The sequence below is a fragment of the Delphinapterus leucas genome, chromosome 6 (assembly GCF_059928025.1).
Source record: "Delphinapterus leucas isolate spDelLeu-1000000601 "Yukka" chromosome 6, BTC_Dleu_Yukka2, whole genome shotgun sequence".
Classification (NCBI taxonomy): domain Eukaryota; kingdom Metazoa; phylum Chordata; class Mammalia; order Artiodactyla; family Monodontidae; genus Delphinapterus; species Delphinapterus leucas.
Window position 1 is genome coordinate 94,433,251 of NC_143134.1, and position 144,179 is coordinate 94,577,429.

The 144,179-nt window shown below is 39.8% G+C and overlaps 5 protein-coding genes and 1 pseudogene across 7 annotated transcripts; 1 reads left to right on the forward strand and 5 right to left on the reverse strand.

Moving 5' to 3' along the window:
• Window positions 1-1,045: 1,045 nt before the first annotated feature.
• LOC149749006 (bile acid-CoA:amino acid N-acyltransferase-like) lies at window positions 1,046-35,421 on the reverse strand. Its single transcript, XM_089912641.1, is given in 7 exon segments — window positions 1,046-14,224; window positions 14,227-14,531; window positions 21,793-22,023; window positions 31,824-31,980; window positions 34,344-34,686; window positions 34,688-34,857; window positions 35,418-35,421. Coding segments are annotated over 7 exon segments (1,737 nt in total). The 3' UTR covers window positions 1,046-13,697.
• On the reverse strand, window positions 16,159-21,591 carry LOC111188016 (HUWE1-associated protein modifying stress responses 1 pseudogene; annotated as a pseudogene).
• A 20,277-nt stretch (window positions 35,422-55,698) lies between the features above and the next one.
• MRPL50 (mitochondrial ribosomal protein L50) lies at window positions 55,699-61,810 on the reverse strand. The gene is made up of 2 exons (XM_022600195.2): window positions 61,686-61,810; window positions 55,699-56,503 (listed from the first exon to the last, which is right to left on the reverse strand). Exons 1-2 carry the CDS (start codon window positions 61,775-61,777, stop codon window positions 56,116-56,118), a joined length of 480 nt encoding a protein of 159 aa, XP_022455903.1. The 5' UTR covers window positions 61,778-61,810; the 3' UTR covers window positions 55,699-56,115.
• A 170-nt stretch (window positions 61,811-61,980) lies between these two features.
• Window positions 61,981-74,100, forward strand: ZNF189 (zinc finger protein 189). 3 transcript variants are annotated; one of them, XM_022600236.2, is made up of 3 exons: window positions 61,981-62,382; window positions 63,072-63,198; window positions 70,827-74,100. In XM_022600236.2, the coding sequence occupies exons 1-3, from the start codon at window positions 62,350-62,352 to the stop codon at window positions 72,545-72,547; spliced, it is 1,881 nt and encodes a 626-aa protein (XP_022455944.1). In that variant the 5' UTR covers window positions 61,981-62,349; the 3' UTR covers window positions 72,548-74,100. The 3 variants fall into 3 exon arrangements, with proteins under 3 accessions (XP_022455944.1, XP_022455945.1, XP_022455946.1); XM_022600237.2 differs by having other exon boundaries at window positions 61,982-62,382; window positions 63,114-63,198; XM_022600238.2 differs by having other exon boundaries at window positions 61,982-62,382; window positions 63,117-63,198.
• Window positions 74,101-83,824: 9,724 nt separating this feature from the next.
• ALDOB (aldolase, fructose-bisphosphate B) lies at window positions 83,825-92,811 on the reverse strand. Its single transcript, XM_022600245.2, has 8 exons — window positions 92,580-92,811; window positions 91,580-91,791; window positions 90,495-90,549; window positions 89,391-89,551; window positions 88,413-88,496; window positions 87,366-87,540; window positions 86,749-86,948; window positions 83,825-84,440 (listed from the first exon to the last, which is right to left on the reverse strand). The coding sequence occupies exons 1-8, from the start codon at window positions 92,809-92,811 to the stop codon at window positions 84,345-84,347; spliced, it is 1,215 nt and encodes a 404-aa protein (XP_022455953.2). The 3' UTR covers window positions 83,825-84,344.
• Window positions 92,812-134,621: 41,810 nt separating this feature from the next.
• PGAP4 (post-GPI attachment to proteins GalNAc transferase 4) lies at window positions 134,622-139,913 on the reverse strand. Its single transcript, XM_022600256.3, has one exon. It carries the CDS (start codon window positions 138,542-138,544, stop codon window positions 137,333-137,335), a length of 1,212 nt encoding a protein of 403 aa, XP_022455964.1. The 5' UTR covers window positions 138,545-139,913; the 3' UTR covers window positions 134,622-137,332.
• Between the last annotated feature and the right edge of the window lie 4,266 nt (window positions 139,914-144,179).

Genomic DNA, 144,179 nt, shown 5'->3' on the forward strand with positions numbered 1-144,179 from the left:
TACCTTTAATGAGCTGGTTTATGTTTTCTTTCCCTTCCATCATCATTGGAAACAGGTGTTTGAAAGGAAGCCTGATTCTATTACAGAAAATTAAAGAGAAGGCAGGATCAGTGGTGGCATTGGAAAACCCTAGCTCACCTACAAAACTACAACTACATGTAGAACAACTCTCTCCAAAAATGACCTGAAGACTAGTAGAATAGCTCTTCTACAACTGAGGATATAAAGACAACAAGCACACTGAGACTGGTAGGAGAAGAGAAGCAATCTACTCAGGACCCATACCACCAGTGGGCAACTCAGAAGAGGAGGGGGAAACCACAAACTTGGGAATCCTCCCTAAGGAGCAAGGGGTTCAAGCCCCACATTGGGGTCTAGCACTGAGACAGCAATCCTCCTTGTCTGGTTTTGAAAACCAGTGAGGCTTTTGGAAGGGCTGTAGAAAACCAAGACCGCTTTTAAAGGGCACGTACACAGACTTGCTTGCTCCCAATCCCAGCACAGAAGCAGCAGATTGAAAAGTGCCTGGTGCTCTGGCTGGCCTGCCAAGACAGCCCCAGCACACACCCCAGCCCACACCAGTCTCCAGCTCCAGCCCCTCCAATTCCTGTCCTGCCCCCCGTCGAGTTGATGGCCACCAGCACACCCCAGGAGATGCTGCAGCTTGCACTGGGCTCTAGCTCTAGCTGCCCCCTGGCTCCAGTCCACCCTGGCCAAGGTGGCAGCCACCAGTGCAACTCAGGAGAAGCCCTGGCCCATGCCAGGCTCCAGCTCTACCCCCCATACCCCAGGCTCCAGCCCACCCCCACCAAGGTGATGGATTCAGTGTGCCCCAGAAAAAGCTCTGGCCCATGCTTGCTTCAGATCAAGCTCTCCCACCAAAGTCACTGGGCACATACAGACTGCATAGAGATGCTCCCACACAAGAACACACCTTCAAGACCAAGAGAGGCATCTGTTTCACCTAATTTCATAGAGACAAATAGAGAAATTCAAACAAAATGAGAAAACAGAAGAATATGTTCCAAACCAAAGAACACAATAAAATCCAGGGGGAAAAAGAAAATCCTAATGAAACGGAGAAAAGTAATTTACCTGATAAATCAAAACAATAGTCATGGGGGCTTCCCTGGTGGCGCAGTGGTTGAGAGTCCGCCTGCCGATGCAAGGGACATGGGTTCATGCCCCAGTCCGGGAAGATCCCACATGCCGCGGAGCGGCTGGGCCCGTGAGCCATGGCCACTGAGCCTGCGCAAATGGAGTGTGTGCTCCGCAACGGGAGAGGCCACAACAGTGAAAGGGGCCCGCATACCATAAAAAAAAAACAAAAAAACAATAGTCATAAAAATGCTCACCAAACTCGAGAAAAGAAGAACACAATGAGAATTTCAACAAAGAACTAGAAAATATTATAAAGAGCCACCCAGAACTGAAGAATACAATAAATGAAATGAAAAATACGTTAGAGGAAATTAACAGCAGATTAGGTGTTACAGAAGAATGCAAAAGTGACCTGGAAGACAGAATAATGGAAATCACCCAATCAGAAAAGAAAAAAGAAAAAATGTTTTTAATGAGGATACATTAAGGGACCTCTGGGACAACATCAAACATGCTAATGTTTGCATTATAGAGATCCCAGAAAATGTATTTTATGAAATATTGGCTAAAAACTTTCCTAACTTGAAGAAGGAAACAGGTATCAAGTTCCAAGATCACAGAAAGTCCCAAACAAGATGAGCCCAAAGAGACCCACATCAAGGCATATCACAATCAAAACGGCAAAAATTAATGATAAAGGTAGAACTCCCAAGGCAGCAAGAGAAAAACAAAGGGCCACATACTAAGGGAATCCCCATAAGGCTGTCAGCTGACTTTTCAGCAGAAACTGTGCTGGCCAGAAAGGAGTGGCTGATATATTTAAAGTGCTGAAAGGAAAAAACTTAAAACCAAGGATATTCTACCTGGCAAGGTTATCATTCAGAATTGAAGGAGAGATAGAGTTTTCCAGACAAGCAAAAACTAAAAGAGTTCATCACCACTAAACCAGCCTTCAAAGCAAGGTTAAAGGGTCTTCCTTAAGTGTGTGTGTGTGTGTGTGTGTGTGTGTGTGTGCGCGCGTGCGCGCGTGCGCAGGGAAAGCCGTAACAAGAAATAAGAAAATATATGAAGGAAAAAATCTCTCTGGTAAAGGTATATATATAATAAAGACATCAGATCAACCACTTTAAAAATCTAGGACAAAGGTTAGAAGACAAAATTGTAAAATCAACTATAACTAAAAGAAGCAATTAAGGGATTCATATAAATATGTAAAATATGACATCAAAAACATAAAACATGGTGTTGAGGAGTAAAAGTATAGAGATTTTAGAATGTGTTTGAACTTAATGACTATCAGTTTAATACACACACACACACACACACACAGACACACACACACATGTCTCATGGTAACCACACAACAAAAACCAGTAATAGTTACAAAAACAAAAAGACACCACAAACAAAACACTAAAGAAAATCAAACCACAAGGGAAGAGACTAGAAGTAATGAACTACAAATACAACCATAAAACAAGTAACAAAATGACAATAAGTACATACCTATCAAAAATCACTTTAAATGTAAATGGACTAAATGCTCCAATCAAAAGACTTAGTGTAGCTAAATGGATTAAAAAAATAAAACCCATTTATATGCTGTCTACAAGAGACTCGCTTCAGAGATGAAGGCACACACAGACTGAAAGTTAAAGGATGGGAAAAAAATACTCCATGCAAATGAAAACGAAAATAAATCTCCAGTAGCAATACTCCTATCAGACAAAACAGACTTTAAAATAAAATATATAACAAAAGACAAAAAAGGCCGTTATATAATGATAAAAGGGTCAATCCAAGAAGAGGATATAACATTCATAAACATAGATGCATCTAAGATAGGAGCACCTAAATATATAAAGCAAATATTAACAGACATAAAGGGAGAAACTGACAATAATACAATAATAGTAGGGGACTTTAATACCCCACTTACATCAATGGATAGATCATCCAGACAGACGGGAAATAATGGTCTTAAATGACACATTAGACCAGATGGACTCAACAGATATCTACAAAACATTCTGTCCAAAAACAGCAGAGTACACATTCTTTTCAAGTGCACATTCTCTCGGCTAGATCACATGCTAGGCAGCAAAATAAGTCTCAATACATTTTAAAAGATTAGGATTTCCCTGGTGGTCCAGTGGTAAAGAATCCACCTTACAATGCAGGGGATGTGGGTTTGATCCCTGGTCAAGGAACTAAGATCCCACATGCCATACAGCAATGAAAACAGCACAACACAACTACTGAGCTTGCATGCCTCAACTAGAGAGCCTGCATACCACAAATTACAGAGCCCACGTGCTCTGGAGCCCATGTGCCACAACTACAGAGCCCATGTGCCCTGGAGCCTGTGTGCCACAAATAGAGAAGAGAAAACCCACATGCCACAACTAGAGAGAAGCCCACACGCTGCAATGAAAGATCCTGCATGACTGAACAAAGATCCCGTGTGCCGCAACTAAGACCCGATGTAGTCAAAAATAATAAATAAATAAATTTAAGAAGATTGAAATCATATCAAGCATTTTTTTCTGACCACAATGGTATGAAACTACATATCAATTACAGGAAGAAAACTGGAAAAAACACAAACACATGGAGACTAAACAACATGTTGCTAAAAAATCACTGGGTCCATGAAGAAATCAAAGAGGAAATAAAGAAATACCTTGAGACAAATGCAAATAGAAACACGATGCTTCAAAATCTATGGAACATAGCAAAAAGCAGTTCTAAAAGGGAAATTAAGAATGATACGGGCCTACCTCAGGAAATAAGAAAAATCTCAAATAAATCTAACTTTCTACCTAGAGGAATAAAAAAAAGAAGACCAAAGAAAGCCCAAAGTTAGCACAAGGAAGGAAATAATAACTATCAGAGCAGAACTAAATAAAATAGAGATAAAAACAAACAATAGAGAAGATCAATGAAAATAAGAAGTAGTTTTTTGAAAGGATAAACAAAATGGATAAACTTAGCCAGACTCATTAAAAAAAAAAGAGAGAAAGAGCACCCAATAAGTAAAATTACAAATGAAAGAGGAGAAGTTACAACTGATATCACAAAAATACAATCATAAGAGAATATTATAAACAGTTATACAGCAATGAATTGGACAACATAGAGGAAACAAATGAATTCCTAGAAACATGAAATCTTCCAAGTCTGAATGAGGGAGAAATAGAAAATCTGAACATACTGACTACAGTAGTGAAATTGAATCAGTAATGCAAAAACTCCCAATAAGCCTATATGGGAAAAGAATCGACAAAAGAGTGGATACGTGTATATGTATAATTGATTCACTTTGCTGTACACCTGAAACTAACACAACATTGTACCTCAACTATACTCCAATAAAAATTAAAAATAAAAAACCTCCCAACAAACAAAATTTTTTTTAAATTTAAGAATAGACAGCTTCACAAGGGAATTCTATGAAACATTTAAAGAAGACTTAATACCTTCTCTTCTCAAACTATTCCCAAAAAATTGAAGAGGAGGGAACACTTCCAAACTCATTCTACAAGGCCAGCATTGCCCTGATACCAAAACCAGACAAAGACACTACAAAAAATAAAATAAAATTACAGGCCAATATCCCTGAACATAGATGCAAAAATCCTCAACAAAATATTAGCAAACCGAATTCAACAATACTTTAAAAGAATCAAATATTATGATCAAGTGGGATTTGCTACAGGGATGCAAGGATGGTTCAAATTCTGCAAGTCAATCAATGTGATACACCACGTTAAAAAAAATGAAGGATAAAAATCACATTATCGGGCTTCCCTGGTGGCGCAGTGTTTGAGAGTCCGCCTGCTGATGCAGGGGACACAGGTTCATGCTCCGGTCCAGGAAGATCCCACATGCCACGGAGCGAGCCATGGCCACTGAGCCTGCGCGTCCGGAGCCTGTGCTCTGCAACGGGAGAGGCCACAACAGTGAGAGGCCCGCGTACCAAAAAAAAAAAAAATCACATTATCTTCTCAATAGATGCAGAAAAAGCATTTGACAAAATTCAACATCCATACATGATAAAAACTCTCAACAAAGTTGGTGTACAGGAAACATACCTCAACATAATAAAAGTCATTCATGACAAACCCAGTTAAAAGAAGTTAAATAAAAGTTAAAGATTTTCCTCTAAGATCAAGAATAAGATAAGTATGCCCACTCTTGCCACTTTATTTAACATAGTATTGGAAGTCCTAGTCACAGCAATCAAACAAGAAAAAGAAACAAAAGTCATCCAAATTGTAAGGGAAGAAGTAAAACTATCACTATTTGTTTGCAGACAACATGATGCTATATATAGAAAACCCTAAAGATTCCACCAAAAAACTATTAGAACTAATAGATGAATTCAGTAAAGTTGCAGTATACAAAATTAATATACAGAAATCTTTTGCATTTCTATACATTAATAGTGAACTATAAAGAAGGTAATATCAAGAAAACAATCCCATTTATGATTACATCAAAAATAATAAGATACCTAGGAATAAATTTAGCCAAAGAGGTGAAAGACCTCTACTCTGAAAACTATAAGACATTGATGAAAGAAATTGAACATTTATACAAATAAATGGAAACATATTCCATGTTCATGGATTGAAAGAATTATTATTGTTCAAATGTCCATACTATCCAAAGCAATCTACAGGTTCAAGGCAATCCCTATCAAAATACTAGTGACATTTTTCACATCTAGAAAAAATAATTCTAAAATTTGTATGGAACCACAAAAGACTCTAAATAGCCAAAACAGTTTGGAGAAAGAAGAACAAAGCTGGAGTTATCATGCTTCCTGACTTCAGACTATATTGCAAGGCTATAATAATCAAAACAGTATGGTACTGGCACAAAAAACAGACACATGGATCTTCTGCCCATTTTTTGATTGGGTTGTTTTTTTGATATTGAGCTGTATGAGCTGTTTATATATTTTGGAGACTAATCCCTTGTTGGTCACATTGTTTGCAAATATTTTCTCCCATTCTGTAGGTTGTCTTTTTGTTTTGTTTATGATTTCCTTTGCTTGGCAAAAGCTTTTAATTAGGTCCTATTTGTTTATTTTTGTTTTTATTTCCATTATCCTAGGAGACAGATCGGAAAAGATATTGCTGCAATTTATGTCAAAGAATATTCTGCCTATGTTTTCCTCTAGGAGTGTTATAGTATCTGGTCTTACATTTAGGTCTTTAATTCATTTTGAGTTGTTTTGTATGGTGTAGGTTTTACATGTAGCTGTCCAGTTTTCCCAGCACCACTTATTGAAGCTGTCATTTCTCCATTGTATATTCTTCTCTCCTTTGTCATAGATTAATTGACCATATGTGCATGGGTTTATTTCAGGGCTTTCTAAAGACAGTACTCCAAAGAAGACATATAGATGGCCAAAAGGCACATGAAAAGATGCTCAACATCGCTAGTTATTATAGAAATGCAAATCAAAACTACAATGAGGCACCGCCTCACACCAGCCAGAATGGCCAACATCAAAAAGTCTACAAATAATTAATGCTGGAGAGGATGTGGAGAAAAACGAACCTTCCTACACTGTTGGTGGGAATGTAAATTGGTACAGCCACAATGGATAACAGTAATGAGGTTCCTTAAAAAACTAAAAATAGAGCTACCATATGATCCTGCAGTCCCACTCTTGGGCATATATCCAGAGAAAAAACATAATTCAAAAAGATACATGTACCCCCTATATTCATTGCAGCACTATTTACAATAGCCAAGACATGGAAGCAACCTAAATATCCATCAACAGATGAATGGATAAAGATATAATATATATATATATGTGTGTATATATATAAACTTAGTGTAAGATACACACACACACAAACACACACACACACATACTGGAATATTACTCAGCCATAAAAAAGAATGAAATAATGCCATTTGCAGCAACATGCATGGACTTAGAGATTATCATACTAAGTGAAGGAAGACAAAGACAAATATTATATGATATCACTTATATGTAGAATCTAAAAAAATGATATAAATGAACTTATTTGCAAAACAGAAACAGACTCACAGACATAGAAAACAAACTTATGGTTACCAAAGAGGAGGGAGGAGGGGGGCAGGGATAAATTAGGAGTTTGGGATTAAAATATACACACTACTATATATAAAATAGAAAATGAACAATGACCTACTGTATTACACAGGGAACTATACTCAATATCTTGTAATAACCTATAATGGAAGAGAGTATAAAAAAAGAATATATATATGTATGTATCACTGAATCACTCTGCACACCTGAAACTAACACAATATTGTAAATGAACTATATTTAAAGAAAGTTTTTTTTAATTTAAAAGACTAAAATAAGATATACCAAAAAAAAGGAAATAGTAGAACTAAAAAAAAGTTAAATATTTGGGGGAAAAACATAAGATGGGTTTAATAGAAGACTGGAGTTAGAAAAAAAGGGTCAAAAACTTGAGAACTCACCAATAGAAATTATCCAACCTGAAGGACAGAAAAAAAATTGAAAAGAAAACGGGTAAAAAAAAGTCTTAGGGATTTCTGGGAAATATCCAGAGAAAAGTTTAAAGTGCAAGTGTTCATTCACATTCCTAGAAGAAGAAAAGAGAATAAAGCAGAGAAATTATTTGAAAAAATAATATCTGAAATTCCCCAATATTTGGGGAAAGATCTAATTCATAGATCTCAAGAAGTGAACCCCAAGCAAGACAGGTTCAGAGAAAATCACACCTAGGAAGATCATATTCTAAATACCAAAACATAGATAAACAGAAAATTTTGAAAGCAGTCAGAGAAAAATGACACATTACATGTGGATGAACAACATTCTGATGGCTAACTTCTAATCAGAAATGGAAGTAAGGTGACAAAGACAGTAGAATTACATCTTTAAAAGTAGTGTCAACCCAGAATTCTTTATCTAGTGAAAATATCACTCAAGAATGAAGACACTTTCAGATGAAAGTAACTGAGAATTTATTGCCAGCAGAATTGTTAAATGAAGTTCTTCATGCAGAAGAAAAATCTTAGCAAACAGAAAGTCAAATATTCAGGCAGTAATAAAGTACACTAGAAAAATAAAAATATGGGTAAATATAAAAGACCATTTTTCTCTTTAGTTTTCTTTAAAATGCATCAGATTCCTTAAAGCAAAAATTAAAATATTGCATTGTGGGGTTTAAGGAAAAATGTTTAGTGAGCATCTGCTCAATATGATTTTATGTACACACAACCCCACCATTGCTTAAAGCTAAGAGGAGGTATGTTTCTTTTTCTTGGCATTATAACTTTGACTCTTGATTCTAGAAGTAAAACGTAAGCCTCCAGTAAATATAGAGTGGACAATATGGCAAGGATCACTTGAAATAACATACAAGTATGTTATTTCCCAAAGTATTAGAAAAAATTTGGATGAATGTTTTTCATATAATGTCATTTATATACATGTGAAATTGAAATCTAAATGACAAATACAATTTAGTTAATTTTTTAATGACAGAGCTTGATGTTTAGACTTGGGTCAAATATCAGAAACTAGGGGATAGGACTTTGAGGTAATAAATGTGTACTTTGGGGAATCTGGGTTTCTTCTGAACAGTACCTCAAGGCTAGTGCCAATCTCTGCAATAGTGAGAAAGGCTTTTTAAATTTCAGGTGCTTCTAGCTCAAGCTTATACACATTAACACACCATCTCTTCTTTATTAATTTGTGATTCAGTTACCATTCCAAGATACCTCCAGGGCCAACAATATTAACTTAAAATTAATAACAAAAACAAAACATGTACCATAAACAAAACACAAATCATGAGCCAGTTTGTTTTGCCTGGGAGTTTTGCAACACATAATCTCTACCTCCTGTTTTCTAATTCACTCAGCCAGCTGCACTCTACTTTCTGTCCTATCCCAATAAAATAGCTCACCAAGAATTTTTTAATTTTCAAATCTCATGAAAGCTTTTTAGTCTTCCTCTTGAAGACTTCCTCTTGAATTTGGTTTCCTACACTGTACAGTAGTCATATCGAGCTTCTTATGACTTTCTTTCTTTAGTTTCTGTGAAATGATTCATATCTGGCATGTCTTCACCCTCTCCAACTAGCCCTCCTTAGCCCTCTCTGTAGGTTCCTATTTCTTATCCTGTCCATAAAATTTTATTGTTTTCTCAGCAATCTCTCCTTGACACTCATCCCTCCTCATACTGCATGTTCTCCCTGGGTGATTTCCTATTTAACTGCTGAGCACTTCAGATTGATATCTCCAACTCAGGCATATCTCCTGCGACCAGATTCTATCTCCCTCTGAACATAAGACAATTATCTCCAATTTAACATATCCAAAACCAAATTCTTCACCTTCTGAGACATTCTCTTTTATATACACTTTTTATCTCAATGAATGTTGTCCATCCGGCAAGTTTCCTGAGTCAAAACCTGGGAATCACGCTACATTTCTCTTTCTTCTTCCAGCTACATCCAAATAATCCCAAAGACTTGAAAAAAACCCCGAAGATAATTATACGAATTTTCCTAACTTTCAGTTTCAATAAGAATATGGTGGCTGCTTAGTTCTACATCTTCCCTTCTCCTGAAAATCAGTAAATTACAAATGGGAAACAACAACAAAAACAAACACACTTTCAGTGACCTAAAAGACATATAAGTCTAACAAATTATGAATATTTACTCTCAGAAAGAGACAGCCCCACTAGAAAAGGGATGGCTTTGAGAAGGTTAAACTCCAGGTGAGGCAGAGAGGGAAATTTCAGAAATAGAGAGGGGGAACCCATATGTAACAACTCAGAAAGCCAATGCGGTGGACACAGTGATGCTGTGATCCTCCTACGGGAATAAAGGATTTACAATCCAGCTGCTGGAAGTACTGCTGGGAGATAAATCTTACCTGTCAGTCTTCTTCAGGGATTACCTCAGCTGAATAAAGCCACCTCACTCAAGGTATACCCGGCCACAACGGGTACTTTCAAAACAACAGAAAATAACAAGTGTGGGTGAGGATGTGGAGATGTTGAAACAATTGTGCGTTGATAGTGGAAGCATACAATGATGTAGTCACAGTGGAAAACAGTATGATGGTTCCTCAAAAAATTAAACATAGAATTACAATATGATCTAGCAGTTCCATTTATATACCCAAAAGAATTGAAAAAAGGGACTCACGTATTTATACACCAACATTCATAGCAGCATTATTCACAATAGCCAAAATGTCACATGAACCCAAATGTCCACTGATGGATGAATGGATAAACAAAATTTTGGTATACATACATACAGTGGAATATTATTCAGTCTTAAAAAGGAAGCAAATTCTGACACATGGCTACAGTATAAATGAATCTTGAAGGTAAAACAAGCTGGGCACAAAAGGACACATATTGTGTGTTTCCACTTATATAAAGAGTAGTTAAATTCATAGAAACAAAAACCAGAAAGATGGTTACCAGAGATTGGGGCAGTGGGAAATGGGGACTTATTGTTTAACGGGCTTTGAGTTTCAATTAGGAAAAACTTCTGGAGATGGATAATGGTGATGGTAGCATAACAATATGAATGTACTTAAAACCACTGAATAATTCAGCATATATTCACCTAAAAATGGTTAAAGTGACAATTTTATGTTTTGTCTATTTGCCACAATAAAAAAAAAAGCCAGAATGTTCTATAAAGTTTTGTTTGTATAATTTCAAAAATTAAATAAAATTAATGTGGAATTCATTTGTTTTAACTCTAGCAACATTAATATGCCAGAACTGGGATTTTTTCTTTTACTTTGTTATATTTTTTAGACTTTATCATATAGTTTAATTTAAATCTTAAATGTTTGATTTTTCTAATATATAAAATGCAAAAAAGTATATATACATATATAAAGAATTTATTTGGATTGAAAATATCCACTATAATATAGAAAGATATACTAAATATCAATAAAAATCCAGGTTGTCTTTTAAAAAAAATTGCCAGGAACAATGTAATACCCAGGATAGAGCAACTAGCTTTTAAAGAAGAGATAATTTCTGTCCTAATTAAACTACTATAGGAAAAAAGGAAAACTTTTTAATTCTTTTTATGAAACACGTACAACATTGATATCATACCTGACCAAAAACATCCCACAAAAAAAGTTTGATTTTATTTATTGTTAATTAACAATACATCATGACCAACTGAGTTTTAGTCTACAAATGTAAAGATGATTCAATACTAGAAAAATAATTCATCATATTAATAGATCTACAGAGAAAACCATATAATTTTTTCTAGCAATGCTGAAAAAACACTTAAAAAATCCCAAATCTTCCTGGTTTAAAAGAAAAATACATAAAATATAAATCAAGGGTATATAGCAGGTCAAACACCAACATTCTTCCTAAAGTCCAAAACAGGAAACAAGAAAAATTAAACTGATTATACTCATTACAATAACTATTATATAGCATATTGCATATATAACTAATATATATAGCATGTAACATATATAACTAATACATAGTAAAACTCATAGGGGGTATTAGCCATTGCAATTACATGATTATTATAATTAAAGGAGTGAGGTATTCTGATTGGCCAGGTCTCGGAAATGTGAAAACTTCTGTGACTGAGAGAGGAGGGAGGCTAACAGCCCCACACATATTGAATGGAATAATTTTACTCTAAACAGAGAGGGTATCAGAAAGCAGATAAAATAATAAGAGTTTAGGCAGATAAAACTGAAGTGTCCTCATGTTGCTTCTATTACTCTATTTATTGGCTCCCCATCACACCTACAAAATGATTCAAAATACTTTTGTACTGCTTCATTTTCACCTTGATTATCCATCAATCTCCTCTACTTCGATCCACTGCAATTCAGTAGCTCAGGAATATCTGGCCTGTGACTTGCTCTTTAGAGAACATACCTCCAATTTGACCTTGGACAAAGTAATTGGCATTGCTCCATACCCATGGTCATCAGACTATGCCCTGCAAACCAAATCCAGCCTACAACCCTTTTTTCTGCTGCCCAGAACTAAGAATGTTTTTTGTTTTTTTTTGTTTTGCGGTACGTGGGCCTCTCACTGTTGTGGCCTCTCCCGTTGCGGAGCACAGGCTCCGGACGCGCAGGCTCAGCGGCCATGACTCACGGGCCCAGCCGCTCCGCAGCATGTGGGATCTTCCCGGACCGGGTCACGAGCCCCTGTCCCCTGCATCGGCAGGCGGACTCTCAACCACTCCGCCACCGGGGAAGCCCCTAAGAATGGTTTTTACATTTGTAAACACTTGGAAAAAAATAGAAAATTATTTATGAACATTGGTGTTCAAAAATAAAATTTAACTGGAACACAGACACAGTCACTCATTACATCCTATCTAAGGATGTAATGAAACAAAATTCAGCTATTTGTAGTGAGGTAGTTGGACCTAGAGTCTGTCATACAGAGTGAGATAAGTCAGAAAGAGAAAAACAAATACTGTATGCTAACACATATATATGGAATCTGGGGTGGACAGAAATAAAAACGCAGACATAGAGAATGGACTTGAGGATATGGGGAGGGGGAAGGGTAAGCTGGGATGAAGTGAGAGAGTGGCATGGACATATATACACTACCAAATGTAAAATAGATAGCTAGTGGGAAGCAGCTGCATAGCACAGGGAGATCAGCTGGGTGCTTTGTGACCACCTAGAGGGGTGGGATAGGGAGGGTGGGAGGGAGACGCAAGAGGGAGGAGATATGGGGATATATGTATATGTATAGCTGATTCACTGTTATACAGCAGAAACTCACCATTGTAAAGCAATTATACTCCAATAAAGATGATTAAAAAAAGTGAATATACACACACACACACAAAAAGAGTAGAAAACCATAAAAAAAAATAAAGAAGAATCCGCCTGCCAATGCAGGGGACACATGTTCAAGCACTAATCCTGGAAGATCCCACATGCCACAGAGCAACTAAGCCTGTGTGCCAGAACTACTGAGCCTGTGCTATAGAGGTCGCGAGCCACAACTACTGAAGCCCACGTGCTTAGTGTCTGTGCCTGGCAGTGAGAGAAGCCACTGTAATGAGAGGCCAGCGCACCACCACAAAGAGTAGCCCCTGCTCGCCACAACTACAGAAAACCCGCGCACAGCAACGAAGACCCAATGCAGCCAAAAATAAATAAAATAAAATAAATAAATTTAAAAATAAAGAAGAAATCACTCATCAGCACCTGATTCTATTCAAGATTGTTTTACAAGCCAGGGGATTCTGTGGTTCATTTTTGGTAATTTTTTTCCCTAAGAATTGCTGTAATTGTAAACTGAAATATTTTAGAACAGGCAGAGCTCTAAGTTTATATTTCTAAAAACATAAACGCCTCAGTTTATGATATTAGATAAAAGGAAGCCATTTTTCCCTTTCCAAAGTCAAAGCATACCATTCGCAGTCCTCCTGCCTTCTCTTGCCATAACTTCCTTCTTACAAGAAGAGGTCAAAAGCATTGTTCCATGAAAATCAAATGGAGGCTGGTAAAGCATCCTATTGCTTCTGTATTTCCAGAAATATTTGCTCTTCTCAGAGACAACTGGTCACAACTGGAATAAGGTGTTTCCTGAGAAACTTCTGCATCTCCTTCCAAGAACGTTCTTGTGCAGCTACATGTGGGATTACCTCTCCTCCCCAGTGCATGAAGAGGTGGAGATTGGAGATCCTCCAGGCACAGCACGGTGGGGAGTAGGGGGGCTCTATCAGGTGGCCTACCCCTGGGTAAGACAGCAGGGTCCAGTCGTTCTTCCCATGTCTCCTCAGCTGTTCTGTGGCTTGCTCTGCATATACTTTGCTGTTGACATTCATATCTTCTTCTCCCACAATGAAGAGGAAATGTCCCTGGGCCTTTTCAATGGGGAGAAAAAATGTCTCACTGGCTTCAGCTCTAGTATCCTCAAAAATGTGCTGTAACTCTACTAATCCTAAGGTACTGATGGATAGTGAATGAGGAGAGAATGGCCAGAGCTGATTTATGTGACCATGATATACCTGTGGAATGTCAAGAATAAAGTTGGGCCCGTTAATAAGCGCGGCAGCTGTGACTTGCTTTAGTGAATAGCCATGGAGAGTCCAGTCTCTGCTGTTTTGGACATGGAGACTACCCCAATACCTAGGCTAAGGACCTGTAAAAAACAAAAACCCCAATTAAATACAATCCGGAGACCAGAAGGGGGAGCTCTCACACCCTGCAACAACAGCAGAACCCAAAAGGTAGAAAGACTGCTCTTCTTTCCAGGCAAGAACTCAGCCAGTGAAAAGCCTTGGGCTCTTTGTTTACCGTAAGCCCTCCCATCTTCCTTTTCCCCTCCAGAAAATCCTTCTCCTTCCCTTGCTGTGCAGGGACTTGCACATGCTTCACCATGGTTTCAGACCCCAAATTGCAATCTCAGCCGATCCTGAATAACTCCATCTTTGCTGGAGAAATATCTGGCATTCTATTTGTTTTAGGGCAACATTTGGTGGCTCATACAAGGACCAGAGGAGACGCCCAAAGGTTCTAGGGCTGGCGAGCAAAGAGTTGCAGTATCCATGGTTGAGCCCTTTATTGCTCACTGCTTCTCTTGCTGACCCTGGAGTTTGAGGGTACATCTTTCTCCTGGATTCGAGCCCTTGTGGTCTGTAGAATAAGAATGTGGTCTGCCATATCAGTAAACAAAAGATGTTGTGGCCATCAAGCCATCAGTCATTTACAGCCGCACCTGCCCACCCCCAACCCCCCACGGAGAGCCCTGAGGAAACTTGGGATGGAAACAAAGAGGATGCTAGCTTTAGATAGCTGAGGTGCATATCAAAGGAATGATTTCAGTGAGCCCAGACTCTTGCATCTTCCTGTACGTAGAAAAGCACTAAATTCATTAACTTGAGATGTCTGGTTTTATTTAATTAATAGTAATCTTTTGATGTACCAGGTTTTTGTTGCAAAACTCCTACATATCCTGGCTTCTCCCTTACCTCTTCAGAGCAGTCCCTCAGAGCTGAGAGACTGTTCCTGGGCTTAAGCCCTCAGTTTGTCTGTCACAAAAACATAATTCTCAAATTTGAGGTTGTGCTTTTCTTTTTTCTTATTTTCATTTTTTTTTTTTTTCAGTTGACACCTCTTTGCATTTGAAGCTCTTCAGGCTGTGTGCAGGATCTATTTTAAAGTTTCATTGTTTCTGGTTAAAGCCTTGCTCTGTATGCGAGTACTCTTTTGACACTTCAATCTGATTCTGAGATCAGACAGTTTCAACTGAAATTGGCTGAGAAGCTGTCAGCTGAGTTCCTTCAGGTACAGGGGCTGTTTCACTGAAACTCAGTCAGTTCAGCCATCAGCCCTTCCTTTGGAATAGGAGCTGTTCCATGGGAACTAGCTGAGAAGCCTTTGGCCTGGCTCCTCCAGGACCAAGCTGTTCCCTTAGAACTGGCTGGTATTAGGCCTGCAGACACTGTGAATGCAAGCTGTTTAAATTGAGCTGTAAATTGTTTAAGCTGTTGGAAAATTATTCTTTTACTCTAGAGAAAAATCTCTGAGAAAAGGGATCCCAGTTATATAAATATTTTGAGGGCACACCCCCTCCCCCGCACTGAGACTCTAGCCAATTTTATATTTAAAAACCTTGGTTCTTCCTCATGCACATTTCTAATTAAATGGACTGACCTGACCACAGGCAATTTAGAATATCAATGGCCATTATGGGTAATTTTGAAATCCCTGAACTTAATTTTCTTAAAACCAAATTGGATTACAAAGAGCTCAAAAATCTTCAGAACTGAATGGGATGTCTATTCTGACTGGTATTTTGAGGTGATGGAATAAAATTTACGTTTTGAGTGCAGACAAGAAAATTTAAGCATAACATAGTCCCTGTCTGTATTGGGCCCTCCCTATGTGCAATGTGCACCTGATTATACATTAACCAAATTGCCTCAAAGCAGGAATGCCTGCTTGACCATAAAGATCAACATTTTCCCTTCTTCATACACCAGCAATGTAACTCCTTGAAAGACATTTTTTTAAAAATTTTTTAACATCTTTATTGGAGTATAATTGCTTTACAATGGTGTGTTAGTTTCTGCTTTATAACAAAATGAATCAGCTATACATATACATATGTCCCCATATCTCCTCCCTCTTGCGTCTCCCTCCCAACCTCCCTGTCCCACCCCTTTAGGTGGTCACAAAGCACAGAGCTGGTCTTCCCATGTGATGCAGCTGCTTCCCACTAGCTATCTATTTTACATTTAGTAGTATATATAAGTCCATGCCACTCTCTCACTTCGTCCCAGCTTACCTTCCCCCTCCCCATATCCTCAAGTCCATTCTCTATGTCTGAGTCTTTATTTCTGTCCACCCCTAGGTTCTTCAAAACCACTTTTTTTTTTTTAGATCCCATATATATGTGTTAGCATACAGTATTTTTCTCTTTATGACTTACTTCACTCTGCATGACAGACTCTAGGTCCATCCACCTCATTACAAATAGCTGAATTTTGTTTCTTTTTATGGCTGAGTAATATTCCATTGTATATATGTGACACATCTTCTTTATCCATTCATCTCTTGATGGACACTTAGGTTGCTTCCATGTCCTGGCTATTGTAAATAGCACTGCAATGAACATTGTGGTACATGACTCTTTGAATTACAGTTTTCTCAGGGTATATGCCCAGTAGTGGGATTGCTGGGTCATATGGTAGTTCTATTTGTAGTTTTTGAAGGAACCTGCATACTGTTCTCCACAGTGGCTGTATCAATTTACATTCCCACCAACAGTGCAAGAGGGTTCCCTTTTCTCCACACCCTCTCCAGCATTTATTGTTTCTAGATTTTTTGATGATGGACATTCTACTGGTGTGAGGTGATACCCCACTGTAGTTTTGATTTGCATTTCTCTAATGATTAGTGATGTTGAGCATCCTTTCATGTGTTTGTTGGCAATCAGTATATCTTCTTTGGAGAAATGTCTATTTAGGTCTTCTACCCATTTTTGGATTGGGTTGTTTGGTTTCTTGATATTGAGCTTCATGAGCTGCTTGTAAATTTTGGTGATTAATCCTTTGTCAGTTGCTTCATTTGCAAATATTTCCTCCCATTCTGAGGGTTCTTTTCATCTTGTTTATGGTTTCCTTTGCTGTGCAAAAGCTTTTAAGATTCATTAGGTCCCATTTATTTTTGTTTCTATTTCCATTTCTCTAAGAGGTGGGTCAAAAAGGATCTTGCTGTGATTTATGTCATAGAGTGTTCTACCTATGTTTTCCTCTAAGAGTTTTATAGTGTATGGCCTTACATTTAGGCCTTTAATCTATTTTGAGTTTATTTTTGAGTATGGTGTTAGGGAGTGTTCTAATTTCATAGTTTTACATGTAGCTGTCCAGTTTTCCCAGCACCACTTATTGAAGAGGCTGTCTTTTCTCCACTGTATATTCTTGCCTCCTTTATCAAAGATAAGGTGACCATATGTGCATGGGTTTATCTCTGGGCTTTCTATCCTGTTCCATTGATCTACATTTCTGTTTTTGTGCCAGTACCATACTGTCTTGATTACTGTAGCTTTGTAGTATAGTCTGAAGTCAGGGAGTCTGATTCCTCCAGCTCCATTTTTCTTTCTCAAGATTGCTTTGGCTATTCGGGGTCTTTTGTGTTTCCATACAAATTGTGAAATTTTTTGTTCTAGTTCTGTGAAAAATGCCAGTGGTAGTTTGATAGGGATTGCATTGAATCTGTAGATTGTTTTGGCAGTACAGTCATTTTCACAATGTTCATTCTTCCAATCCAAGAACATGGTATATCTCTCCATCTGTTTGTATCATCTTTAATTTCTTTCATCAGTGTCTTATAATTTTCTGCATACAGGTCTTTTGTCTCCTTAGGTAGGTTTATTCCTAGGTATTTTATTGTTTTTGTTGCAGTGGTAAATGGGAGTGTTTCCTTAATTTCTCTTTCAGATTTTTCATCATTAGTGTATAGGAATGCAAGAGATTTCTGTGCATTAATTTTGTATCCTGCAACTTTACCAAATTCATTGATTAGCTCTAGTAGTTTTCTGGTAGCATCTTTAGGATTCTCTATGAATAGTGTCGTGTCATCTGCAAACAGTGACAGCTTTACTTCTTTTTTTCCGATTTGGATTCCCTTATTTCCTTTTCTTCTCTGATTGCTGTGGCTAAAACTTCCAAAACTATGTTGAATAATAGTGGTGAGAGTGGGCAACCTTGTCTTGTTTCTGATCTTAGTGGAAATGGTGTCAGTTTTTGGACTATATATCTTTGGTGAACTTTACATAAAACATCAGTGTGCCATTTTGATGTATGATCCTTTGTTTTGAGAATGTATATAACTGTGCCTTTGACTCCTAAACAAGTGGAACAGTCCTCAAAAGGAACAGTCCTTTCCCTTTCTGAAAGACTGTCCCCTGGGTTAAAATCCTCAGGTTGGCTTGAATAAAGTTCTCTATTTCTCCTTAAGATCAACTGTTGATTAATTTTTCATCCATAGTGACTTCCTAACATTATCAGGAGTCTACAATTGCCTCTCTGCAAAATAAGATTGTAAGATTAACTGAGGCAAATGAATGATTTAAAAAGATAAAATGGCTCCTGAAGCCTCAAACTCTTCTTTGGCTTCTTCATCTCAGCCTTTGCCTCTGATGCCGTCTTGTCTCCCTCCCTCACTCATGCCCAGACTCTGCCCCAGGCACCGTTTTCCTCCTTCCCTTCAAAGCCACCTACACCTCCTCTATACCCTCAATTTATTCATATGAATTCTCTTACCAAATACCCTTTTCCTCTGAAACTCTCCCCATACCCTTTTTCTCTGAACTTATCAGAGCCAGTCCCTTTAAAACTAAGCCTTCTGAGGATGCAAAGCCTTTATTTTTTATATTTCCTGAACTAAAGCTGAACTGTGAGCCATAGTCAAAGATTTTCCCAAAGTAACCAAAGATCCTCACAGGTTTGGTAAGTAATTTAATATAGTCATTCAAACTTATAAACCTGGTTTTTCTAACGTATACCTACTAGTTCATATGCTTGTCGGTGAACGCCAGGCCCAGCATTAGATGAAAACTCCTAATTGGGAAAATCCTAAGTTCCCTCTGATGGAGAAAATTTTCACACATTGAGGTATGGAGAAGTCATCTCGGCTTATACATTGTTCAGCTTGAACTTTGTGTGAACTAAAACAGCCTGTCAAACACACACAACACATCTGCTTTTTTTTTTTTTTTTCAATTTAAGAAAATGTAATGGGATGTGGAGAATATAGTAGTAGTTGGAGGGGGGAGGGCTGCTAGCTTGCCCTTTTTACAATGTGTACAACTGCATTAAGATTTTATAACAAGAGTGGCATTTATGCTTCTTAAAACTACCTTCTATAGTGGAGTATAATACAGAAAAAAAGACACTTCAACAAGAGAAATATGGAATGAATCATAAATCCACTTGATGACAAAGGAAATCAAAATGCTTAAGGAAAACACAACTACATCAAATACTACCATGCACTAAAATTAATCTGACAAACTATGTACACTTCTAGTAATTTTTTTCAAACAATGGTAAAAGATGTGAAACTCTAATTCAATAGGAACAGATCAATCTCTATTTTGCCTGAGTTTCAAACTTTCTGACAGCATCAACTATTCCACTATATTAGAAACAGCAAGCAGTCTTATGTACTGCATCCATACATCATGGACTTTCTTGCAATAAAATGTTTTTGTGTTTTTAACTTATCGTAAACAAACTCACAATCAGGAGGGGGAAAAAAAAACAACACTTTTTCCAACTCCCACGTTCTGAATGGGGTTTTAGATAAAGAATCAATGTTTGCCAAAGAGAACAAGAATCTCTGTAAGCATTAAAGCTTCGATGATATAGAAGCCCTTTGTATACATCCCAGTCTTTATCACCAGGTTATTTTATTTTAGATGACCTACACTATGGCTCAGAAATATGTTAACTTTTAACAGGACTCATGACCTAACTCACTAATTACTTCTATCTGTTTAGTCACTTGTACAGTCCATGTTTTCATCTTGGCTTCAACCAAGTCTTATAATTTTGTTGTTTTATTTTTACAGCAGTATTGAATGTCCTATAAGTACCTCTCCCAGTTCTATCTGGAAGCCTGTATTAGAGAACAAGCAACAACAAACTTACTGACTACATACCCCAGGCTTCTCCAATAATACTTAAACCCCTCAGCCAAAAATGTCTTTTTATGGCAGGTCTGGCCTGGGGAGATGGTGATGGACCTGTTCTCTAACAGTCCTATCAAAGCAAGGCCCTAAGGGACAAAAGACATAAGGAAAGTCAAGTTAATTATTCTTACATCTGTCCACTCCCTCTTGGGTCATCAACGCTCAGGTTCTACAGGCACACTCAATAACCTAAGGTGTCAAAGGGAGTTCCCATGAGAACTAGCCCAACAGTTATCTGCCTTACTTGCCCGTAACTGACTAGGCTCTCCAGGTAATTATAAATGCAATAGTATTCTTAAGACACAAGAACTTCCTCTTTGACTCAGAAGAGTAAGGAAACATGTACAATATAAGTGTGTAAAGCAATAAATTCTAATCAATGTTGCAAAAAATGCTGTTATTGTAACACCAACCAGCTCAAACTAACTTTCTTAAAACATTTTTTTAGGATAGGCTGGCTAACATTCAAAAATTGCCCATATAAGTTCTTAGCTTACATTCTATTTAAACATTTCTAGAGCAAGTAGTAACTAGAATAGACAAAAAACAGACAATATATCTGGACCTAAACCTAAATGTGAAATTGGGCCCACAGGCACACTCTTAACCATTTTTCAAAAAAAATATGTTTAAACGGCTTTACCATGCAGAGCTATGGCTTCCCGGAAGGGTTGCAAATCAGTCTCTACAGATGAGCTAGTTTCCGTTGAAGTAGCTCGGTTAGGGGACACTACAGTCAGTCTTGGGGGAGCTCTAGAGTTTCGCGGTGGAGGAACTTTTCCACACAGGAAGCTGATCAAATCTTCTCTACGAATAGTTCTTCTGCGCTTTTTAATCCAAGCCAACACATCTTTATTGCGTCGCTGATAGCCAATCTGAATTCCAATATCAAAACTTCGCTGATGGGTATCCACGCTTTCTTTGTAAAGGTTGGTGACGGCAGTGGCTGCATTTTGGAAGGGAACCCAAAGAGAAAGTCCTGGCTGCTGACACACTCGGTCTTTGTAGAGCTGGGCCACGGCGGTGGCCGAGTTCTGGAAGAGGTGCCACAGCTTCTGCTGCTTGTGCTCGGTTTGTGCGGCGGCCGCCGCCTCCTCCTGCAGCTCAGGGGGCAACTGCTCGTCCTGCTCGGCCTCGGCCAGGCACTGCCGCTCCCACTTGGAGAACCAGTGCTCGGGCCCGTGCTCCTGGATCTCGGCCTCGTCCTCCTCCTTCCGCTCCTCCATCCTCCGCGGCCTCCCGCGGCCTCGCAGCCGCCGCGGCCGCGTCCTGCTCAGGCGTGGCCCCCGCGGGAGCGTCGTCGTCGAGCGGCCCGGCGGCGGGGCCCAGCGGCCTGCGGCGGCTGCTCGCGGCTGCCCAGGCCTCCTGCACCCCAACGGCCTGTGAGCCCCGCCCCGCGGCCCCGCGCTGCCCGGGACGACCCCCGACCCGGTCCTCCCCACCCCCGGCCCCTGCCGAAGTGCGCTGCGGACCGGATGAACACCGCCGCCTCTCGCCTCGCCGGCCTGAGCACGTCTACCGCCCCGCCATGGCGCCGCGGCCTCCCTAGGGCCACCGCCGACAGCTCCGCGTAGCCCTGCTGGCGCCGCCGAGCCCACCCCGAACACTGAGAAACGTAGTCGTCGCTGACGCCGTCGTCGACACCTCTGCGGTTGCTGGTCCCCGCCCACACGCTGACGGGGAAGCACCGCCCACTCGGCCCCGGCTCCCCTGCCCGGTTGGGGCGCGCCGGATCCGAGGGCTTCTATTGGTCCAATCCGACCGGTTCCGCTTGCCGGCCTCTAAACGCAGCGCCGTGATTGGCTCATCGGCGTGTCCGCCTGACGTAACCAAAGAGCAAGGGGAAGGGAGTGAAAGGAAGGGTGAAGACGGGGAAGGAGGGGGAGGAGCTGACAGTGGTTGCATCCGAGGCAACCTAAGGCGGCGGGGGGAGGGGGGGGTGAGCACAACACATCTGCTTTAACCATTAAAGAATGTCTGTTTTGAAGATAAGGATAAAAAAACTCCCTTCTTATCACATCCATATTAACACGCCCTCAAAGAAAAGGTTCACTTCCCAGACACCAGGGTCCTGTTGTCTCACTCTCTATATACTAAACCTGTCTCTTTTGGACACTTGAAGAATATACCCCTGTCGTGTTTGATGTATGTTCTTTGCTCTGATAAGGTACATGACTATGCTAAAAACCGTGCTTCAACTGAGCAGTTTCTTAGAGTTATCTGAGAGGCTGTCTCCTGGGCTACAGTCCTCAGTTTGGCAAATAAAACTCTTTTCTATTCCTATTACAGATTGTTATTGATTATTTCCATCAACACCTAAGAGTAGAACATGGAGACCAACCTGCTAACTTACATATGATCAAGCTTGGGCAATTGCTAGGTGACTTTTTCAAAACCTGTTGATTGGAACAAAATTCAGGCTTTTACATGAAAACCTGATGAATCTGCTCATGACTATTACAATCGACTTCAGATTATTTTTAAAGAAAATTCTGATCTTCTTTGAGAGGTTGATTCCACTCAGATAGCGTTAAACTTTATATTTATTAATGGGCTGAACCAGGACCATTCCCTTCTAGTAAAAAGAACCAGGATGGGATGGGAAACTAGAGTTTTCCACTCCAGAGTCTAGTGAATCTGGCAAACCAGCTGTCTCTCACTCTAAATGAGTCACCTCAATGAAAAACCACTGAAATTCTTAATCTTCAACTCCAGCAAATGAAGGTCCCTAAATGAAACCAAAACCCTCCCAGTTTGCCACAAAGAGCTATTGTCACAAAGAGCCAGGATGTCAGAAAAAAGACTGTTACAAATTTAAGCATTTTAGGCACCTTCTGCCCTCTAACCAGTCTTTCCAATGTCCTCTGAATTCTCAACAATGGGGCTAGGGGGGACTACAGGGGCTCTTCCTAATCTTCCCACTTAATAGAATTGGAGAAACATTTCTCCAGATTGGGGATGAATCTCTTCCAGTCCTAACTGACAATGGAACCACAATCTTGGTACTCAGTGCCACTACTACAAAGCAGTCCCTGCCTTGGAGTACTAAAACAGTTCAAACAGTGGGATCTCTAATGAACCCCAAGAGCTTCCTATCTCTGAACCTATTCCCTTTTGTTTAGGCCCTTTGAGAGATACACACCCTTTTCTCCTTAGTTCCTCTGCCCTTATCCATTTATTAGGTCAAGACTTCTTAAAGAAGTATGCATGGCAGAGTTTCTTTATCCCAAAGGGGGGAAATAATTCTAGATTTGACAATAGTCATCAAAGTAACCAATCATGTAAATTAAATCACCCTTTGACATCTTTAATTGCTTCAGCTCTGACAGTCCTAGAGCTGATTCTGAAAACTCTGATTATTTGTCCCTATTGAATCAGCTACCACCCTCCTATGGACAAAATCTCCACCTGATATTGGCAAAATTTACAGCATGCCTCCCATCACAATTCAGATAAGTCCCTCAAAACCTCTTCCCAGAATTAATCAATACCCTATAAGTAAAGAAGCCCTTCAAGGCATGAAGCCCATAATAGAAGATTACAGGTCTCAAGACACCATTATCCCTGTACTAATCTTTCTAATACTTCTATTTAACCTGTGAGAAAACCTAAGGACCCAGGATGGAGGTTCATCCAGTACCTCCAAGTAATAAACAACACTGTTATCCCTCGACCCCCTGTTGTTCCTAACCCTCATATGTTACAAACATCCATTCTCACTGGAAGTGAATTCTTTACTGTAATTGATTTATGCAGTGCATTCTCTAGTATTCCAGTTGACCAAGCCAGCCAATAACTTTTGCCTTCACTTGGGAAGAAAAACAATTCACTTGGACACTAATGCCTCAGGTTTAACTGATTCCTTATTTCTCAAATCCTGAAGGCTGATCTGGATGATATAAATTACCCTAGAGGTTCTATTTTGTTGCAATATGTGGATGATTTGCTTCTTTGTTCTACTTCTCAAGCCTCCTCATAGGAAGACAGCATCCACTTGCTAAAGCTTTTAGCCTCAAAGGGACATAAAATTACCAAAGAAAAACTGCAGTTTGTCCAAACCCAGGTTTAGGGCATCTGATATCAGAACAAGAACTACACCTATATCCAGGTAAACTTTATAGTGTCCTAAGTTTCCCAAAACCCCAAACTAAACACCATCTGTGACTATTTCTTGGGTTAGTTGGTTATGCTGAAGTGAGATCCCAAATTTCTCTCTTATGGCCAAACCTCTGTATGTTTTATTCAAGGATAACAACCCCAGCGAAATTTAATGGGAAAAATCAGATGACGTAGCTTTTAAGGCCTTAAAGGAGAGTTTGAAGAACCCACCTGCCCTGGGGCATCCCAATTATCAGATTCCCTTTTTCCTTTTTGTATATGAAAAAGGAAATATCCTTGGGGTACTCATCCCATAACACAGGGACCACCACTGACCCATAGGGTATTATAGCCAGCAACTGGACCCTGTAATATGGGGATACCTGCCTTGCCTTAGAGTCATTAGGCCCCAGCTCTTTCAGTTAAAACCACTGAGAGAGACAGGAGAAGATGGCAGAAGAGTAGGACACGGAGATCACCTTCCTCCCCACAGATACATCAGAAATACATCTACACGTGGAACAGCTCCTACAGAACACCTACTGAACGCTGGCAGAAGACCTCAGACCTCCCAAAAGACAAGAAACTCTCCACGTACCTCGGTAGGGCAAAAGAAAAAACAGAAAAAAGAATAGGGACGGGACCTGCATCAGTGGGAGGGAGCTGTGAAGGAGGAAAGGTTTCCACACACTAGAAGCCCCTTCGCAGGCGGAGACTGCGGGGGACGGAGGGGGTAACCTTCAGAGCCACGGAGGAGAGCGCAGCAACAGGGGTGCGGAGGGCCAAGCGGAGAGATTCCTGCACAGAGGATCGGTGCCGACCAGCACTCACCAGCCCGAGAAGCTAGTCTGCTCACCTGCCAGGACGGGCGACGGCTGGAAGCTGAGGCTCGGGCTTTGGAGCTTGGATCCCAGGGAGAAGACTAAGGTTGGCGGCGTGAACACAGACTGAAGGGGGCTAGTGCGCCACGGCTAGCTGGGAGAGAGTCCGGGAAAAAGTCTGGACCTGCCGAAGAGACAATACACTTTTTCTTGCCTCTTTGTTTCCCGGTGTGCGAGGAGAGGGGATTAAGAGCGCTGCTTAAAGGAGCTCCAGAGACAGGCGCGAGCCGCGGCTATCAGCGTGGACCCCAGAGACGGGCATGAGACGATAAGGCTGCTGCAGCAGCCACCAAGAAGCCTGTGTGCGAGCACAGGTCACTATCCCCACCTCCCCTCCCGGGAGCCTGTGCAGCCCGCCACTGCCAGGGTCCCGGGATCCAGGGACAACTTCTCTGGGAGAACGCACGGCACGCCTCAGGCTGGTGCAACAGCACACTGGCTTCTGCCGCCGCAGGCTCGCCCCGCATCCGTACCCCTCCCTCCCCCCGGGCTGAGTGAGCCAGAGCCCCCGAATCAGCAGCTCCTTTAACCCTGTCCTGTCTGAGCGAAGAACAGACGCCCTCAGGCGACCTACACACAGAGGCGGGGCCAAATCCAAAGCTGAACCCCGGCAGGTGTTCGAACAGAGAAGAGAAAGGGAAATTTCTCCCAGCAGCCTCAGAAGCAGTGGATTAAAACTCCACAGTCAACTTGATGTACCCTGCATCTGTGGAATACCTGAATAGCCAACAAATCATCCCAAATTGAGAAGGTGGACTTTGGGAGCAAGATATATTATTTTTCCCCTTTTCCTCTTTTTGTGAGTGTATATGTGCGTGGTTCTCTGCGATATTTTGTCTGTACAGCTTTGCTTTCACTATTTGTCCTAGGGTATTGTCCGTCCATATTTTTTTTCTTTACTTTGAAAAATTTTTTCCTTAATAATTGCTTTTTATTTTAATAACTTTATTTTATTTTATCTTACTTTATTTTAGTTTATCCTCTTTCTTTCTTCCTTTCTTTCTATTTTTTCTCCCTTTTATTCTGAGCCATGTGGAGGACAGTCTCTTGGTGCTCCAGCCAGGCGTCAGGGCTGTGCCACTGAGGTGGGAGAGCCAAACGCAGGACACTGGTCCAGAAGAGACCTCCCATCTCCATGTAATATCAAACAGTGAAAATCTCCCAGAGATCTCCATCTCAACACCAACACCCAGCTTCACTCAACGACCAGCAAGCTCCAGTGCTGGACACCCTATGCCAAACAACTAGCAAGACAGGAACACAGCCCCATCCATTAGCAGAGAGGCTGCCTAAAATCATAGTAAGGCCAGACACCCCACAACACACCACCACACGTGGACCTACCCACTAGAAAAACAAGATCCAGCCTCATCCACCAGAACACAGGCACTAGTCCCCTCCACCAGGAAACCTACACAACTCACTGAACCAACCTTAGCCACTGAGGACAGACACCAAAAACAACAGGAACTATGAACCTGCAGCCTGCGAAAAGGAGACCCCAAACACAGTAAGATAAGCAAAATGAAAAGACAGAAAAACACACAGCAGATGAAGGAGCACCGTAAAAACCCACCACACCTAAAAAATGAAGAGGAAACAGGCAGTCTACCTGAAAAAGAATAATGATAGTAAAGATGATCCAAAATCTTGGAAATAGAATAGAAAAATGCAAGAAACATTTAACAAGGACCTAGAAGAACTAAAGAGGAAACAAGCAATGATGAACAACACAATAAATGAAATTAAAAACACTCTAAAAGGGATCAATAGCAGAATAACTGAGGCAGAAGAACAGATAAGTGACCTGGAAGATAAAATAGTGGAAATAACGACTGCAGAGCAGAATAAAGAAAAAAGAATGAAAAGAACTGAGGACAGTCTCAGAGACCTCTGGGACAATTAAACGCACCAACATTCAAATTATAGGGGTCCCATAAGAAGAAGAGAAAAAGAAAGGGACTGAGAAAATATTTGAAGAGATTATAGTTGAAAACTTCCCTAAAATGGGAAAGGAAATAGTCACTCAACTCCAGGAAGCACAGAGAGTCCCATACAGGATAAATCCAAGGAGAAACATGCCAAGACACATGTTAATCAAACTATCAAAAATTATATACAAAGAAAACATATTAAAAGCAGCAAGGGAAAAACAACGAATAACACACAAGGGAATCCCCATAAGGTTAACAGCTGATCCTTCAGCAGAAACTCTGCAAGCCAGAAGGGAGGGCAGGACATATTTAAAGTGATGAAGGAGAAAAACCTACAACCAAGATTACTCTAACCAGCAAGGATCTCATTCAGATTTGATGGAGAAATTCAAACCATTACAGACAAGCAAAAGCTGAGAGAGTTCAGCACCACCAAACCTGCTTTACAACAAATGGTAAAGGAACTTCTCTAGGCAAGAAACACAAGAGAAGGAAAAGACCTACAATAACAAGCCCAAAACAATTAAGAAAATGGGAATAGGAACATACATATCGATAATTACCTTAAATGTAAATGGATTAAATGCTCCCACCAAAAGACATAGACTGGCTGAATGGATACAAAAACAAGACCCGTATATATGCTGTCTATAAGAGACCCACTTCAGACCTAGGGACACATACAGACTGAAAGTGAGGGGATGGAAAAAGATATTCCACGCAAATGGAAAACAAAAGAAAGCTGGAGTAGCAATTCTCATATCAGACAAAATAGACTTTAAAATAAAGACTATTACAAGAGACAAAGAAGGATACTACATAATGATCAAGGGATCAATCCAAGAAGAAGAGAGAACAACTGTAAATATTTATGCACCCAACATAGGAGCACCTCAATACATAAGGCAAATACTAACAGCCATAAAAGGGGAAATCGACAGTAACACATTCATAGTAGGGGACTTCAACACCCCACTTTCACCAATGGACAGATCATCCAAAATGAAAATAAATAAGGCAACACAAGCTTTAAATGATACATTAAACAAGATGGACTTAATTGATATTTATACGACATTCCATCCAAAAACTACAGAATACACATTTTTCTCAAGTGCTCATGGAACATTCTCCAGGACAGATCATATCTTGGGTCACAAATCAAGCCTTGGTAAATTTAAGAAATTTGAAATCTTATCAAGTATCTTTTTCGACCACAAAGCTATGAGACTAGAAATCAATTACAGGAAAAGATCTGTAAAAAAATACAAACACATGGAGGCTAAACAATACACTGCTTAATAACGAAGTGATCACTGAAGAAATCAAAGAGGAAATCAAAAAATTCCTAGAAACAAATGACAATGGAGACATGACGACCCAAAACCTATGGGATGCAGCAAAAGCAGTTCTAAGAGGGATGTTTATAGCAATACAATCCTACCTTAAAAAACAGGAAATATCTCAAATAAACAAACTAACCTTGCACCTAAGCAATTAGAGAAAGAAGAACAAAAAAACCCCAAAGTTAGCAGAAGGAAAGAAATCATAAAGATCAGATCAGAAATAAATGAAAAAGAAATGAAGGAAACAATAGCAAAGATCAATAAAACTAAAAGCTGGTTCTTTGAGAAGATAAACAAAATTGATAAACCATTAGCCAGACTCATGAAGAAAAAAAGGAAGAAGACTCAAATCAATAGAATTAGAAATAAAAAGGGAGAAGTAACAACTGACACTGCAGAAATACAAAGGATCATGAGAGATTACTACAAGCAACTATATGCCAATAAAATGGACTACCTGGAAGAAACAGACAAATTCTTAGAAATGCACAACCTGCCGAGACTGAACCAGGAAGAAATAGAAAATATGAACAGACCAATCACAAGCACTCAAACTGAAACTGTGATTAAAAATCTTCCAACAAACAAAATCCCAGGACCAGATGGCTTCACAGACGAATTCTACCAAACACTTAGAGAAGAGCTAACACCTATCCTTCTCAAACTCTTCCAAAATATAGCAGAGGGAGGAACACTCCCAAACTCATTGTACGAGGCCACCATCACCCTGATACCAAAACCAGACAAAGATATCACAAAGAAAGAAAAGTACAGGCCAATATCACTGATGAACATAGATGCAAAAATCCTCAACAAAATACTAGCAAACACAATCCAACAGCACATTAAAAGGATCATACATCATGATCAAGTGGGGTTTATGCCAGGAATGCAAGGATTCTTCAATATACGCAAATCAATCAATGTGATACACCATATTAACAATTTGGAGAAAAACCATATGATCATCTCAATAGATGCAGGGAAAGCTTTCGACAAAATTCAACACCCATTTATGATTAAAAACCTCCAGAGAGCAGGCATAGAGGGAACTTTCCTCAACATAATAAAGGCCATATATAACAAACCCAGGGCCAACATCGTCCTCAATGGTGAAAAACTGAAACCATTTCCACTAAGGTCAGGAAGAACACAAGGTTGCCCACTCTCACCACTATTATTCAACATAGTTTTGGAAGTTTTAGCCACAGCAATCAGAGAAGAAAAAGAAATAAAAGGAATCCAAATTGGAAAAGAAGTAAAGCTGTCACTGTTTGCACATGACATGATACTATACATAGAGAATCCTAAAGATGCTACCAGAAAACTACTAGAGCTAATCAATGAATTTGGTAAAGTAGCAGGATACAAAATTAATGCACAGAAATCTCTGGCATTCCTTTACACTAGTGATGAAAAATCTGAAAGTGAAATTAAGAAAACACTCCCATTTACCACTGCAACAAAAACAATAAAATATGTAGGAATAAACCTACCTAAAGAGACAAAAGACCTGTATGCAGAAAATTATAAGACACTGATGAAAGAAATTAAAGATGATACAAACAGATGGAGAGATATACCATGTTCTTGGATTGGAAGAATCTACATTGTGAAAATGACTCTACTACCTAAAGCAATCTACAGATTCAATGCGATCCCTATCAAACTACCACTGGCATTTTTCACAGAACTAGAACAAAAAATTTCACAATTTGTATGGAAACACAAAAGACCCCGAATAGCCAAAGCAATCCTGAGAACAAAAAATGGAGCTGGAGGAATAAGGCTCCCTGACTTCAGACTATACTACAAAGCTACAGTAATCAAGACAGTATGGTACTGGCACAAAAAACAGAAATATAGATCAATGGAACAGGATAGAAAGCCCAGAGATAAACCCACGCATATATGGTCCTGTTATCTTTGATAAAGGAGGCAAGAATATACAGTGCAGAAAAGACAGCCTCTTCAATAAGTGGTGCTGCTAAAACCAGACAGGTACATGTAAAAGTATGAAATTAGAACACTCCCTAACACCATACACAAAAATAAATTCAAAATGGATTAAAGACCTAAATGTAAGGCCAAACACTATAAAACTCTTAGAGGAAAACATAGGTAGAACACTCTATGACATAAATCACAGCAAGATCCTTTTTGACCCACCTCCTAGAGAAATGGAAATAAAAACAAAAATAAACAAATGGGACCTAATGAATCTTAAACGCTTTCGCACAGCAAAGGAAACCATGAAGAAGATGAAAAGACAACCCTCAGAATGGGAGAAAATATTTGCAAATGAAGCAACTGACAAAGGATTAATCTCCAAAATTTACAAGCAGCTCATGCAGCTCAATAACAAAAAAACAAACAACTCAATCTAAAAATGGGCAGAAGACCTAAACAGACATTTCTCCAAAGAAGATATACAGATTGCCAACAAACACATGAAAGAATGCTCAACATCATTAATCATTAGAGAAATGCAAATCGAAACTACAATGAGATATCATCTCACACCGGTCAGAATGGCCATCATGAAAAAATCTAGAAACAATAAATGCTGGAGAGGGTGTGGAGAAAAGGGAACCCTCTTGCACTGTTGGTGGGAATGTAAATCGATACAGCCACTATGGAGAACAGTATGGAGGTTCCTTAAAAAACTACAAATAGAACTACGATACGACCCAGCAATCCCACTACTGGGCATATACCCTGAGAAAACCATAATTCAAAAAGAGTCATGTACCACAATGTGCATTGAAGCTCTATTTACAATAGCCAGGACATAGAAGCAATCTAAGTGTCCATCAAGAGATGAATGGATAAAGAAGATGTGTCACATATATACAATGGAATATTACTCAGCCATAAAAAGAAACGAAATTGAGTTATTTGTAGTGAGGTGGATGGACCTAGAGTCTGTCATACGGAGTGAAGTAAGTCAGAAAGAGAAAAACAAATACCGTATGCTAACACATATATGTGGAATCTAAGGGAAAAAAAAGGTCATGAAGAACCTAGGGGTAAGACGGGAATAAAGACACAGACCTGCTAGAGCACGGAGTTGAGGATATGCGGAGGGAGAAGGGCAAGCTGTGACAAAGTGAGAGAGTGGCATGGACATATATACACTACCAAACGTAAAACAGATAGCTAGTGGGAAGCAACCGCATAGCACAGGGAGATCAGCTAGGTGGTTTGTGACCACCTAGAGGGGTTCTCTAGTTGGAAAGGGAGGTCTTCATAGTCACAGTAAGCCAAGGCCAAGACAGCAAAGCCATGACTGGACAGGAGACTGGCTCGGATTTCAATCAGTCCACCAATACCACCAAACAAATCAATAACCACTGGGAAACGGCCCTCTCCTGAAAACAAAACCAAACAAAAAAAACCACAGAATTGAGTATGAAGGGAAGGTGAGAAGACAAATATGACAACATGAAGAAACGCATCACAAATTTTAGAATTAATGTATAAAATTTCAATAGAATTTTCAGCCTTTTTTTCTGGGGCAGAATTAAAGCTGATTGAGTATATAATGGAGCATAATATTCAGAAGTTTCACTGGACACCATGTTCATTGACATGTTTAATCTCTACAGCCAAAGAGAATTCAGGACTCTTAATGAGTCATATCTATAGTGCTGGAGTAAAGAAAGCCAAAGAAATTAGGCAAGGGCTTCTTAACCTACACAAATAGGCTTCAGGAAATCAGCGAAGGTCCTGAAATTACATGCAAGACTATACATTTATATGTGCACTTTACTGATGAGAGCACCCACAGATTTAACTGGGTTCTCAAAGAAGTATATGGCTTTAAAAAAAAAAAGGATTGAAATGATTATGTTAGCTAAAATCCTGATTTAACACTGCTCTGTTACACTCATCTGACTATACAGTGACGAAATTTTACACCAGAATAGGGATGGTCAGGGTATCATTCTACACTCACTGTGTAGGCAGCTTGCTTCCAAAATAAAGCAGAGCTCACATACTGAAAGTAATTTATCATACCCTTATTGGGGATATACTATTATTGTATAAGTGATTTTAGCTAAGAAAGCCTGATCCTATCCATATTTGAAAGGAGTGACTTGATTTAAAGGAGTACTGGGAATTGTCAAAACAAAATATTGCTATATTTTCTCACCTTGAGAAAAGGAGAAATAAAGTGATACTGAATACATCTTGGTTTAAAAGTACCACTTGAATACATGAATAGGGATGTTTTTGCATATTCTGATTGACAGTACTTAAGAGTACTGAGCCTCTTATTCTGGAAAAATGTTGTTGAGAACTTCTTTGAGACCTGACTCAACCGTTTTTGGCTCCACAGAACACAACCCTTTTCTGTACACCAAGAGAATAAGCACCCAAATCAGGAGACCCAGCACACACAATGTCTAAGAGAGTTCACAAATAGCACACCCTAAACCAGCACATCATCCCAAGGTGAAAGGCCTGAACTAATATTCAGATTCTTTTTTTTTAATAGGTCTTTATTGGAGTATAATTACTTCACAATACTATGTTAGTTTCTGTTGTACAACAAAGCAAATCAGCCATATGCATACATATGTCCCCGTATCCCCTCCCTCTTGAGCCTCCCTCCCATCCTCCCTATCCCACCCCTCTAGGCCATCGCAAAGCACTGAGCCGAATATTCAGACTCTTAACTGAATATTAGCGTCAAGGTGGTTTGTGCCACTTACTTCCTGATCCCTACACACAATAAAGTAGTCTATATGCTAAATACTGGGGGTAAAAATTTTTCAAATTTACCCAAAAAGGTGCATGGGTCATGGTGAATTTGCAAAGGGAAGCTTTTTTTCCTTTTACGCCATCTAACACTCTATGTTGTCAGAAATCACCTCTAACACTTCAGGTTTCCTTAACCCATCTCAGTTCTAGAAGGTGACTATTTAAAAAAAAAAAAAAAAAAGGCAGGGAGAGAGAGGGAATACATCCTGATGATGTGACGGCTGTGTCCCAAATCAAAGCACATGTCTGAATAAGGCAACCTCAGACACACCTGAAACCTGGACCTACTGAGGGCTACTTCTGGGAAATTAACTTTGCTTCATTCAGTCCCCACAATAAACTCTGAGAAATGTACCAATAGATGTTTTGAACCACTTTTTGGTATGTTGAGATCACTATGAGAAACTGAATGTTCTGAAAAGTTTTATAGCCATTAGGGAGCATGTTATATTAGCTGCTGATTTATGGAATATCCTATAAATATGCAATATTTATGGAACTAGAGGGTATAAAGTTTCTTTGCATCTATATTTCTTGCAATATTTCAATCCATTATGTCATCAGCTTATTGTGACAATCATGCAATGACCTATGCCTAAATTAAAACTCAGACATGACAGAACCCCCAAAAGAAGCTGGGATACAGTTCCATATCAGGATGTGGGTCTTCAGACAGCTAGGCTTCAATGTGAATGAATTTCACATAAATCCAAAGCTATGGAAATCTCATAATGCAGGGACTCCATAAACTACTGTTATATCCTTAGGCTCCAGAATTGCTGAGATAAAACTTGAGTTGGAATAAAGTTATCACCACGTTCTTGTTCTGACCCAAAGTTAACTCTGATTCTGAGTCAGGAAAGGAATGCTCTCTATTTTATCCACATCCAAGTAAACTTCTAGGAGGATAAGGGATTTAAAAGAGGAAAGAAAAAAAGATGACAATAACCAGGGTAATTCCACTCACCTGGAGGGAGAAGGAGGGCTCCCCGAAGGCAGCTTTCTTTGACTTGAATTCGGGTGACACCAGGTGCTACATACCACCTCTCCAAAGTCAGGCTGACCTTTGGAGTAGTGATGGCGCTGTGGGTAACCATTACATCTGAATCATAAAGTTTTAATTGGACCTGCAAGGGGTTATTCATAACATCTCTTTTCAGCAGTTTAGTTAATATCTTCTCAGGTTTCAGGGACCAGAGGAGACCCATAGGGTGGACTCCTACATAGTCACCTCCAAGAGAAGATGCATGCTCTAGGTCCACCTCACCAACTTCACTGGCCCTAGAGTAGGTTTGAGAATGAAAACAGGATTCCCTTTTCATCTTCCAGTGATGTCAAAAGAAGCACTATCTGAAATGGAGTTAGGTCTTTAGCTATGCGCTGGCTCATCAACATGAGTGCACTTGCAGGGGTAGCTGTCAGCTGGATCCTTGTTACAGTGTGGCTCCTTGGATGATTCTTCACTAATGCCTTCAGTAAACCTCAACACAGAAAGAAGTATGGGAGAATGAAATAAGGCAGCGATAAGGTTAACGAAAAGTAAACTGGACCAGGAATCAGGCTGCTTGGGATTCAGCTCTAACTCTCCAGTTACTTAGCAAATATCCTGATATAATCTTCAAGTTCAAGATTCCTAGGAGTGTTCAACAAATTTCTAGAAGATATATAGCAAGGTGATAAGTTTCACAACAATAATGATCCAAGGCTGAGGAAGCAGCAGTCAAAATATGCATGAATGATATTAACACATCCAAGGAAAACATCACAATCTGCCATCTAGAGCCTTTGAAAAATCAAGTACAATGGAGAATAGGAGTGAGAGGTGGGGTTGAAAACAGGGGGACTTGATGAACGTCTCTATGTAAGAAACAGGTGACTCTACTACTAATCCCCTCCCTGAGTCCTGCAAACAGAATGCCTTGGCATCTAAAATTTTACCTACAAGAGCATAAAAAATAGAATGATCTTTCAAAAGAATGAGAATAAAGTCTCTCAGGAGAACAAGGAGGCTGACATATTGCTCCCTAGGAAAAAAAAATACTCATAGCTTCGTAGTTAGGATTTACCCAGTCCTAAGCAAAACGAGAAACTGACAAGCCCTTCAGGTACACAGAAGTGTTTTTGTTTTGTTAAACTCATTAGATTGCCAAGAATGCAAAGAATCTAAATGAATTAAACTCTAGCAAGTGACAAGCTCCTCATAGAAGAGAAGAAATTTTCACTCCTACGTGGTGACTTTCAATTATGACGAAGCAACAAGAACAATAACAAAAACCCATAGAGAAAAATAAAGAGAAATCCATAGAAAATTTAATGCACTTAAGATGCAGATCGTCAGACTAATAATTGAAAAAGCAAATTGTTGTTTTTTTAGAAAGGTATTGTCAAGATAAAAGACACAGACAGATTGAAAATAAAAGGGAAGAAAAATATAGGCAACACAGATACTGAACATAAGAAAGCTAGTGGGGCTATACGTATATCAACTTTATATCAACTTATATCAAGACTATATACAGGACTTCCCTGGTGGTCCAGTGGCTAAGACTCCGCACTCCCAGTGCAGGCGGCCTGGGTTTGATCCCTGGTCAGGGAACTAGATCCCACATGCTGCAACTAAGAAGTTCACATGCTGCAACTAAAGACCCCGCATGCCACAATGAAGATCCCACATGAAACAACGAAGATCCTGTGTGCTTCAACTGAGACACAACACAGCCAAATAAATAAATATATTTTTTAAAAGACTATATATAAGTGTATATATATATATATATATATATATATTTATAGCCATTTATGTCAAGACAAAGAGTATTACTAGAGGTAAAGGGGGATATTTCATAATAATAAAGAAATCAAGTCATCAAGAAAATATATTTTTAAACGTATATACACTCTGTAATAACAGAGTTTCAAAATACATAAAGCAAAATTGAAAGAATTTTTAAAAATCCACGATCATAGCTGAGAATCTTAGCAACTGTCTCTCAGTAAATGACAGTTCAAGTCGATTTTAAAAATTCAGTAAGATACCAAAGATTTGGACAACACTCCCAACCAACTTGATCTCAATGACATTTATAAAACACTATACCTCAAAACTGAAATATATATATTCTTTCTAAAGAAACCAAGTACTGATTTCTGCTTAGAATGTAAGCACCTAGAAAGAGTGTTGTTCCATCAATAATAACAAGAAAATGTGAATAATCTTGAAAATCATAACTTATATTGAATCTGTCAGAGAGCTGAGGTTGCAGGGACACTAACTAGCCTGAAATGTAAGAAAAGAAGGGTGCCTTCATGATGAAACAACCTGGTAAACCTGCAGCAGAGCACAAGATGGGGCCTCCATACAAGCAGATAACCGGAATTCAGCTAAATTTTCAGTGAATTGCTAAAGGCTGTGTGAGCTAGCATAAACATAGAAAACACCCAGAAGCTGCAGACACAAGAGAAGTTTGCACCCAATAACAGGCTCTTCTTTATGTACCTCACCAGATGGTTATGAGAAAGATTGGGGTAGGACAAGAAACTGGAAAAATGTTTCCTGACTTGGGCAGTCCTGGAGGAGGGCAGCAGCCACCACTGCAAGAAAGGCACAAAGCCCCACCTGAACCTTTTTTCCCTGAGGAATAAAATCCTTAAGCCACTGGGAGAGAGGATGACCAACTGAGCCAGTTTCTTGGGACTGAAGCATTTCCCAAGATGCAGGACTTTCAGAGCTAAAACCGGGACAGTCCCAGAAAAATCAGGAGGAGTTGGTCACCCTACTGGAGAAAGAACACCATGTCCTGTCACTCTCAAGGCACAGGAGATCTACTGTTGCTGGAGGCAGGAAAAAATGAATGGGGAAAAAACAAAAAGCAAACAAAAAAACCCTTACCCCTGGAGAAGGACAGGAAACCATCCTGGACTCAAATAATTAGAGGTCTCTCATCACTTGGAGAGGGCAGGATCACTGAGAAATCTCCACCCCCAGACAGCGGGGCACAGGGCTTGTCAAATACTGAGGCTCATCTAGGATAACAGAAAACTATCATGACCTCCCCACCACCAGGCTAGTGAACACCAAGTAACAACCAACAACAGTCTACCATTTAGGGTGTGTAAAAACACGGAAAGAGACACTTTCTAATGTGCAGGCACACAGGAAAGGCCTAAAGTTGAGGGTGGAAAGTGAACATTGAGAAAAATCCTCTAGCAAACCTACCTCCTTCTAAGCACAATGTAACACCAAAAGATTTTGAAGTTGGTGATTATAGCGAATATAACCATGGCAAAAATGACAACAAAAAAAATGAGCTCAACTCTTGACTAGATTGACCCCACTAACAGACCAGCAGAAGAGGTATTTCTAGTTCAAGATGTAAATATTTATATTGATTTTTACTGTTCTATACACCATGTCTGACAATCAATTAAAAATTATGAGATGCAACTCAATTGCAAAAATAAACAATCTGATTAAAATATGGGCAGAGGATCTAAATAGATATTTTCTCAAAGAAGGCAAACAGATGAACAACACATACATGAAAATATGCTCAACATCACTAATTACCAGGGAAATGCAAATCAAAATCACAACTGTTAGGACAGCTATTATCAAAAAGACAAGAAATAACAAGTGTTGATGAGGATGTGGAGAAAAGATAACACTTGTGCATCACTGACAGGAATGGAAACTGGAACAGCCACCATGGAAAACAATATGGAGGCTCCTCAAAAAATTAAAAACAGAACTTCCTTATGATTCAGCAATTCCACTTCTGGGTATTTATCCAAAAGAAATGAAAACACTAATTCAAAAAGATATCTACAGCCCCAGGTTCATTGTAGCATTATTTATAATACCCAAGACATGGAAACAACTTAAGTGTCCACTGATGAATGAATGAATAAATAGTATATATATATATATATATATATATATATATATATATATATATATATATATATAAAATGAAGTATTATTCAGGCATAAAAATGAAGGAAATCCTGCCATTTGTGACAACATGGATGGACCTTGAGGGCATTATGCTAAGTTAAATAAATCAGACAGAGAAGGACAAATACTGTATGATCTCACTTATATGTGGAATCTAATACAAAACAAAATACAAAAACAAAAAACCCCCACTGAACTCATAGATACAGAGAATAGGTTGGTGGTTTCCAGAAGCAGGGGGTAGAGGGTGGGCAAAAATGGGTGAAGGTTGTCAAAAGGTACAAACTTTCAGTAATAAAATAAAATAAGTCCTGGGGATGTAATTTACAGTGTAGTGACTATAGTTAATAATACTGTATTGTATATTTGAAAGTTACTAAGAGAGTAGATCTTAAAAGTTTTCATTGCAAGAAAAAAATTTTTTACCTACCGGTGGCAATGAATATTGGCTAACTTATTGTGGTAATCATTTTGCAATATATACATGTATCAAATCATTATGTTGTCCACCTATAACTAATATAATGATATATGTCATTTATATTTCAATAAAAAAGAAAAAAGCTGAAATTCAAGCACAGGATTTGATGGTAAAAGTAGCTAACAGCCAACAAATGTTCAACCAAGCCAGGTATGTTATGTCAAGTTTAGGACCAAACCTGGAAGATGAGATGGGGACATCTGATGGATGCCCCCAACAATTTTCACTCCCTAGAAGTTTCTGAACATTCTGTATTTGCTGAAGAGGCCCACCCTTTGCCCACTAAGAGCTAGAACTACCCTCTCTCCCTTTCTCCCACCCTAACATGAATAAAGACCATATACAGGTCTTCCCCCATAAGGCAACAGGTGCCTTTGGAAGCTGTCCCCATTCTGGCTACCAGGCCTATAATCAAAATTGAGTCACAGCATAACCTGGCTGGGGCTACGTAGGGCCTGATGGAGGGAAAAAAATGGACTATATACAAAAGTTGCTGCACAACCTAGCCAAAAATAAAAACTAAAAAATTGTCAGACACAAGAAAGCAAAGAAAAAAAAAAATGGCAAAAGACAAAGCAATCAACAGAACTAGACCTGGAGAAAACCCAGATAGAACAAGCAGAGAATTTAAAATAACTGTGAATAATATTAAATCTTGCTATAGACTGAATGTGTGTATCTCTCCAAAAATCCATATGTTGAAGCCTTAATCCATATTGTGATGATATTTAGAGGTGGGGCTTTGGGGAGGTAATGAGGTTTACATGAGGTCATGAGGGTGGAGCCCCTGTGATGGGATTGATGTTCTCATAAGAGGATGAGGAAGCCAGAGCTTGCTCACTTGCTATCTCTCTGCCATGTGAGGATACAGCAAGAGGACTGTCTATAAACAAGAAAGAGAGTCCTCACCAGAACTCAGCTATACTAGCACCCTGATCTCGGACTTCCAGTCTTCATAACTGTGAAAAATAAGTTTCTATTGTTTAAGTCACACAGTGCATGATAGTTTTTATAGCAATCTGAACTAAGACAAAGCTCTAGTGAAATGGGTGGACAACATGCATGAATAAATAGATAATTTTAGCAACAACAACAAAAAGGAAACCAAAAGAAATCATCAAATGGGAATGCTAGAAATAAAAACAAAAAAACTAAAAAAAAGCCACAGCAACAGAGATAAACAATGATTTCAATGGTCTCATCCACAGCACATAGCTTGGATAAAATCACCAAACTTAAAGATAGGTCTAACAAAGAGGGAAAGAAAAAAAAAGCAAAAAGAAAAAGGAACAGAGCACACAAGAATTGTGGGATGATAACAAATCATCTAATATACATGTACTTGGAAATTCAGAAGAGAGAGACGATGGAACAGAAGAAATATTTGAAGAGATAAAGGACAAGAATTTTCTAAAAATTGTAAAAGACATCAATCACAGACAAAAGAATCTCAGAGCAGCCCAAGCTGCTCTCATTTTTTTTTTTTTACATTTTAAGGCAATTGGAGGAAGAAAAAAAACAAAAAACAAAAAACCCCACAACCCACATTACATACAGAGGGACAAAGAAAAGCTTAAGTATACTCCTTAACAGAAACTATGCAAGTCAGAAGAAAGTGCAGTGACAAATCTTGCAGAAAGAAAGGTTTAAAGAACATAAAATGAGAATTTTATATGCAGCAAAAATATCTCTCAAAAATGAAGGAGAGTGGGAGGGAGACACAAGAGGGAGGAGATATGGGGATATATATATACATATAGCTGATTCACTTTGTTATAAAGCAGAAACTAACACACCATTGTAAAGCTATTATACTCCAATAAAGATGTTTAAAAAAAAAAATGAGGGGCTTCCCTCGTGGCGCAGTGGTTGAGAGTCCGCCTGCCGATGCAGGGGACACGGGTTCGTGCCCTGGTCCAGGAAGATCCCACATGCCGCAGAGCGGCTGGGCCCGTGAGCCATGGCCACTGAGCCTGCGCGTCCGGAGCCTGTGCTCCGCAATGGGATAGGCCACAGCAGTGAGAGGCCAGCGTACGGACAAAAAAAAAAAAAAAGAAGAAGAAGACGAATGCATACAGTTTTGCAACTTCCTGTGAACCTATAATTATTTCAAAATAAAAAGATTTTCAAGACTTCCTTGGCAGTCCGTGATTAAGACTCCACTCTCTCAATGCAGGGGACATGGTTTCAATCCCTGGTCAGGGAACTAAGATCCCACATGACACATGGCATGGCCTAAAAAATAAAAAAAAAAATTTAAATAAACAAAAATAATAAATATAAATAATAAAATAAATAAAAATAATAAAAATAAATAAATAAAACAAAATAAAAAGATTTTCAAAATAAGGGAGAAACAAACATTTATCATACTAAAACTAGTAGAATTCATTACTAGGAGACCTGAACTACAAAAAAAGTGTTAAGGGAAATTCTTCAGGCAGAAATAATATGACACTAGATAGAAAATTGGATGTACCTTGAAAGAAATGAACATCCCTGAAAATGGTTAAAATAAAAGCTAATATAAAATTTTTCCCTTATATTTAATCCTCTAAGTGATAATTGACTCTCTAAGACTCACCTGTCCAATAAAGTTCACACTAGTCACAGGGAGCTATTTCAAGGGAACACTTGAAATAAGTGCCCTACATAATTCACGGCATGGGATTTCCCTGGCAGTCCAGTGGTTAAATCTGCCTTCCAATGCAAGGGGACGTGGGTTTGATCCCTGGTCAGGGAACTAAGATCCCACATGCTGTGTGGCAACTGAGCCCACACACCACAACTAGAGAGAAGCTCGCGTGCCACAACAAAGAGCCTGCATGCTGCAACGAAAGATCCCGCATACTGCAACAAAGATCCCCTGTGCCACAACTAAGACCTGATGCAGTTAAATAAATAAATAAATAACTCATGGGTCAAAGAAGTAATCATAAAGGAAACAGGAAGACATTTTTTATTGGAGGATATTGAAAACAAATTACCAAAATTTATGTGAATTTAGTTTTTTGAGGGCAGTTAACAGCCTCATCTGCAGACACTCATACTATCAAAGTCAGGAGCAGAATGAACTATAAACTCATGCTTTGTGGGTTCCAGCTTATCCTTTCTCTGTTCTACACCCATCTTCTCTTCCTAACTGCCTGCCCTACAAACTTCAAGTTCTAAAGCTCCATCATTAGATGCAAGGACAACAACGCTTCAGAGGCAGTTAAACCAGTTCCCACAATGGTGTAAGGTCAAAGTCTTAAGAATTATACATCAGTGGAGCTGGAGAGGCTGAAGGAAAGATTATTTATTGTTAATTGATACTTCAAGCAAGTTAAGTTCTGAAACTGCTACTGGATATGCCCCATGTTAATCCTTGGGCATTTTTATAGAGAGAACTTGGTGGTACGGCAGAACCTGGCACTACTGCAGTTGAGGAATGAATAGGACAGCTTCATTATTCAAGAATGAGGAGAGCAATACGCTGGTAGCTGAAAGAAGCGTCAAGGAGGAGTTTGCTTTGTGTCCTACTTTGGGTTCCTCCAGAAGCCTACTTTGAGGTAAGAACTCATGAGCAAGTAGTTTATTTTGAGGCGATTCTAGGAAGTAGAGTGGAGAAGAGCAATTAGAAATATCCAGTCAATGGTTGGTTGAGGGTTTCTCCTGGTAGTGGTAGGGGAGGGGTTGCGTTAATTTCCCACCACTTCTAACCTGCCACGTGGAGAGGTAAAGCTGAATCTGAATCCAAGTTTCGGATGTTGTGAGTCAGGCCTGTGCACTAACCACAAATGCAGGTAGGGGAAAAGTTAATAATTTCAGATAGCCTTTCATTTTCCCTCAGAAATATAATTTCTGGCTTGATGTCTTCATAATCACAAGTCTCTACTGATATCCTTTCTAAACAAAATTCAACTGAAAAGATACACCCTTACCTAAACACTCTTGGAACTCCACAGCTCTCTGAGATTATAAAATGAGTAAAAAGACTATCTGTCCTCATGAACTGCTAAATTTCAAACACTGGAGTTAAAAATCAGATTTACTTCTCATTCAAGAGCTGATTTTAACCCACCTCCAATCAGACCAGAAGAGACAGCCCTGATTACAAGACAAAGTACATGACTTTTTCTTCTTGAGCCCTTTTTTCTAGCAGTAAAAGGAAGAATGGCACTACCTAGAGCTGTCCTGGTCAAAATCTCAAACATGTCTTTTGAGTTTAACCAAGCTAATATAAGTGAAATACCAGATTACTACCCACTTCTTGCTCTAGTATCCTATTACCTTTTAAAACTTATAGAATCCAGTCCCCTCCATTTTTCTCTCTTTTCCTTCTCTATGCTCTCTAAATTTTCCCCTCTTAGGAATAGCCCTTACATTTGCCCACATATTTTATTAATTTTTTTAATTAACAAATTTGACCTCTATTGGGCATATCTTTCATCTACAAATAAAGAAGAAGTCAAGGGCTTTGACCTGCTACCAAAGGGTTCTGAACTAGCCAAGAACTACAAATGTAGTCACAGTAACCGACAAAACACCTTTTCTTGGGCACAATTTCTACTTTCAGAATTTGGCCAACACCAAATCTCCCACCAATTCCCTTCCCCTCTCAACAAATTAACAGGGGTCCTTGAACTAGCTATAGAATGGAGCATTAGTGGGATTTTTCATGACAAGAAAATAAAAGTACTATCTCCATAAAACTGTGAGCCCTTATTTATTTGAGGTGATGGACAAAGCATTTCAAAATTACAAACTTAAGGAAACTATTAGTAAATTTAACTTCCTTAGTTTTAAGGACTGCTGATCAGCCAAATACTCTATAAAAAACTTTCAAGCTCAAGCCACTAACTTGCAATAGACTTATGCTACACATAAAACTGATGAAGAATTATTAGAGAGAATACATAAAGAATTCCTTAAAAAATCAATTTATAAAAATCTCAGTTGAATGTAAGAAAAAGACTTACACAGGAACTTTACAGAAGAGGAAACACAGTATAAGCATGTGGAAAAAAAGGCTTAATCTCATTAGTCATCAGAAAAATGCAAATTAAAATCATGGGATATGTTTATACCTACAAGATTGGCAAAAATTAAAAACTCTGAAAACAAGAAGGGTGGGTTAGGAAGTGGATCACCAAGACTCGAACTCTACTAGAGGAATGTAAATGGGTGCAACCACGTTAGAAAGCAATTTGGCACTATCTACTAAATGTGACAATACAAATAACTTCTGAATCTGCAATTTCATTACTAGGGATATACCCAAAAGAAATGTGTGCACAAGTGCATCAAGAAATATGTACAAAAATATCTATAGCAGCATTTTTCAAGATATTAAAAAAGGAAAAAACTAAATATCTATTAACAATAAAATGAATGAATAAATTTTGGCATATTTATACAGTGGCATACTATAAAGCAATAAAAATAAATGAGTCACAGCTACATGTAAGAACCTGGATGAATCTCAACAAACTTAATACTGAGTGTTAGATGCCAGTCATAAATGAATACACATAAATAAATACACATAAATGAATCTTATAAATTTATATGTGCTAAAGTAAAACTATAGAGCATACTTTTAGAGTAATTCTTCAAACAAAAGCAAGGAAGGGATTATCAAGCTTCAGGATTGTGGTTAAAAATTATTAGTGTAGTTCACATTGACAGACTGCAAGTAAATGGAGGAAAAATAACATACCATGAAACAGTAAGCAAAAGAAACCCAAAGTGGCTATAGTAATGTCAATAAAGTAGATTTCAAGACCAAGAGTACTATCCAAGATAAAAGGTAGTGATGACAAGATCATAAAAATCATAAATCCTAATAAAGGATTTCAAAATATATGGAGCAAAATTTGACATATTTAAAGATAGGAATAGACAATTCCATAATCATGGTTGGAGATTTTAACATACCTCTCTCAGCAATGGATAGAACAACTTAACTAAAATCAGTAAAGGCATAGATTTCAACAACACTGTCTGTAACCTTGACCTAATTGCTATTTGTATAACACTAAACCCCACAACTTCAAGTGCACATAAAATTAATCTTAGTAAATGTAAAAATATTGAAATCATAGATTTTCTTTTACCACAATGGAATTAAATTAGAAATTAATAACAGTAGGATATCTAGAAAATCCCTAAATGTTTGAAAATTAAACACACTTCTAATAATTCATGGGTCAAGGAAGAAACAACATCAGAAATAGAAAATACTTCAAACTGAATAATAATGGAAGTACAATATAAAAAATTTGAGGATAAAGTTAAAGCTAAAAAGGGAAGTTTATTGTTTTAATAGTTATATTAGGAAAGCAGGTCTTAAATGGCCTAAGGCTTTACCTTAAGAAGCTAGGAAAAGAAGAAAGTAAACTCAAAGTAAGTAGAAGGAACTAATAACAGCACATACCAATGAAATAAACAATAGAAAAAAATTAACAAAGACAAAAATTGGTTCAACTTCAAGCTAGACTGGTCAAATTAAAAACAAGAGAGAATACAAATAACAAATACCAAAAATGAAAGATGGCTTATCATTGCAGATCACAGCAGACATTAAAAGGAAAATGAGATTATAACAACTTTATGCCAACTAATCTGACAACTTAGATGACATGAATACATTCCTTACAAAATAAAATTTACTAAAAAATTGTTTCAAGTAAAGATTAAGGAGACATGATAACAAAATGTAAAGCATGAACCAGGAATAGATCCTGGATCAGGGGGTGAAATTGCTATGGAGCTCATTACTGGGACATTGTTGAAATAGGGATATGAATAGTGTATTATTAGTGTTGCATCAGTGTTAAATATTTAGAACTTGATATTCCATGATAGAAGGAAGCAGAAATTTGATGGCAGCTGCAGTCTGCTCCTGTACAACTAAGATTAACACTGGAATTCTATGGAATCAGAAGTTAACTTTACTGACTACTTCTGAATTCATAAACCATTCAAGTAAAACCTTTAGGACCTTTGCACTGCGAAACAACCTAATTAAAATGAAAGTAATTGTAGATAAGATTTATTTCATGCATGCAGATATGACTGAGTTAAAGGTACCTGTCACTTTATACTGTAGGATGCACAAAACACATAGTAATGGGATTACAAATCAAAGAAGCAGGACTAAGTTGGCCATTCCTAGGTTTAGGGTCAAGATATTTACAGTGGGAGGAGCTTCAAGACGGTGGAAGAGTAAGATGCGGAGATCACCTTCCTCTCCACAAATACATCAGAAATACATCTACATGTGGAACAGCTCCTACAGAACACCTACTGAACGCTGGCAGAAGACCTCAGACTTCCCAAAAGGCAAGAAACTCCCCACGTACCTGGGTAGGGCAAAAGAAAAAGGAATAAACAGAGACAAAAGAATAGGGACGGGACCTGCACCAGTCGGAGGGAGCTGTGAAGGAGGAAAGGTTTCCACACACTAGGAAGCCCCTTCGCGGGTGGAGACTGTGGGTGGCGGAGTGGGGAAGCTTCGGAGCCACGGAGGAGAGCACAGCAACAGGGGTGCGGAGCACAAAGCGGAGAGATTCCCGCACAGAGGATCGGTGCCGACCAGCACTCACCAGCCCGAGAGGCCTGTCTGCTCACCCGCCGGGACGGGCGGGGCTGGGAGCTGAGGCTCGGGCTTCGGTCAGATCACAGGTAGAGGACTGGGGTTGGCGGCGTGAACACAGCCTGAAGGGGGCTAGTGCACCACAGCTGGCCGGGAGGGAGTCCGGGAAAAAGTCTGGAACTGCCGAAGAGACAGGAGACTTCTTCTTCCCTCTTTGCTTCCTGGTGCGCGAGGAGAGGGGATTAAGAGCGCTGCTTAAAGGAGCTCCAGAGACGGGCGCGAGCCTCGGCTAACCCCAGAGACGGGCATGAGACGCTAAGGCTGCTGCTGCCGCCACCAAGAAGCCTGTGTGCGAGCACAGATCACTATCCACACCTCCCTTCCGGGGAGCCTGTGCAGCCCACCACTGCCAGGGTCCCGTGATCCAGGGACAACTTCTCCAGGAGAACACACGGCGCGCCTCAGGCTGGTGCAACGTCATGCCAGCCTCTGCCGCCGCAGGCTCGCCCCGTATCCGGACCCCTCCCTTCCCCAGGCCTGAGTGAGCCAGAGCCTCCAAATCAGCTGCTCCTTTAACCCTGACCTGTCTGAGCGAAGATCAGACGCCCGCAGGCGACCTACACGCAGAGGCGGGGCCAAGTCCAAAGCTGAACCCCGGGAGCTGTGCTAACAAAGAAGAGAAAGGGAAATTTCTCCCAGCACCCTCAGGAGCAGCGGATTAAATCTCCACCATCAACTTGATGTACCTGGCATCTGTGGAATACCTGAAGAGACAACGAATCACCCCAAATTGAGGAGGTGGACTTTGGGAGCAAAGGTATATATATATATTTTCCATTTTTCTCCTTTTCTGAGTCTGTATCTGTATGCTTTTCTGTGTGATTTTGTCTGTATAGCTTTGCTTTTACCATTTGTCCTAGGGTTCTGTCTGTCCGTTTTTTTGTTTGTTTTGTTTACTTTAAGAAAATTTTTTCTTAATATTTATTTTAATTATTTTATTTTACTTTATTTTATCTTCTTTCTTTTCTCCCTTTTATTGAGCTGTGTGGATGAAAGGATCTTGGTGCTCCAGCCAGGCATCAGGGCTGTGCCTCTGAGGTGGCAGAGCCAAGCTCACGACACTGATCCACAAGAGACCTCCCAGATCCACGTACTATCAAACAGCGAAAATCTCCCAGAGATCTCCATCGCAACGCCAAGACCCAACTTCACTCAACGACCAGCAAGCTACAGTGCTGGACACCCTATGCCAAACAACTAGCAAGACAGGAACACAATCCCATCCATTAGCACAGAGGCTGCCTAAAATCATAAGGCCACAGACACCCCAAAACACACCACCAGACGTGGACCTGCCCAAAAGAAAAACAAGATCCAGCCTCATCCACCAGAACACAGGCACTAGTCCCCTGCACCAGGAAGCCTACACAACACACTGAACCAACCTTACCCACTAGGGACAGACACCAAAAATAACAGGAACTACAAACCTGCAGCCTGCGAAAAGGAGACCCCAAACACAGTAAGTTAAGCAAAATGAGAAGACAGAAAAACACACAGCAGATGAAGGAGCAAGGTAAAAACCCACCAAACCTAACAAATGAAGAGGAAATAGGCAGTCTACATGAAAAAGAATTCAGAATAATGATAATATAGATGATCCAAAATCCTGGAAATAGAATAAAACAAATACAAGAAACGTTCAACAAGGACCTAGAAGAACTAAAGAGGAAACAAGCAATGATGAACAACACAATAAATGAAATTAAAAATCCTCTAGAAGGGATCAATAGCAGAATAACTGAGGCAGAACGGATAAGTGACCTGGAAGATAAAATAGTGGAAATAACTACTGCAGAGCAGAATAAAGAAAAACGAATGAAAAGAATTGAGGAGAGTCTCAGAGACCTCTGGGACTACATTAAACACACCAACATTCGAATTATAGGGGTCCCATAAGAAGAAGAGAAAAAGAAAGGGACTGATAAAATATTTGAAGAGATTATAGTTGAAAACTTCCCTAATATGGGAAAGGAAATAGTTAATCAAGTCCAGGAAGCACAGAGAGTCCCATACAGGATAAACGCAAGGAGAAACAAACCAAGGCACATATTAATGAAACTATCAAAAATTAAATACAAAGAAAACATATTAAAAGCAGCAAGGAAAAAACAACAAATGACACACAAGGGAATCCCCATAAGCTTAACAACTGATCTTTCAGCAGAAACTCTGCAAGCCAGAAGGGAATGGCAGGACATATTTAAAGTGATGAAGGGGAAAAACCTACAACCAAGATTACTCTACCCAGCAAGGATCTCATTCAGATTTGATGGAGAAATTAAAACCTTTACAGAGAAGCAAACGCTGAGAGAATTCAGCACCACCAAACCAGCTTTACAACAAATGCTAAAGGAACTTCTCTAGGCAGGAAACACAAGAGAAGGAAAAGACCTACAATAACAAACCCAAAACAATTAAGAAAATGGGAATAGGAACATACATATCGATAATTACCTTAAATGTAAATGAATTAAATGCTCCAACGAAAAGACAGACTGGCTGAAAGGATACAAAAACAAGACCCGTATATACGCTGTCTACAAGAGACCAACTTCAGACCTAGGGACACACACAGACTGAAAGTGAGGGGATGGAAAAAGATATTCCATGCAAATGGAAATCAAAAGAAAGCTGGAGTAGCAATTCTCATATCAGACAAAATAGAATTTAAAGTAAAGACTATTACAAGAGACAAACAAGGACACTACATAATGATCAACAGATCAATCCAAGAAGAAGAGATAACAATTGTAAATATTTATGCACCCAACATAGGAGCACTTCAATACATAAGGCAAATACTAAAAGCCATAACAGGGGAAATCGACAGTATCACAATCATAGTAGGGGACTTTAACACCCCACTTCCACCAATGGACAGATCAACCAAAATGAAAATAAATAAGGAAACACAAGCTTTAAATGATACATTAAACAAGATGGACTTAATTGATATTTATACGACATTCCATCCAAAAACAACAGAATACACATTCTTCTCAAGTGCTCATGGAACATTCTCCAGGATAGATCATATCTTGGGTCACAAATCAAGCCTTGGTAATTTTAAGAAAACTGAAATCGTATCACGTATCTTTTCCGACCACAACACTACGAGACTAGATATCAATTACAGCAAAAAAACTGTAAAAAATACAAACACATGGAGGCTGAACAATACACTACTTAATAACTAACAGATCACTGAAGAAATCAAAGAGGAAATCAAAAAGTACCTAGAAACAAATGACAATGAAAACACGACAACCCCAAACCTATGGGATGCAGCAGAAGCAGTTCTAAGAAGGAAGTTTATAGCAATACAATCCTACCTTAAGAAACAAGAAACATCTCAAATAAACAATCTAACCTTACACCTAAAGCAATCAGAGAAAGAAGAACAAAAAAACCCCAAAGTTAGCAGAAGCAAGGAAATGATAAAGATCAGATCAGAAATAAATGAAAAAGAAATGAAGGAAACAATAGCAAAGATCAATAAAACTAAAAGCTGGTTCTTTGAGAAGATAAACAAAATTGATAAACCACTAGCCAGACTCATCAAGAAAAAAGGGGGAAGATTCAAATCAAAAGAAGTAGAAGTGAAAAAGGAGAAGTAACAACTGACACTGCAGAAATACAAAGGATCATGAGAGATTACTACAAGCAACTCTATGCCAATAAAATGGACTACCTGGAAGAAATGTACCAATTCTTAGAAATGCACAATCTTCTGAGACTAAACGAGGAAGAAATAGAAAATATGAACAGACCAATCACAAGCACTCAAATTGAAACTGTGATTAAAAATCTTCCAACAAACAAAAGCCCAGGACCAGATGGCTTCACAAGCGAATTCTATCAAACATTTAGAGAAGAGCTAACACCTATTCTTCTCAAACTCTTCCAAAATATAGCAGAGGGAGGAACACTCACAAACTCATTCTATGAGGCCACCATCACCCTGATACCAAAACCAGACAAAGATGTCACAAAGAAAGAAAACTACAGGCCAATATCACTGATGAACATAGATGCAAAAATCCTCAACAAAATACTAGCAAACAGAATCTAACAGCACATTAAAAGGATCATACACCATGATCAAGTGGGGTTTATGCCAGGAATGCAAGGATTCTTCAATATACGCAAATCAAGCAATGTGATACACCATATTAACAAACTGAAGGAGAAAAACCATATGATCATCTCAATAGATGCAGAGAAAGCTTTTGACAAAATTCAACACCCATTTGTGATTAAAACCCTCCAGAAAGTAGGCATAGAGGGAACTTTCCTCAACATAATAAAGGCCATATATGACAAACCCAGGGCCAACATCGTCCTCAATGGTGAAAAACTGAAACCATTTCCACTAAGATCAGAAACAAGACAAGGTTGCCCACTCTCACCACTATTATTCAACATAGTTTTGGAAGTTTTAGCCACAGCAATCAGAGAAGAAAAAGAAATAAAAGGAATCCAAATTGGAAAAGAAGTAAAGCTGCCACTATTTCCAGATGACATGACACTATTCATAGAGAATCCTAAAGGTGCTACCAGAAAACTACTAGAGCTAATCAATGAATTTGGTAAAGTAGCAGGATACAAAATTAATGCACAGAAATCTCTAGCATTCCTATACACTAATGATGAAAAATCTGAAAGTGAAATTAACACTCCCAATTACCATTGCATCAAAGAGAATAAAATATCTAGGAATAAACCTACCTAAGGAGACAAAAGACTTGTATGCAGAAAATTATAAGACACTGATGAAAGAAATTAAGGATGATACAAATAGATGGAGAGATATACCATGTTCTTGAATTGGAAGAATCAACATTGTAAAAATGACTCTACTATCCAAAGCAATCTACAGATTCAATGCAATCCCTATCACACTACCACTGGCATTTTTCACAGAACTAGAACAAAAAATTTCACAATTTGTATGGAAACACGAAAGGCCCCCAAATAGCCAAAGGAATCTTGAGAAAGAAAAACGGAGCTGGAGGAATCAGGCACCCTAACTTCAGACTATACTACAAAGCTACAGTAATCAAGACAGTATGGTACTGGCACAAAAACAGAAATATAGATCAAAGGAACAGGATAGAAAGCCCAGAGAGAAACCCACGCATATATGGTCCCCTTACTTTGATAAAGGAGGCAAGAATATACAGTGCAGAAAAGACAGCCTCTTCAATAAGTGGTGCTGCTAAAACTGGACAGATACATGTAAAAGTATGAAATTAGAACACTCCCTAACACCATACATAAAAATAAACTCAAAATGGATTAAAGACCTATATGTAAGGCCAGACACTATCAAACTCTTAGAGGAAAACATAGGCAGAACACTCTGTGACATAAACCACAGCAAGATCCTTTTTTACCCACCTCCTAGAGAAATGGAAAGAAAAACAAAAATAAACAAATGGGACCTAATGAAACTTAAAAGCTTTTGCACAGCAAAGGAAACCATAAACCAGACAAAAAGACAACCCTCAGAATGAGAGAAAATATTTGCAAATGAAGCAAGTGACAAAGGATTAATCTCCAAAATTTACAAGCAGCTCATGAAGCTCAATATCAAGTAAACAAAGAACCCAACTCAAAAATGGGCAGAAGAACTAAATAGACATTTCTCCAAAGAACATATACAGTCTGCCAACAAACACATGAAAAAATGCTCAACATCATTAATCATTAGAGAAATGCAAATCAAAACTACAATGAGATATCATCTCACACCGGTCAGAATAGCCATCATCAAAAACTCTACAAATAATAAATGCTGGAGAGGGTGTGGAGGAAAGGGAACCCTCTTGCACTGTTAGTGGGAATGTAAATTGATACAGCCACTAAGGAGAACAGTATAGAGGTTCCTTAAAAAACTAAAAATAGAACTGCCATATGACCCAGCAATCTCACTACTGGGCATATACTCTGAGAAAACTGTAATTCAAAAAAGTCATGTACCAAAATGTTCACTGCAGCTCTATTTACAATAGCCAGGACATGGAAGCAAACTAAGTGTCCATCAACAGATGAATGGATAAAGATGTGGCACATATATACAATGGAATATTACTCAGCCATGAAAAGAAATGAAATTGAGTCATCTGTAGTGAGATGGATGGACCTAGAGTCTATCATACCAAGTGAAGTAAGTCAGAAAGAGAAAAACAAATACCGTATGCTAACACATATATATGGAATCTAAAAAAAAAGTCATGAAGAACCTACAGGCAAGACGGGAATAAAAACACAGATCTAGTGGAGAATGTACTTGAGGATATGGGGAGTGGAAACGGTAAGCTGTGACAAAGTGAGAGAGCGTCATGGACATATATACACTACCAAAAGTAAAATAGATAGCTAGTGGGAAGCAGCTGCATAGCACAAGGAGATCAGCTCAGTGCTTTGTGACCACCTAGAGGGGTGGGATAAGGAGGGTGGGAGGGAGAGAGACGGAAGAGGGAAGAGATATGGGAACATATGTATAACTGATTCCCTTTGTTATAAAGCAGAAACTAACACATCATCGTAAAGCAATTATACTCCAATAAAGACATTAAAAAAAAAGTATACGTACAAGGTGGGGTTCACTGGAGTATTGTTTGTATGTGCAAAACATAGAACCAATCTGTATGTTCAGGATGAATTAAATAGCATGTATCTTTCAATGAAGAATCAAGCAGTAATTCAAAATGACTCTGGAGAAATATACTTATTAACAGAACAAATACATATTTTAAGAGAGAAGTGATAAATCAATATGTATTGTATTATACAAAACCACTTTTGTAAAAATACATATTTTAGGTGTCAATAATTATTATCACCATGTGAAAGTCTTTTTAAATTTTGGTTATCTGTGTTTTCCAATGTTTCTACAATTAACTTGTACATTGTATGTGTGTAATTAAAAACAAGTGTAACAAGAAAAAAAATTAAGTTTTAAAAAAAGACAAAGTGGAATGACTTCTGAGTAGGAAGGCGTTTTATGGCACACCAACACTCAAAAAACTAGAAAAGCCAAATTAAAAAATAACATAAAAGCAAAAAAGTGGCAACAATTTAAAATCCAGTAATAGAATATCGGTTGAATAATTATGTAACATGCATTTATGGAATAATATGCTATTAATCAAATCTATTATTCTTAAGACTATTTAAAGATGAATAGAAATACTCATGGTGTGAAGGGGTCACAGGACAGGATGTCATAGCAAATTTTAAAATACTTGTTTTCATTTGTTAATATACAAGAATGTTAGGTGATTATCTGGTGGATGGAAAAGGTATTTTTTCTCTTTCCCAATTTTCTAAAAAAAAGTGCTACTTTTATAAATGACACGTTAAAATTAAAAAGAAGAGAGGGAGAAGTTTCTTTTATGCTGCTTGAAATATATACTGTTAAAAAGGAGACAAACCCAAAATGAAGTCATTTGTGCTAAGCCACAGGGCAGCAAACCCAGGCAATATCTAACCTCATCATAGACTTGACCTTCCCCAGGAGTGTGACCTTTAATCAGCCAATCTGGAATTTCCTGGTCAGCGCTAATCCACTGATAGACCCTATCCATTCCCCTTAAAGAGGGTGATCTTGCCTAAAACAATGCATTTTTGCTAGTAATTTCCTTTTTTCTGCTTCCTCTCTGCCTTTAAAAACCTTTCCTTTTCTGAAGCTCAACAGAGCAGCTCTCCATTGCTGGAGGGGATGCTGCCTGATTCATGAATCATTTAATAAAGCCAATTAGAATCTTCTAATTAATCAGTTGAATCTTTGTTATTTAGCACTGTTTGTGTAAGACCATCCATTCTACTAACCCTGAATCTCTATTTTATTAGTTTTTATGTAAGCATACACACTGAGTTCAACGGCCCAACAGAGTAAAACTGCTAACACTTTTATATAGTAATCATTTAATTTTTTAAAAAGTAAACCTTTTATATGTTTTTAGTTATCTCAGGAAACAAGTTAGCAAACCTAATTTAATCTTTCCAGGAAAACTATAGGTCATTATTCTGATATATTATATTGGGCTGTAAACCAGTGATGCCCTCTAGAGTTATTGATGAATGTGCAGTTTACCTTCCCTACCAGCTAAACGTTCCAGGACTGCGGTTGCAGGGGGCAGTACTTGTCTCCCACCTCAATACTAGCTTCTAGGGTCATGGTACTCAAAACATCATCAGAATAACCTAGGGGCTTTATAGACAATTTCAGGACCCACTTTTGACCTACAGAATCAGAATCTGCATTTTAAAAAGATCCCAAGTGATTCATAAGCACATTAAATTTTGAGAAACTGCTCCAGGTTATGAAGGAGTAATTTCTTTGGCCCTAACATTTACATGAATGCTGGCTTTGCAGCTCTCCACATGAAACCAAGTGCTTTTCCACACTGCCCTCATCATCTCTTACTTCCACCTTGCCCTTTGCACATTTTTCTGTGTCTCCAGATTAGAAGTAAAAGTTGTGTGGGAAACCAGATAATCAAATCCTGTATATAAAATTCAAATGTTTCCAGGCTGAACCCATTTCACATAGAAGCAGAAGGGATAAACAGCTCTAATGTTTAAGTTCCAGGGCTCCAAACACTTTGACATTCCAGGTACTTCTGAAGTTCTTCAATGTAGAGGTTATTGAAAATCTAATTGTCCACTGATGACATTTATAGGGCATGACCATACTGTAACTTATTTTTCTAATAAACATACCAGAATTTATATATCCAACTAATTTCTTCCCTCTTCAAAGGAGTCACCCTAGAAAAGAAAATAAATACAATTTCCTTTGTTTAAAACCTACCACTTTTCTTTCAGAATTATCTGTAGTCAAGATAAAATATAAGCAATTCCTTCTTCTGGTGTCATTACTCTCTAGTCATATCTAAAGTCTGAAAAAGAATAATTCCTAATTTTATCACTTTCTCATTTTTTATCATTCAGAATCATCTGGTTAGCTCACTATTTGAGTAATTTCCACAAATTAAGTACATGAAAGTCTGCAGACTTATCACCCTAGTGGATACTCATAAGTACTCAAGGCCACTTTTTAAAAGTTACAGAAAAGAAAAAGGGTTTGAAATAAACACCATCTCCTTTGAAGAGAATATTCATTTAGGTATAGAATCTGTTCTTTTACCAAAATAACACATATTCTAACTTTTTCATTTATAATACTTAAATTAAGAAAATGACAAGGCAGAAAAGCAAATTTCACATTAAAAAAATTACAAACACACTAAGAAATCTACTTTAATTCCAAGAGATTAATCTAGATTGAACAGTATTATTTTCTACTATTTTTACTTATACAGTAAAGCGAATACTGAAACAACTTTCATAATACAGGACACAGATTTTTGTTTCTTTTATAAATGTTACCTTGTTATGTAATATATATTTTCATAAATTATTAATGACCTGGTTCCATTAAAAAAAAAGTTTCAGCAAATGTGAAAAGAAAATATTTGTCGATTCATGATGATTAAAAAAAAAGGGAGACGATACATCCTTCCACAGAAAAAAGTGGATTTACAGACCAGTTCTGACAGCATTCCACATGGTAAAGTATCAAAATGTCTGATAAGCAGCCCCCTTCTCAGGTGGAAAAAAAATTATTTCAACGTGTTCCTCCTTTAAACTGCTCAGTAACCCCAAGTGATTTTTAAATTGGGAGGCAGATTACTGGCAATAAGTTCATCAAATTTAGATCTATCCTGAACAGGCACATTATAGAAATCAAGAACATCTCTGACCCTGCACATCTGGTGAAGCCTGGAGTTAGGCACTGCATGGCCCAAGTCATCAGCTAAACGTGCCAAGAAGCTGAACTTCAGATGAACATCTTCCAGGGAGATGTCCTGCCAATTGTTAGGAACAGATGAACCAAAAACTTCTTTGACATGAGATTCCAAACGACTGTGGAGATCTTCGGGTGGTATGTATGTTCGGCTTCGTAAGGGTGGACACACCACAATAGGTTCTTTCTTCACCTCTTCTACTGTCTCAGCCACCACTGGCTGTTTCTCTTTTCTGGAATGATCAAAAACAAATATGTGAATCTTTAGTTCACTGCATTAAAGAAGCTGACCAACAGAAGACCTAATTTTGCCCATTAATCTAAATCAATATACTGCACACTTACTACTCTTCTGGGCAGTGTTGAGAGAAGAGTCAGATAGGCCCCTGCCCTTGGAAGTTTATAGTTGAACTAAACTGCCACAAAGAGAAAACAAAAACTAATTTCAGATTTTACATGCTATAAGAATTCCCAAGAATGGGTGAAGAAGGTAAATCCTCTGGGATTTCCGGTCCTCCCAGATCCAAACCCAATCTACCTCTCTAACCTCATCTCCCACTAATCTCCTATATACATTCTATGCCTTACCCAAACTAAACTACATTCTGTTTCCCACTTTCCTGATATCACATGTTAGCTCAAGTTATATCCTATCTGAAATAACTATCTTTCATCTCCACTTGCAGAAATCTTATTTATCCTTTAAGTCCTGGGACAAAACTCTTCTCTCTCAAGCTTTACTCGATTTCGCCAATCAAGTATAACTGTAAGCTTCTCTGATCTCTCATAGTACTTTTTTAAAATTGAAGTATGATTGATTTACAACATCATGTTAGTTTCAAGTGTACAGTACAGTGATTGTTTTATATATATATTCTCTTTCAGATTTTCCTTATAGGTTATTACAAAATAGAATTCCCTGTGCTATACATTACATCCTTGTTACCTATTTTATATATAGTAGGGTGTATATGTTAATCCCAACCTCCTAATTTATCCCTCTCCCTCACTTTCTCCTTTGGTAAGCATAAGTTTGTTTTCTATGTCTGTAGGTCTATTTCTGCTTTGTAAGTAAGTTCATCTGTATCCTTCTTTTTTTAAGATTCCACATATATCAGAGCACTATATATTGCTCTCAGAGCATACTGCATCATACCTGAGTTTTAATTTTATTTACATTCTACTTCTCTTACTAGATCAGGGTTTCTCACCCCAAACATTATTGACATTTTGGACAATTCTTTGCTGTGGGAAGCTATCCTGTTCACTGCAGGTTGCTCAGCAGCATCCCTGGCCTCTACCCACTAAATGCCAGTAGCATTCCTGTCCTCCAGTCATAATAACCAAAAGACATGGTCAAATGTCCCCTGGTGGGCAAAACTGTCCCCAGTTAAGAACCACTGTGCCAGATTATAAACTCCTGAAAACAGAGATCTGTTTATTGATTTTGGGGTCCTTTAAAACTGCTTGTGTAACTAGTACTGAGTACATGGGCCAATGTGAAGGTATCTGTCTTGACACATTATTTCAGTGCTTCTATGTTCATAAACTAACTCCTGTCTTCTATGGAGTTGGCATCTGATTGGGATTGATCATCCCTACAGAAATTGGAGGGTACCAGAAATGAACAATGTCTAGTCAAGAAAATCGTTTGTAACACTATTCCTCTGTGCCTACTCAAAGACTCTTCCAGCTATTTATCCCTCTTTCTGCATCAATTCTTTACCAATTTCTCCCTATCTACTAGAGTATCCCCATGACACACAAATATGCTGTAGGATCTCCCATCTTTAAAGGAAATTCTCCCCAGAGTCCATGTTCCACTCCAGCTTCCTTTATAACAAAACTTCCCAAAAGAGTTGACTATGCTTATAGTCTCTACTTCCTCACCTCCCATTTTCTCCTCAAACTACTCCAGTCACATCTCATCATAATGAAATGTAATCTATTCCTTTCATCTCAGTAATCTCTTATACCGGCATACCTCATCTTATTGCACTTCGCAGATACTGTGTTTTTTTAAAAGCTTAAGGTCTGTGGCAACCCTGCATCAATCCAGTCTACAGGCGCCATTTTTCCAACAGCATTTGCTCACTTCGTGTCTGTCACATTTTGGGAATTCATGCAATACTTCAAACTTTTTTGTTATTATTATATTTGTTATGGTGATGACCAATGATCTTTGACTTACTATTGTAACTGTTTTGGGGTGTCACAAACCATGCTGATACAGACAACAAACTTGATTGATAAATGTTGTGTGTGTTCTGACTGCTCCCAACTGGTTGTTACCTGGTCTCTCTCCCTCTCCTTGACCTCCCTATTCTGAGTCACAACAATACTGAAATTATGCCAATTAGTAACGCTTTATCAGCCTATAAGTGTCCAAGTGAAAGGAATAGTTGCACATCTTTTACTTTAAATCAAAAGCTAGAATGATTAAGCTGAGTGAGGAAGGCATGTTGAAAGCCAAGATAGGCTGAAAGCTAGGCCTCTTGGCCAAACAGTTAGCCAAATTGTGAATGCAATGAAAAAGTTCTTGAAGGAAATTAAAAGTGTTACTCTAGTGAACACACAAATGTTAACAAAGCAAAACAGCCTTATTGCTGATGTGGAGAAAGTTTTAGAGGTCTGGATAGAAGATCAAACCAGCCACAATAGTCCCTTAAGTCAAAGCCTAATCCAGAGCAAGGCCCCAACTCTATTCAATTCTATGAAGGCTGAGAAAGGTGAGGAAGCTGCAGAAGAAAAGTCTGACGCTAGCAGAGTCTGGTTCATGAGGCTTAAGGAAAGAAGCTGTCCCCATAACATAAAAGTGCAGGGTGAAGCAGCCAGTAGAAGTTGCAGCAAGTTATCCAGAAAATCTAGCTAAGATAATGAAGGTGGCTACACTAAACGACTGATTTTCCATGTAGACAAAACAGGCTTCTTTTGGAAAATGTCATCTAGGACTTTCATAGCTAGAGAGGAGAAGTCAATGCCTGGCTTCAAAGCTTCAAAGGACAGGCTAACTCTTGCTAGAAACTCATGTAGCTGGTGACCTGAAGTTAAAACCAATGCTCATTTACCATTCTAAAAATGCTAAGGCCATTAAGAATTATGCTAAATCTACTCTGCTTGTGCTCTATAAATGGAACAACAAAGCCTGGAAGACAGTACATCTGTTTACAACATGGTTTACTGTATATTTGAAGCCCACCGTTGAGACCTACTGCTCAGAAAAAAAGATTCCTTTCAAAATATTACTGCTCATTGACAATGCAACTGGTCACCCAAGAGCTCCCTGATGGAGACGTACGAGATTAATGCTGTTTTCATGTGTGCTAACACAACATCCATTCTGCAGTCCACGGAGCAAGGAGTAATTTTTACTTTCAAGACTTATTATTTCAGAAATACATTTTGTAAGGCTACAGCTGCCATAGATAACGATTCCTCTGATGGATCTGGTCAAAGTCATTTGAAGACCTTCTGGAAATAATTCATCATTCTAGAAGCCGTTAAGAATATTCGTTAAAAAAATATCCGTGATTCATGGGAAGAGGTAAAATATCAACATAAACAGGAGTTTGGAAGTTTCTAACCCTTGCGGATGACTTTCAGGGGTTTAAGACATCAGTGAAGAAGTAATTGCAAATGTAGTAGAAATAGCAAGAGAACTAGAATTAGAAGTGGACCCTAAAGATGTAACTGAATTGCTGAAATCTCATGATAAAACCCCATCATCGAAGAGTTGCTTCTTATGGATACGCAAAGAAAATAGTTTCTCGGGATGGAATCTACTCGGGCTAAAGATACCGTGACGACTGTTGAAAAGACAACAAAGGATTTAGAACGTTACAAAAACTTAGTTGATAAAGAAGGCGTAGAGTTTGAGAGAATTGATTCCAATATTGAAAGACGTTCTACTGTGGGTAAGATGCTATCAAACAGAATTGCATGCTACAGAAAAATCATCATTCAAGGAAGAGTCAATCAATGCCGCCAACTTTGTTGTCTTATACTAAGAAATTGCAAGACGCCCCAACCTTCAGCAACCACCACCCTGAACTATCATCAGCCATCAACATCAAGGCAAGACCCTCCACCAGCAAGAAGATTATGACTCTCTGAAGGCTCAGATGATGGTTAGCATTTTTAGCAATAAAGTATTTTTTTTAACTAAGGCATGTATATTGTTTTCTTAGACATAATGCTATTGCACATTAAACACACTACAGTACAGTATAAGCATAACTTTATGTGCACTGGGAAACCAAAAAATTTGTATAACATGCTTTGAGAGCCTCACTTTATTACCGTGGTCTGAAAACAAACCGCAGTACCTCCAAGATACACGCCTGTGCTCTAGTTTTCTTCATAATTTACCACTTTCTGAAATTATATTTGTGCATTTTTTCCTCCACCATTACATATGCTCTATGAAGACAAAGATTTAGTCTGTCTTATTAACAACTGTACCCCTCACACCTAGATGCCCAGCATATAGTAGACACTCTAGAAATACTTGTTGAATGAGCGAACGAAACAAACTTGAAGGAGATTTGAGAGATAATAATAAATATTAACCAAAATAGAGGGGAAGCTAATAAATGCATAAGCTGATGATAAAAACCCTTTTGCATTGAAGGAGTTTTTGTTTGAAATCTAAGAGGGCATATATTGGAACCCTAAGGTTCCTACAAATTTTGATGTCCTAACACTGAGTCAAATAGACTTACCTTTACAAAACTTCACATGGTATTGTGGGAAAAGCAGTAGATGGGGAGTTAAGAGGCCTGGGTTCCAGATCCAGCTCTGTCATAAACTTACTTTCTGACTTTTAGCAAAATACTCCCTTTCTGTGCGGCCTCAGTTTTCTCTTGCCCAGAGTACTTACGCTTTGAGAAGGGATTTTGTTTCCGCTGCTGTATCCTACTTAGAGAAATACTGGGCCAGGACACCTGTCTAAAAACCATTTGCTGAGTGAATCAATGAACGAACAAAATGAGGAGACTGCACTTCATCTCTGAATCTTGCTTGTGAAGAAATATACCCCGCAAATGAATTTAGTTCATCGAGTACTTTCACATTCATGTTCCTGGGCTGCTCGTCCCAAATGAGTCACTTGTTTCCCGACACCACACTACACTCTGGGACACACGGCAGTACGGTTTACTCAATAAATTAACGAGTGAAGTGGAAGGGTAAGGGGGTGGTATTTCGGTTCTAAGATGAGTAAACTGACGCCAAAAGAAGTGACGGGACCCCACCGTTCGCGGAAACCGGCGCTGAAGCTTCTGAGCTCAGAACACTAACTCACTTTCCTGCCCCTTCCCTGGTGGCGCAGGACCAGGGTCCCGTCTTAGTTCATCCTTCTCAGTTTCTCTCCTTACTTTCCGTTAGCATGACCCACGGTCTAACCTTCCACTTTACCTGAATCGAGACCAAAAATCTCTGCGTGGCGCCCCTGAGACTATCCACGTGAAGCTTCTTCTGGCAACGCCGCACACCCAGAGACCCGCCATGTTCCATGAGAGCTTCAGGACAGAGCTCCGCCCCCAGCCGGCAGTGACGCAGCAAGATCAGCCAATCAAATGTAAGCTTAGTGGCAAGTGTTCCCTTTTTTCCTAGGTTAAGACTCACCAGCGGCTCCCTCACCCTTTGCACTCCGGGAAGTGTAGTTCGGTAGCCATTGCCGGGGGAGGCTGGACCCAGGAGCTCTCTCGTAGCATGACGGGAGTTGTAGTTGAGGGGCGCCCCGGGAACGTTCCGGGTGACGCCTTCTGGTCCGGGGGCGGGCGAGCATAGCGTTCTTTGGCTGAAAGCAGCAGGAACTGGCAACCGGGAGGAGGCTCTAGCGAGGCCTGAAAGCGGCGCAGCCAGGCAGGGGAGGGGTTTCGGGGTGGGGGCGGCCAAGTAGCGCATCTGACATGCTGCTGGGGTCGTGACCGCTTGGGGTCCGAGGCAGGACCTGGCCAGATCCAGCCTGGAGGCCTCGCCTTCTTCGGGCCTAATCTTCAGCGGCCGGGTAGGCCTTGCCGGAGGCTCCTTTTCGTGCGGCCACCCCGGATTCCTGCCCTGATTTTCTGTCCGAGAGATGGCCTCGCCTAGCCCCCCGCCAGAGCCAAAGGTAAGTCGCCCCTCCGGGTATCCCCGTTCTCTCGCCGTTCCCGAGCTAGGCCGCGCCACCGCCCCCCCACCTCTCGGGTCGCGGTCTTGAGGGCCAGCGCGGTGCAATGAAGTACCCCCTGATACACTGGGGCGCCGTTCGCGATCAAACTGACCACTGGCTCCGTTTTTCAAAAGTGACTTGATAAATCAGCTAAAGAAAATTGGTAATGCTCCAAACTATCGTTTTCATTTACGAGTGTTTCCAGGTGAGGTATCTTTTCTGATCCTCCCCTGTGTCTTCTACACCTGTCGAGATGCCTGGACCCAAAGTAGACGCTTGGAGAAATCTGAATTGAAACGGGTCTCAAGGCAGTGCTTGTAGAGAATCGAGTGGGGCAATAAGGTGCAGGAAAGTTGGGAAGGCCTTGGGGCAGCTTACTAAAATTCAAATATTAGGGCATAATGAGTAAATCAGAAAGCCTTATCCTTAGGTTCCTCACTACAGAGGACAAAGATCCAGCTCAGTTATCCTCTAATTTGATGTGCTTGTCTGAATTCTGTCGGTTCCCAGAATTGGGCCCCATTTGGAACTCTTAGTATCATGTTCCTCCTAGCCTACCGGGCCCTGACAAGTGATTGTTTCTGCTACTTTCAGTGGTAGAATTGTCCTTGAGACAAGAACTGACTACAGAAATCATACTGTTTCAGGGGTTGCTGACATTTGAGGATGTGGCTGTGTTTTTTACCCAGGAGGAGTGGGATTATCTGGATCCAGCTCAGAGAAGCCTGTATAAAGATGTCATGATGGAGAATTATGGAAACCTGGTCTCACTGGGTAAGAATCTGCCGTTTCTCTGATGAAAATATCTAAGAAACTATAAGAAATCAGAACACTTGAACTAGCACCGTACCAAACTGATTTGTTCCAAAGTTCTGATTCAAACCTTTCAGCCATGAATTGTTTCCATGACTCTCATCCCTACCGTTCTTGCAATGACCAAAATACAAGCTTTTCTGGCTTCCTATCTTCGTAATCTCATTCCCATATTGCTCTGTACTTTCCCTCCTGGCTCATCCTCCCACTGCTTTCCTCCCACCCCTTTTCACTCTGCCTTCTGGAGCCCCTGTTCCTCTTCACATAATGTTCCCTACCCCTCCTGGCCTTAACTGAAACCTGGCACTTTCCCAAGGACACCACTTCTCTGGCAGGGGCTGCTTATTCTCCTACATCCTCTTCCTTCCTCTCATCCTTTGTCTCAAGGCTGAAAGGGAAAAATAATTGTTCTCCTAACTTTTCAGTGCTGTTCCCAAAGCATTCGTTTTCCACCTTCAAACACAGTTTCTCTCTTTTGAGGTCTCAGCTGTCTTGCCCTACCCTCTCAATTCCTTTTCACTATCATCTGTCAGCTTTTTTTGGTTCCTCACATAGATTTTGTCACATTTCAGAATCTTCTCTTTGCTAACCCATACCATCGATCATGCTGTCATTACTTCAGCCTCACTGTATCTTGACCATATTGTCTTCAGGGACCCTGCTTTCCATTTTTATTCAGCACCTCACATCAATGATCCTACCCTCAATTTTGTCATTACAGGCAAATCTTAAACCCCAATATCTTATACTTTGACCAATATCTTATTTTTATTCAGGCAGTAGATGTTTATCGACTATAAGTAAACAGGGGTTACCAAAACAGACATGATCTCTGCCCACGTGGAGCTTACTGTAAATTCTTACCTGTCTACTTTTACTACCAAACCTATTCTTTTTTTTTTCTTTAATAAATTTATTTATTTATTTATTTTTGTTTGCATTGGGTCTTCGTTGCTGTGGGTGGGCTTTCTCTAGTTGCGGTGAGCAGGGACTCCTCTGTTGCAGTGCGTGGGCTTCTCATTGCGGTGGCTTCTCTTGTTGCGGAGCACGGGCTCTAGGCGTGTGGGCTTCAGTCGTTGTTGCACACGGGTTCAGTAGTTGTGGCTCGTGGGCTCTAGATCACAGGCTCAGCAGTTGTGGCACATGGGCTTAGTTGCTCCGTGGCATGTGGGATCTTCCTGGATCAGGGATCGAACCCGTGTCCCCTGCATTGGCAGGCGGAGTCTTAACCACTGTGCCACCAGGGAAGTCCAAACCTATTTATTCTTAATCTTTCCTGTTCCTTGACTTCTTTTTTCCCCCAGGCTCTCGACTGCCTCCTGACTTCACCTCCTTATCTAATCCATGGACCTATATATAAAATGATCACCAGCATGCTCTCTTGCCACCTTGTCATTATGTTCTACCCATTCTGCAAACTTCAAATCCTGTACTGATTATAAAATCTGCCTTTTCTTTTCTCCTACCTGAGTTGCTAAACACAGCAAGAGAAATTTTTTATCCAAACGGATTGGTGCCCTGTATACATACATGGCTTTTCTTTCTTCTAGTCTCCACTGGGTTTTTACATTTCAGCAAATTTTTTATCATTGATTTGCTCATGCCCCTGTTCCTTTTAGTGACTATTCCAGAAACTTAGAGAGTTTTCCTTGGGTCCATCACTCAGTGGTGGACCTCACCTTCTGTTTCACAGAGAAGACAGTGGCCACTACACATGAACTCTCAAGTTTTCTGCCCCTCATTGCACACTTAAGGTTGCCTGTCTTCTCACATTCTCCAAGAATTGATCAGTCTTTTTTTTTCTTATAGTTTCAGTCTCTATTCTTTCTCCCCTGGTACCTTTATTCTGATGATAGATATGTTCGTGGCTCTAGAACTCTCCTTTGAGCCACAGTCTCTCTTGCAGCTCCCTGTAACCTACTACTTGTTTGCTTCACAGCCAGATTTTTGTAAGAGTAGTTAAGGTGTGTTTTCTACTTCTTTACCTCCCATTATCTCTAATCCCCTTTTTGTGCCTCTACACCTTGCTCAGTTGTTTAACATTGGTGTGTAATAATCCAATTATCAAATGCAGTAGACTCTTTTTGGACTGTATTTAATTCTCTATAGATATTTGAAACTTTTTATTGCTTCCTTCTATGGCCTTGCATTCTCAGACTTCCTCTCAGACTGTATACCTTCTTTGGCAGACCTTATTTACACTCAGGTCATCAGCTACTGCTATGTGATGGTATGTCCCAAATCTTAATCTCTACTTAAGAGAGGCAGTATGGAGCCTAACTGTCCAAGTAAAAAATCCTGATTCCACCACTTACTAGCCTTGTGACTTAACCTTTCTGTGCCTGTTTTTTTTTTAATATAAAATGTAAATAATAATAGCACTTACCTCTTAGGATTATTATGAGCATTAACTCAGTTAATATATGTAAAGCATTTAGGACACTGACCAGCATGTAGTAAGTACAATATAAATGTCAACTGTTATCTTCATCATCATTGTCATTATCTTCTCTGTTGAACTCCAACTTCTTAGTCATCTCCTTTTGAAGACCACATAAATAACTCAGATAATCCACTAAGATCTCAAGGGCCTCCTCTTCAGAATTAAGTACTCCTTTCTCTGTGGTATCTTGTATACGCTTCCATTGTTGAATTTATTTCAGTGTACTATAATCATTATGTTATTTCTCTAAACAGACTGATCTTCAAGAGGACAGTAACTGTATTTTTTTTCATTTGATTTCTCCAGCACTTAGCACAGAGCCAGGCATGTATTATATGCTTCTTAAATATTTGGGTGACTGAGTGAATATAATTTAAGACTCAATATCTTTTGATAGAATTATTGCATTAGCCTGTAAACTAGCCCTGTGCTTCCAGTCTCCCTTTATTCTAATATGTTCTCTTTACTGCCACCAAAGTGACTTTGTGTTATTAACTGCTTATAACTTTTGGTGATTTCTGACAGCTTAAAGGATAAAAATCTTAATTTTTTGTCCTGCATACTAGCACCTCGTTATACAGCCCCTGCCTAGCTTTCTAGCCTCATCTGTTTTCCAGGATACCACTTCAGTCTCCAGCCATGTCAGGCTAGGTATTTTTTTCCATTTAGCTATGGTATCTCTGAGTCACTGACAGCTTTTTCCACCCGTATGGTGCCCTGGTTGATAATACCAGGCAAATGCCCAGCCTTGCCTGTGCCTAGTACTGTAAAATGGCAGTGAGCCCATCTGTGATCTCCTACTTTTAGGCTGTCTTCTTTATTGTAGCTGAAATACAGCTTTTCATCAGTTATTATTTCTCCCCTCACAACCTGTTCGTCCTCCTCTGTAAACTCTATATCCATCCCCTTGATGAGCGCTGCCTTGATGAGAAATTACAGTTATTAAAAACTATTCCACTATAGTGTTTTCCTCCACTTCATCCTGTTGCTCTACTTAACACAACTCATCTAGCTTTGTAATTTTGCCTCTTCAGTCATACCTATCCTTTCTATTTTTCTTTAAAAACTTTAGGAACTATATTGATGATACAGCTGACAGTTTGATCTCTTAGTTCTTGATCTTTCAATTCTTTCAGCTGAAATAGACTTCTTTGGTTTTAATGACTTATCTCCAGACAACTTGAGCCAGATTGGACCTTGACAGAATTGGGAATTGCTGTACCTGTAAGACCTTAAATTCACTGTTTTCCTCCTTTAATTATAGGCTCTTTCCAATTATTTGTTCACCTACTCATTCATTCGATAAATAATTATAAAGCACTGTGCTAGGCCTAGGAATGCAAGTCCTTCCCCATTCTCTCATTCTTTTACCTAGAAAACTGAGAGGCAACTGTGTACTCTAGAAAAATTAGCTATGACCAGAGGATGGGAACATACAAGCACGGCAGATACCTCAGAAGGTGGTTATAGCTACCAAGCCCAGGTCTAATGGCTAGTCATTTCTAAGCTGCCATGTGTGGAAGCCTAGACTCACTTATTTTACCTGTCTTTCTGTTTGACCTATTTGTTTTCATGCTTGTGCCTCTCTGTTGTATTTACTTCAGCAATACATTATATTTCATGTCTGGTAAGATTAAGTCACTCATATTCTCTTTCAGGGTATACAGTTGACCTTTGAACAACGCGGATTTGAAATGCTTGAGTTCTCTTATACATTATTTTTTTTCACTAAATACGTAGTACAGTACTACACTGTCTGTGGTTGGTTGAATCTGCGGGTACAGAACCATGGATATGGAGGGCCAACTGTAAAGTTATATATGGATTTTCAACAGTGTGGAGGGTCAGTGCCCCTAACCCTCATGTTGTTCAAGGGTCAACTGTACTTAACTAGTTTTCTGCATTCTTCTGGTTGAAATTTAGATTACTTGGGGTTTTTTAACTGGCTCGTGGGATTTTTGTTGGAATACAGTTAGGTTTGTTGGTTGGTTTGGGAAGAAATAAGATCCTTATAATGTTGACTCTCTTTAGCAATTTGGTTGACTCTATTTAATTGTCTATGTCCTTTAGAAAAATTGTATGGATTATTTTTATGAATCTTGCATTTCTTGTAGATACATTCCTAGGTTTTATGGGTTTTATTATCATGAAAAGCATATTTTATTTTTCTATAATATTTACTAACTGGTTATTCTTGGTGGTAAGAACCAGTATTTGTTTTATATGTCAGTCCTGTTATCACTATTATATTTCATTTAATTCTTTTAGGAATTTTGGGTAGGCATTCATATCATCTGTGAATAATGTAATTTTGTGTTATTCCTTTGAGTAAAACCCTGGAACAATATCCACTGGGTAAGCATTATGAAGAAACTTTACCTTCTCAAAAGGAACTTACAATCCAATGAAAAGAGAAAGTTAAAAGTACAGTGTAATAATACTATAATGCAGTCATGGACAAGGGCTGGTGATCAAAAACAGAGCGCTTAAATCATCTATTGGACTAAGTGAAGGCCTTATGGTTGCTTTGCATTGAATTTTAAAGAGAAACCAAGAGTTTCCCAAGTAAACAATGTTGGTGGACATTTCATAAATGAGATATGCCAAGAAATGGCATAAAAGACTAAAGCACGAGCAATTTGCCCACTTGAAGTGTGAGAGCTTGGGTAGGAGGGTGAATTAAAGCTTAAGAGACCTCATGAAGTGCTGAGCATCATTGTGTAAAGGGATTTGATTTGATTTTAGAGATAATGGAGCGCTAGTGAATCTATAGGTGGTGACATGATTAGAATTCCATTTTATGAAGATCTCTCTGGATTCAGTGAAATAGATACAGCCTAAAGACAAGAGCCAAGGATTATTAGATGGCTTTTGCAATAATCCAAGGAAAACAGAGAGAGAAGGCAAATGCTAAAGAGTAGAATCATTGATTTGGTGATTGATTAATGGTAAGAAAAAGGGAGAAATCTAGGATGATTTCCTGCTTTGGGACTTTAGTGTGATGGATGGTGATGCCTCTCAAGGGAAGATGATTAGAGGTGGGGACAGACATGACAGCAAATGATGATGGTCATGTTAATTGTGAGCTCTTTTTGAGACATTTAAGTGGCAGTATTCAGAGGGTGTGTATATAGAGCAAGATAAGGATGTAAACATGGGTAACAATAACCTTAAACAGTTGACAAAGGAAGAAAAATACATGAGGGAAATGTATTAGAAAAGGGCAAAGAAAAGAAGTAGGGAGGGACCTAGAATATAATAGCACAGGAACAAAAACAGTGTCAAGAAACAGGAATAGTCCACAGTATCAGATGCTGCTGAGTAAAATAAGGACTAAAAATGCCTATTGTATTTGAAAGTCATTGGTGATTTAATGAGAAGTTTCTCTAGATTCTGGAAACAAATCAGATTTTATAGTAGGTTGTAGAATAGATTGAATGGGAAGAGGTTGGTCATTGAAAACATAGGAAACGGACAGGTACAGTGTTAAGATTTTTTTCAAATCTTGCATTTCACCTAGAAAAGGATTTCAGGTTTCAGGATAAAGTTGGATATATTTGTATGTTGGTAGGAAGGTGTCAATGGAGAATACAGATTGAAGAAAGAGGAAGAAATGGTAATAACTGAACAAGTGCCCAGAGGCAAGTGGGATCAAGAGAGAGTAGATGAATTAGCTTTGGATAAGAATGGGATATATCTTCATGTACCACTGAAGGTAATTTTATAGGTAGGAGGTAGAATGGTGAGGGAGTTCTCTCATACTTTTTCATTGAGTGAAAGAAAACACAGTGTACTGAAAGTGAATTTGAGAGAGAGCACTGTAAGTAGACTTAGGCAGAAATAAAGTTTCTTAGGGAAATAAGAAGAAGTTTTTTTGGAATAAAATAATGACTGAAGTAAGTGAAAAGAAACTTCAAAGATGACTCCACAGTTAGAAGACTAGAAAATTGAAAGAAAAGAGGAAGTCTAAAAAGGGAAATTGTTTAGGGCCAAATATAAATTTGGTGGTGATACAATCTTCTCATGGAGTTATCCAACAGGCAGCAAGAGACAGAAAATCAGGAAAGAAGTCAGAGGCAGACTTAAGTGTCCTCTATGCTGCTCTGTCATATCATAGACCATTATGTTATCCTTCTTCCAACGCATGCAAGATTATCATTTCTCAGATGTCATGCAGACTCTCAGTTGGAAATAGATGGTTCCAACTTGTGTCTTATATCTTTAAAGCCATGAGAATTATGTATACTTGAAGAATGTAGTATTTGTGGTAGGTGAAGTCATAAGCTACCACAGACTGTTCTTTTTCTTAGTTTCTTCCATTAGCTCTAACCATGTTCCTTTTGTTTTTTTTTCCTGTTTTTCTATATCATAGAGTCCATGTCACTTCAACCCAGTTTTTTAAAAGCCATTTGTCTCTTGATGTAGGAGCTATTTTACTTAATATTTTCTTTACCATATTATATTCTTTCCCCATTTGTACTTGTCACCCATTCCATTTGGTAGGGGGCTTCTTGCCTTATCTCTAAATCCTAACTCATTATACAATGCCTGGAATGCTTTTGATCACAATAAATAAATTCTTATTAATGAGTGAATTGTTGTTTCCCCTGGTTTTTGTCTTTTATCCTTCTCAGCATCATTTTATGTGTTCTTTTCTGTCAGTTATTTGGTTTATTCACATTCCCATAATGCTACCTCATCCTAAATTTTCCTGAACCGACTGTTTTCTTCCCATGTTATCCTTTCTTCCTTAATAGGCTAGTTTATCCTGACACTACTTGTTTTACTTCTTTGTTTGCCCATCTTACCTTGCATAATTCGCTGTTGATTTATCAGCCCTTCCTCCTTTCTCCTGCTGATGCATTTTGTGCCTCGTAAACACTCTTTTCATACCCTTTCTCCAAGAAAAACATTTCATTTTATCAGATAACTAATACTAAATATTTATATAGCTTGTACTGTTTGCCAGGTAGTTCTAAATGCTTTATGTATATGAACTAATGTAACCATCACAAGGATGCTGTGATGTAGTAAACTACATTTTATGCACATAGTAGATCATATCTTAATTATCTTATTTTTCTGACAGTTTCTCCTTGCTGGCAAGAGCTAGGCTGATGTTTCTATTTTCCATTTATCATTCCAGATGTTTTGAACAGAGATAAGGATGAGGAGCCAACTGTGAAACAAGAAATTGAGGAAATTGAGGAAGAAGTGGAACCACAGGGTGTAATAGTTACAAGAATCAAAAGTGAAATTGACCAGGATCCTATGGGTAGAGAAACCTTTGAACTTGTTGGTAGGTTAGATAAACAGAGAGGAATCTTCTTATGGGAAATACCAAGGGAATCTTTGACCCAGGAACAAAGAATGTTCAGAGGAAACACTAGCATTATCCGTAAGAGACCAAATTCAGAAGAGAAATGTCATAAATGTGAAGAATGTGGAAAGGGTTTTGTCCGCAAGGCTCATTTCATTCAACATCAAAGGGTCCATACGGGAGAAAAACCTTTTCAATGTAATGAATGTGGGAAAAGTTTCAGTCGCAGTTCATTTGTTATTGAACATCAGAGAATCCACACTGGGGAAAGGCCCTATGAGTGTAATTACTGTGGAAAAACCTTTAGTGTGAGCTCAACCCTTATTAGACATCAGAGAATCCACACTGGAGAGAGACCCTATCAGTGTAACCAATGTAAACAGAGCTTCAGCCAGAGAAGAAGCCTTGTTAAACATCAAAGGATTCACACAGGTGAGAAACCCCATAAATGTAGTGACTGTGGGAAAGCCTTCAGTTGGAAATCACACCTAATTGAACATCAGAGAACTCACACTGGTGAGAAACCCTATCACTGTACCAAATGTAAGAAAAGCTTTAGTCGAAATTCATTACTTGTTGAACATCAGAGAATTCACACTGGGGAAAGACCCCATAAATGTGGTGAATGTGGGAAAGCCTTTAGATTAAGTACATACCTTATACAACACCAAAAAATCCACACTGGTGAGAAGCCTTTTCTTTGTATTGAATGTGGAAAAAGCTTCAGTCGGAGCTCATTCCTTATTGAACATCAGAGGATCCATACAGGTGAAAGACCTTATCAGTGCAAAGAGTGTGGGAAAAGCTTCAGTCAACTTTGCAACCTTACTCGTCATCAGAGAATTCACACAGGGGACAAACCCCATAAATGTGAGGAATGTGGAAAAGCCTTTAGTAGAAGCTCAGGTCTTATTCAGCATCAGAGAATCCACACCAGAGAGAAGACTTATTCATACAATGAAACCAAGGAAAGTTTTGATCCAAATTGCAATCTTATTATACAGCAGGAAGTCTACCCTAAGGAAAAATCTTATAAATGTGATGAATGTGGGAAAACTTTTAGTGTCAGTGCTCATCTTGTACAACATCAAAGAATCCACACTGGTGAAAAGCCCTACCTATGTACTGTATGTGGGAAAAGCTTCAGTCGGAGCTCATTTCTTATTGAACACCAGAGAATCCACACTGGTGAGAGACCCTATCTGTGCAGACAGTGTGGCAAAAGTTTTAGTCAACTCTGTAATCTTATTCGACATCAGGGTGTTCACACAGGTAATAAACCCCATAAATGTGATGAATGTGGGAAGGCCTTTAGCCGGAACTCAGGCCTTATTCAGCATCAGAGAATACATACAGGAGAAAAACCTTATAAGTGTGAGAAGTGCGACAAAAGTTTCAGTCAACAGCGCAGCCTTGTCAACCATCAGAAGATCCATGCAGAGGTGAAAATTCAAGAAACCCACGAATGTGATGCTTGTGGGGAAGCCTTCAATTGCCATATATCTCTTATTCAGCATCAAAAATTGCACACTACATGGATGCAGTAAACATAGAGAAATACTTAAGCTTGGTTTGACTTGAGACCAGCTACCCAAGTGCAGTTTCAGTATGGCTCAATGTGAGTCAAGATTTAGATAAAGCAGGTTCTCTTTGGCCTCAGGCAAATGGTTTCTAAAGGTTCTGTGAATAATAGGCAGCTGCCCACAGGCAGTTGAAGATTTCCATTACTCTTTGTTTTGACGATCATAGAGAAGGACTCAGTAATTTAAGCATCTTTCTTTTACAAATCTTTCAGCAGAGAGGTTAAACCCAGGTTCAGAGCACTTAGTTATAATTAATAAAGGGAGAAGAACAAAGTTACATTGGCATAAGGGAGTTGGAAGCAGCTGATGTTAGAAAACTAGTATAATTGCTCAGAGTCCTCTGGCACCATAATATATGGTGGTTCTTTCAGTTCCATGACGTGTTTGGCTATGCATGCCAAGTCCAATGATTAAGCATATGCTTAAGTTTTCAAGGAAACAAACCCCCCATTTTTTAAAAAACTGGCATCCAAAGCTTTTGTCATTGTCTAATCCAGTTGTTTGGCATGTGGGTTAAAGGCAGTTCCAATGCCATGTGGTTCCCAGATCTGTGAAATGAGTGGACCATTAATTTTACATATAAAGTGAATGTACAGATTATGTAATTAACAAACCTAGCAAAGGTGTTACCAAGGAGCCTTTGGGAGTGCCTTTTCTTTTTTCCCAAGATGGGCCCAAAAAGGTGGAGGAAGACACTGTTCTTTTTGTGCCCTCCAATCTGTGAAAGATATTTGTAGTCCTAGACAAATTAAATCTTATTCCTCCATTACCAGTAGCATGTGAAAGTGTAAATATTTTGATTACCAAGAGTTGGAAATAAAAAGACCTGGAATCTATGCTAGGAAGCTGAGATATTTTGGTATTGCTTTGATTTTTATGGTAACTAGACTTTGCATGCAATTTTAAAATCCTTATTTCTGGTTCTAGGGCTTCCTTAGTTAATGGTTATTATAAACCTATTCAGCTCTTCTAATCATTAAACCTGTTTTGTTTTTTGCTTTGTGTAAGAGTTATTTGTTACTCTAGTGTAAAATCTATCCTGTCAAATATATTACAGCATTTAAAAGTTAGAATCAAGGATTTAAAGGAAACTGCTCTCACTTGTTCTACCTCTGACTTGTTACCTTTTCTGGGATAGTTCAATTAAGGTTAAATCCAGGTTCTTTAGTTCCTGAGTATATAATTCCAAATCACCAGGACTCGGTAATTCTAATTTCCTAATAGTTTAAGCAAAAGACCTCACTTTCAACTATAACCTAGACATTCTAAACATCACCTCCAAACTTTCATCTTCCCATCTCTGAGTATGTGCGTATGTGTGTGTGCATGCACACGTAAATGTGGGTGTTATGGTATGTGTAGAAATACACCTCTCTGTACACTTCCTTATTCAAATTAAGTACTCATAGTTACCATACAGTTAACTTTTTAAAACAGAGTTTGTAACTCAGTGAATAGTACAAAAGGTAGCTGATAATGCACTTAATTTTTCAATAAAATTATCCTCCTGCCCTAAATCTCCCTGTTTTACTTGTTCTGCACCAGTGGTTCCCCAGCCCAGAGTCACAACTAATAATGAGGTTCTTAGAAATCCAGAGATGGAATCCTGTGTTTTGAAAAACCTAACACAAAGTGTATGTTTTCACTGCATGCACACGAAAACATTTCTCTGCTTTTTGCTGAAATTGCACTGTATCGTATGACTGTCTTGCTGAGCAGAAGTTCTGGCTGTTGACCTCACTGTAATTTGGGGCCATGGTCATTTGAGATATTCCTAAAAGTATGTAATTTTTAACATCCTTGAATGTGAATCTGGAGTGACAGCTCCAAACTCCAGTAACGGCGAAACAGTTCTTGCTTATGTATACAATTCATTGGCTGTAAAAATCATAGCCAAAAAAGGTGATTTTTTTTTTTTAAAGCAAGTACACTGCAGTATACACTGCTGTTAGAAATGTGATAGAAATGCTGATAGAAATGCGCAGAGGACTTTAGAGAGGGATATGAAGTGCCAGAAGATGAGGGAAGGAGAAAGTTATATCTTTCAAGAGGAAATAATGCCTAAGATGAGGCTAAAAGACAAGTACCAGGAAAGATGAATACTGTCTGAAGATGAAGTTGTGAGAGGATCTGGTAGCTACAGAGTGAACTGATTGCTTGGTGATGGGAATGTGGTAGGAGGTAAGGTGCCCATAAACAAGAGTTATAGTGCTAAAGAGATAGGACTTGATTTCTCCTGAAATCCTGTGGTAATGTTTTCCTTGTAGGTAAGTATGGTGTGTATAAGAAAAGGACGCATTTTAAGAATATAGCTCAGTGGATTTTCACAACTAAACCTCTATATAACTGCTACCCAGCTTAAATATTACTGGTACCCCAGATTCTTCCCTTGTGTACCTTTCCAAATACTACACAACACACATCTTGTGGTGCCTCCACTTTAACTCAGGAGACAATGTGGAAGTGAATAGGAGGGAAAAAATTGGCTCTTGACCTTTTTAAGATCTGGGGGTCTTATCCTCAGGAAGTTGCACAAAGTAAGCATTCAAGGGCCTGTGGTTTCCGTGTTAACTTCAAGAGTCTCTTAGAGTAGTACTACTGAGAGATTGTGGTGTCTTTAAGGCAGTGGGAATGAAAGGAGATGAACTTGAGAAATACAGAGTAAAACCTGATTGCTAATTGGATGAGGAAGGTGAAAAAGAGTAAAGATTCAAGGTGGGTTTGGGTGGCACCTGGTATGGAGTAAGGAATTAATTACTAAAGTTTTTGAGCGTGTAATGTTTGGCTTATCTGTGAGACAGACACGTCTGAAGATAATTGGAGATGTGGACATGGTGCACAGGGAAGATCTAGGTTAGAAATTGATTTAGGAATTCACATGTTTAGACACAGAACTGAATTAAGTAAGATTTAAGGAAAGAATAAAGCAAGAAAAGAAATCCAGGGATGGAATCCTGAGGCCCACTCTTGTTTAGTGGATGGGCAAGATTCAAAGGAGACAGGAACAGCCAGAAGTATCAAAAACCCAGTACATAGTGATAACTAGGAAAGTGACCTAGAAGAGTGCTGCAGAGGCATCAAAGAAAGGTTGAAGAGTGTCCTTTAGATGGATTATTAGAAAGTCATTAATGAGTACTATAAGAACAGCTTCTGAAATTGGGAAGGGCCAGTTTTCAGGGGCTTAAATGGTGTCTGAAGAGTGTAGATCATCAATTCTCAAATACTATCAATTCATGGTGAAAAGTTTACTATTCTACATTCAAATGGTAAAAACAAGGACAATAGAGTAGCTTTGTAAAAAAGCTAAATTGAGGGCTTCCCTGGTGTCGCAGTGGTTGGGAATCCACCTGCCAATGCAGGGGACGTGGGTTCATGCCCCGGTCTGGGAAGATCCCACATGCCGCGGAGCGGCTAGGCCCCTGAGCCATGGCGGCTGAGCCTGCGCGTCTGGAGCCTAGGCCCGCGTACCGCAAAAAAAAAAAAAAAAAAAAAAAAAAAAAGCTAAGTTGATTGAAGAACTTAATCTTTTTCTGAAATAATGCCCCCCTTTTAAAATAAAAAAGTCCTTTCGTGAAATAATAGTAATTTTGGCCTGTTGAATGTATGTCTTTAGTTAAAAAAAAATGGCAATCCTTTTTTGATTATTCGTCTTACTTAATTTTACTGGTCTGTAAAAGGGAATAAAAAGTAGATTGTGAATATGAGGAGGGATATAGATCAAGATTAAAGAAAAAAAGTATTTTTCCATTCTGAATAGATAGCCAGTTGAGGGAGAAGTTGAAGATAAAGGAGAGCAAATGGAAATTGAGTTATTAGATAAGCAAAAATGAATTTTAGCATTAATGGAAGGATTTACTATGGAGGCTTTCTTCCTCCCATTTGGGAGAAAAGGAAAGAGGACAGATTTAGTGTCTGGGGGAAGGGGAAGAAATAGAATACACTTGAGATGACCCATTTCCAAAAAATAGTCAAATTCATGTTTTGAGAGTCAGAGAAGGAGAGGGGTGGCCACCATGAGGGGTAGAGTTGGGAGCCTTGTCAATAGTAAAATTTGGAGTAGCAATTAGGGACAATGGAAGAGAGAACCAAACAAAAACTTGAGGCGGGCTTGTGGGGTTTTGTTTAGGGCCCCACTAAAGTAAAAGACTGAACTTTTAATGGCATTACTCAAATTCCTTATGTGAATTAACACATGGAACAATTTTGAAAGAAAATTAGGGTTAAAGTAGATGAAGCAAAAAAATATTAATTAGTATATCTTTTGGGGTTCTCCAGAGAAGCAGAACCAATAAACCAATAGGATGGATGGATGGATAGACAGATAGATAGATAATAAGAATTGGCTCATGTGATTATGGAGTACAAGAAGTCCCATGGTATGCTGTTCATAAGCTGGAAAACTGAAAGCCAATGATGTAATTCAATCTGAGTCCAAAGGAGCTTAAGAACCAGGAGCGTTGATGTCCAAGGACAGAAGATGCATACCCCACTTGGGCAGAGAACAAATTTGACCTCATTCATTTTTGATTCAGGCCCTCAACAAATTGGATAATCAAATCAGCATGGTTGAGGGCAATCTTCTTTACTCAGTCTAAGGACTTAAATACAAATCTCTTTCAGAAACACCCTCAACAGACACACCCAAAGACAATGTTTCACCAACATCCCTTAGTCTAGTAGAGTTGAAACATAAAATTAGCCATCACAGTAGGTAACAGTTAAAAATGAGCAGGTGGAGAGGGTGTGGAGAAAAGGGAACCCTCTTGCACTGCTGGTGGGAATGTAAATTGAAACAGCCACTGTGGAGAACAGTATGGAGGTTCCTTAAAAAGCTAAAAATAGAACTACCATATGACCCAGCAATCCCACTACTGGGCATATACCCTGAGAAAACCATAATTCAAAAGGACACATGTACCCCAATGTTCACTGCAGCACTATTTATAATAGCCAGGACATGGAAACAACCTAAATGTCCAACAACAGATGAATGGCTAAAGAAGATGTACATATATACAATGTAACATTACTCAACCATAAAAAGGAATGAAACTGGGTCATTTGTAGAGATATGGATGGGCCTAGAGTCTGTCATACAGAGTGAAGTAAGCCAGAAGGAGAAAAACAAACATCATATATTAACACATTAATGTGGAATCTAGAAAAATTGTACAGATGGACCTATTTGCAGGGCAGGAATAGAGATGTAGACATAGAGAACGGACATGTGGACACGGGGGGAAAGGGAGGGGTGGGATGAAATGGGAGATTAGGACTGACCTATCTGCACTACCATGCGTAAAATAAATAGCTAGTGGAAACACGCTATAAAGCACAGGAAGCTCAGCGTGGTGCTCTGTGACGACCTAGATGGGTGGGATGTGGAGTGGGGGGTGGGAGGAAGGTCCAAGAGGGAGGGGATATAGGTATACATATAGCTGATTCACTTCATTGTATGGCAGAAACTAACACAGCACTGTAAAGCAGTTATACTCCAAAAAAAGAAAAATAAATAAAATGAGGTGAGGGAATTCCCTGGTGGTCCAGTGGTTAGGACTCGGTGCTTTTACTGCTGTGGGACTGGGTTCAATCCCTGGTTGGGGAACTAAGATCCTGCAAGCCACACAGCACGGCCAAAGTAAATATATAAATAAAATGAACAAGTGAAAGGAGTCTTTGGTGGCAAAAAAAAGAAATTACTGTAATACTCCATTTCTCTGTAATTTTGATGAGTGAGGCCTTTCACTTTCATCTGTCTTCCTAAAGGAGGATGTCATCAGCAAATCTAGGGGCATACACAGCATACCCAGTTGAGAATATTTTCTTGCAGAGTACATTTCAACTTAAAAAAAACTCTAGTTCAGATATTCCAATCATTTTTTGAAGTTACTGTTCCTAATTTGTATTGGTTATCCTTCCTTCTCCACCTCCTTCAAAAATGTTTTGTGGCCTTGGGTATGGTAGGGATGAGCTGACTGGTTTTTTCCGTTTTTTTGTTTTTTGTTTTTGGCTGTGTTGTGTCTGTTGCTGCGCGTGGGCTTTCTCTAGTTGCGGCGAGTGGGGGCTACTCTTCGTTGTGGTGCGCGGGCTTCTCACTGCAGTGGCTTCTCTTGTTGCGGAGCACGGGCTCTAGGCACATGGGCTTCAGTAGTTGTGGCTCACAGGCTTAGTTGCTCTGCGGCATGTGGAATCTTCCGGGACCAGGGATTGAAACTGTGTCCCCTGCACTGGCAGGCGGATTGTTAACCACTGTGCCACCAGGGAAGTCTGCGGGTTTCTTTTTAATTAAGGCCATCTCTATAACCTTGACGCATGGACAAACAGAAAAAGGCCAGATACATTTACTTTACTGCACAAATGGTACGAGTCCAATTAACATGTATTTTTTAAAATATCTGCCAGGTACTATGTTAATAGTATAGGTATTATTAGTTGCATAGTGGCATTCAGCAGTCCTTTATTCTCTTCACTGGGGAGTAAATAGCAAGTCATATGTATTCCATAGCATAAAGACTGGGTGTAAAAAAATCACCCAGCTTTCCAAGACACATAGTTTAGATACATTTTGTACAAATAAAACATAGTTCATATCTTTGCCTGTGCTATTTCCAGTCCAGGAGCCATGTTCTCAAGAACATACTTCTGATGTCAGTCCAATGACTAAGATAAACCTCTATATCACACTGACAGTCATTGTGTCCCTGGATCCAAGAACTGCACTCTGACTTCTTTGGCCTGTAAATTCCCCCAGGGTAAAACCAGGGCAGGACAAGGAAAAGTTGGAAGTGGCTGCATAAAGATGCCTTGACCTTGGATATCGTAAGAGAGAAGGGTAGAATTCTCTGACACGTGAGACCTCGGGCTACAGCTTAACCCTGGTTGTTGTGAACTGCTGGAAGAATTAGTGCTATGGTTAGAATATGCTCTATATTTCACTGTGCCAGCATACTCAAAGGGCTGAGTCTATGCATGTATGTAAGCCTCTTTTTGAGAATTAGATGTAAAAGAATTTTGAATTTTCATTTGTCTCAGTGCTTGCCTCTCAAGTTCCAGTATAACAGAGACTTATTAGAATGCTAAATAGCTATGCTACGCAAGGAAAGTTTGGGGGTGTTGTTCTCCCCAATCTAAAGATGTCACAACCACTCACTGGCTTCCACCACCAAGAGGCTAGGCCCTATGTTGAATTGTTATGACGCACACTTAGCTGGCTTCCAGTTTCCTCCCAATCTTCTACATTCTAAAAACTAATTTTCAGCAATACCCTCTATTATGTTATTCCCTGCTCAAAATTATTCACAGGTCCCTATTTCTCATTACTTCAAGGCAAAACTTTTCATAAAATCCCTGTCCTATCTACCCTCGCACTCTACTGTGCCACTCCACTTGGCCTCACCATTTTAACCTAATTTCCCATAATTTCCCCAAAATACACAATCTGAGCTCTAGTCAGGACACAGTTTTCATCTTCACTTCCACTCAAATGCCTGTGCCATTCTTCAAGAGCCAACTGACAGAGAAAAATATATTTATTCATGACTTATATATCTGGCACTTTGCATAAAATATTGCTAACCTAACAGCAACGCTATTTTATAGATGGGAAAACTGAGACTCAAGATCCCAAGATCATATAACTAGCAATAAACTGTCTGCAATTCATCCCACCTCCTTTGATTTCGGCACCTTGCCTATGCCACTGTAATTTAGCACATTACTGTATACGATTTTGTTTCTTAACTGTATCCTTGCCTTCCTCATCACAGTGGTAAGCATACAAGGACCATGTAGTATCTTTACAGCACCAAGCATACAGTAGTGCTAAATCAATACTTGCCGACTGATTTTATATATGTCTACATATACTGACACCCAGTACTGAGTGTTAGACTATTTCAGGAGCCTTAGGACAGAGTATGTTACAGCTAGAAAACCATATATGAGTAATGAAAAAAGAGCTGTAGCTGACTGTGTCGAGCTTTGCCATTACTCCTGTCTCAATTCATCCTCTCTAGAAAATAGGCTTAGAGAATTGGTAGCATTCCATGAGCCCTCAGGGCTCTACTGAGCATGGATAGTTCATCTGTTACTCTAGAAGCATGGCAGATATTGTTCTAAGGACAGGTTCAAAATTTTTTTTTTAATTTTTAAATTTATTTTTTTATACAGCAGGTGGTTCAAATTCTTTATCCAAGATCTTTGAGGGTATATGTGTTTTGGAAATCTGTTAACTTTCATATTTTAGAGAGCAAATATATGTTTATGCTATACATTGTATAACTCCCTCTATAGGATCTGAGTCAGCATCTAAGATCAGACACATCTCTGCTTCCCATCAAGTGGAATCAAGATGACAGCCTTGAGTCAGGGTTTGCCACCAAATAATTTGCTGCAAACTTTTGAGAAAATTTTTGGTTTTTACAGCTTTTTGGATTTCAGAATTGTGGACAAGGGATTTTGAACATGTAATTGAGATGTACTGATTCATTTAATCTCTCAATAACTTGCAATACTATTATTTTGGAGCTGAAGAAACTGAACCACAGAAAGGTTATATAAGGTGTCCAAGGTCACATGGCTAGGAAGCAGCAGAGCCAGCATTTGAACCTAGACTGTCTGACTCCAAAACCTGTGCTTTTCACCACCAAGAGTACTACCTCCCCAGAGGACTTTGCAAATCACACTAGCCTAAGTCTCGCCTACTGTTTATGTGACCTTGAACAACTGCCCTAGCACAATGAATGCCAGTTTCCTCCATTGTTGCTGTGAGTGAAATGTAGATGTCAGCTGGAGTCTTTTACCCCAGGACAGCTAGACCAGATAGTCTCGAAGTCCCATTCCTGATTTGCCTAAAGCCTGCTCCAAGATTTCTGCAAGTTTTAGAGGCTTATATTCTCATTGTCACAGTTGGCTTCTGCTTCTGCTAAATCAATTCACATTATGAATCATTATGAGTCATCTCAGCATCTTGTTTTTGTAAAGGACGATGTGGACTCATATGTGAAACTTAACTCTCCCTCTCAAGAAGACAAATATGTTTATACGGTTGATATTTCTCCTGTTCTCAAAAGTCTTTTAGTCACTTCTCCACAATTCCACATTGCCCTAGCTTCTCCCTGCCTTTTCTCTTTCCCCTCCTTTCTCATTTCTTCCTTTCTCCTCACTCATTTTCCTGCCCCTTCCCTCCCTTCTCTCCCTCTTCCTTTGCAGAGCAAAACCAAATTCCTCTTTTATTTCTCCCAGCATTTAGTAATTTTTTCTTGGCCTCGGCTTTTGCTCCTTATGCCTTCAAGGTATCATCTTCTCTCAGTGAATTATCAAAGTGTTTTCTCACACAAAGGCAGTTCCTTTTCTAAGAGTTCCTTCCCTTTTGTCACCCTGTGATGTCCAACCTAAATGTCACCTTCTCCCTTTCTGCCGCCAGCCATACTGACAGACTCTCCTCTACACTTCCCAACCCCCAGTCAATGGCATTTGTGTTTCTGACTTAGCCACTCAAACTTAATTGTCTGGTATGCAAATACCATGGCTACCCTAAAGCTGAAACTTCTTTTAATTACTTTCAGTGCCTACTACCAGGTTTTATTTTTAGTAGGTGTTCAAAAACTACTAGAATAAATCTGACAGTGTACCAAAAGCTAGGACGTAACTAATATATTCACTCAGTGATCACACAGTTAATAGGAACTGCAGTCTGTAACACTTGTCTTCGTATTACCATGAGTGAAGGAAATTACTGGGGTTGAGGTTTCAAAGACAACTGTAGTGCTTTAGTCAGGAAAATATATCAGATGATAGCCAGGGAAAATGCATTATATAAATCCTCACGCTGAGTGAAATGTAATTCAGCCTTGACCAAAAGACATAAATAGCTCAGCCTTGATTATAAATTCATACCCAACCCATAAATGAGAATCTGAAAGGTTTCTTTACAACTTAGGGTCAGTGATGCTGAATAAGCTCTAGATAAAAATTTTCTGGCAGAAAAGCTTTGTCACACCAGGTGTTACCAGCATTTAGGACAGCTTAGCACATCAACTACTTGCTGACTGAGTGGATGAATACAAAAAGAAATGTAAAAGACCTATAGCACTGGTGGCAGAGGTATTGAACACTGCCTGTTGCCCTGCCCTTACCTTCCTCCATGGCCATGTGTCCATTACAGGAGAAAGAGACCGGAATTCTAATCTCTCAACTCTATCCTAAACCCCTAAATATATGACCTTCAGCAATTAATTTTTCTAGGCTTGGTTTTATCATCTGTAAAATGAAAGCCTTGGGTTAAATGACCTCTAAGGTAGGTCTGAATTGCTTATATGAATATATAGTAGTTGTTTTTAGACAATACAGATACGTGGAAATAAACACTCAAACATTGTAAGAGCATGTATGTAAAAATCTTCCCTGTGCCCCATTTCCAGGTCTTTTTCCTCAGAAGTCCTTTTGAACGAATTCTGCTTTATTATTCTAAATCATATGCTTATGCCTCTATTTCCTAATTTATTTACTCTAAATAATACCATTTATCTTTGTACTCTTCAAGACAAAGAACTTACTACCTTCTCCTATATTTTAATTATAGGTATGAATATTTTAATGATTTATATCCATTTCCCTTGTTACTTTAATAGACTTAAAGCACTGTTTTTTTTTTCAAAGCACTATTTCTTAATCCATCAATTTCAAGTAGTATCCTGACTCCCCACTAAGTAAATTAGTGTTCCCTTTGCTTTCCTTCACTTCTCCTCCCCCTGAATTTCCCACCTCCTGTCATTTAATTACTTTTTTTCCCACCAAAATCATTACTTTTATATTGTCCAAAGTTATAATGTTTAAATTCTCTCTTGTAACTATGGTGGTCTTTAATGCTTTTTCTATAGGTTAATTCTGAAAACTAGAAGTCAATAAGGTATAATTATGTGAATATTTCTTACTGCAAAACGAGGTAGTGTGCTTGGATGTGCAGAGGAAGATGCAGTCCTATGTCACCAACCTGGGCCACTTGAAGAGGAATGCTCCAAGCATCAGAGTCACAGTGATTCTTTTATTACACTCCATATGTTGCTTGAAATCATTTGACATTGTAGCTTGCTTCACATTATGAATAGCTTTCATTTCTAAATACCCTCAAACTTGAAATCTAGCTTGGTAGTTCTCAAACTTGGCTGGAGCGTGGCCTGAGTATCTGGGTTTTTAAATTGTGGTTATTCCAATGAGTAGCCAAAGTCGAGGATCCTGACCACTAACATCAGTCGCGTCTGTGGAGTCAAAGGTAATGAAATATATTGAGCCCTTTGAAAGCAAGAGCAAAAAGTAAAACTTGATACAAACTGAAGGTTTGTAGAACATTTTATTTCTTTTTTGGTTGCAGCTGTCTCCTTCATAACCTACCACTGCTAGGACTGTAAGACACAATTCTCTGCACTCAGCTTATGAGGTGTTTCATTTGGTTATGTGGATGGACAGTTGATACTGTTTTAAAGTTTATTCTTTTCTTAGATGGATACTGTGGGCCATGGGGAGCTGGAAGTGTTGTAAGGAAATCACTGTGTGAAATTTCATCAGATCCTTGATATTCAGACTTAGGTTTCAATAACTGATTTTTTTCCTTGTGTCTAAGAACTTAACATGCATTGTGTTTCCAGTAGTTCCAACCTAATTTTGTCTAATTTCCAGGGTCAGTCGAAAGGTTGTTGTTTCCTTTCTGCCCTCCTACCAAGACACCTAGAAGCGCCAGAGCCTGGCTGGTCGGCCTCAGATTCTAGTAGGTATAGCAGGCTGTGAAGAGCGACTGGGTAGAAGCAGCACCAGAAGAGCCCGTGTGAACATACTGTCCTTTGGCTGCCTGGCAGTTAGCCTAAAAAACAAGTGTGATAGAGGAGACCGAGTTAGAGCAACCCTCTGCTTGACCCTCTTTGCTTCTCATTTGAAATCAGCTTCACCTTCATGTGAGTTTTCTCTGTACAGTGATTTTGCTAAATATTGCTGCTGATACCATTCCTTTCATTCTATAATGTTACTTCCTTTTTTAATCCCAGTTTTCTGAGCATTTCTCAGGCAAGCCTGAGGTTGTGTTACTGAGAAGGTTTCTTTTTAGTACTAACAATATTGCAACAACAGTAATAGAAATTCAAGTTAAGAAACTTCTCACTCATATAGTGATAAGGAAATGGAAATTTCAGTCCCAATTTGGGAACCTTGGAATAGTTGAAATAGTCTGCTAGAAAACTGACCAGACATAAGGTCAAGCATCAAGCAGATGCAGCTAAAGCTTTACTATAGCAAAAAAAAATTTTTTAATACATTTTCTACTTATATTTGTCCATAAGAATATATAATTTTTATGTAGTTGTTATCATAATATCATTTGATACCCTGTGTAAATTCCAACTGAAGGTGAGTTAAGAATTATGAAACCTGTAATAATACTCAAATGCCACTTAGCAGTACCCCGTCTTCAAGTCTCTGTTGCTATTGTCCAATCTCTCCAGGACTTATTTCTACATCTACAGTGATTTTCAAAGTTAGGTTTCATGGACTTAAGCACTTGTTAGAAATGGAAATTCTCTAGCTTGACCCCAGAGCTTCTGAATCAGAAACTCTGTCGCTGGGTCCAGCCACCTGCGTTTTAACACGCCCTTCAGGTGATTCGGATGCATGCTCAAGCTTGAGAACCTCAGCTCTAGATGATAAGCTCAGCATCCCTTCTTCTGTGTGGATGACCCTTTTGAGCCTTACTTTCATAATCCCTCCATCCTATTAGCTATATTGGCTTCCCCCTCATCAGCCACACACCAGCACAGCCATATCCATCATCATCACAAGATAAAGCACTACTGTAAAATCTCACACCTCTCTTATGCCCCGAGATGATTTTTTTAGCTTCTCTGTACCCTTCCTTTCCTTTAGTGCCTCATCATCAAACTTCTGGCTACACCTGATTCCTTGCCCAGTCTCCACTGTCATCAGCAAGCCGAATAAAGCTGTCAATCAAATTTTGGTACTGTTTCATCTCCCTGTTAAACTTGGATTCTTCAACCCTGCTCTTTCCCATTTAGGTTGATATGAATCTTGCTACATGCATACGAGAGCTATTAGGAACGTTCAGGATCTAAGTTAATGTACCACAAACTCTCGTTTCAGCTGCATCTTGCTTGATGCTTGGCCATAACCTCTGGTCAATTTCCTAGCAACTACTTCAACAGCTATTCCAAGTTCCCCACTGTAAAGACTGAAATCTCCATACCCTTATCATTCTCAACAGATGGCCTCACCTGTAATCAGTGATCAACCATTGCATCTCTCCACCTCTACAGACCTGATTCCAAACCCATTCTGTCTCTTCTTTCCTATCTCTCCCTCCTTTCTAAGACCTACTCTGCCACCCATATTTAATATTTAGTCTCATGCAGTACTGTTTCCTCTAAGTCCTTGTCCTCTTCTAATCTTTAATCTCTCCTCTGGCTCCTTCTGCTTTACAGTTAAACGTGACAATCTCTCCTATCTGGCTAAACTCTAAGCTCCCTGAAGGCAGTGGCTGTGTCTGCTTTGTTCACCCCAGTGCTTGGCTCCTAGTAGGTATTCAAAAAGCAATTTTAGTAGCTAAATAAGACCATTTTTTGTCCTCATTGTTCCTGGTAACCTTTCTGTGTCTTTTCCTGACAAGCGTCTTGAATGGGCACCTTTCCTTTACTGACCCTGTTTTGTTGAGGGTCACTGATATGCCCCTCAATGACAGTATCAGCCTTTTCTCTGCCTTAATTTTTAACCTCTTTGTAGCGTATTGTTATTGACCTCTTGAAACTTCATTCATTTGTTCCCAGAATCCTTGGTTCATCTTAATATATTATTGCTGCTTGTCTTGGTGGCTTCTCCTCTTCATCTTCCCAAAATAAAACGTGCCCCAGGTTCATTCCTTGGCCCTCTCATCTTCCCTCTAAAGTGTCTCTGTGGAAACTGTCCTTCAATCTACCATCATCAACTGTACTACCAGTGCAGATAATTCAAAACTCTGCAGCCTTAACCGTCCTACTCAGCTCTAATGCCACATTTGAAAATGCATGGTAGACAACTCTCTGGAGATACCTTCATGGCCTGAAGAAAGCAATGCAAGCAGGCCCCAAGTATCCACTTGATCAAGTAGATAAGAGGTAGTAGCATCTTACCAGGGCCCGCTTCATAAAAGCCTCCTGGGTTGCCTTCTTGTTTGCAGCCTTGCCACTCCAGGCAGCCAGTGCACTGGCCTGCAGGGCCCGTCCATAAGAGAAACTTAGCTTCCAGGGCTTTGGTAGAGGGCAAAGGTTGATAGCATTGAGGTTGAGAGTAGCATCCTCTTCACTCATGCCACCAGACAAAAAGCAGATGCCTGGAAGGAGAGAAGCCATTCCACACCACTAGTCCCAGTATGTACCCTGCTTGAAAAAGCAAGCAAGGAGCCTGAAAGAAATGTAATGTCTCAATCTTTCCTCCAATTGATTTGCATGGGACTAGGTTGGAGAAATTAGTTTGCCTTTGCTGAAGCTAGTTGGACTAAGGAGAGAAGGGTTTTAGTAAATAAGAGGGCAGTGAAATGTTGAGGAAATCAATGGATTGTGTGCATTTGGACAGACTCAGCATAGGTGGTATCATGGAGTTCAAGAGGGAAGTGCTGGCTGCATGTGAGATATCAGAGGTCTGTTTCATGGCTAGAAGCAGACTACTCCTGGACAAATGCAAATGCTTATGGCACTCCTTCAAAGAATAAGGACTAAGACCTCAAGTCAGAGAAGAAAGAAAACCTTACCAGGAACAGCTGCAGGAACAGTACGGTAGAGAGCTGTGACAGTGGCCATTGCCACCTGCTCTGGAGTATACTTCTTGGTGGAGGCATGTCCAGCAGTCACCATGTTGGGCTTCAAGAGGGTGCCCTCCAAGTAAACATGATGGTCATTCAGGGCCTTGTAGACAGCAGCCAGGACCTGAAGGACAAGAGGCCCAAATAGGTGAAACCTAGAGCCAGCCGTAGAGTTACCTGACCTTGACACTTCTACACTGCAGGGACACAGGATGAAGGAATTCCCATACGTTACTTGGCCAAAGCTTCCCAACCAGCCCCTAGGCTCAGTCAGGGTAATGCCTGCAAACCATAGCCATTGAGCACAGCCAAGTTGGCCTGTCCCTGCTGCCCCTCCCCTAACTGCTCACCGCATGGACTACCAGCATGGCTCTGCTTCCTAGAGGCCCTTCACTCCTTCCTTCCCATTACTCCCTTTGGTCAGTCAAACCTGCCTTAATTTAGTTAGTTGGGGACATGTAAACTGGCCTCCATTCTCCATCCCCATAGAAGCTGAGTGATCATAAAAATAAACATTTTAGAGACAGAAGTGCTTTCAGATCTCATTTCAGTCTACCTCATTTTGCAAGTAGAGAAACTGAGGACTCTCTTAATCTCTTACAGATATATTGTGGCTAATTTAAAGTCACATGTGAAAAAATTACTTTCTAATTATATTTTCTCATGGGAGCCTCAGCTTATTTTAAAGTTTCTTAGTTTAAACATAATGGAACTGAGGTCCAAAAAGGTAGTATGACTTGCCCCAGGTCCCACAGCTGGGAACACGGATGCTCAAACCCTAACCTTGGTAATGCAGATCCTGTGCTTTTTCATAAGGAGTGTACCATGTGCCCAAAAAAGTACAAGGTTTGATAATACCTCTTTACCTTCTCAATGCTACACAGTGATTCTAACTGTAGAATACCTCATATATAACAGCTGATATATGTTAAGTAACAACGGTTGTTTAAAACAGATTTTTCAACTGGCATTGGGACCTTTATATTTAAGACTTACCTTCTCAGTAACATACTGGCAGTGTTCCATGTCATGGTCTCCATCAGCAAGTACCTCTGGTTCAACAATGGGTACTAGCCCATTCTAAAAAGGAAAATGGAGTGGACAGAATGAAGCTCTGTTCACTAGGATCCTTTCTTTAAGAAGATATTTAACAGTTGTAATTGGTACAAGGTTGAAGCTCTTATGGAGATATACATATAGGTGACTTAAAGGCAATGAAATTTAATGGGATGTCTAGTAAGCATTTGTGGCTTAGCCAAAAAAGAACAGTGAGGGAAAAAAAGTTTTCCTGGAAATGGGGTAAAATAAATTCAATTTATTTTCTTAATTTCTATATCTTATTCTAGAGACTAATCTAGCTAAATCAGAACCTAGCTGTCACCCTTTTAGGGCCGTCAAGCTTAAATCACCAATAAAGATGCCTCTTGTATGAATTAACTAAGGAATTCAAGCAGAGTTTACAATTCTGACTGGGAAGCTCCAGGTACCCAGAACTCAGGTAACCTCAGCATAGCACCTGCACAAGCAAATCAGACTTAACCTGGATCCCAGAGACACTTCAACATATGTTGGAAACTTTAGCATCAAGCTACCATCCTCCAAGAAATTATATGAATTGGAACCAGATCAAAGCTGTCACCCTTGAGCTGGGGACTTAAGAGGATCATGTCCTTGGACATGGTGGAGCATAGACAAGCAGATGCCCTGCCCTCAAGAGCCTATGCTTTTAAGACTCAGTTTACAGTGCTTTGGTAGAGGGCTACACTTGATGGCATTTGCCTTTTGGACTCATAGTTGACTTGTGGAACCAAATCTTACCCTACTACACCTAGTAAAAGCAGTGAAAAATGCCATCAGGATATACTGGTGAGAGAAAAGGAGGGGGATCACGTGTGGTTACAGTAAAATTAGAAAGACGGGCTTTGAAGAAAGCTTTCGCTTCCTGTACTTTAGCCCAAAGGGAAGGAAAAGCACCTGCTGACAGATGCTGGCATAGCGGGCCAGGGTGTTGGCATTTTCCTGGATAGCAAGGTGGGATGGACACTGGTTGTCAATCTTCAGCACAGCACGCCACTTCCCAAAGTTAGCACCATCTTTCTTATACTGAGCACAGCGTTCAGAAAGGCCATCAAGCCCTGCAAGTCACGAGAGAGAAAGGCTTCTCTGCACCCCTGACCCCTGGGGCTGCTGATAAAGTGAAGTTCACCCTTGGCTTAGCTTTCAGTCACACAGCTTGAGGACCCAAGACATCCAGGCAAAGAAATATTACATCCAGCAAAGAAATAAACATCCCAGTACTGAGCCAAAAGACCTGGGTTAATAAATACGGTTTTGACATATAATACATATTGGATAAGAAGAATAAAGGGAACTAATATTTATTTAGTACTTACTTTGCTCCAAGGCATGATTCTAGGCATTCTGCACACCTTATCTCATTTAATAATCATAACAAACCTAAGAGCTGTTATACTGTTATGACCTAATAGTCATATTACACAACCTTCACAGTTGTATATTCATTTTGCAGATTTGGAAACTGAGGCTCTGAGAGGTAAAGTAACTTCACCAAGTTTGACAGAGCTGGGATTCAAATTCTGCTTAGATAATCCAATGCTATGGTTCATACTTGTCTACTTGGGCAGTGATGTACCTTGCAAAATTATCTAAGCAGCAAGTGATGGAAGCAGCATTCAAACCCAAGTGTGTCTGATCCCACAGCTTGGACTCTTTCCTCTCTACTGATGCTAGATTTTTCTAAAATAATATTCCCAAGTATAAAATATCTTCTCTGTGCAAGACACTGTGATGAGCACTCTATGTGCATTGTCTAATTTAATCCCCACAACTATTCTGCAAAGTAGATATTGTTATCCCATTTTAACTGAGACTCAGAACATTTAAGTGACTAGCCTGAGGGCACACAGTTACTAAATAGAGGAGCTGGGGCTGAAGAACAGGTGTGTGGCTCTAAAACCAGTGTGATAATTCATATTTTGTTTTCCCTCAATCACTTCTTTGCTTCCTTCATTTCTGGCATATACTGGCATGATTCATATCAGTGGGCAATGTCCTTACCTTGAATGGTGGTTTCCTTGTTTGTTCCTGCAAGGGGAGCACCTCCTTGGTCTAACTGTGAATATAAATAATTAACAAGTTATTAGCAGGTGTCAGGTATCTCAGTAAAACACAAGCAGAGCCCCTGGTGCTAGATATTAGTTCTCATCTTTCACAAACCAAGAAGTTGAATTAGGAAGGTATTGTATATTAGGCATTGAGGGGACACAACTCAGTCCATAGCAGAAGGGAAGTTACCTGGAAAGAACAATGTAAGACTGTCAACCCTAAGAGGAGGGAAAGTATAGAAAGCACAGGGCTGGAGCTTGGAAAGTAAGAAGTAATCTCATAGTACCTGGGATGCAGAGGTGCCATGTAAGAGCCACTTCCTTTAAATTATTCATTCATTTATTCAAGAGACATTTATTGAGCACTGCACATGCCAAGCCCTATGCTATTACAGGAGATAAGAAGAATAAGGATGCAGCATCTACTCTCAGCATAACAGAGGCTAAGGTCATGAGCCCAAGAGGTAGACAGTCTGGGCCTGAACTGGCTCCAATTTTGCCTTGCTGTGGGCAAATTATACTAGTTGTAATTCTGTTTTCTATCCTCATCTCTAAAAGAGGGATAATAACTGAGTTTACCTCCAGAGGTTGTGAGGAGTAAATGAGTGCTTGGAGTTGTAAGCACTTGACAAATACTAATGATCACTCGAGAAGTTCACGTAGTTTTGGAAGACCCAGTTACAATAGAACAGTAAGTGTTTTAACAATAACAGCTATCATGAACTAAATAATAAGGGTGTGACAGGAACTGTTTTACAAACTCATTTCATCCTTATAAGAACCTGATGAGGAAGGTACTATTATTCCCATTTTAGAAATGAAAAAAATTGAGACACAAAGAGATTAAGTGCCTCGTAGAAAAATGGTTGAAGGAAGAGGGTACTGGAAAGGTCTAGAAGAGGATCTGGTGTTCAGTGGGAAGGTGATGATGGAAAGGAGAAGAGCAATTAGATGATGAGAGTGGTCCTCGTGTTGGCCGTGACTCAGCCACTGTGTTGGGAGTGGGCCTGTGGTGAGGTGGGAGCAAGATGTATTCACCTTGATTCCCACCACGATCCCTTTTTCCTTGAGGATGTCTCTGAACAGCCTTCCCTGGCTGTCCTTCTGGTAGAGGGTCTCATGGAAAAGGATCACGCCCCCAATGCTCTGGCTGATGGAATCATCCACGGTGAAGAGGATTTCGCGGAACTGCCGGCGGTTCTCTTCAGTGTTCTCCACCTTGATCCTCTGCAGGCGGCTCCCCATGGTGCCTATGTGGGCGGGTAAAGGCAGCAAAAGGAGCAAGCCAGGGCTCCCCTGCCGCCTTCCTCCATGCCAGCCAGTGACCCTCACCAGGATGGACAGCAACACTCTCTTTTTTATTCAGATCATCAGAGCTCCTGCCTCGTTTTCTGTCTCCCCAGGGAAAGACTGTTGTTGCTGTCAGGATGCTGATGAGGAAGTGCATGGTCTGGTCGTGTCAGGGTCAGGGTGGAAGCCACCATAGGGTCCAAGTGGGGCTGCACAGCCCTCAGGCCTCTCTGGTCCAGCCCTGATCTGACTGGATATACAGACAGTGGAAGGAGGGGTAGGGCAGGCTCTTGACCTCTCTGGCTTCTATAATTTTATGGTGGGCCATGCAGGCCACCGCAGCTCTCCCGTGTGCCATCCTGAGCTGCTCTCAGTCACAAGCGCTGCCCTGTTCCTGATGTGGACGTTTCCCTGCTCTCAGTGCCCTTGCTTGGCTGACTTTACACTGACTTGTCATTAGCGGCAGAGGTCTCATCCTGCTTACTGAGTTCCTGGCCTTGCTACAGCTTGGATTCAAATGATCCCTGGCAAGGGGGTCTTAAAATGGAGGGCTTGAGCCTGTTTGCTTGGTGTTCAGAAATGTGCCTTCTGGAATGACAAGACTCAAAAGGGAGTGAGTCTTCCGCTCCCACTCCTGTGTATATAAACCTTTACTTCCTCTGAGAGGAAAGAGAATATGATTATCAAGTTGCCTTTGCTAAGTGTAGAATCAAGAGTATGGTTGTTGTGTGATGTTTCTTGCACTCACCTACAGACTCATCTGCAGCCAGGATCCCCTTCCCACCGGCAACAATGCACTGGGCAATCTCTGAGAGCTCCTTCTTCTGTTCTGAAGTGAGGGCTGGAAATTGGCAGGCCATGGTGACAGGCCTGGAAAAGAGTGCAGGAGAGTTAGCTGTGAACAGAACTGTGGGTCGCTCAAATGGACTAATGACCAAGACAGCAGGTGTGCAGAAGAGCTCCACAGGCCCCTCTGACATTTCTGGTCCATTTCCACAACTGGCTAAATAAATGAGGTCTGTTCTGTTTTGGGTTTTTCCCCCTTAAGCCTAACTAGCTGCGATTAGCCATAATGGATGAAGGTGGGATGACAAATTTCATGGTGATCCTGAAAAGAATGCCTTTCAGGAAACTTTTGGGATCACTGATCCTGAGACCGAACCAGCTAATAAGCATCCACTTAAATCTGACAAATAGAGGGCATGGCAGTAATTGACTATCTCTTTATTCTATGGATTCCTGGTACCATCAGGGGTTGGATGGCTTGAGGCCAGGACAGTGAGGCTTTCAGCCTCTGCGACCATTCCTCACTTTGCTCTGTTAGCCTGTAGTCCCCACAGAGTATTCTCTAGGCAGCAAGCTTGAGAGGAGAAACCACTATTTGCCCTTGAATTTAACCTCCCTTCAACTTTGAGACATAGAGGGTGGGGTGTGTCTCCTTTTTCTTATATTCAACCACCTATGAGACCGTTTGGGGCAGATGCAGAGGATTTTCCCTAAGCATTTCTGGGCTGGAGATTCCCATTAGCTCTAAGGATGCCGACGTCATATGTTGATTCCTGCTCCAGTAATTCGCAGCTTCACTGCTTTAGCAAGGAGAGACTGGCTCAAAGATCCCCTATCCAAGCAAGTTCTTAGCAGTGGTCATTTGAAGGGGATCATTGCTCGTGTTCGGCCGCCACTTTGGGCTAGTCTTGAAGATGCAAGCTCACAGGACTCTTATCTTGGATGTAGAAAGAATGGTTTTGCATAGGTTGGATTATCAAAGAATAAAAATGGTAGTAAAGATTATCTTGAGCGATTTCCTATCCAACCCTGTGGCCTCCTCCTTTCCCCAGTCTCCTCTCCCCTCATACACTCATACACAGGGTAGATGCCCTGTGTCTGCTTTCTACTTTCTGGAAGCCAAGGGACACCTCAGTTCTCTTTTGATCCATTCGACAATGAGGTAACCAGGACAGGTATTATCTTCATTAATTAATGAACAAGCTAAGACTCCGAGAAGTTAACTGACTTGTCCAAGGTCCCAGCTAGGATGAGGCAGAGTCCCCCACCCAGTTCTCCTTCTCATGGCAAATTGATTTCTTCACATTTTCTGTATCCCTTCAAGGTAGGCTCTCAGAACTCTGTCCCTTGATATGAGAAGTCAATGGCTACTGAACTAATTCCTGAGACGGTATAACTAATGGCACTCTTACTGTGGCTACTCTCACTTCAATACTTAACCCCAAGGAATGGAACCACGATGCTGTCATTGGGGTACCAGGACAGGTTAGTGGGCAATGATTTCTAAAGATGATTTTCCAAGGCCCTTCACATCCCAGCCAACTGAAGATAGTATTTCTTCTGTTTATATATTAATTCCTAAATTGTAGTCAGGGACTGTTAGCTTTGGACCTGGCTACCAGATCTTATAAAAGCCAACCTGAGGTTGGTAACCTTCAGGCCAAAGTACAAATTTTCTCTCGGTTTAGATATCTGCACAAAGGAATTGACAACTACCAAAAAAGTAATGATGTTTCCTTAATGAAATAAAAGGAAAACATAGCCCAATAATAGCAAATGATCATTTATTGCCAAGCACTCTGCTAATCGCTTTACATGCACTATAAAATTTATTCCTCACAATAATGTCAAAAGGTAGTCAGACTTCCCCCTTCTCCCACCCTCTGCCATATAATAGATAAGGAAAGAATATAAGACAGTTTAATTATTTGTCCAAGGACAAATAGCTGATAAGGCACAAAGCTGGGATAAAGGGCAGTATTAGTACTCCCTCTTTCAAGTAAAGAGTGAGACTGATGAAAGTAATTGGCCTTTGGATGACTCTAATGTCCTTGATGACACCCCCAGAGTACCCAAAATCATTGGGCTGTGGATCATTATCCTCACATCACATTACCAATTCATAAATATCTGACACGTTCACATGGAAGTAGATCAGACAGACCTGGGCTCAAGGACCAGCTCTGCCTCCTCTTCACCGGGACCATGGGCAAGGTGGTAACTTCTCTGAGTCTTAGCTTACTATGGATTAAATGGCTATAATATCTGCTCTGGTTGTCTCACTGCCAAATGGATCACGTGTAATCTGTGAGCACCCTGCTCATTGTAGTTGCTCAGAATATATTTGTTGAATCACATGATAAACATGAAGATGCTTTATAATGCATTATGAAAATGTCAGGTATCAGTATTTCTCTCTTTTTTAATTTAAAAAAGTAATTGCCTAAGGGACTTCCATATTTCTGTTTACTACCAAGCTATTTTCTTCAGTCTGAGTGTGCTGACTCAACCAGAAAAGAAAAACAGAGAAAAGGTCAAATTGAACAAATACTGTTTATGAGAAGTTAAACTTCTACAGAGGGATTAAAGTTCTGTACCACATCAGCACAAATGTTGCTTTCCTGTTAATCATAAAACAGGGTCACAGGCCACTGTTCACCACTGGAAGAGAGGAGGCCAGCTGGAAGTGGGCAATCATAGAGAATGATTTCTGTGCCCCTAAGCCTCTGCTTACTGAGGTCTCAAGCCAACTTTTTAAAAAGTGTGACAGGAAGTTGTTCACATTATATGATTAAGTAAAAAAATAAAGCAAGTTTCAGAAAAGTATGCAATACATAATATCACCCTTTTTTTAATTAAAAAAATGGTATACACACATACTGTTCATGGGTCTATATAAGCAGATAATAACCACACTGAGGTTACTCCTGGGGAATGAAACAGGGTGGGGTGACTCACAGTTCACTTTATGGATTTTTTGTAATGTTTGATTTCTCAGAGAGTAAGTTTATATATTACATTATTTACTATACATAATATATTAACAGGTAATATTGATATATATGCAAATCTGGGAGAAGGTTGTGAGTACAAACATATATGAATAGAGGGCAACCACAGAAAAACAGAGCTACAAGTAATCTCAGAGATATCTGTATCAACCCTGCTAACTTTAGAGATGAAGAAATTGAGGCCCAGGAAGAATATGTCTGATGCCCCATCTAAGTTGTGATGTTTCAGGACTGTAAATCACATGCTACTGGCTTATGACTCGGAATTCTTTTCCCAATCCTTCTTTAGCAGAATAACAGATGAAATCCTATAGTATAATTCTTTCTGCCTTCTTTGAAGAGGTTCTGTGAAAATATAATAATTTGTAAAATACCAATATTTAACTCCTGGAGAAATATAAGGGAGTAGAAAATCCATTTGCTTCTCCATGTACAAGGCAGATAGAGTTTCAAGAAGACATACATGAAGGGCTTATTCACTGAAAGCCCATGATTGTCAGGCACTGCATGCAGCACTTTTTTATAGACAGATGCAGGAAGATGCCCACAGCTTCGTTACATATCTGATGCCACAGTGGTAAGTACAGTGAGATGCTCTAGAACAGCCTGATCCTTGGAGCCTTTGAACACACATGGAGCAGCTCAGAAAGAGTCCTGAGTGTTGCTCTTTCCTCTAAATTGGCACCTAAGCCAAAGGAACTCCTAGGTTTACAGCAACTACACTCCATTCCCTGCCCCAGCACCTCAGGTCTAGTCTGGGCCTGGGTTGTCTGCAGATGAGCCTTGGCTAAAGTGATGGTGGCAGCAGCGCTAGAGTCCCTGCTGGATCCACATTAGCTAACGGAACCCTAGGTAACTATGTAAAGAGAAGTTTATTTTAAAAGGCAACATATCCTCACCTATTCTTCAGATAGTAGAACAAATGTACCAAAATACATCAGCAGCTTTTGATTCCAAATATCTGAAGCTGTAGGATCTTCAGAGTAGGAAATGTCATAGAAAGTATCAAACAAGGGAAAGGTTTGACAATTCATAATCAAAGGATGACTATACTCTGTGATGCCTGTTCCATTTTCTCGTTTGAGCAGTGGGTGAAGACGAAGGGCAAAACAGGCCAAGAGTTCATTTCTGTGACAAAGAAACTTCAGTGCTAGTACTAGTAGGTGTGGGAAGAGAATGAAGAAAATGACATATGGCGATAGATATGTAAATAAATCATCGGAATAAGCAGTTGTTATGGAGGGAGTAGAAATGAACAGGAATCTCAAACACTGAGTAGAGCCCAACCAAACAGGAGTATTCAAGATGTTTTTCCTTCGCCAAAGCCTCAGAAGAGCCCTCCTACAGGTAACACTGGTAACTGGCATCAATCCTGAGCATTTGCCACCACTCAAAGAGCCAGGGGAGGTAGGGAGAAAAACAATCATTTCAGCAGATCACCATGTTTTCAGCCACCATCACATTTTTCCTGAAGACAAAAGCAAACAAACTTTCCCCTCGCCAGGCTTAGCGCTATCATTAACCCCTGACTCCCTGGTGCAGTCCTGAGAGACAAAGGAAGTTCTTTTACTTACAGTTTGAGAGAGGAGAGTCCTCTTAGATCTGTCAGAAGCTGTGGATGAGGCAGCAGCTGCCAAATAGGATGAATCTTCAGGAACACACAGTTTTTATAGACTTCTCACCCAAGGGTTTTTTTTTTTGTTTGTTTTGTTTTTTGTTTTAACTTTTACCCTCCCCTTCCCACCTTGGCCTGGTAGAGAGGTGTTTAACCAATAACTCTGATTGGCTCATAAACAGCCAATCCTTCTAATCACGCTCACACACTCTCTGTACTCACAGAATGTTAAAGCTATAAGGGACACCTGGAGACCTTGTAGTTCTCAATCCAGACTCTTCATTTTACAGGTGAGGAAACGGAGACACAGAGGATTAGGATCGGTAATGCAGTGAGTGGATGACTGGGCTCTGGAGTCCACCAAGGAGAACTGGGAAGCACGTTAGCTTAGCTCCAGCACTTACTACACACATTACCTTGGTCAAGTTTTTTTCACTTCTCTGAGCCTGAGTTTCCTCCTCTCTAAAGTGGGATCTGAATTTCACAAGAGCATTACGTGAATTTATAAAGTGCCTGCATATAGGAGGCATTCAAAGATCCTTCCCAGTTCCCCCAAACCAAGCTGGGCTCCCTGATGTTTTTAATGTCAGAACACAGTATCTTTTACTCTATTCTCATTCTCTCTCAACCTGTACATTTTTGTCTTTAAAGGTGGTAAAAACTAGAATAAAACTTAAAGTGACTGATGCAAGCCATCAGCTCCCCTAGTTACTGCACTGTCTAGGTACAAGTTCATTCTACAGGGTTTTTTCTCTGAGCATTAAACCAAAGTCTAATTCAAAAAAAGGCAAATAAAAATAGTGTATGCTTCCTGAGGCAAATAATCAAATAAAAGTAGTGGAGGAATCTAAGAATAATGGAATGACCATGATCACAGGAAAGTATACATTCTCAGGAACACATTCCTTTGGAATAACTCATAAAATAGGAGAAAAGACCCTAAGAAACCAAAGTGCTCTATGGTATAAAGTGTAACACTATAATGAGTGAAATATCAATGAAAAGAAGGAAAAAGAAGCAGGGAGCTGGGTTGTCTAAATAGAGCTGAAGCTCAGACAGCTTCTAAAAGTGGAGAGTGTTAGACACTGAAGGTGATTATTGAAGGAAATTGAAATGTTTGGAGCACAAAACTGAGGCTCATTTGTCTGGGGAAGTTTGGCCAAGGTCTGTCCTAAGGGTAACCAAGCTTTAGACCAGCTGAAGTTCCCATCAGCTCTCTTGACTCCACCTGCCTCCACAAGGCACACTTTTTGGTTTCCCCATCTCCACCTGGTGCTTGATTCATCAGACCAAGATGATTGATCTGGGGACATGTTAGATCTCATCAAATTTGATTTTGTTAAAGGAGAAAGGAGGAATAAGAGGAGGATGCTGATGAAAGAATGGAGACTGGGGTTAGTGATCATTGTTGGGGGCCAGGGCTGGGGTGGTCAGAACCGTAACTGAAACATTTTACCTGCTGAGAAATGCATGGTAGAAATAATTTTCCTTAGGCTACTAGTACTAATTATTCTTGTTACAACAATGACAACAATAATAGCTGTTCTTTGAAGTTCTATGATGCACCTGGTTCTTTTTATACATGATCTCTAATCTCAGCACCTCTCTGAGGAAAGGTTTATTAGCCCCACTTTCTGGATAAGGAAACTTTGGTTCAGAGAGGTCAAGTAACTCGCCTAGAGTCACAGGACAGGTAGAGGGAGTGCCTGTCTCACTGCAAGTCAGTGGTCTAAAGCAGAGCTGCTTACGTTTTGGTGACCTCAGACTGCAGAGATTAGTTCTTTCCCTCTCCACCTCCCAGCAGCTTATAACCTTGGACGTTGAAACTATATTAATCAGGGAAGAATGACTTGCATCGGCAGACCTAGAGGGGCCCTGATCTGCTGAGCATCGTTGCACGTGAACAGCAGACTGGCCAGGCATGTCCGAGGAGCATAAGTACACCTGTCCCTGAGTGGTGCCACCTGCTGCTGCTCCCATTGCATCAGCATTTGGCCACTTCCAGGGTCTGATGTGCAGCTGAAACTCAAAGTTCAGTAAAGCAAGGATAAGGCTTAATGGACCTTAGAGAAACAGCAACTCCTGAGGAACACAGACTGCTTGCAGCTCTTTTTTCGGTACGCGGGTCTCTCACTGTTGTGGCCTATCCCATTGCGGAGCGCAGGCTCAGAGGCCATGGCTCACGGGCCTAGCCACTCCACGGCATGTGGGATCCTCCCGGACCGGGGCACGAACCCGTGTCCCCTGCATCGGCAGGCGGACTCCCAACCACTGCGCCACCAGGGGAGCCCTGCTTCCAGTTTTTTAAATCTCTTAACTCAGTAAAATGTTCAAAATTGATATATCATGATATGTTGATTTGGAGGCTGTGAAACATTGTGGAATCCCCCAACCTCTTTAGTCCTCAGTTTCACCATCTGTAAAATGGGCTAGTAATGCCTCCATCAGAAACTGATTAAGAAGATGAATGAAACAACACAGGACTAGGGATTTAGTACAGTTATTTCATTAAATAATTGGACCTGAACGTATAATTCTGATTTAGAGGCCTCCGAATGCAGACTCTTCTCACAGGCAATAATAAGATGGTATCATTCAGGATCATTACTTTCAAAACCTCCAACAACTGCCTCATTTATTCTCCACTGTCTGCCCCACTCTAGATACTTCCAATTCAAATATGATTTTTACATGAGTTAAATGTATTCATGCACAGTATGAGGTCTGAGTCCACAAACTTGCACGTGCAAATAAATCTCATGTTTCATAGAGTTATACTCACTGTAGTATTAGTAACATTATAGACAAAGAACTTTCATAAAAACGGGCTACATCTACACAATGCAAGGAAGAACCATGGATGGATCAACATGACATTTAAAAACATCGTTTCTAATTTGTGGGACAGACATTTTTCTTATTGTATTGCAACCTGCTTTGGTGGCTGGGATGCTTTCAGGACCCTGAAACCAGCAGTCACTATCTGGGTCACAGAGGTAGGGCTAGTTGTTATCTCAGCATATTTCACAAAATTGTCATTGAGGTTCTGTGTGTACGGCACTTTGTTAGCTACAGGGACCTTTTGTAGAGAATAGAAGATGAATAAGACTGGCCTGTTCTCAAGAAACTTATAAGAGATGGGAGGAGAGGGTTGAGGTCAGAATCAAAGTAAACCAAACCAAGTAAGAGAACGTACATGAAAGTATCAAGAGACAGTTGTGGCGGTGGTTGTTATTGCAGTGTTCATGGAAGACTCTATGAAATACATGACTGAAAAGTCTAGATAGTCTGGATTTTTACAAGTCTAGGTCATCTTCCATATCAACTGATTCAGCCCATCAGACTATAGAACCTATGTGGGTCTCCCCAGCATCCGGCACCATGCCTAAAGCACAGTAGTCACACAATAAATTTTTGTGAATAAATGAATCAATAAATATATGAATGCTTTCTCATCAATCTCAGAAAAGTCTGGAGTTACTGTCTTATAATTCTTATCCCAGAGAACTTTGAAATAATTAAGAGGTAGAATATGACCATTACTTTTTTCTAAAACTATACTAGGTTCTGAAAGCTCTTCTATCACTGTTTATTTGGAATTTCACAGGCATCCAGGCTGCACCTCCCCTGAAATGGTACACATGAACCACGGCCCCCTCTTCCCTTCTAAAAAAAATTGTGGTAAAATACACATAATATAAAATGTACCACCTTAACCATTTTTAAGTGTTCAGTAGTGTTCATTACATTTACACTGTTGTGCAACCAATCTCCAGAACACTTTCCATATTGCAAAACTAACACCTTATATCCATTAGACAACAACTCTCCACTTCCCCCTCTACCAGCCCCTGGAGACTATCTTTCTACTTTCTCTCTGAATCTGACTTCTCTACGTATGTCATATAAGTGGAATGATACAGTTTTGTATTTCTGTGACTGGCTTATTCACTTAGCATAATACCCTCAAGTTTCATCCATGTTGTACCACATGTCAGATTTTCCTTCTTTTTAAAGGCTACATAATATTCCAGTGTGTGTGTATACATATCATATATATATATATCACATTTATAGGATATAGAGATATAGATATAGATATCACATTCTGCTTATCTCTTCATTGGTCTGTGGACACTTGGGCTGCTTCCACCTTTTGGCTATTGTGAATAATGCTGCTATAAACACGGGTGTACACTTATGTCTTCAAGACTGTGCTTTCAATTCTTTTATGGTCCCTTTATTAATTTAGCAGCTTGATTGAAAAAGAAGTCACATACTATATAATTCACCTATTTAAAGTGTACAATCCAATCATATTTGGTATATTCACAGAGTATTAAATGTCAGTTTGTAAGAGAAATGTGGTAGGTTTTTTAAAAGCTCAGAATCTGAGGGTGTAAATTTAAAGCATCAGAATGAAGCCCAGGGCCAAGAGCCATTTGGGTGCAGCAGACATGGGGCTGGAAGAGTCAGGGATCACCTTGCATTGCCTCATGGTGATTTTTTTCTATATCACTGTGAAGTCTGAATTCCATGTATTCTAGGAAGACTAGAGTGCCTGTGTATGCTTACGTAACTCAGGTAAGTAAATTTAAAGTTATCCAAACTCTAGGGTTTAGAATACCACCCCCTTGAGACTAGAGAGAAAACTGAAACTTGAAATGTGATAAAGAACTTGAGGTTTTCCTTGCCTGAGGAAATGTGTATGTGCAGTTAGGATGCTGCACAGGCAGAGTGAATTGGAAAGAATGGGCTGGAGAATTTCAGAATTGCTGAGTGAGCAGTACTTATCTGACAGGAAAGAGTTACACTGTTGTCAGCTGTAACCACCACTGTCATTTTCCCCTAGTCCCTCATGGTGGGTTGTTTACTGCTCTGTCAGTGTTTTCTCTTGGTCTTTTGCTCAATCATCTCAAAGTCCATTTTTTCTCTCACTATCTAATCAGGACTGTCAGGTACTTATGTCATTTATGACCTCCAGCATAACATTTCTTTCACTCTTCCTTATCTCTTTGGTGAAACTGCCTGGTGGTCTAGTTGTACCCCTGACTAGCCATGGGACTGAAGGAAACTGCCTTCTCCCAGTCTCCCTTTTCTGATGTGTAAAGTGGACCTCGTGATACCATTCCTGTCTGACTCTACCACGTTGTTGCTCTGATTGAACAATATCATCTAAATGATTGCTATAGAATTACAAAGTGTTACACTGCTCTGCAGCGTGTACACACACACACACACACACACACACACACACACACACGTGACAATCAGAAAACAAGGTTCTGGCCTTAGCTCTACCCTGAATAGCTGGATGACATGGCCCAAGGAAGGGCACTGCCATTTGTTGAGCGCTTACTTCTTACAGGGCCTTTTCTAGGCACTTCAGGAAGAAAACTTCATTTGATCACCAGGGTGGGTACTGTTTTGGAGAGGAGGGAGTTGATCCTATCTCTGGCTGAAGAGATATTTCACCATTAGTAAGCAGCAGGGCAGGGACTGAAATACAGATCTGTGACTCTAAAGCCAGCCTGGGACCTTGAACCCATCACCTGCATGGTGAAGGCAGGGGTCCCTTCTAGCTGCGATATTCTGTGGTCTTTTCCCCCGAAACTGCATGTTTTTTACATACACAGTTGTCCAAAAACAATGGAAATGGTTTTAAACAACAATATAAGAAACTTAAATTAGACCATAAGAAGTTTTCTGTGGGGAAGTACTGTTGAAATGGGTTATTTATTGACTAGAATTACTCAAAATACTGGTGTGTACGCAAGAAACTGGTTGGTTCTAACTCCTTGTCTCTTATTCCCCTGCTCTTTGGGTTTGTTTTATCACACCTCAGCACTCTTTAAGAATGAAGAGTGCCAGGCTGACCAGATCCAGAATTACACTTTCCTGGAAAGCTGGACTAAAGGCCTAGACACTGAGGGGCAGGCAGCCAACCAGTATATGCAGATGGCAGGCCAGTCAATTGCTGAGTGACCACCTCAGTGTCACCTACCCTCTCACAAAAGGAGGAACAGGGTCATTCAGCCTCCCAGGTAATTAATCCAGTCACCTACAAGCTCAACTTTCTGCTTTTCTGAAGGTCTAGCCATAAATTTTTTTGGCAAGTCAATACAATTTAGTCATTAAGGATTTGGACTTTGAAGTCAGCTAAAACTTGCTCCCAATTCCAGCTCAGAGCTTCCTGGCTGTGTTACTTTGGGCAAGTTCTCTAACTTTGTTGAGCCTCAGTTTCCTCAGCAGAAAAAGGATAATAATAAAACTTAACATTTTGTTGGAGGATTAGATTGAATAATGAACAAAAAGAGTTAAGTATAATGCCTGGCAAAAATAAAGTACTGGATAAACAGCAGCTCTTGTACTGCCTACATCATCATCATTCTTTTCTCCTCTCCACATTCTCCAAATTCCCTTCTCTCTTTCTGTTACCAAAGAGTTGTTCCAAAATTTTTGCTTCCACAGCATCCAACCTCATCATCTCCTGTGCCTTCATCCTGGATCCTACTCTCAAAAGCTTTCTCCATTTAATATGCAGAAAAATTAAGCTGGATGCTGAGTGCATCTCAAAAGTTGCATACCGGGCTTCCCTGGCGGCGCTGTGGTTGAGAATCTGCCTGCTAATGCAGGGGACACGGGTTCGAGCCCTGGTCTGGGAGGATCCCACATCCGCGGAGCAACTGGGCCCGTGTGCCACAACTACTGAGCCTGCGCGTCTGGAGCCTGTGCTCCACAACAAGAGAGGCCGCCATAGTGAGAGGCCTGCGCACCGCGATGAAGAGTGGCTTGCCACAACTAGAGAAAGCCCTCACACCGAAACGAAGACGCAACACAGCAAAAATAAATTAATAAATAAACTCCTACCCGCAACATCTTCTTTAAAAAAAAAAAAAAAGTTGCATACCTATACCCAAGAAGAGGTACCCTCCCCCTTAGAAGGTGGTGGAGCGCTGTGGATGAGGAACAGCGTTTTTCACCCAGTATGTGAACCTGAGAAAAATATGACTTAGCCACCGAAAGAGATGAAGAGAGGTTGAAACAGGCTTGAGAACACTGAAGAAAATGGCAACATTATTTGTGGAAAGCATAAAGGGGAATGAAGGAGAGGAGATGAATAAAGAGAGAAGGCCATGCACCCAGGCTTCTGGAGTTAGAAGCAGATTGAGTGGCAGGAAGGGTCACCCTGCCAGGCAGGCAGACAAGCTGACGTCATTAGCACCCCTGTGCCGCACCATTCACGATGCATGACTGGCCTGCCCCATGGCCACTGAATGCCTGTCCTCTGTGGCACAGCTGACTCCTAGGCATGCTAGGTCCTGCTGGGCTGCCAGATGGAGGTGTAAATGATAGGCTGGAACAAATTATCTCTGTGGCAGAGAGCCTAGAGAGGTCCTCATCCAATCACTGGCACCCCAGCAGAGGAGGCTGCATGCCGAATGGTCGTGACCAGGCAGCAGATGCCCTAGCTCCCCTGTAGTGGGGGATAAGGGGAGCATTCACCCTTTTTTAATCTGCTTCCTGCCTGAGGCCTACCCTCTTCTCCCTCTCATTTTTTGGCCCCCCTCTGGCCATTTGCCAAGTGAGAACAGAGATCTTTCATCCCAGGGAGGAATGTAAAAACTGTCACTTAAAAAACTGGGAAGAGAAAAGGCAGTCACTTATTAAAAATAATTATATTCTAGAATGCAACGGTCAGAGAAAACAAGAGTTACCTCTTGCTAGACCTCTTGCTCACATGTGTGCAGGTAAACTTGCCAGTCATTTTCTTCCATGTCTTCTCCTCTCCGCCACCCACAAAGGCATGTCTCTAGGGTCTTTTCCCTCATAACATCTCCCACAACCAGCCCAGACCTATGAGGTTAGCTGCCTATAGCGGTTCTGCAAAACTGAAGGTCCCTTTTGGGTCTACTAGGAAAGAGTAGGCAAGACCACAAATAAGTATATATAACTGAGATCTCAGCTCTGCTCTCCTTGCCTTTTTAGATCCACATACAGTTGGCTCAAACCTCCATTCTATAACCCCCAGAAAGCCCAATGCCTCCCCCCAATTCGAGGGAATTTCCCAAGGGGGCTCTGGGAATTTATGAAGGTCACGCTGGCTCAGAGCTTCTCCTTTCACTAACAGTTCAGTCAAGCATACGGATCATCCCTCCAGCCCCAGTGCACCAGCCCTGTCCAAGCCTTGGTGACCTAGACGGGGAGCTCCACTCTTTCATTAGACTTCCATAAAAAGGCAAAAACAGACAAAAAGTTCACTTGCACAAAGCCCTTCGGTAGTGTTAAAAGATAAACTGAGGAAGATTAAAAATTTAAGAATTTATCTGAGCAATGCCAGGTGGTTAGAAGCGCCCTGCAGAAGGGAGCTGGGGGAAAACTTTTATAGAGAAAGTGTGGAAGCCAAGTAAGGAATTTATTGACTGCCTATAGCTTAAAGCCTAGTTGGCTGGTTGTGACTGGTTGTCCTTAGGTTTCGATTTCCTATCCTTGAGGCACTTACAGGTTTAGATTCTGGCTTGCTTACACACGTGCTACGGCATTAGAGCCAGCTCTGTCTCATGGCCTCCCTGCTTAACTCATTTAACAGCAGACATACCTAAAGGTTTGCAGAGAGGAAGGGGAATTACACGGCGGCCACAGGACAATTTAAATTGAGCATGAGTCACCCCTAATCCCAAGTCCTCTGAAACTCCCACCAGAGGTCAGATGCCGCAGTTTCCATTCCTCTCCTCCCGCACTGCTCCCCCTCATTTCTTCCCTCACAGTTCGCCCCTTGGAAGTCTGAATTGTTCTTACTCTACCAGTTGAGGCAGCACCCCCGCCCGCCCCCGCCCCCAGCTCACCTCGACACCTTCGTATCTCCAAACAAATGCACTTGCTCGGCTATCGACAGGGCCGTCTCCTCTGCTAGTGACGCGCACTCCGAAACCCCGAGACTTCCCCTACCGTGTTCCCCCTTCCTTAAAAGGCGCTTTTGATGTTACGTCACAATTTTCGTTTCTCATTTCAGGATACTCCAAGGTTGTGTAGCGCGGGCCACGAGAGCGGAAAGCCTCTTCCCAGCGAGTTAAAACGAATATACTCTCTCTGAGGGAAAAACGGAAATGCGGATGCACTCACCGGAGGTGGGTCTGTGGCAAGTTTCCTGCTCTGACACAGAACTTCCGGTGCGTGTTGTTGGCGTGGAACCAAGGTGGGCGACAGGCTGCGAGGACGGGCAATCCTTCCGTGGGCCTGTTTCCCCCCGTCCACCGCCCTTCTTCTTTGTGACTGAGAGTGAAACAGAACCAGAAAACACCAGAGGAGAATTAACAAAGGACAAGTATTCCTTTATACCAGATTATGTAATTTCATTTTCTTGAGCTAGGCATGACCAGGGCAGATGGTGGCCCTGTTTAGCTAATCCTGCCAGGAAGAAAGGCAAGGGAAGAAATGGACAATTCTGAACCTTAGGTTATTTTTTTTTTTAATTTTCTTTGCGGTACGCGGGCCTCTCACTGCTGTGGCCTCTCCCGTTGCGGAGCACAGGCTCCAGACGCGCAGGCTCAGCGGCCATGGCTCACGGACCCAGCTGCTCCGCGGCATGTGGGATCTTCCCAGACCGGGGCACGAACCCGCGTCCCCTGCATCGGCAGGCGGACTCTCAACTGCTGCGCCACCAGGGAAGCCCCTTAGGTTATTTTTTTATAGACTTCCACCTCCTTTAAACTGGGTTGTAAAAATCCACCCCACACAGGAGTGACCTTTCTCCATGTTTGCCTGTGAAAGCCAGGAATAGCATTGTTTTAATTTAGGTATGTATCAAGGAGATTTTTCTCTTGGCCAAGGAGGGAGTCTAGCCAAAGTTAGAACTATGTGGCCATTAACGTACAGACTGCACGTTTTTTGGCATTTCAGGCACCCATTTAACATGAATAAAACAATTTTTGTATTGGCTTCCACACCTGTGGTTCTCTGCGAGGAAAGGCTGGTCTCCTGTTTAGGCTCATCCTGACAGATTCCTCAACTTTCACCAGGACCAGTGCCAGAGGCCAGGAGGGGCTGAGCTTCACATTCAAGAAAGACCTCAGATTCCCTTTAGATGTTATTGCCAAATGAGTTAGACGCACAGTTATTTCTTTGTGTACGTGTTCAAAACATTAATTTACTAAATGTATGCATTCAAATTATACAACAGATTTGGTAACTCTGGCTTTGCCATTTCTTCATTTTCAATATATTTACTGGAAGTTTAAAATTACAGAAGTAGCCTGGATCTCTCGTGGCCTCTGAGAGGCTGTGTCCCACACCTACCTTGATTGTTTATATATACAGAGAGATCTTTATCCCACAAAAAAGGAGTATAAACTTGGGCTCCAGTCCCCTGATTATTTATCAGAAGATCACCTGAAAGAAATATTAGGAAGGGATTCTTTGAAGAATATGTAGTCCATCCAGTTTGATGATATCACAGGTACAGAGAATGGGCACATTGCATACCCAGACCTACACCTTTGCTGCTGGAATTGTTCTGGGTAAATAGCACTAGTGTGCTTTCAGTGTGAGACCATCTGACTTGCCTGAGGGCCATCATCAAAAATAGTTGTGTGCCCAGAGATAAACCCACGCACATATGGTCACCTTATCTTTGATAAAGGAGGCAGGAATGTACAGTGGAGAAAGGACAGCCTTTTCAATAAGTGGTGCTGGGAAAACTGGACAGGTACATGTAAAAGTATGAGATTAGATCACTCCCTAACACCATACACAAAAATAAGCTCAAAATGGATTAAAGACCTAAATGTAAGGCCAGAAACTATCAAACTCTTAGAGGAAAACATAGGCAGAACACTCTATGACATAAATCACAGCAAGATCCTTTTTGACCCACCTCCTAGAGTAATGGAAATAAAAACAAAAATAAACAAATGGGACCTAATGAAACTTCAAAGCTTTTGCACAGCAAAGGAAACCATAAACAAGACCAAAAGACAACCCTCAGAATGGGAGAAAATATTTGCAAATGAAGCAACTGACAAAGGATTAATGTCCAAAATTTATAAGCAGCTCATGCAGCTCAATACCAAAAAAACAAACAACCCAATCCAAAAATGGGCAGAAGACCTAAATAGACATTTCTCCAAAGAAGGTATACAGACTGCCAACAAACTAATGAAAGAATGCTCAACTTCATTAATCATTAGAGAAATGCAAACCAAAACTACAATAAGATATCATCTCACACCAGTCAGAATGTCCATCATCAAAAAATCTAGAAACAATAAATGCTGGAGAGGGTGTGGAGAAAAGGGAAACCTCTTGCACTGTTGGTGGGAATATAAATTGATACAGCCACTGTGGAGAGCAGTATGGAGGTTCCTTAAAAAACTACAAGTAGAACTACCATATGACCCAGCAATCCCACTACTGGGCATATACCCTGAGAAAACCATAATTCAAAAAGAGTCATGTACCAAAATGTTCATTGCAGCTCTATTTACAATAGCCCGGAGATGGAAACAACCTAAGTGTCCATCATTGGATGAATGGATAAAGAAGATGTGGCACATATATACAATGGAATATTACTCAGCCATAAAAAGAAACAAAATTGAGCTATTTGTAATGAGGTGGATAGACCTAGAGTCTGTAATACACAGTGAAGTAAGTCAGAAGGAGAAAGACAAATACCGTATGCTAACACATATATATGGAATTTAAGGGAAAAAAATGTCATGAAGAACCTAGGGGTAAGACAGGAATAAAGACACAGACCTACTAGAGAATGGACATCGGGAGGGGGAAGGGTAAGCTGTGACAAAGCGAGAGAGAGGCATGGACATATATACACTACCAAACGTAAGGTAGATAGCTAGTGGGAAGCAGCCGCATAGCACAGGGAGATCAGCTCGGTGCTTTGTGACCGCCTGGAGGAGTGGGATAGGGAGGGTGGGAGGGAGGGAGACGCAAGAGGGAAGAGATATGGGAACATATGTATATGTATAACTGATTCACTTTGTTATAAAGCAGAAACTAACACACCATTGTAAAGCAATTATACTCCAATAAAGGTGTAAAAAAAAAAAAAAAAAACGATTCTACGTATACGTGATACCAGAGGTATTTGTCTTTTTCTGCCTGGCTTATTTCACTTAGCATAATGCCCTCCAGGTTCATCCATGTTGTCACAAATTACAGGATTTCTTCCTTTTTCTTAAACATTTTGTACTCTTTATATTCCTTTCTCTCCTTGCTAATAGTCTTCAGTTAATATGTTTTGTCTCTTTCACATTGGTGTGGTTTTTCTTATTCTCCCTTTTTTTTAAGCCCATAATCTACAAAATGTTGACCTATATTGATTTTTGTTTTTCTTCCAACTCAAATATCCCTTACCTTATGTTCATTATTGTTGCATTTGGTCACCTTTCTTACTTTAAATTATCATAATTCAAAAGTTTTTCTGTTCTATTCACTGTTTATATTATTATTTTTGTTGCTTTTTCTTACCTTCTTTTTTCTAACAATTCATTCCTGTGGGGATAGGCTAACTCAGACCAGAGATATTTCTACCTTGATTGAAATCAGTCAATAAAGCCCATGGAATAATAAAAATGTTAAAAAAATATAGTTGTGTGCAACTCACTCCCTGGTCATTGTCCAATAAAATACCATCACAGACTGTTTTCATTATGAAGTGCTCAGACAGAAATTCTTGTCTGATCTGAGGACTAAGAATACTTAGTTCTTCTCCTGAGTAACCAGTTTAATTTTATCTTATAATGTTGTGAAATTGCCTAACTGGCCAGGTTTCCATTTCTCTTTGCCTGCTGGTTCATTCAGAGACACATTTTTGATCTACCCATACCAAGTGGTGGACCACTGTGGTTATTTAGTTAATTGTAATTAGTTTGACTACTTCTTTTCAGGTTTATCTCTGGGCTTTTGTTTTTGGCATTTTAGTATATGTTTGTTTTTTATTTTATTTTGGTTTTTAATATTTTGGTCTAATCCAGATGTATTTTATCTTTGTGAATGGTATGAGGCAGGAATGTAAATGTGTTTTTTCCCCAAATAGTAAATTGAAAGTCGTGCATGTTCTTAAATTGCAAATAACAGACTCTACTTGTCTTAGCTTGGGTTGCTATAACAAATAGCATAGATTGAGTGGCTTAAACAACAACAAACATTTTTCTCACAGTTCTAGAGGCTGAGAAGTCCAAGATCGAGGTAGATCCAGGCAGGTTCAGTTTCTGATGAGGACTCACTTCCTGGTTTGCAGATGACTATCTTCTCATTGCATTCTGACATGGCAGGGAGGAGAGAGAGGAAACAGGCTCTCTCCTGTCTTTTCTTATAAGATCACTAATCCTATTCATGAAGGCTCCACCCCTATGACCTAATCACATCCCAGGGCCCCCACCTCCTAAGACCATCACACTGAGGGTGAGGATTTCAACATATGGATTTTGGGTAATTCACAGACTTCTGAGAGAGCCAGAGAACTAGACTTTGTAGGCTCTACAGCCAAGAACAAGACAGGCATGGTCTACATATCCAGAAGAAATATCAGAAGAAATACCTGACCAGACCACAGGACAGTTCCAGTAAAAAAAAAAAAAAAAAAAAAACTTAAAAAAAATAAAACTGATTCAGTGGGACACTTGCAACTCTGACATGGCTGCTCCAAAGGAGCAAACACTTTTGACACCACACTTGACAGATGAGTCTCTCTGAATATGCCCCCTACATGGCTCCCTTCCACATCAGATGTCGATGGTGGGGGGAGATATAGACTCTAAGTCATACGCCTGGTTTATGGATTCTCTCGGGAAAGCAGGACTTGCTTACACAGTGAGACATAATTAGAATGTCAGGAGGGTATTCAAAATATGTTGGACAGCCATAATGCAGAGTTCCACTACATTAATCAGTTATCTCAATACTCCTTCTAAAACAATTCAGCATTCTTTTAAAATGCTGCCCATAAAATATTGATTAATACATAAATTGTAGATGCATGCATAGCATGAACACACACACACACAAATGTATTGCTTTCTATTTTTCCATTGATGCATTTTTGTTTATCCTTGAACTACCCAACACTTTTATTGTAGCTTTATGATACATTTAAATATCTAAAAGAATATCTCCCTACAATCTTCAAAGATTTCTTGGCTCTTCTTACATTTTAATTTTCCAAACAAACTTTAGACTGGTTTCATGAAATTCTCAATCTGGCATTCTGATTGAAATTATACTAAACTTATAAACAAATAAGGAAGTAATTGATGTGTTATTAAAGTTCACCATCAAGAAAAATAATATGCCACTCCATTTACACCTTAATTTTTGTAATTCACTAAATTTTTATAGTTCTTTTGCTAATTAGCCTTTTGCATTTCTTGTTCAGTTTATCCTAGGAACTTTGGTTGTTGCTGTTGTTTCTATGATAAGTGGAACATTTTTCATTATATTTTAACTTATAAATGCTGTTAGAAATCTATATATCATAGAAAAGTTCTCTTTAGTAACTCACCTCCTTTTTGACATCCATAACTAGTTCTAATTGTTTTTCAGTTGATTATCTTCCATTGGAAAAAAAGTTTAATCTAAGACAAATGATATCGGGTAGAAATAATGAACAGTTATCATCCTTTTCAATCCCTTCTTACTTATACATTGGTTGTGACTTACAAAAAAAGGCTAAAATTTTGTGATAATAGTGTGCTTATTTTTTTCACAATAATCTTATCAGGGTTTCATTAAGTGTAATATTGATTTTTAGTTTGAGACATGAGATATTCGTTCTTTTAGAAAATTATCTATCTTCATTCACATTAAATAAGAAAGAAAGAAAAAAAAAACATTGAAGCAGATGCTTTGGCTGGCCAGAGGCCGCGGGGCGCTGCAGGAGGTGCTGGGTCCGATTGTCGGAGGCAACTCTGCCCCAGCTGGGCATGGGGTGCGGGGTTGAGGCAGAGATCCTGTCCGGCCAGGTTGCAATCTTGTGATGGCAGAGGCTGTCGCTGGGCCTGGCGGAGTTGGGGCGCAGCAGCAGTGAGAAGGAGCGAAGTGCCCAGGGATTCTGAAGGGAATGTGCTGACACTTTGCCTGTCCCCGGAGCCCGCTCTAAGCAGGCTGAGAGGCCACTAGGCAGCACATGAGGATGCCGTGGCCCAGGCAGCGGCCCAGTATGCAGAGTTAGAGTCCAGAGGCCGCAAGCGCCAGCACTTGCAGGACATCAGAAAGCAGAACCACCTGAGTATTTGGCCTTGGAATCTAACGTATGTTACCTTCCCAGAGCAGGAACTGTTTTCCTTATCAAATATCAGATGGATGTGCAAGAAAAGAGGATGAGTAATCATATAAACCACATGTATCCAGGCAGCTTACTAAAAAGTATAGTTCATCAGTAACCATAATTCTAGGTGCCAGTACAGTCAGCTGAATTAACCTTAGAAGTATGATACAATGTGTGACCGCAGCAGTATACTGCAAGTAAAGAAGAGAAGCTGGGAGAGATCCCTGGATATAGATATAAACATAGATAAGGATATAGATATGTATCATCTTCTCACACTTCCAAAAGAAAAGGAAGCTATGCAAGCACTTGTGAGTAATAGGAGAGTAATGGAATGTGCATGCAATCAATTACTTAATAAGACATTAATAAAGGAAATGGAAAAGCTGTTTGTACAAGTAAGATATAGCTTTGAACTGCCTCTGCAACCCCGCCCACACCGTCTGATAAAAGGAAATTAAAAATCCTTTCCTGGAGAGGGCAGACAGCAGAAGCAAGAAGAACTACAATCCTGCAGCCTGTGGAACAAAAACCACATTCACAGAAAGACAGACAAGATGAAAAGGCAGAGGGCTATGTACCAGATGAAGGAACAAGATAAAACCCCAGAAAAACAACTAAATGAAGTGGAGATAGGCAACCTTCCAGAAAAAGAATTCAGAATAATGATAGTTAAGATGATCCAGGACCTCGGAAAAACAATGGAGGCAAAGATCGAGAAGATGCAAGAAATGTTTAACAAAGACCTAGAAAAATTAAACAACAAACAAACAGAGATGAACAATCCAATAACTGAAATGAAAACTACACTAGAAGGAATCAATACCAGAATAACTGAGGCAGAAGAACGGATAAGTGACCTAGAAGACAGAATGGTGGAATTCACTGCTGCAGAACAGAATAAAGAAAAAAGAATGAAAAGAAATGAAGATAGCCTAAGAGACCTCTGGGACAACATTAACTGCAACAACATTCGCGATATAGGGGTCCCAGAAGGAGAAGAGAGAGAGAAAGGACCCGAGAAAATATTTGAAGAGATTATAGTTGAAAACTTCCCTAACATGGGAAAGGAAATAGCCACCCAAGTCCAGGAAGCGCAGCGAGTCCCATACAGGATAAATCCAAGGAGAAACACGCTGAGACACATAGTAATCAAATTGGCAAAAGTTAAAGACAAAGAAAAATTATTGAAAGGGAAAAATGAAAAATAACATACAAGGGAACTCCCATGAGGTTAACAGCTGATTTCTCAGCAGAAACTCTACAAGCCAGAAGGGAGTGGCATGATATACTTAAAATGATGAAAGGGAAGAACCTACAACCAAGATTACTCTAGCTGGCAAGGATCTCATTCAGATTCGGTGGAGAAATGAAAAGCTTTACAGGCAAGCAAAAGCTAAGAGAATTCAGCACCACCAAACCAGCTCTGCAACAAATGCTAAAGGAACTTCTCTAAGTGGGAAGCACAAGAGAAGAAAAAGATCTACAAAAACAAACCCAAAACAATTAAGAAAATGGTCATAGGAACATACATATCGATAATTACCTTAAACGTGAATGGATTGATTATATGCTCCAACCAAAACACACAGGCTTGCTGAATGGATACAAAAACAAGACTCATATATATGCTGTCTACAAGAGACCCACTTCAGACCTAGGGACACATAAAGACTGAAAGTGAGGGGATGGAAAAAGATATTCCATGCAAATGGAAATCAAAAGAAAGCTGGAGTAGCAATACTCATATCAGATAAAATAGACTTTAAAATAAAGAATGTTACAAGAGACAAGGAAGGACACTACATAATGATCAAGGGATCAATCCAAGAAGAAGATATAACAATTATAAGTATATATGCACCCAACACAGGAGCACCACAATACATAAGACAACTGCTAACAGCTATAAAGGAGGAAATCGACAGTAACACAGTAATAGTGGAGGACTTTAACACCTCACTTACACCAATGGACAGATCACCCAAAATAAAAATAAATAAGGAAACAGAAGCTTTAAATGACACAATAGACCAGATAGATTTAGTTGATATTTATAGAACATTCCATCCAAAAACAGATTACACTTTCTTCTCAAGTGTGCACAGAACATTCTCCAGGATAGATCACATCTTGGGTCACAAATCAAGGCTCAGTAAAATTAAGAAAATTGAAATCATATCAAGCATCTTTTCTGACCACAGTGCTATGAAATTAGAAATCAATCACAGGGAAACAAACATAAAAAACACAAACACATGGAGGCTAAACATACATTACTAAATAACCAAGAGATCACTGAAGGAATCAAAGAGGAAATCAAAAAATACCTAGAGCCAAATGACAATGAAAACACAATGATCCAAAACCTATGGGATGCAGCAAAAGCAGTTCTAAGAGGGAAGTTTATAGCTATACAAGCCTACCTCAAGAAACAAGAAAAATCTCAAATAAACAATCGAAACTTACACCTAAAGGAACTACAGAAAGAAAAACAAACAAAATCCAAAGTTAGTAGAAGCAAAGAAATCATAAAGATCAGAGCAAAAATAAATGAAATAGAAACAAAGAAAACTATAGCAAAGTTCAATAAAACTAAAAGCTGGTTTTTTGAGAAGATAAAGAAAATTGATAAACCATTAGCCAGACTCATCAAGAGAAAGAGGGGGGGCTTCCCTGGTGGCGCAGTGGTTGAGAGTCCGCCTGCTGATGCAGGGGACACGGGTTCGTGCCCTGGTCCGGAAGGGTCCCACATGCCGTGGAGTGGCTGGGCCCGTGAGCCACGGCTGCTGAGCCTGTGCATCTGGAGCCTGTGCTCCGCAACGGGAGAGGCCACAACAGTGAGAGACCTGCGTACCGCAGGAAAAAAAAAGAAAAAGAGGGAGAGGGAGAGGACTCAAATCAATAAAATTAGAAATGAAAAAGGAAAAGTTACAACAGACACCGCAGAAATACAAAGTATCCTAAGAGATTACTACAAGCAACTCTATGCCAATAAAATGGACAACCTGGAAGAAACGGACAAATTCTTAGAAAGGTATAACCTTCCAAGATTGAACCAGGAAGAAATAGAAAATATGAACAGACCAATCACAAGAAATGAAATTGAAACTGTACTTAAAAATCTTCCAACAAACAAAAGTCCAGGACCAGATGGCTTCACAGGTGAATTCTACCAAACATCTAGAGAAGAGCTAACACCCATCCTTCTCAAACTCTTCCAAAAAATTCCAGAGGAAGGAACACTCCCAAACTCATTCTTTGAGGCCACCATCACCTTGATACCAAAACCAGACAAAGATACTACAAAAAAAAAAAATTACAGACCAATATCACTGATGAATAGAGATGAAAAACTCCTCAACAAAATACTAGCAAACAGAGTCCAACAACACATTAAAAGGATCATACACCATGATCAAGTGAAGTTTATCCCAGGGATGCAAGGATTCTTCAATATACGCAAATCAATCAGTGTGACAGACCATATTAACAAACTGAAGAATAAAAACCATATGAGCATCTCAATAGATGCAGAAAAAGCTTCTGACAAAATTCAACATCAATTTATGATAAAAACTCTCCAGAATGTGGGCATAGAAGGAACCTACCTAAACATAATAAAGGCCATATACGACAAACCCACAGCAAACATCATTCTCAATGGTGAAAAACTGAAAGCATTTCCTCTAAGATCAGGAACAAGACACGGATGTCCACTCTCACCACTATTATTCAACATAGTTTTGGAAGTCCTAGCCACGGAAATCAGAGAAGAAAAAGAAATAAAAGGAATTCAAATTGGAAAAGAAGAAGTAAAACTGTCACTGTTTGCAGAGGACATGATACTATACATAGAGAATCCTAAAGATGCCACCAGAAAACTACTGGAGCTAATCAATGAATTTGGTAAAGTTGCAGGATACAAAATTAATGCACAGAAAGCTCTTGCATTCCTTTAAACTAATGATGAAAAATCTGAAAGATAAATTAAGGAAACACTCCCATTTACCATTGCAACAAAAAGAATAAAATACCGAGGAATAAACCTACCTAGGGAGACCAAAGACCTGTATGCAGAAAACTATAAGACACTGATGAAAGAAATGAAAGATGATACCAACAGATGGAGAGATATACCATGTTCTTGGATTGGAAGAATCAATATTGTGAAAATGACTAAACTACCAAAAGCAATCTACAGATTCAGTGCAATCCCTATCAAATTACCAATGGTATTTTTTATGGAACTAGAACAAAAAATCTTAAAATTTGTATGGAGACACAAAAGACCCTGTATCGCCGAAGCAGTCTTGAGGGAAAAAAATGGAGCTGGAGGAATCAGGCTCCCTGACTTCAGACTATACTACAAAGCTACAGTAATCAAGACAATATGGTACTGGCACACAAACAGAAACGTAGATCAATGGAACAAGATAGAAAGCCCAGAGATAAACCCACGCACCTCTCGTCAACTAATCTATGACAAAGGAGGCAAGGATATACAATGGAGAAAAGACAGTCTCTTCAATAAGTGGTGCTGGGAAAACTGGGCAGCTACATGTAAAAGAATGAAATTAGAACACTCCCTAACACCAGACACAAAAATAAACTCAAAATGGATAAGAGACCTAAATGTAAGACCAGACACTATAAAAATCTTAGAGTAAAACATAGGAAGAACACTCTTTGACATACATCACAGCAAGATCTTTTTTTGATCTACCTCCTAGAGTAATGGAAGTCATAACAAAAATAAACAAATGGGACCTAATGAAACTTAAAAGCTTTTGCACAGCAAATGAAACCATAAACAAGATGAAAAGACAACCCTCAGAATGGGAGAAAATATTTCCAATGAATCAATGGACAAAGAGTTAATCTCTGAAATGTATAAACAGCTCATGCATCTCAATATTAAAGAAACAAACAACCCAATCCAAAAATGGGCAGAAGAGCTAAACAGACATTTCTCCAAAGAACACATACAGATGGCCAAGAAGCACATGAAAAACTTCTCAACATCACTAATTATTAGAGAAATGTAAATCAAAACTACAATGAGCTATCACCTCACACCAGTTAGAATGGGCATCATCAGAAAATCCACAAACAACAAATGCTGGAGAGGGTGTGGAGAAAAGGGAACCCTCTTGCACTGTTGGTGGGAATGTAAATTGATACAGCCACTATGGAGAACGGTATGGAGGTTCCTTAAAAAACTAAAAATAGAACTACCATATGACCCAGCAATCCCACTACTGGGCATATACCCACAGAAAACCATACTTCAAAAAGACACATGCACCCCAACGTTCATTGCAGCACTATTTACAATAGCCAGGTCATGGAAGCAACCGAAATGCCCATCGACAGATGAATGCATAAAGAAGATGTGGTACATATATACAATGGAATATTACTCAGGCATAAAAAGGAATGAAATTGGGTCATTTGTTGAGACGTGGATGGATCTAGAGACTGTCATACAGGGTGAAGTAAGTCAGAAAGAGAAAAACAAATATCGTATATTAACGCATGTATGTGAAACCTAGGAAAATGGTACAGATGAACCGGTTTGCAGGGCAGAAGTTGAGACACAGATGTAGAGAACAAACGTATGGACACCAAGCGGGGAAAGCCACGGGGGGTTGGGGATGGTGGTGTGCTGAATTGGGCAATTGGGATTGACATGTATACACTGATGTGTATAAAATTGATAACTAATAAGAACCTGCTGTATAAAAAAATAAATAAAATTAAATTAAAAAAAATTTTTTTTAATTCGTTTCCTGAAAGAAGATAACTTTGTTTTAGGCCCCAAGTTATTTCTACACATTAGCTTTCAAATACAGTATCTAACACACCTTAAAATATAGGCAGACAAGTGAACTGAAAAACATAACTGAAATCAGGAACTTGCTGGATAAGTTTAATAGCAGGTTAGGCATAGATGAAGAGAGAATGGGAATTAATGAACTGGATTTAATGGTCCGTAGAGATATCTAGCACAAAGCAGAGAGAGAGAAAGAGAATAAAAATATATAGGAGTGTGTTAAAGACATAGGGAATCAGTGAGAAGTTCTACCCTACATATAAATAGATTAGAAGAAGGAGAGAAAAAATGAGGCAGACGTAGTATTTGGAAAGAGTATGGCTGAAAAATTTCCAAACTGGTGAACCATCGATTCACAGATTTAAGAAACCCAGTGAATTCCAAGCAGGACAAATATTTTTCAGAAAGTACATCTAAATGATTTATAGTAAAACTGTAAAACAACAAAAAGGAGAAAAATCTTAAAAGCAACCAGAGAAAACATAACTTTCAAAGGAACCACAGTCAGACTTACAGCTGACATCTCAACAGCAACAGCAGAAGCCAGAAGAAAGTGAAATGTTATCAATGAGATAAAAGAAAATAACTGCTAATACTCAGTGAAAAAATGCTTCAAGAATGAAGGGGAAAAGATGTATTCTATCCAAAAGAAGGTACGAAAGGACAGAAAGAGAAACAAAAAAGGGAAGAGATAGTGCAAAATAACATAGTAGAAATAAATACAAAAATCTCAATTGTGATAAATGTAAATAGATCAAGGTCTCTGATGAATATATCCTTATACTAGGTTTTTAAAAAAATCAATATATTCTGTTTAAAGCAACACAGCTAAAATGTAGAGGCATAAAAGTTCAAAGTAAAAGAATGAAAAAAGTTATGGCAGGCAAATAACTGATGTAACTATATTAAGTTTGAAGTAGTCTTTAAGGCAAAAAGCATTAATAGACAGGCTTACTACATAATGATAAAAGGATTTATTTACCAGGAACAAGTAATTTTTACCTTATAATTAATGCAACTAATAATAGAACCTCAATCTACAAGAGAAAAGCAACTATATGGACAAACAGATGAATCCTAGGACCATGGGGAGATTTTATTTACACTTTTCTTAGTAGTTTTTTAAGGATGTAAAAGTTTGAACAGCATAATTAACAAGTTTGACCTAATAGAGCACTGCATCTAATAACTGCAGAACATACATTATTTTTAAGGACGTTTAGAACGTTTACAAAAATGGACCACATCCCAGGCCATAAAACATGTTTTAGGAAATTCCAAAGACTTACTATGTTATATAAACCTTAATATGAGTAAATTAGAAATTAGTATCGAAAATAACTAGAGGGCTTCCCTGGTGGCGCAGTGGTTGAGAGTCCGCCTGCCGATGCAGGGGACACGGGTTCGTGGCCCGGTCTGGGAAGATCCCACATGCCGCGGAGAGGCTAGGCCCATGACCCATGGCCGCTGAGCCTGCGCATCCGGAGCCTGTGCTCCGCAACGGGAGGGGCCGCGACGGTGAGAGGCCCGCGTACCGCAAAAAAAAAAAAAAAAAAAAAAAAAACTAGAAAAAAATCCATGTGTTTGGAAATAAACATATTTCTGATTAATCCATAGGCCAAAGAAAAAAAATCATAATGGAAATTAGAAAATATTTTGAATTAAATAATGCAAATAATTTGTATTAAAGATTTTGGGATGCAGCTAAAGTAGCACTTGTTTTTTTTTTTGGCTTTAAGTACTTCTATTAGAATAGCAGAAAGACTAAAAATTGAGCTATGCATGCTACTTAAGTTCAAAAAACAGAATAAATCTAAAGAAAGGATATGAGTAGAAACAAATGAAACAAGATAAAAGCTGGTTCTTTGAAAAGACAAATGACAAACCTTCTGCCAAGATTATTTATTTTGCCTTCTTCTTGTCTTCAGCAACGTTAAGAATTTTAAAAAGGGTTTTAAAAAGGCAACAAGGATATCAAGAAATTTGTTGCCCACATATTTGAAAACCTAACTAAAATGGACAATTACTGGAATAATATAACTAACAAAATTGACTCAAGAAGAAATAGAATAACCGTTAAAGAAATAGAAACTTAAGTTGCGCTTACCACAAGGAAAAAATTGTATGGCCACAGTTTTATTGGTTTGTTTTAACCATAGAACAAATGCTTCTGATTTTACTCAATAATATTCCAGCGTGCAGAAAAAGGGGACACTCCCCAACATATTTATGAGACTCACAAGAACCTGAAAGTAAAACTTGAAAAGATGGTATGAAAGAGAAAAATTACAGCCAATCTCTTTAGTGAACATAGATGGAAAAATTCTAAAGAATATCTTAGCCAATTGAAGACAATAAATCGTAAAAGTGACCACGATGTGGATTTATCTCAGGGTTGCAAATGTACTTTATCATGAGAAGATAAAATAATATAAGTAATGATATTATCAGATTACAGGGGGGAAAATAATCATCTCGTAGTGAAAAGGTGTTAGAAAAAACTCATGATTCAAGGCTTGTTATCAACAGAAGGAACTGTCCTTAATCTAATAAAAGGATCTATGAAAAACCTGTAGCAAGCATCCTAGTTAATGGTGAAATATTAGAAGCATGTTGTTTAGGATAAGGAATAAAACAAGGGTACCCAATATCACTACTTCTCTTCAACATTATCCTAGCCAATGAATTAAATGAATTAAGACAAGAAAGAGAATAGAAAGTATAAAGTTTAGAAATGAAGAAACAAAATTGTTCATTATTTGTAGGTGATAAGATTGTCTACCTGAATGGAATAATTATTAGAATTAATCATAGTTTAGCAAGGTTATAGGATACAAAATCAGTATATGAAGATCTATCCTTACACTGCAAACAGAAAATGTATCTTTTATAAAATAATTTTCAAAAGCATCAAACACATAAAATAGTTAGAAATAAGCCTAACAAATAGGTAAGATCTCTATGGAAAATTTTAAAAACTTTTTAAATTTAAATTTTAAAACTTAAATATAATTAAAAGTTTAGTTTTTTAGTTAATCTAGTCTCATATCGAGTGCCACATGTGACTAGTGGCTACAGTATTGGGCAGGTAGACTTAAGCTTTATGGTTACAGAAAACTAAGCAAGTTTTTTTAGTTTGTTGCAGAGAATTATGATATAGTGATCAATATGACTTTCAAGTCTAGAAATATATTGTATATAAATCTATTTAGATAGAATTCTGTGAGGGAAGTGGAAAAGGACAATATACATGTTCTGAACTACTACGTGTATTTTTCTTTAAAGGATGATAGTGAATATTTAATCACTGTAATATTTGTATGTATTTAAAATAGTGACCGATAGTAAAACATTGGATATTACGTCATTTGGAACTCTTTAAATTTAGTTGGAAATTGTATATGTTAATTTAAAGTGCAAAGGTACATAGTTCCTCAAAATTATTTGTGGAAACACATGGGCACAGTTTGAAGACAATATGTTAAGAGTACCTGCTTAAGAATTTTTCTTCAATGGATACATATATTAAATCTTCTCATCTTTCAAAAAATAAAAACAAATGTTGAATATTATCAAAGTCTGGTGTCTTTTTTTAAATGATTTTTTTACCTGTTGATATAATGTAGATTTTAAAATCATTAATTACTTTTGTATTTTGTGTATCCCTGGAATATTACTCCAGGGTCCCTTCAAGGTCACATAACCAAAAGCAATTAAAAAGTAATTCAGATTTATTCATATTTCTCAAGGAACATTAATGAAAGTCAAGCTTATAACTACAGCAACACTTCTTTAAATCTCCTTTTGTTTTTATCTTATATCCCATGAGCTTCAGAGTCACTATTGCAAACTCTCCATCTCCACTCTCCTCCAAAACTCTCCTGACACACCTCTCCAGATAGAATCTTCTCCATCCCCCTTCATGTTTCTTGTGCCCCTCCACATTTCTTCCCAACAGGAAATGGAAGTCAAAACTTTTGTTCCTGATCATCACCTATAGGACTCTTGAAAATGGCTGAAGGACATACGGGCTCTATGCCTCTGTTTCTCAGTAATCCTTTACAGAAAGACATTTAGAGTCCTCTGAAAAATGTGGTTGTTTTCACACTCTGGCTGCTTTTCTCGAAAAATCCTCATGGAGAATTCTTTAAGAATAAGTGCTTGACTTTGTTACTGGACTGAAATTTGTTTGGCTGTGTTGTAGTAGCATCGAATATAATGATACAGTATTTTATACTATATTGCCCCCAGGGAGGGCACTGGCACTTAGTATGGGACTGAGAAAGGGCACTGCATATATATAATATACATATAGTATACACATTATATATATATATATATATAGCATATATATATATATATATATATATATGCAGTTCATGTCCTTATTATATGTCCTCATAAATGAATAAACTTGCCTTCATGATGTATGTATTTATGTTATGATTCTGGTTAAAATGTCTCATTCTGAGAGACAAATCTGTTCTGAGTCTGTAAACAAAATCTAGTTTCTGATCCTGCAGGGCTGTAGTTCAAATATATGCTGTGAGAAATTTACTCTTTGAGGGCTGTAGTCTTGTTCCCTTGATCCCTGTGATAAACCCAGACATACCCATTTAGCTGAAAAAGTGCTTCTAAAAGGTATTATATGCAGAGTTTTACATTCGGCTTTTCTCATGTACCATTACATCTTGAGCATTTTCCTATACCACGGAATATTCTTTGAGAACATAATTTTAATGGGTCTATAATTTTCCAGAATATAGGTATGCATTTATTTATTTAACCAATTACTGTTTTGGAAATGCGGGTTGTTTCTAATTTATTTTCTGTAATTATAAAAAGAGATGCAGTGAGTATCTTTATACTTAAAACTTTTTATACATTTCTGTTATTTTCTTAAGCTAAATTCCTAGGACTGGAAATACTAGATCCAATTGAATGAATACCGTGGCCAACTGCATGTTGTTCCCAATACCCATTTTCCCCTTCTAAAGTAAAAGCATTTTAGCTGAGTATATAGCTGCTTGGCTAAAGATAGTTCCCAGCCGGCCTCAAAGCTAGATGTGGCTGTGTGACTAAGTTTTGGCCGATGGGATTTGAGTTTAGTGATGGGGGCCCATAAAGGAATTCTTCTTCAATTCCTTGGTCTTTCTCCAGCTCTTCACTGGCTGGAAGATGACAGAAGCTGAAGCAGTCAAATTGAACCCACAAGTGGAAGTCACATTTTGCAGATAGCAGCAGGGCCAGCTACAATTTGTGAGGACCATTGCAAAATGAAACTGCAGGGCCTCGTGTTCGAAAAGGAGAGGAAAATTGCCATTAAAGGTAGTAAAATTTAAAGTTTTCTCTTCTCTCCATGCTCTTTCTTTTGATTTTTCAGGGTATTTTTTTGTTGCTATTTAGTGTTGCTCTAAGTAAACTTAAAACCTAGATCATTAACATGAATTTTACCATTCATTATATCGTGTGATGCCAGTTTATAAATGCAAATATAAGAGCATTTAACTCAATGCAGAATCACCAAAATTACATGATGTGTGTTTTGTAGTTCCTACATGTATATGTATTTCATTCTCATCAGAAGATTTTAAATGCAGCACAAAACTAACTCAAATGTTTTTGTTTCACTTCTTCATACACACATATTGAGTAAGGAAAGATTGAAAGGAAAAAAAGACTATAGGTTTCCCTTTCTTTCTATGTTATCATTTGCAGTGTAAGTGGCTTGTTAATACAGGGAAGTAACACAAGTAAGAAAGGATGTGATAAGATTCCTTAGTTGTTCGTGTTTCTTAGAGTATCAGTCTTCTTCCTGGATTAGAAGCAAGTTCTAGTTCAAATGGAGAGCATGGCCTCCCAGGACTGCCAGGACTGTCAGTGCCCTCCCTCAGTCCCTTCCTTAGTCATCAACATAACACACTTATACTCACTTTGAGTTTCTCTGAACTTCCATGCATTGTGGGTCCACTGGAATTCTTCACTCATGGAGCATTCCCAACATGATATGCAAATAGAGTGCAGGAATGACAGACACGTATTGTGTATCCCTCTGCTCACATGCATGTTCCATTGTCCCAAGGGACTTTGCTTTTAAAACACAAGTTCAAACATAAGATTATTCAGAATTTCAAGGTTGCAACAGCAGCACATTAAACCAAGCTCTGGGCCCTTCTGAGTGTGGGGCTCTGTGGAACTGCACAGGTCAAACACCCATTAAGCCTGTCCCGGACTGCCTACCTGCTGGGTGTTAAGTGAGATTGAAACACACTTCTACGCAGTTTAAGCTGTTGTATTTTGGGGTCTCTTTGTTACACTTTGTACCCTGACTAATGCGAACACTTTTAGTTCTCAAAACATCCCTTTCTACAACCTGGGGACCATGTGCTACAATGAGTACTCTAAGTCATACTTTTAATATTTTTGAAACAGGAGTGAATCTTATAATAAGTGTACTTTTAATATATTGCTTTTACTTTTTTCGCCCTAAAAAGCCATTAAAAGCTAGAGATTTAGTGTGCCTTTTATAATTGAGGGCATCTTCAAATCAAAGAGAGTATATTTACAGAACTTTAGATTCATAAAATGTTTTAGCTAGTAGGCATTAAAGATTAGATGATCCAGCAGATTTTAAAGACTTTTTAATTTTTTTCTTAAACATGGCCTTTTTTGAAATAAATCTTTAGAGAAACTATGTACACACCAACAGATAAAAGCACCGTGGGGTGATAGGTAACCAAGAATACCCACCCCTCCTCTCTGCTGACCTACACTCTAAAAAGAACATTTAGAGAGCAGTTTGAAACATAACAAAAAGATGCAAGCCAGTTCTTTCATCTTTGGCTGGTGCAAACCACTAAGCATCTTTTTAAAATAACAACTTTATTGAGATATAATTGACTTATAATAAACTGCACATTTGTGAAGTATAACATTTGATGTCCTGACATATCTATACATCCATGAAACCATCACTGCAATCAAGATATTGATCATATCCATCACCCCTAAAAGTTTATGTACCTTTATAAACCTTTCCTCCCTACCTCACCCTACCCCATCTCCAGGCAATACTGATTTGCTTCCTGTCACTATAGAGATTAGTCTGCATTTTCTAGAGTTTTACATAAATGGTATCATTCAATATATACTCTTTTTTTGGTCTGGCTTCTTTCACTCAGCATAAGTATTTTGAAATTCATCCATATTCATCCTTTTCATTGCTGAGTAGTATTCCATGATATGGATATTCTTCACTGTATTTATCCATTTGCTGCTGATGGACATTTGAGTGGTTTCCAGTTTTTAACTATGACAAATAAAGCTCTGTAAATATTCATGTACAGGTCTTAATGTAGATGTATCTTTTCATTTTTCTTGGGTAAGTACCTTGGAGTGGAATGGCTGGATCTGATCAAATGATATGTGTATATTTAACTTTTCAGGAAACTTCCCACTTGTTTTTCAAAGTGACTGTACCATTTTATATTCCCAACAGGAGTGTATGAGAGTCTAGTTGCTCTGCATCCTCACCAACACTTGGTATAGTCAGTTTAAGAAATTTTTAGCCATTCTACTGGGTGTGTGATAGTATCTCATTGTGGTTTTAATTTGTATTTCCATAATGACTAATAATGCTGAGCATCTTTTGGCGTGCTTATTTGCCATCTTCTGTGGTGGAGTGTCTGTACCACTACTTATAAGCCTTTTAACTCTTTAGGTTTTTTTTCCTTGTAAAGTCTCTGCAGTAATGAGAATGCTTTGAGGCATTTTACACTCTGTCTATTCTAAAATTTTGTTGACAGAACTATTAGATAAACAGCATTATTATTTGGAAACAAAGAAGATCTGTGTTAACAGAGAACTATCCAAATCGGCTGATATTTATGGCAAAGCCAGAGACTATTCACACTCATTCAAGCTTGCAAAAGTAAAGGTGAGTGGGGAAATAATGGCATATAATTGGGAGACAGTGGGAGAAGTTGAGAGAAAGAAGCTAGGCAGGGTAATATTGATTTCGCATCATCCAAAGCTCTCCTCCCACACTGTCTATATCATGGCCAACCCTTCATAGTCTTGTTTTCCCCCATTTTTGTTTTCATTATTATGGATGAAGGTTTTGTTATTTTATAGCAAATATGTTAAGGAGATGGGAACCCTAGTTCAGCAGAGGAAACTAGCTATAGGCTATTCTTTGTGGTAAGATTGCCAAGAATTTTCAGTAGTGGGCCACTTGATCAGAAATCCATGTGTACACAGAAGAAAGTTTATCCATATGCCAGTGTTAACGTATAGCAAGTTTTGTATTTTGAAAAATGACTTTATACAAAAGTGCAGTAATAAGCCTAGAGTTTGACCTTGTCTCTCTAGAAAGCAGGTGGGGTGAGGGCACTGATCTAGATCGGAGACAGTTTGTCATGGAGTGGAATGGGTGTGAGCAGGGTAAAGCACGGAAAGGCCTGGGCAAGGGCAAAAGTGAAGATAACATTTAAAGTGAAGAGGAGAGAAGAGCTAGTCATGTAAGAGACGAAGAGAAGATAGACAACTTTCAGCCAGCTCTCCTTCCATTTCCACCTTGGCCTGTAGGGGATAGGGCATTTCTGCTGCTCCCACACCCTCTGTCTACCCTTCTGACTAGCTTCTTTCTGAGGGAGGAAGAATTACTCAAGTGCTCAAAGCACAGGGTAATTACTAAACACATTTAACTAGAGAATGGAGTCTCTAAGCTGATGTTCCCTCTTTTGCGATTAGAGTCCCCTATTTCAGTTCACTGGATCAGGGTCTGACCATTCTTTCTTCTACATATGTGCTCTGCATAAACTGTCTCTGGTCTGTTCCAGACCTTTCCATCACCCTGAGTGATGGAAACAATGGAAGGTTCTTTAGGATTCCAGACCTAAACAGCATAATCTGACTTGGCTTGACAAAGATCTCTGTACTGGGAGACAATTGGGTGCCTATCAGTTAATAAAAAGGTATTTTATTTTCATGCACACATTCCTCAGTCAGGAATCACTGAAGAGGTTTGAGTGGTAGGATTTCAGCCCCTAAACTGAAACTCTGACATTTCCATAATTAATCCTAAACAAGGTCCCAATCCAAATGGAGCTCAAAAGAGGCAAAAGTAAGACAGAAGGGCCAAAACTAGGGTCAAGGTGACGGAGAAGTTCAGAGGGTAAATAGAAAGTGGAAACAGGCTCCCTTTGAGCTTCATCTGTGGGTAGAGAGGAAACCATCATTCATCCATCCATCTACTCATCCATCCATTCATCCACTCATCAACACATTTCTGAGCTCCAGGCACTGGGCTGTGACTTTTATGAAACAGTAGTGAACAAGTCGGACACTGTCTGAGGGAGGAATGGGAGAAAACTGGGGGTGTATGTGAATTTGTCAGGAAAAAGAAAAAAAATCAGAGAGAATGAGAGATGGCACAGCATTTCCCCCCAATCTTGGACTTGTTGAAACTCCTATAGAAAGAGAGATTAGAACTAAACAAGGGAGCTTACTCATGAGCAAGTCTGGGGGACTCTGGGCATAAGCAGTACTGATTTGAGGATCAGGTGAAGAAAACAGAGCACAGAGTTGGAGAAGGGTTATTGTTTCCATTTTTTCCAAGAACCCAGCACTTACCTGTAAAGTAGATATTATTAGCATTCACCAAAATCTGTTCTCTTCGCCTTTATATATATGGAAGACCTCTCTGCACTTTTCGGCCCTCTTGTAGTTGAATGGGCCCGTGGCGCTGGCTACATGCAGTCTAAAGCAGAGAAGAGCTGGTGAGGAGCCATTAAGCCCCTTATCTGGTGAGTATCCTTGTAAGCCTGCTTGGTTGACCAGGGAGGTTTCCTGCTCCCAACGGGGCAACTACAGGACACTGCCACAAAATCTAATAAAGATCTGGGCACCCTTTAGGGCAACTATTTCATGTATAGCAACACTTATAAGTGAAATACCTGCCCTAAAGCGTGCCCAAATCTTTATTAGATTTTGTGGCAGTGAGAAATAAACATTTGTCATGGCAAGCCACTGACTGAGACACTGGCTTTTGTTCTTGCTGTGCTAGTTTAGCCTAGCCTGGAGAATTGAGTTTGTTATGCATTAAAAAATAGTAACCTTAGCAGAGGCATTGATGTTCCCCAAATGGTTATCATGAGCAAAGGCAAGACAGACGCCCTTTAGAGTTACTTTAGAGTAACTAGGCAATGTGGAGCCATCGGAGAGGAAAGACAAGATAGATGCTGTGTGATGATTGTGGCTAGCAAACTGCTATGAGAGAACATAGATGTAAGCTTTCTCTCTGGAGATTCCCAAAAATATTTGAGTGAGACTTTTAGGGGGTGGGGAAGAGTGTGTCAATGAAGGAAACTATGCATTCTTTGATACGAACATGACTTCATTTGTGTCCACAGTCTAGTGAGACCTGGTGTCCCTAGGTATTAATTGACTGAGTTGTGGGATACCTTTTGTTGGGGAGAGCTTGCAATTCCAATTCTAGCTGGCAGAGCTGATTGTAGTTCTCCTCTTCATCCTTATTCCTTTCTTGAAGAGTAAACTGCCAAATACTTTTCCTATCGCTGGAAATTTTGGGATCTCCCTAGGATAGATGTTGGACTCACCTCTAAACTTCCAGGGATTATGAGTTCTCTGGGTGAACATAATTTGATTTCAATTTCATTGTTTTCTCTTGAAACTGAATACAGACAGGAAAATACTTTCAAATGCAGACATATTAAGGTTTGCCTGCCAAAGAGAGTTTCAGAAATTTACAACATGGTTCATACTGTGCATCAGGATTCATGTGACCACTTTACAAAACTGTGAATTTGGGAAAAAAAAAAAAACTCTTCATGTGCCCCAAATCAATAATTCAGGACAGTTTAATAATAGGTAGAAAGCATAGTTTTCAGTTGTCAACTGGTCAATCCTCATATCTAATTTGAGTTTGAATATCTGTACTTCCTTGAAACTAGCAACAACAATCTTGTTCCCATGATGTTTCACATTCAGTTGCTCAGATGCCCTATCATATCAGAAAGAAAATGCAATCTTATAGGCCTCTAGGAATCTGAGAAGCTAAGCTTCTCACAAGTTAAGCTTCTCACGCAAGCCACAAGGGAATAAGTTGTGGTTGGGCTCTTCCCATTTCCCTTTGCCTCTGATTGGTCTAGGAATGGGCCTGTGGCCCATATCTGGCAGATGAGACAAAAGGAGAGGTCTGTTGGGAGACTTCCTGAAATTGTTTTCCTGGAAAAAAACCACAGAACTTCACAAGAAGAAAGGACTTTACTCAGTCTTTTCATTCTTGTTTTGAATGCAGCCCTGTGAGGACCTGATATTTGAAGCTGCAATAGCCATGAAGCGGCAAAAGGTGGCAGAACAGGACAGAGTCTGGGTCCTTGATGACATCGTTGCATTGCCGAGACTGCCTTCCCCAGACTTCTTGTTAGGTGAGAAAATTAAACATCATTATTGCTTAAGGCCCTGGGAGACTGGATTCTGTTATTTGCAGCTGAATGCATCCTAATGCTACAAGCATCCCGTGCTGAAACCAACCTGCAAAATTCACAACACACTCTCCTGATGTATGTAAAAGAGCACTCTGAACATCTCTTTCAGAGAAGTAGATTGATAACAGCATAGTTTTCTTTTCATTTGAGATGTCTGATCTTTGGCAAATGAAATCAGAATTTTCATAGGTAAACCAAACTTACTGGCACATAGTTAGAAATGATTAGTGAATGCTTCCTAACTAGTTAAGAATTACATTTGCTGAAAACACAGGTCTTTCTCTTATTGTTTTGTGTTATTCTGCTTAGTTCATTCATATGTGGGAATCCTTGAAGGTAAGGATTAGAGTAGTTGAAGAGTTATGAACAATGGCTGTGAATTAAGAAATATTCCACTGTTTGTGGAGCAGCAACTTGACCAGCTAGCCTTAGAGCCAGACTGACAACTTTGGCCAATACTGTTTCAATGTGAATCGATAGAAAATAATAATTTTTAAAAGGAATGAGTGTCTTTAGGCTTGCAGATCCATATGGAAACTGATGAAGGCAAGCAGAAGAAATTTGTGGCCCTCAGTTAAACATTCTTCATAGTTCAAAGAAGGGCGCTCACTCACAACTTGTGGTGCCTGAGGAAGTCATCAGAAAGCTCCAGGAGACTGGATCTAGCTTGCAGTCAGCTGTGGAGACTACAAGCCTTGGAAAGAACAGACTTTACACAAGACACCCAAAGGCCACAAGCCTGGGCAAGGGCAATGACCTGGCAGGAAAGCATCAGTTTTCACCTTAAAGGAGTGAGGACAACTGTGACCCTCACAGCCCTCTCTCCATTTGAGGATCAGCACGCTTTTGTCAGCAAGATGAGATGGACAGTAAGACATTTGGAGTGAGGTTTTCTTGATTCTTTTTTGAGGTACGGCAAGGTGCTGCAACAAGGTGTGTCACCCCTGGGCAAGCAAAGTTCTTTGGAAGTCAATTTTATTCACTTTCAGAAAAAGATGTCACATGAATTTGGATTAGAAAATAGGATATTAAGAGGCTTGTTTTTCCGGAAATGCAAGGAAAAGAAATAACCCTTCAATGATAATTTTCTGGATCTTCCTCTTACAGCAAAAGATACATATATTCTACCGACAGCACCTTCTCCAAGAGTTAACTCACCCTCCTTATCTCCCTTTAGCTGGGACAAGTTCATTCCCCTTCACCCACACCTCTCATTTTTTTCCTGTAAATAAATGTTTATGTAAAAAATTTCCTTTGTTAGTTAGAGACTTCTTTGGTGGACCATGTTGTCCTCGGCAAAAGTGGTTGCAGAAGAGTTGAGGAAGTTGGGGTACCTTAGACTCCTGGCACTTTGGGGTAATTTACAGACAGCATCCTGTGACCCTACCAACCCAGGACTCACCTTCCTGTACTAGCTGCCCCCTTGGATGCCAGGGTCCTGAAAGGAAGAAACCATGTCTTATTCACTCAACCTTGTGTCTGCAGCATTCAGCACCGTCCCTGTCACCCCAAATGTAAATTAATATGTGAGACATGACACCTGGTGCCTTTTACAAAACAAAAATTCTTTGTCTTAAAGGGCTCCCGAGTTGCAATTCAGAATTTTAATGTGTGTCTGCTTTAGTGTGAGGACTAATGTTTAAGTGTGACAATAAGGTGTTAATTTGGCTGAAACAGTTCTTTTCTTCCTTTGGTGTTAACGGGTAAATGAAAAATAATGTGATTCTAACCTCTTCAAAGCCTTTTCTGTTTCAAATACAGGAATGTGTTTCTGCAGATTGGGGCATTTCAGCTAATAGTTCAGCTGGATTAAAAAAGAAAAAAAGCTTGAGTTATCTGAATGTTGCTAATATGATTTAGGCATTTTTTAAGTTGGGGATAAACAGCTAAATTTAGATTTACTTATGATTAATTTGTTTGATGTAGTTCCTTGCAGAAAAATACATGAACTACAATTTGGAATGTGACAGATACATACTATTTTTTTTAATAACTTTAAAAATATGATTGCTTCCTGTGCACATTGCAGGAAGAAGATGTGATCCTACCTCTCCTTTATCATAAACCTCATGGGAGGGGGAGCTAGATGGAAGCCAAGCTACTTTTGCTGAACCCCAGCTAGTTATGGATTCTGGATCTGTATGTACTGGGGCTGGAAAGGGGTTTGGTTGAAGACAAGAGTAATTGCCCAAACATGTTGCTAGAAAGAAATCTACAAACACTGGTTTGACTTGTGTTTCAAAAGTATGAGCTGCTGGCCTGTACAAGCAACCAGTGTTAGGTCCTTGGTCACAGCAATGCCAGGGTTTACATTTTTTCTGGATAAAAACAAATTGGGGTGGGGTGCATTCTTTGCCTAACATGTTGCCAGTGCATGAATTTTGCGGAGGACTCAGCTTGCTCACATTTAAACAAAGCTACGCTAACAGAACCTAAAGGACACACAAGTAATGCACCAGAAAAATGATCCTTGTAAGAGTTTCCTGTCCCTCCCATCCTCTGGGAAGGTTTACCTCTCTATTCTTGGTTTGTGTTAAGTCATAACGTTTTGGAAAGCTCACCACTATCACCCAGAGCTACATGGTAAGACTTAAACCATCTCTCCACTTACTGATAGAACTTGAGAAGAGTTCATTGGTGCCAGGTGGTGATCTTTCCTTCATTCTCTTTCCAGCCTCTTGCCTAAAAGTCCTAGAATAGGCCGTGGAGCCACCAAGGGTGGTGGTCATTGTCTAGATGATTCCCATTGGTAATACCAGGAAGATGCAGCAGTTGAAGCCTGAAGGAGAAAACCCAGCCCTCCCCTTAGAATAACACACAGGGACCCCCCCACCCCACCAAAAACACACACAACCCCGACACACACACTGAAAACAAAACCCTAATAACAACAGAGGAAAAAGTAGCTGTGTGGTGGTGTAAAAAGTTCCTTTTTGCATTTGTCATTCCCTTTGCCTGGAAAACACATAAAAAACTTCTTTTTACAGGTGTCAAAATTGTACATCATAACCAGCCCTCACTACCTGGATCCCTCTTTGTTCCTCTCTTTCTAATTTTCTTCCCTGGTCCCATTTCTTTTCTTCCAGTAGTCTTTTGTTCTGGAGGCAGTTCCACTGTGGATCCCTTTGCTTTTTTTCTCCCTTCCTTTTTTCCTTTCTTTCTCCCTCTACTACCACAATCTCTCTCTCTCATTCATTTCCTACTATGTCTCAGGTATTGTTCTAGGTTCTAGGGATAGAGCAGTGAATGAAGTCTAGAAGACCCCTGATATTCTGGAACTTATATGCTGGGGGGGGGTGTAGAATAGAGGAAAAAAACAAATATAATACATTTCAGGTAATAAGAGCTTTGAAGGGAATCAAACTGTATAACGTGATAGATGACCTGGTGGTTGGGAAGGGGAAAGACTGCTTTAGATGGGACGGAAAGTCTGTTGGGGGAAAAGGGATTAAAATTTAATTGATACCTATATTACAGGAAAGATTCAGCTAAGAGAAAAGCATTCCAGACAGAGAGAATAGCAGTGAAAATTCCTTTTGTAGTAAGAACTGCTGTAACAAGTCCGAGGAAGTTAAAGAAAGCAGGTATGGCTAGAGCTTGGAGAAAAAGGATGGAAGTGGTTAAGAAATGAAGTTTTGCAGGGGCAGGTCACATCTGGCCTGGAAGGTAATGTAGAGGTTTGTATTTTATTCTAAATGCAATAGGAAGCCAGGTCCTAGCAAAGGGATGAATTATTTATCCAGAACACTGACTATCCATTGTTTTGTTCCTTTGTATTCTCCATAGGCTGGTCCTATAAAGATTTCATGACAGTGGGGCAGACATAAAGGATTTATGACATAAGGGAGTTTGGGACACACAACAGTTGACAAATGTGAGACTCTCTGCTTCACTCTACATCTTTGTCTACTTGCCCCATCTCTCTGAGCTACCCATTCCTACATACTTATGCCATCTGGTCCTTGTTTCTTTTTGATAAATTCATCGTTTGCCTTTATATTTTCATCTGTTTTTACCCCCAAATTATTAACATAGATGCTTTTTTTTTTAAATCACTCATCCATGTTTCTGCATAGGTTGTTAGGGAAAAGATCAAGAAAAGTTGTTAAATTTTAACCCCCAAATCCCCATTCACTGCAGAGTGATGACTCACGACAGTGTTGTAATCCAAGTACTGTAATGACCTGGAAGCCACAGCACATCTCCACTGCAGTTATATTAAGTACTTTAAAATTACATTTCCAATCATCTTTGATGTAGTTCCAAGGTTTTTTTCCCAAACAAAATCCAACCTAAAAAAAACAGTGCCAGTTAATGAGCATTTCTCAGCAAACTCATTGTAGCTGGGATCAAAATATCCAAATGGATCATGTGACTTAAAATTACCCAATTTTATATTGTGTTACAGTAATTCACAATGCATCATAGTGTATATAAAAACCCCACAGTAATCAAATCCAAAGAGAATGCCTCTTTACCTAAATTAAGTTACCAATTAAATAAATTCCCCCAAATGAGGACTGTATCCAAGGTAAATTAAATTAATCCTATCATTATATTCATCCTACTTGTATTCTCCAGTTGCACTATAGTATTCTCACCACTTTTTTTTAAAAAAAGAAAGCACAATTCAAATGTTTCCATTTAAGAAATACAAGACTCACTTATGAATTTTTAAGCAAACAGCCCATACTTTTGAATGGCTCACACCCCACAATAGTGTGAGTGTGTGTGTGTGTTCGATACTATTCACCACATCAGAAAAACTCATCTGTAGAAACAAGAGAACGACCAGTTTTCTCAGGATGACTTGGTGAAACAGGTGCATTTATTTGAACTGATAAGTCTATGCAAATACAGTCAGTCACAATAGGGCTTCTTAGGCCTGACAATAATTTAACTTCTGAAAAGTATGCAGGACTGTTAGAGGCCTTTACCCTCCTGGTAAACTATGTCCCTTGATATTGGAAGGGGACTTCAGTTCTCCCCTAGCCCTCTGCTTAGGATTAAATGAGAGACTTCAGCTTTAATTAAATGAGAGACAGCTGTCAGCTGTCCGAATCCAGGACAACACACACAATTTGGACTCTAGGAATGAGAGACAAAAGGAAGGGTGATCTAGAAAGTGGGTAGGGATAAAAGTGGGTAGCATGTTTGCTTCTGCAGAAAATGTCCAAGGATGGCAGACTCTAGTTAAGATCAATGGGGGAAGATGTCTTAGTGTGTAGGTAGAGAAATAAGACAAGGCAAAGGTGACTTTAGCCATCGAGAATGAAGGAGTCAGGGGAAGGAATGTCTACGTGTGGTAGACAACTGAATTAGAAAGAGCAGAAATGGAAACCAGCAATGATTCTGATCTAGGGCTTGGCCAGCTTACATGTTTTGTCATTGGACACAAACTTTTCATGAGGAGATCCAATCACTAATGCAACAAACTCAAATGAATTCTAGGTTGAGGGTGGTTCAATTCTCAAACATGGGGCTGAACCAGTTACTGGGCAAGGAGAGATGAAGGGGTGGAATCTGAGAATCTCAATAAGTCATCTAGTAGCTCTAGTCACTTTGTACATTCCTGGGGGATACATAACAGCTCACTATAAAAACACAACATATATTGATACCTGTTTGTTCCCCAAGACCAACACCACAGTGAGGTTTTACCACCTTAGCTTACAGAGACATTATTTAGTCCAGGTTACAATCAGATTTCACAAAAGAGAATTTGACTACATAGATATTTATCAAATGAATGCAGTTAAGAAAAAAGTACAGGGGCTGGAAGTCAGAAAATCTACTACATTCCAGTCCTCTCTGCTGCTGTTCAGCTGTGTGAACCTGAAGAAATCCTTTAACATTTCGGGGCCTGTTTGTTCATCTATAAAGTGTGGTGATGAACCCCTGTTACTCTCTCAGTGTTCTCGAGCAGATCCCAAGATGTTAGCTCACTGTGGAAACTTAAAAGCAAAGGGAAGATGTGGCACTGAAACAAACTGGACAGCTGCTTGCACTCTAATATAATCATCCATCCCCACAAAGGGACAGTTGGCCACTGGTTTGATAAGTATTGTCAAATGAAATTTACTTGTAACTTTTGAGAAGAGTAGTTTTCAGATGCTAGTCTCGGAATAAGCTCAAGAGGAGTCTCGATCATTTCCAGTTGAATGAACAATTCTTATCTTGAGCTGCGTATCCTTCCGAAGTCACAAGGAAAAGTCAGCCTTTATTCTAGCAGTGTTTGGTCTGGAACAGCTGCTCCATAGGTGTCAGCCCTATGCCCCATATCATACTTTAAATAATATCATTAATACCTTTATCCAAAATACACTTGCGTTTCATATGCTTATTATAGGAGAGAGAAGAACTAATATTCACCAAGTGCCCTCTGTGAGATAAGCACTTGCTAGTGTTCTACATACATTCTGTCATTTAATCCTCAAGGCAACATAAAAAAGTAGATATCACTGTCCCCATTTTACAGGTGACAAACCTGAGACTCAGAGTGCTTATGACTTGCCCAAGTTCACACCACTGGGACCTAACAGAGATCTGAAATAAAAATTCAGGTCTTCTGACTTCAGTCCATGCTTTTTCTTCTATAACATCATGCTACATAGAAGAAAAAGAAGTGAAGGTGAATGATTAGCCAGCAAAGTTAGGGAAAAGGATATGCTATTAGTAAAAAGCTCACCCATTCTATATCATTCTGCAATGTCCAACTTTCAAAGAATCAGAGTATGATAGAAATCTTCAATATTAAATCACTGCTAAACATAAGCAATCTGACTTTGAGGATCCAGAAGGTGATTTCAGATCTTGCTGTGCCTTAAAGTTCTCACAGACAACACTGATTATCAGTGCACTACAGATGTGTGGAAAAGAAAACGCCAGGTAACAAAAACCGGGTCACCTGCCTCCAAGATGCCGGGCCCTGCGCGGCTTTTATTACTCCAGGTCAAGGAAACAAATAGAATCTATCAACGTGGTCCTGCCTCTTGGGACATATATTCTAAACATACATCCATTCTTATTCCCAGTGAGAAAGAAATCATTGCAAAAGAATCTCACCTTTCACCAAATTCTACGCTTAAAATCCTAAACTGGTCATATCACTGTGTACAATATTTTTGGCAGTCACAAACTCTGTCATGAAGCAGAGCGTAAAACAACTGGAGAATATAAGTGGTATTTACATGCCCTTCTTTGGGTGGGTCAGACTGCATGAGGCAGTGTGGCTGTGTGGAGGGCGAGAGGTCTGGACCCACGGTGAACAGCTTGCTCCTGCCAGAGAGTTACCAAAGCCAAGGTTCTGGACTTGTATGTTCCTCAGCCATCCCAGTGTCTATATCCCTAGCAACCCTAAAACAATGAAATATCGGCAAACAACCATGTCCAAATAAAGAGCTCAATAGTTGAATCTCCAAGAAGTGGCCAATTTCAGAAAGGCATTTCTTGGCAGGCTAGAGCAGACTTGGGTGAAAGTTGTACCGAAGGCTGGAGAAGAGCCCGATGTGTTTCACGAGATTGGGCTCCACCACATAGGCCCGCTCCCCCTTGGCCCTCAACAGTGAGTACAGTGCCATGTCCTTGCCGAAGCCCTTGTGGCAGTACACCTGGGACAGGTAGGTGAGGGTCCGCCGGGCCGCCGGGGCAGGGAAGAGCATGGCCGGGGTGCAACACTGTGAAGCAGGGACCACATTGTACAGGGAAGGACTCAGCCGCCGCAGCTCCAGGAAATAGTGCCGGCCCACCAGCTCCACCAGCCCCATGCTATACAGGGAGAAGAAGAGCATGACGGGCCAGCTAAACCCCGGCCGGCTGGCAAACCGCATGTATATCCAGGTTAGTAAGGGCCCCAGCAACATGCCGACACCGACCCACTCCAGGATCCTCATGGGCTCTGGGTTGATGTAGTGCTGGAGCCTCTCGGGGTGATAGAGCTTTAGATAAAGGGCATCTCTGAGGTGCGGCTCAGAGAAACGAGCCCGCAGAAGGTGCTCCAAGACTGGGAAGATCTGCTCTTCTGGAACGGCGTCGTCTTCCACCATCAGGACGTAGTCTGGGTTGTAGGTCTGCAGGGAGGATTCCAGGCAATAGACGTAGTCCTGCTTCTCTTTCTCAAATGAGTTGGTCGAAGGGTCGTCGCCGTAGTCATCTTCAGTGCCCTCATAGCGGTTGGCCACAGGGACGTACTTGGACAGCAGCTTGGCATCGAAATGGCTCACACTCCGCTCCACGTTGCACAGGAAGAGTTGGTGCCCCTCACACTGAGGGCCGCATTGTTGAAGAAGCCGGTGGAACTGGGACACCACCTGCAGGACGTAGTGGAAGCCAGGTTGCCTGTCCACAGTGATGATGGTGATGACCAGCCAGGGGCGGGGAGTGGCCTGCCAGACAATGGGCACCGAGCCATTGGCAGAGGGCAGCTCCTCAAAGTAGTGGAGGGCAGCTTCACCCTCTTTCAAGCTTTGCTGCAGGAACTCTTGGCTCATTTGGTTCAGATGCCAGTGGCGCAGGTAGAAGTAAGAGTGCAGAAGCCGGTGACAGGCCAGGGGGGCCAGCAGACCAAAGGTCACCACCGTTAAGATGAAGAGCTGGACAGCAGTGCTGCCCCAGGAGAGCCGCCTCAGCCTCCGGAGGAGCATGGCAGCTGGAGAGCTTGAAGTGCTCATGAGGTCGACTTCTGGTCAGGTCTGGTCCCAAGAACAAACCATCCTGGACCTCAGGCCAAAATCAGTGCAAGGCAAACCTAAAGAGAGAAAAGTAAAGAATGGTACAGAGCTTTAAAAAATCCAGAGATGGAACTCAGCACATGTCAAACCAGAAATTCTAATTCTAGGCTCTGTACCTACTAGAGACTTAAGTATTTTCTCCAGTATACTCTTCTTTGGTTGTATCTGTTAATGATCTCTGGGATTCTTTGATCATTTCTATGAGTAATGAAACCTTGGTACATCCAACCAAGTCTTCACACCTACAGATGCTTAGTTAAGGTTTACAGTGTCCCAGAAAATCACCAGATAGGCTAGCAAAATCATTATTTCAATTCAGCAGCTACATAGCCACAGGTTCTTAAAACAGAGGCAAAAACACAAGGCACAAAGGAAAGACGCATTTAAAGTAAGTTCCAAGGTAAGTACATTGTAAGTACTTGTGGACTAACGGTGCATAGTAGTTTCTGAAAACTTTTTTGCACATCCCAAACAAGAAAAGGACTATTTAGGATTCCCTAAAATGTCTTTATCAAGATCTTCCATTCCTATTTCTCTAACCTCATGCAACTATACTTAAAATTACATGTTAATTTAATCCTGATTGTTCTTCCATTTTATAATTTACAGAATTGCCATGGGAACCAGTGAGAGAAAGGATCTCTCCCCCATATTCAAGAGAACTCTAGAGCCCCAGACTTTGGGAGGGGAGGAAACATCTGAAGGAAGATCTATAAGCAGCTTTTCAGTGAGGTAGGGAGAGGGTAGGCAGAGATGAAGATGAAACAGAAAGTTGCTGCAAGCCTGGTCCAGGAAGGAATGTAGTGTGACATCATCTCTCAGAGTACAAGCCTGGAGTGAATACCAGCTCAGCCACTCGGTGAAAGGTCACTTCACCTCTCCACAGCTTGGATTCCTTACCTCTAAAATGGAGGTAATAATAATACCTATCTCACAGGGTTACTGTGAAGATTAAATGTGTTACAGAGCAAAATCATACAGAATAAAAATGCCATTAAAATATATCCATATCGATTCCAAAGGCAGTGCTTAAACCACACAAGACGTTTTGTTCTTTCAACATCCTTCAGGATAGAGATGGAGACAAAAACGTGACTTAAAAAAATCCTTGCGTCTTTTAAATCTGGTCCCCAAGATGGCGGAAGAGTAAGACGCGGAGATCACCTTCCTCCCCACAGATACACCAGAAATACATCTACACGTGAAACAACTCCTACAGAACACCTACTGAACGCTGGCAGAAGACCTCAGACCTCCCAAAAGGCAAGAAACCCCCCACGTACCTGGGTAGGGCAAAAGAAAAAAATAAACAGAGACAAAAGGATAGGGACGGGTCCTGCACCAGCGGGAGGGAGCTGTGAAGGAGGAAAAGTGTCCTCACACTAGGAAGCCCCTTCGCGGGCGGAGACTGCGGGTGGCGGAGCGGGGGAGCTTCGGGGCCGCAGAGGAGAGCACAGCAACAGGGGTGCGGAGGGTAAAGCGGAGAGATTCCCGCACAGAGGATCAGGGCCGACCGGCACTCACCAGCCGAGAGGCTTGTCTGCTCACCCGCCGGGGCAGGCGGGGCTGGGAGCTGAGGCTCGGGATTCGGTCGGAGCGCAGGGAGAGGACTGGGGTTGGCGGTGTGAACACAGCCTGCAGGGCATTAGTGCACCGCGGCTAGCCGGGAGGGAGTCCGGGGAAAAGTCTGGACCTGCTGAAGAGGCAAGAGACTTTTTCTTCCCTCTTTATTTCTTGGTACGCGAGGAGAGGGGATTAAGAACGCTGCTTAAAGGAGCTCCAGAGACGGGCGCGAGCCGCGGCTAAAAGTGCGGACCCCAGAGACAGACATGAGTCGCTAAGGCCGCTCCTGCCGCCACCAAGAAGCCTGTGTGCGAACACAGGTCACTATCCACACCCCCCTTCCGGGGAGTCTGTGCAGCCCACCACTGCCAGGGTCCTGGGATCCAGGGACAACTCCCCCGGGAGAACGCACGGCGCCCCTCAGGCTGGCGCAACGTCTCTCCGGCCTCTGCCGCCGCAGGCTCGCCCTGCACTCCGTGACTCTCCCTACCCCTGGCATGAGTGAGCCAGAGCTTCCGAATCAGCGGCTCCTTTAACCCCGGGCTGTCTGAGCAAAGGACAGACGCCCTCCGGCGACCTACACGCACAGGCGGGGCCAAATCCAAAGCTGAGCCCCTGGGAGCTGCGAGAACAAAGAAGAGAAAGGGAAATCTCTCCCAGCAGCCACAGAAGCAGCGGATTAAAGCTCCACAATCAACTTGATGTACCCTGCATCTGTGGAATACATGAATAGACAACGAATCATCCCAAATTAAGGAGCCCTGTGGATGAAAGGCTCTTGGTGCTGCAGCCAGGAGTTAGTGCTGTGCCTCTGAGGTGGGACAGCCAACTTCAGGACACTGGTCCACAAGAGGCCTCCCAGCTGCACATAATATCAAACGGCGAAAATCTCCCAGAGATCTCCATCTCAACGCCAGCACCCAGCTTCACTCAACGACCAGCAAGCTACAGTGCTGGACATCCTATGCCAAACAACTAGCAAGACAGGAACACAACCCCACCCATTAGCAGAGAGGCTGCCCAAAATCATAATAAGTCTACAGACACCCCAAAACACACCACCAGATGTGGACCTGCCCAAAAGAAAAACAAGATCCAGCCTCATCCACCAGAACACAGGCACTAGTACCCTCCACCAGGAAGCCTACATAACCCACTGAACCAACCTTAGCCACTGGGGACAGACACTAAAAACAACAGGAACTACGAACCTTCAGCCTGCAAAAAGGAGACCCCAAACACAGTAAGATAAGCAAAATGAAAAGACAGAAAAACACACAGCAGATGAAGGAGCAAGATGAAAACGCACCAGACCTAACGAATGAAGAGGAAATAGGCAGTCTACCTGAAAAAGAATTCAGAATAATGATAGTAAAGATGATCCAAAATCTTGGAAATAGAATAGACAAAATGCAAGAAACATTTAACAAGGACCTAGAAGAACTAAAGATGAAACAAACAATGATGAACAACACAATAAATGAAATGAAAAATACTCTAGATGGGATCAATAGCAGAATAACTGAGGCAGAAGAACGGATAAGTGACCTGGAAGATACAATAGTGGAAATAACGACTGCAGAGCAGAATAAAGAAAAAAGAATGAAAAGAACTGAGGACAGTCTCAGAGACCTCTGGGACAACATTAAACGCACGAACATTCGAATTATAGGGGTTCCAGAAGAAGAGAAAAAGAAAGGGACTGAGAAAATATTTGAAGAGATTATAGTTGAAAACTTCCCTAATATGGGAAAGGAAATAGTTAATCAAGTCCAGGAAGCACAGACAGTCCCATACAGGATAAATCCAAGGAGAAATACGCCAAGACACATATTAATCAAACTGTCAAAAATTAAATACAAAGAAAGCATATTAAAAGCAGCAAGGGGAAAACAACAAATAACACACAAGGGAATCCCCATAAGGTTAACAGCTGATCTTTCAGCAGAAACTCTGCAAGCTAGAAGGGAGTGGCAGGACATATTGAAAGTGATGAAGGAGAAAAACCTGCAACCAAGATTACTCTACCCAGCAAGGATCTCATTCAGATTTGATGGAGAAATTAAAACCTTTACAGACAAGCAAAAGCTGAGAGAGTTCAGCACCACCAAACCAGCTCTACAACAACTGCTAAAGGAACTTCTCTAGGCAAGAAACACAAGAGAAGGAAAAGACCTACAATAACGAACCCAAAACAATTAAGAAAATGGGAATGGTAACATACATATCGATAGTTACCTTAAATGTAAATGGACTAAACGATCCCACCAAAAGACACAGATTGGCTGAATGGATACAAAAACAAGACGCATATATTTGCGGTCTACAAGAGACCCACTTCAGACCTAGAGACACATACAGACTGAAAGTAAGGGGATGGAAAAAGGTATTTCATGCAAATGGAAACCAAAAGAAAGCTGGAGTAGCAATTCTCATATCAGACAAAATAGACTTTAAAATAAAGACTATTACAAGAGACAGAGAAGGACACTACATAATGATCAAGGGATCGATCCAAGAAGAAGATATAACAATTGTAAATATTTATGCACCCAACATAGGAGCACCTCAATACGTAAGGCAAATACTAACAGCCATAAAAGGGGAAAATCGACAGTAACACATTCATAGTAGGGGACTTTAACACCCCACTTTCACCAATGGACAGATCATCCAAAATGAAAACAAATAAGGAAACACAAGCTTTAAATGATACATTAAACAAGATGGACTTAATTGATATTTATAGGACATTCCATCCAAAAACAACAGAATACACATTTTTCTCAAGTGCTCATGGAAAATTCTCCAGGATAGATCATATCTTGGGTCACAAATCAAGCCTTGGTAAATTTAAGAAAATTGAAATTGTATCAAGTATGTTTTCTGACCACAACGCTATGAGATTAGATATCAATTACAGGAAAAGATCTGTAAAAAAATACAAACACATGGAGGCTAAACAATACACTACTTAATAACAAAGTGATCACTGAAGAAATCAAAGAGGAAATCAAAAAATACCTAGAAACAAATGACAATGGAGACACGACGACTCAAAATCTATGCGATGCAGCAAAAGCAGTTCTAAGAGGGAAGTTTATAGCAATACAATCCTACCTTAAGAAACAGGAAACATCTCGAATAAACAACCTAACCTTGCACCTAAAGCAATTAGAGAAAAAACAAAAAAACCCCAAAGTTAGCAGAAGGTAAGAAATCATAAAAATCAGATCAGAAATAAATGAAAAAGAAATGAAGGAAATGATAGCAAAGATCAATAAAACTAAAAGCTGGTTCTTTGAAAGGATAAACAAAATTGATAAACCATTAGCCAGACTCATCAAGAAAAAAAGGGAGAAGACTAAAATCAATAGAATTAGAAATGAAAAAGGAGAAGTAACAACTGACACTGCAGAAATACAAAAGATCATGAGAGATTACTACAAGCAACTCTATGCCAATAAAATGTACAACCTGGAAGAAATGGACAAATTCTTAGAAAGGCACAACGTGCCAAGACTGAATCAGGAAGAAATAGAAAATATGAACAGACCAATCACAAGCACTGAAATTGAAACTGTGATTAAAAATCTTCCAACAAGCAAAAGCCCAGGATCAGATGGCTTCACAGGTGAATTCTATCAAACATTTAGAGAAGAGCTATCACCTATCCTTCTCAAACTCTTCCAAAATATAGCAGAGGGAGGAACACTCCCCAACTCATTCTACGAGGCCACCATCACCCTGATACCAAAACCAGACAAGGATGTCACAAAGAAAGAAAACTACAGGCCAATATCACTGATGAACATAGATGCAAAAATCCTCAACAAAATACTAGGAAACAGAATCCAACAGCACATTAAACGGATCATACAACATGATCAAGTGGGGTTTATTCCAGGAATGCAGGATTCTTCAATATACGCAAATCAATCAACGTGATACACCATATTAACAAATTGAAGGAGAAAAACCATATGATCATCTCAATAGATGCACAGAAAGC

Coding starts and splice junctions, on each gene's coding strand:
- MRPL50 (XM_022600195.2), bottom strand. CDS start 61,777: ATGGCGGGTCTCTGGGTGTGCGGCGTTGCCAGAAGAAGCTTCACGTGG. Junction 56,504..61,685: donor GATTTTTGGTCTCGATTCAG/GTAAAGTGGAAG, acceptor TGATCATTCCAG/AAAAGAGAAACAGCCAGTGG.
- ALDOB (XM_022600245.2), bottom strand. CDS start 92,811: ATGTCAGAGGGGCCTGTGGAGCTCTTCTGCACACCTGCTGTCTTGGTC. Junction 91,792..92,579: donor GGCTGCAGATGAGTCTGTAG/GTGAGTGCAAGA, acceptor CCGCCCACATAG/GCACCATGGGGAGCCGCCTG. Junction 84,441..86,748: donor CTTTTATGAAGCGGGCCCTG/GTAAGATGCTAC, acceptor CTTGTTTTTTAG/GCTAACTGCCAGGCAGCCAA.
- ZNF189 (XM_022600236.2), top strand. CDS start 62,350: ATGGCCTCGCCTAGCCCCCCGCCAGAGCCAAAG. Junction 62,383..63,071: donor GCCCCCCGCCAGAGCCAAAG/GTAAGTCGCCCC, acceptor ATACTGTTTCAG/GGGTTGCTGACATTTGAGGA. Junction 63,199..70,826: donor TGGAAACCTGGTCTCACTGG/GTAAGAATCTGC, acceptor TTATCATTCCAG/ATGTTTTGAACAGAGATAAG.
- PGAP4 (XM_022600256.3), bottom strand. CDS start 138,544: ATGAGCACTTCAAGCTCTCCAGCTGCCATGCTCCTCCGGAGGCTGAGG.